General features: G+C 45.3%; 1 long non-coding RNA gene and 1 pseudogene across 1 annotated transcript; one reads left to right on the top strand and one right to left on the bottom strand.

Moving 5' to 3' along the window:
* The first annotated feature begins 71,051 nt into the window (after positions 1–71,051).
* LOC134929173 (uncharacterized) lies at positions 71,052–109,049 on the top strand. The gene is made up of 3 exons (XR_010178347.1): positions 71,052–71,095; positions 108,274–108,427; positions 108,919–109,049. It is a non-coding gene; the product is annotated as an uncharacterized LOC134929173 (long non-coding RNA).
* Positions 81,471–81,590, bottom strand: LOC134929873 (5S ribosomal RNA; annotated as a pseudogene).
* Positions 109,050–144,179: the final 35,130 nt, after the last annotated feature.

Here is a 144,179-nt window from a genome sequence, read left to right as displayed (position 1 = left end):
TTTGAGGCCCATAGTCATCCCTGACTGTAGGAAGTGCAAAAAATCGACCCAGCTGAAATTCCTCCGTTGGGGCCCTTCTGGCCTCACACCACGCCATATGCGGTGATAATGGTTTGCGGTCACCTCCTTCCTAGCTTTAATCAGCATAGGGATGACTTCCTCCGGAATGCCCTTTTCCTTCAGGATCCGGCGTTCAACCGCCATGCCGTCAAACGCAGTCGTGGTAAGTCTTGGAACAGACAGGGTCCCTGCTGCAGCAGGTCCTGTCTGAGCGGCAGAGGCCATGGGTCCTCTGAGATCATTTCTTGAAGTTCTGGGTACCAAGCTCTTCTTGGCCAATCCGGAACCACAAGTATAGTTCTTACTCCTCTCCTTCTTATTATTCTCAGTACCTTGGGTATGAGAGGCAGAGGAGGGAACACATAAACCGACTGGTACACCCACGGTGTCACTAGAGCGTCCACAGCTATCGCCTGAGGGTCCCTTGACCTGGCGCAATATCTTTTTAGCTTTTTGTTGAGGCGGGACGCCATCATGTCCACCTGTGGCCTTTCCCAACGGTGTACCATCATTTGGAAGACTTCTGGATGAAGTCCCCACTCTCCCGGGTGGAGGTCGTGCCTGCTGAGGAAGTCTGCTTCCCAGTTGTCCACTCCCGGAATGAACACTGCTGACAGTGCTAACACATGATTTTCCGCCCATCGGAGAATCCTTGTTGCTTCTGCCATCGCCATCCTGCTTCTTGTGCCGCCCTGACGGTTTACATGGGCGACCGCCGTGATGTTGTCTGACTGGATCAGCACCGGCTGGTGTTGAAGCAGGGGTCTTGCCTGACTTAGGCCATTGTAAATGGCCCTTAGTTCCAGAATATTTATGTGTAGGGAAGTCTCCTGACTTGTCCATAGTCCTTGGAAGTTTCTTCCCTGTGTGACTGCCCCCCAACCTCGAAGGCTGGCATCCGTGGTCACCAGGATCCAGTCCTGTATGCCGAATCTGCGGCCCTCTAGAAGATGAGCACTCTGCAGCCACCACAGTAGCGACACCCTGGCCCTTGGAGACAGGGTTATCAGCCGATGCATCTGAAGATGCGACCCGGACCACTTGTCCAACAGATCCCACTGAAAGATCCTTGCATGGAACCTTCCGAATGGAATTGCTTCGTAAGAAGCCACCATCTTTCCCAGGACTCGCGTGCAGTGGTGCACCGACACCTGTTTTGGTTTTAGGAGGTCTCTGACTAGAGACGATAACTCCCTTTTTCCGAAGGAGTATCATCATTTCGGCCATTACCTTGGTAAATACCCTTGGTGCCGTGGACAGACCAAACGGCAACGTCTGGAATTGGTAATGACAGTCCTGTACCACAAATCTGAGGTACTCCTGGTGAGGAGGGTAAATGGGGACATGCGGGTAAGCATCATTGATGTCCAGTGGCACCATGTAATCCCCCTCGTCCAGGCTTGCAATCACCGCTCTGAGCGATTCCATCTTGAACTTGAACCTTCTTATATAAGTGTTCAAAGATTTTACATTTAAAATGGGTCTCACCGAACCGTCCGGTTTCGGTACCACAAACATTGTGGAATAGTAACCCCGTCCTTGTTGAAGGAGGGGTACCTTGATTATCACCTGCTGAGAATACAGCTTGTGAATCGCCTCCAGCACTGCCTCCCTGTCCGGGGGAGCTGTCGGCAAGGCAGATTTGAGGAAACGGCGAGGGGGAGACGTCTCGAATTCCAGCTTGTACCCCTGAGATACTACCTGTAGAATCCAGGGATCCACCCGTGAACGAGCCCACTGGTTGCTAAAGTTCTTGAGACGGGCCCCCACCGTACCTGGCTCCGCCTGTGGAGCCCCAGCGTCATGCGGTGGACTTAGAGGAAGCGGGGGAGGACTTTTGTTCCTGGGAACTGGCTGTATGTTGCAGCTTTTTCCCTCTACCTCTGCCTCTTGGCAGAAAGGACGCGCCTCTAACCCGCTTGCCTTTCTGGGGCCGAAAGGACTGTACCTGATAATACGGTGCTTTCTCTGGCTGTGAGGGAACATGGGGTAAAAATGCTGACTTCCCAGCTGTTGCTGTGGAAACGAGGTCCGAGAGACCATCCCCAAACAACTCCTCACCCTTGTAAGGCAAAACTTTCATGTGCCTTTTAGAATCTGCATCTCCTGTCCATTGCCGAGTCCACAATCCTCTCCTGGCAGAAATGGACATTGCGTTTATTTTAGATGCCAGCCGGCAAATATCCCTCTGTGCATCTCTCATGTATAAGACAGCGTCTTTAATATGCTCTACGGTTAGCAATATAGTGTCCCTGTCTAGGGTATCAATGCTTTCCGACAGGGAATCTGACCACGCAGCTGCAGCACTGCACATCCATGCTGAAGCAATAGCCGGTCTCAGTATAATTCCTGAGTGTGTATATACAGACTTCAGGATAGCCTCCTGCTTCCTATCAGCAGGTTCCTTTAGGGCGGCCGTGTCCGGAGACGGTAGTGCCACCTTCTTTGACAGGCGTGTGAGCGCTTTATCCACCCTAGGGGATGTCTCACAACGTGACCTATCCTCTGGCGGGAAAGGGTATGCCATTAGTAACTTTTTAGAAATTACCAGTTTCTTATCGGGGGAAGCCCACGCTTCTTCACATACTTCATTTAATTCATCCGAAGGGGGAAAAACCACTGGTAGTTTTTTCTCTCCAAACATAATACCCTTTTTTGTGGTACCTTGGGTAATATCAGAAATGTGCAACACATTTTTCATTGCCGTAATCATGTAACGGGTGGCTCTATTGGAATGTACACTAGTCTCATCATCGTCGACACTGGAGTCAGTATCCGTGTCGACATCTGTGTCTGCCATCTGAGGTAGCGGGCGTTTTAGAGCCCCTGATGGCTTTTGAGACTCCTGGGCAGGCACGAGCTGAGAAGTCGGCTGTCCCACATCTGTTATGTCGTCAAACCTTTTATGTAAGGAGTTGACACTGTCACGTAATTCCTTCCACATGTCCATCCATTCAGGTGTCGACCCCGCAGGGGGTGACATCACATTTATCGGCACCTGCTCCGCCTCCACATAAGCCTCCTCATCAAACATGTCGACACAGCCGTACCGACACACCGCACACACACAGGGAATGCTCTGACTGAGGACAGGACCCCACAAAGTCCTTTGGGGAGACAGAGAGAGAGTATGCCAGCACACACCAGAGCGCTATATAATGCAGGGATTCACACTACACACAGTGATTTTTCCCCTATAGCTGCTAATATTACACAGATTGCGCCTAAATTTAGTGCCCCCCTCTCTTTTTTACCCTATGGAGTTTGGAAACTGCAGGGGAGAGCCTGGGGAGCGTCCTTCCAGCGGAGCTGTGAGGGAAAATGGTGCCAGTGTGCTGAGGGAGATAGTTCCACCCCTTTTTCGGCAGACTTCTCCCGCTTTTTTATGGAACGTTATGGCAGGGGATTTTACACATATATAGTCTTAATGACTATATTATGTGGTAATTTGCCAAGTAAGGTACTCTTATTGCAGCCCAGGGCGCCCCCCCCCCAGCGCCTTGCACCCATCAGTGACCGGAGTGTGTGGTGTGCATGGGGAGCAATGGCGCACAGCTGCAGTGCTGTGCGCTACCTTAATGAAGACCGAAGTCTTCTGCCGCCGATTTCCAGGAACGTCTTCTTGCTTCTGGCTCTGCAAGGGGGACGGCGGCGCGGCTCCGGGATCGGACGACCGAGGCTGGGCCTGTGTTCGATCCCTCTGGAGCTAATGGTGTCCAGTAGCCTAAGAAGCCCAAGCTAGCTGCAAGCAGGTAGGTTCGCTTCTTCTCCCCTCAGTCCCTCGTAGCAGTGAGTCTGTTGCCAGCAGATCTCACTGAAAATAAAAAAACTAATTTATACTTTCTTTTCTAGAAGCTCAGGAGAGCCCCTAGTGTGCATCCAGCTCGGCCGGGCACAAAATTCTAACTGAGGTCTGGAGGAGGGGCATAGAGGGAGGAGCCAGTGCACACCAGGTAGTCCTAAATCTTTCTTAGTTGTGCCCAGTCTCCTGCGGAGCCGCTATTCCCCATGGTCCTTACGGAGTTCCCAGCATCCACTAGGACATCAGAGAAAGAGGTAGTGGGTCACCGTTAAAAGGCCAATTGTGATTTAAGTGAAGCACATCCAGTAAATACCAGCACAACAAATCTCAATAATAAGGCATTCCATAAATGGCAAACATCAGTCGCATATGTACACCTTAGCATCAGCTATTTGCATAAGTCACGTGCAACAGCAAAACATTTAAATGTAATCATCACCATCAAATACTGTTAATGTGAACCTAAAACTGACATAATCTATAAAATGTCCACAGTGTGGCGCTGTGGCGCTTACGTTCAGTCCGTACTGGAAATAAACTGTTCCATATACTCTTGTCCTACAGGGGGTGCTGTAGAGTAGGTTTGCACTGTGCACAGTATTTGTAATCCAATGGGTGGTGCTGTGGAGCAGCTATTTGTAATGTATAGCACAGGTTTCCAACAGAGGGTGCTGTAGAGCCGGTAATAGCACAGTGTAGCAATAAACTTCTAATAGAGGGCGCTGTGGAGTAAGTAATGGCACAGTGTAGCAAAAGCTTCTAATAGAGGGCGCTGTGGAGTAAGTAATGGCACAGGGTAGCAACGAGCTTCTAATAGAGGGCGCTGTGGAGTAAGTCATAGCACAGTGTAACAATGAGCTTCTAATAGAGGGCGCTGTGGAATAAGTAATGGCACAGGGTAGCAACGAGCTTCTAATAGAGGGTGCTGTGGAGTAAGTCATAGCACAGTGTAACAATGAGCTTCTAATAGAGGGCGCTGTGGAGTAAGTAATAGCACAGCGTAGCAATGAGATTCCAATAGAGGGCGCTGTGGAGTTTAACTGATGTCAGCAAACAGTGGGATGCAGAGCAAATGACACAATCCTGGCATACACATAGTGCTGTAGTTCAAGCAGACAAGGGATAAATGTCACTGTTTGTGTTTTCCTTGCAATTGAAGAGGTAAAGCAAAGCAGAGGGTTTCACACAACCCTATCCCTTAAGGCTCTCCGGTAAAGTGGCTGGCAGGCCCAAATAAATCACACGTGTCCCTCTCCTTGAACATAGAGTCCTGCTGTGATCTGTCCCAAGGGGGGGCTGTGATGTTGAAAGTTGGCAGGGTGATCACTGTTGGCTTGGGTGACCATAGGTGGGGGCTGTCTGGAGTGATGTAGAGTACCTGTATTATCTGCTGCTGTTGCCAGCTGATGCTGGTCACTTCTCCTCACTGCTGCTTTGCAGGGTGACAGTCTTCTCTCAGTGCCCAGTCTCTCCCAGCACAGCGTGCCTCCAGACTTCCGCACACAGCTCTTCACACACACACCGGTTCCTGCTTTACTGCCATGCTGCTCTCAACTCTCTGCAGCTCTCCTTCCTGCACACACACCACGGGCAATCAGAGCGCTCCCAGCTTCCCGCTCTGCCAGGAATCATGAGAAAAGCCCAGGGTCCTAGTGCTATATACATTTTTCTCCTGGGTGCCTGTTAGGGTCTCCTGCCCTGTGCTGCCACGTCGTCATGGCAACCGGGAGACAAGTGCTAGCGGAGTAACCTGAGCGCAGCTGATACTCCGGTTCGGGTCTTTTGCTGTGCAGTGGTTACAGGCAGGGGATCCGGTGCTGGTTTTTGTGCTCACAGTCTGTGAGATCTGAGGGGGGCGTGGACAGCACCTGCTTTATAAGGCCTCTTCTCAGGTTAAGCAGATGCTGCTGAATCTTTGTTGGTTAGTCAGTTCCTGAAAGTTAGCCAGTACTGTGTAGCTTTGTATTTGTTGTTGCTTACTGCAAATAGGCCTGGGGATTTGGTACTACACTCTGCCAATCCAGACCTAGCAGTAAGACTGGAGTCAGTCGTTTAGCCTGCTGAGGTTCTTTTGATATTCTGTGAACCCAGCAGGTTTGTGGCTGTACTTTCAAACCTGCCTGCTTAATCCTCTCTCACTGTGCAGGGTGTCCATGTGTCAGTTTAGTGGCAGTAAGCTGTACCTGGGCCCTGCAAGTGAGAATTAGGATTGTGGAGACTCTCCTTGTGTCTATTATTCCATCTCTGACCAAGGAGTTTACTGCCACACCCGTTGGTAACCCTTTAGGGTTTTGCTGTTGCCCTTAGCAACAGCATTTCGGGTTCTCTACGTATTAAAACACAACATCTTGCTTTTTCCATCTGAGCATTTCTAATACTAGGGAGACACCCAGTTTCTTAGCCTCTGGGCTTCTCTGTTCACTCTGTGTTGGTTTTGTTACCCTATCACCTTCTGTGTACGTTATGTCATATTTCCCAGTCTGTCTGTGAGTTCATTTGTTTTGCATCCCTCTCTGTTCAGACACCAGTACATTCCTGCAGGCACTGGTGTGCATAACAGTTCAAACACCAGTACATTCCTGCAGGCACTGGTGTGCATAACATATTCAGCAGCCCAATACTCCTGTTGAAATTTTGTGGGAATATGGAGCATACCCCTCAAAATACGTTGCAACAGGTGGTCGATCAGGTGCAGGTCCTGACTCGTCAATTTAATGATTTGTCCATTAAAATGCACACCTCCCAGGCCGCTGGCGGAGCTCCCGCAGCAGCAGCACCTTCAGGGGTTAAGGAGCCGAAAGTAAATCTTCCGGATCGTTTTTCTGGAGATCGCTCGCAGTTCTTTTGTTTCAAGGAGAGCTGCAAGTTATATTTCCAGCTTAGGCCTCAGTCTTCTGGGTCAGAGATTCAGCGGGTGGGCATAGTGATTTCCTTGCTACAAGGAGACCCACAGGTCTGGGCATATGGGTTGCAGCAGCCTGACTGTCCGTCGCTTAAAAGTGTTGATGCTTTTTTTACGGCACTGGGCATGTTGTATGATGACCCTGACAAGACGGCCTCAGCCGAGGCTCAGATTTCGATCCTTAAGCAAGGGCGAAGGCCAGTTGAGGTTTACTGTACGGAGTTTCGGAGGTTGGCCCATGATACCCAGTGGAATGACCCAGCCCTGAGACACCAGTACCGAAGAGGTCTTTCTAACCAGATAAAAGACCAACTGGTACAATATCCCTTGCCTGATAGCTTGGATCAGCTCATGCAGTTATCCATCCGGGTGGATAGACGGCTGAGAGAGCGTAGGCTTGAAAGGGAGACCGAGGTTTCCTTCTTTCCCAAGGGAACCTCAGACTCTGAGGAATTTTCCGAGGAGCCTATGCAGATTGGGGCTACCCGCCTCTCCTCGCGTGAGAAGACGCGGAGGAGACAGCAGGGGTTGTGTTTGTACTGTGGGAATAAGGGTCATGTGGTAGTATCATGCCCAGAAAAGCCGGAAAACTTCAGGGCCTGAGGGTGATGGGAAATATCCTGTCAGGCCAGAAGTCAGAATTTCCCAAGAAGACTTTTATCATTCCGGTGACCTTGAAGATCCTCGGTCAAACTGTCAAGACTGGGGCCTTTGTGGACAGTGGGGCTGACGGGGTTTTTATGGACCGCCAATTCGCCCTGAAACACTCTGTTTCCTTAGTACCCTTGGCGTCGGAAATTGAGATTTGTGGGTTAAACGGGGAACCATTATCCCAGGGTAAAATTACCTCTTGCACTAGCCAGATTTCTTTGTTTATTGGAGCCACACACTCTGAAAAATTGTCCTTTTATGTGACTGTCTGTACTTTTGCCCCATTGGTGTTGGGGTTACCCTGGTTAAGGGCCCACAATCCTCAATTTGACTGGGTCTCTGGGGAGATTCTTAGTTGGGGTACTGATTGTTTCAGGAGTTGCTTGAGCCTTCCAGTCAGGCTCTCGCAGCTAAGTTTGCCAGGATTGCCAGGGTGTTATGCAGATTTTGCGGACGTGTTCTCCAAAAAAGTTGCAGAGGTTCTACCTCCCCATCGCCCCTATGACTGTGCCATTGATTTGTTGCCGAATGCTAAGCTTCCCAAGAGCAGGTTGTACTCCCTGTCACGTCCTGAGACTCAGGCTATGGCAGAGTACATTCAGGAGAACTTGGCTAAAGGATTTATCAGACCTTCACAGTCTCCAGTTGGGTCGGGGTTCTTCTTCGTGGGTAAAAAGGACGGTTCATTGCGACCCTGCATCTACTTCAGGGAATTGAACCGTATCACGATTAAAAACTCATACCCACTGCCTCTCATTTCGGTCTTGTTTGACCAGCTTCGTACTGCCACCATTTTTTCTAAGATTGACCTACGAGGTGCGTACAATCTAATCCGAATAAGAGAGGGGGATGAATGGAAGACTGCCTTTAATACCCACTCAGGGCATTATGAATATTTGGTGATGCCTTTTGGGCTCTGTAATGCCCCGGCAGTCTTCCAGGATTTCATGAACGATGTGCTCAGGGAATATTTGGATAGATTCTTAGTTGTATACTTAGATGACATCCTAATCTTCTCCCATTCCCTGGAGGAACATCGGAAGCATGTACGCTTAGTCCTCCAGAAACTCAGAGACCACCGGCTTGGGGCGAAGCTGGAGAAGTGCGAATTTGAAGTTCAGCAAATCGCATTTCTAGGATATATTATCTCCCCAGAAGGTTTCCAAATGGAGGGTTCCAAGGTACAGGCAGTCCTGGATTGGGTGCAGCCCACTAGTTTGAAGGCGCTTCAGCGTTTCCTGGGCTTTGCAAATTTTTATAGACGATTTATCGCTGGATTTTCGTCTATAGTGGCGCCCTTGGTGGCACTCACTAAGAAAGGGGCGGATGTTGCTCACTGGTCTCGTGAGGCCAAAGCGGCTTTTGCCCGTCTCAAAAGGGCATTTGTCTCGGCCAAGGTGCTGCGACACCCAGATCCAGAGCGTCCTTTTGTGGTGGAGGTGGATGCCTCTGAGATGGGTATTGGGGCAGTGCTCTCTCAGATGGGAGTGTCTGATAATCGCCTTCATCCCTGTGCTTACTTTTCCCGTAAATTTTCGCCTGCCGAGATGAATTATGACGTGGGTAACCGGGAATTGTTGGCTATTAAAGATGCACTCGAGGAGTGGAGACACTGGCTTGAGGGGGCTAAGTTTGTGGTCTCAATTCTCACAGACCATAAGAATTTGGCATATTTAGAGTCAGCGAAGCGTCTCAATGCCAGGCAGGCACGATGGGCTTTGTTTTTTGCTCGCTTTAATTTTTTGATAACATATCGCCCTGGGTCAAAAAACATCAAGGCTGATGCGCTCTCGCTGAGTTTTGCTCCAATCCAGGAGACCACCGAGGAGCCGTTGCCCATTGTGTCCCCATCATGTATTAAAGTGGGCATTACCCAGGACCTCTTGTCATTAGTCCTTAGAGCACAGGAGCAGGCTCCTCCAGACCTTCCGGTAGGTCTTTTGTTTGTGCCTCCTAGGTTAAGACAGCGAGTGTTCCTGGAATTCCATGCCAAGAAGTCGGCAGGTCACCCGGGTATTGCCAGAACTCGGGAGTTGCTATCTAGGGCGGTGTGGTGGCCCTCGGTGGCTAAGGATGTGGATCAGTGGGTTCGGGCATGTGACATCTGTGCCCGAAATAAGACTCCTAGAGGGGTTCCTGTTGGCCCATTACATCCACTCTCTATTCCATCTAAGCCATGGACCCACATTTCAATGGATTTTGTTGTGGACTTGCCCAAATCCTCGGGGATGACAGCCATCTGGGTTGTCGTTGACAGGTTTTCGAAGATGGCGCACTTCGTTCCACTGGTTGGGCTGCCATCGGCCAGACGCCTGTCTGAATTATTTATGCTGCATGTTGTGCGTCTCCACGGGTTGCCACTTGATGTGGTCTCTGACCGCGGATCCCAGTTTGTGGCCAAATTCTGGAGGGCATTTTGTTCCGATCTCCAGATTTCTGTCAGCTTGTCGTCAGGCTACCATCCGCAGTCTAATGGGCAGACTGAAAGGGTGAACCAGTCCTTGGAGCAGTTCCTCAGGTGTTATGTCTCCAAGTGTCAGACTGACTGGGTTGCTCATCTGTCAATGGCGGAGTTTGCCTATAACAACGCGGCTCACTCTGCTACAGGGATCTCTCCCTTCCTTTGTGTGTATGGGCATCATCCTAAGGCCAATTCTTTTGACCCCCTGGACTCCACGCCTGGTGGTTCCTCTGTCGTTTCGGTCCTTAGAGGTATTTGGAGGAAAGTGAAGAAAGCCCTTGTGTCTGTGTCATTAGTGACCAAAAGGGTTTTTGATAAGCGGAAAAGACCCTGCAGCTTCAAATTAGGAGACTTCGTCTGGTTGTCTACCAAGAATTTGAAGTTGAGACAGCCATCTCATAAGTTAGGCCCCCGGTTCATCAGCCCTTATAAGATCACCAGGGTTATCAATCCGGTGGCATTTCAGTTAGATCTGCCCCGTTCTTTGGGTATCAATAAAACATTTCATTGTTCCCTTTTAAAACGGGCGATTAGTAATCCTTCTTCCAGAGGAAGACCTTCCCCTCTTCTGATACGTGGCCAGAGGGAGTTTGTTGTTGAAAGGATTCTTGACTCCAAGATGGTTCGGGGTCGGCTGTCATTTTTGGTGCACTGGAAGGGGTATGGCCCGGAGGAGCGGTCGTGGGTGCGCAGTTGTGATCTTCATGCCCCCAGACTGATACGCTCTTTCTTCTCGCAGTTCCCCGATAAACCCGGTGGTAGGGGTTCTTTGACCCCTCGTCAGAGGGGGGGTACTGTTAGGGTCTCCTGCCCTGTGCTGCCACGTCGTCATGGCAACCGGGAGACAAGTGCTAGCGGAGTAACCTGAGCGCAGCTGATACTCCGGTTCGGGTCTTTTGCTGTGCAGTGGTTACAGGCAGGGGATCCGGTGCTGGTTTTTGTGCTCACAGTCTGTGAGGTCTGAGGGGGGCGTGGACAGCACCTGCTTTATAAGGCCTCTTCTCAGGTTAAGCAGATGCTGCTGAATCTTTGTTGGTTAGTCAGTTCCTGAAAGTTAGCCAGTACTGTGTAGCTTTGTATTTGTTGTTGCTTACTGCAAATAGGCCTGGGGATTTGGTACTACACTCTGCCAATCCAGACCTAGCAGTAAGACTGGAGTCAGTCGTTTAGCCTGCTGAGGTTCTTTTGATATTCTGTGAACCCAGCAGGTTTGTGGCTGTACTTTCAAACCTGCCTGCTTAATCCTCTCTCACTGTGCAGGGTGTCCATGTGTCAGTTTAGTGGAAGTAAGCTGTACCTGGGCCCTGCAAGTGAGAATTAGGATTGTGGAGACTCTCCTTGTGTCTATTATTCCATCTCTGACCAAGGAGTTTACTGCCACACCCGTTGGTAACCCTTTAGGGTTTTGCTGTTGCCCTTAGCAACAGCATTTCGGGTTCTCTACGTATTAAAACACAACATTTTGCTTTTTCCATCTGAGCATTTCTAATACTAGGGAGACACCCAGTTTCTTAGCCTCTGGGCTTCTCTGTTCACTCTGTGTTGGTTTTGTTACCCTATCACCTTCCGTGTACGTTATGTCATATTTCCCAGTCTGTCTGTGAGTTCATTTGTTTTGCATCCCTCTCTGTTCAGACACCAGTACATTCCTGCAGGCACTGGTGTGCATAACAGTTCAAACACCAGTACATTCCTGCAGGCACTGGTGTGCATAACAGTGCCATGGTTGTTTAGCAACCAGATCAAAAGGGTTTTAATCCTTACAGTGTCTGGCTGCAGCTGGTTTAAACTAGCAGAAGGGGTACCCCATGAGGGGGTCATCACACTACCATCAATGGCACACCATTGTGGATCTAGTAATTTTGGAAAGAGATGTGAGCGGGAGAGGGAGGAGACAGGAACTGTGACTTATGAATTGTCCCTGGCTGTGGAGCATATTTGATTCCAAGAGCCAGCAGAGAGGTGTGGGGAAACCTGAACCCAGGTGTGTGTTCATAAGGGAAGAATCAGCTTTGCTGAATGGCCTTTGAGTAAGAGTGGAGAAAAGCTTCCTGAGTCCACTAGGGAAGCCATCATGACCTTGACATCTAGCTGAAGCAACTGCATATTAGTCCACTATTCGTAAGTGTAGAGAGGGGGGAAGTAAAAGACTGTTTGTCCTTATGGTGGAAAGGGAGGTTATAAGGGGTGTTTGTTAAGCAAAAGGGATTAAGAATAAACTGCAGAATCAATGGAATATCTGCTATATTGTGTGTGAATCCTTGATTTTGCCGCTTTCTTGCGGACTTTTCTCACAGAAAAGACAGATGTGTGTGTCAGACAGATCATATTGTGATAAGTTCTGAGCAGCATCCTCCCACAATTAATTACTAAATCATGTGATGAATCTGAGGATGAGTAGTATTAAGGAAGATTTAGGAATAGAGTATGGAAAATTAGAAGAGGTTAATCTGCAACAAGATGAGTGTGATAATTGTAAAACTATGATGATGATGATGATGATGATTATGATGATGATGACTGTATTGTAAGTGAAAAAGATGATGAAGATATTGATGATGATGAATGTCTCCAAGTAAGGCAGCAACCAGTGGTCACACCTCATGCCCATGATAAGCACAATGTTAGTATGCCTGGCCAAAATCCATCTCTCGGCAGTGGAATTAATTCTACCCAAACCCAGAAAAAGTTTGTCAGGCCATCTGTAGCCTTTGTGGAACCAAAATAAGTCAATGTAGCAATGTAAACCATTTAGATACCTCTGTGCAAAAACATTATTTGCAGTGTAATCATGCAAGTCATTCATCTCAAAAAGTGAAATGACATGCAATGAGCAGCCCAGTAAAAGCTACTAGCAAGCAAAACCCTCATGCATTCTTCACCGCTAACACCCTCTTCATTGGCCTCCTCAGGAACAGTACTAAGTAGTCCTATCATTGGATAACATGCAATTTGACTCCCGTAATGGGATCCATAATTTCAAATAATCTCTGGGCTCTAAGGCAGCTGCTGTTGGGGGTAGAATATCATCCCAGAAGGGAACAAGAGTAAACTTAGTTACCATCAATTGTCAAACATTCGTTTGCAAGATGAAGCAAAGATGTCAGCCATCATCCTATTGCACAGTGGATCACCAAAGCTATTCTAGCCATGTTGGCACTTGATCTGCATCCAATATCTGCAACAAATACAACAGGTTTAGACCTATTAGTAGAAGTCATGAGCCCACGCTAGCAAAATCCATCTCAATTCCACATTTCTTTCAAATAGCAATTGTACTGTATACAGGAAGGTAAAAGCAATTATATTGCTTGAAAGGAACATTATACTCACTATCTACGTACCTACGAACATATGGACAAGCTGCAATGGTCAAACAAAAGACTACTTTACCGTGACAGCCTACTGTATAGCTGTATCACCCTCAGCAGCAGTGCTAGCAATAACATAAACATCACCTTCTTCATCATCATCATCCTCATTCTGTCAGTACATTAGCGCTAGCACACAATGCCAACTGATTGACAGACAAGCTACTGTATGTTTTGCTGGCTTCACATATCGATGTAAACTTGTTGCATAAACTTCATAATGTTATATTCATGTTGCTCACCTCACTGAAACTCTCTCTGGATCTCTCTTATCTAGTAACGGAGAAAACATTGTGCACACTATAAACTTGGTCGGTCAAAATCTCTGTGCAGTAGATTCTGTCCATGGCCTGTAAAATTTCGGGGAATTATTAGCATTCCGCAACGACCTGCAACAAATTGTACCATCTGCAAAAAAATATTACCTACCATACTGTATCTTTAACTAAAGCAAGAAGTATTAACAAGGTGGAATTCCATACTTTACAGACTTGAGCAACTGGAGGAACAGCAGCAAGCCATGAAGAGCTACACATCTAACCATGTTATATATGGAGGGGGAGCATACTGCTTTTTCACAGTACTGTGGAGAATCCGTTCAGTTGCATACAAGTTACTAAAGCCATTTGAAAGTATAACAAACAAATTGAATTCTGATGCTGCCAGCTTGAGTTAGGTCATGCCCATAATTAAACTACTCAAAAAGCATTTTGAGAATATGAAGGATGATATGATGAAAGTGAGTGTTTTTGCTAATTATATTGGCCTAGTAGATCAATGTGTTAATTTCCTCTGCAATGACCCAAGGGAGTGCAAGGTCTTGCAATATGATTGCTACATTCTGTCAACTTAATTCTAGGTGGAAGTCCTATGTCTCTTTTCCCAAATGACCCAGATCTTAAGCTTAAAGAGCTTGTTTATGTTTGCATGCAGCATACAGCCTTTATTTTAAATAAAAGGGTATAGAGGGTGGAACTGCAAAGTGAGGGGGCTCTTTCCACAAGGCGCATACATTTTATGTGTTGCGTGTTATTTATTTATTTAATTAATTATGTTGTACTATCTATCTATCTATCTATCTATCTATCTATCTATCTATCTGTCTGTCTGTCTGTCTGTCTGTGTGTCTGTCTGTCTATCTATAAAAGTAACATCAGTAGGCGCACTCACCAGTCTTCATATCAAAGCTTTTATTTAATCAGACCATCAGCATAGCAGTTGTAACATCAACACTTCACTCCCATATGGGACCTTTGTCGATAGATAGATATATATATATATATATATATATATACATACACAATGCAAAGTCGGTGCGGCACTCCAATGATTTTCACACAGGATATGGTATAGAATACAATGTTTCAATGCCCTTTAATGACACGGCATTTTCATCAGGTATTATTTTTTTATTTTTTTTAGGGCAGCACGGATGGTGTAATGGTTAGCATTAATGCCTCGCAGCACTGAAATCATGGGTTCAATTCCCACCATGACCCTAACTGTGTGGCATTTGTATATTTTCTCCATGCTCACGTGGGTTTACTCTAGGTAGTCTGGTTTCCTCTCACAATACAAAATTATACTGGTAGGTTAGTTGACTCCCAACAAATTAACCCTAGCGTGTTTGTGTGTGTAAATGTGGTAGGGAATATAGACTCTAAGCTCCACTGGGGCAGGGACTGATGTGAATGGCCAAATGTTCTCTGTAAAGCACTGCAGAATATGCGGGAGCTATATAAGTAACTTTTAATGATATAAAAATACATACACAGGGTTGGTGTAACCCACTCAGTGGCACTCACTATGTGTATAAGTGGCACTACTACTGTTGGCATTATCTGTATAAAGGGCACTACTGCCTGTGGTTATTATGTGTATAATCGTCACTACTACTGTGGTCATTATGTGTATGAGTGTCACTACTGCTGTGTGTATTTATGTGAATAAGCGGCACTACTACTGTGGGCATTAAGTGTATAATCAACATTACTACTGTGGGCATTATGGGGTACAAAGGGCACTACTGTGAGCCCATTGTGTATAAACGGCACTACTGTGTAGCGTAACATGAATAAGGGGCACTAATGTGTAGTATAATGTGAATAAGGGGCACTACTGTGTGTAGTAATGTGAATAAAGGACAATACTATGTGGCGTAATGTGAATAAGATTATGCTACTTTGTGGCATAATTTGAAATGTAGGTACTATTGTGTGACCACTCCCCTTGTGAGACCACACTCCTTGTTTACAGCGTGCACCTTCAGCATGTGCTATCCATGTGTAATGTATGGGATGGAGGATGCAAATTTATCATATTTGGAAGCGACCACCCTAGCACTGGTCCTGCTTGCCAGGTCACTTTCCTTATTTCTTCAAGGGCTAGAAATAGGTGTAGAGATGGATAGCCCCTGTGCACCACAAAGACAGCCTGTGAGACAGAAGCTTCTTCACCCAAGCATAGTCCACCTGGAGGCCAATCATCTGTGATATCTTTGCCTCTGGCATTGTACCCACCTGCAATACTGGTATCCCTACTTGTATGAGGGTCTAGTGCCCACCTACTATGTGTGGTCTCCCTACTTATAATTTGAAGGCCTTGTGCCCAACACCCTTTGGGTCTAGAGTGCACCTACTTGACCTATCACCAATAAGCATATTGTGGCACTGTAGGTCAGACCGTAGTGTAATATTCATACACTTATTGTGATGCTGCAGGTAGTACTGTAGATTACTATTCATACAAGTATTGTGACACTATTTGTAATATTCATACAAATATTGTGACGCTGTAGGTTGTACCCCAATTTCATAGAAGTATTGTAACACCGTAGGTAACATAGTAACATAGTAACATAGTAACATAGTATCTGAGGTTGAAAAAAGACAATTGTCCATCGAGTTCAACCTATTTGTGGTGTCCTATGCATGATGATTTGACTAAAATTTCTGACTGATGCTGCTGTCAGCCATTGCATTTTATCCCTATTAATAGTAACTATAATGCATGACTATGCACCATACCCCTGGATATCCTTATCCAATAGGAATTTATCTAACCCATTTTTAAAGGTGTTGACAGATTCCGCCATTACAACTCCCTCGGGCAGGGAATTCCAAACACGTATTGTCCTTACCGTGAAAAAGCCTTTACGCCGTATTGTGCGGAATCTCCTCTCCTCTAACCTGAGCGAGTGTCCACGAGTCCTCTGTGTTGATCTAACCAAAAACAGGTCCCGCGCAAGCTCTGTGTATTGTCCCCTTATATATTTGTAGATGTTGATCATATCCCCTCTTAGTCTCCGCTTTTCCAATGTAAACATGCCTAGTCTTTCAAGCCTTTCCTTGTATTCCATCGTCTCCATGCCCTTAATTAGTTTGGTCGCTCTCCTCTGTACCTTTTCAAGCTCCAGGATATCCTTTTTGTAGTACGGTGCCCAGAACTGTACACAGTATTCGAGGTGTGGCCTCACTAGTGATTTATATAACGGGAGTATAATACTCTCGTCCCTAGCATCAATACCCCGTTTTATGCATGCTAATATCTTATTAGCCTTCTTTGCTGCAGTCCTACTTTGGGTACTACTGCTTAGCTTGCTATCTATGAGGACACCTAAGTCCTTTTCCAGTACAGAATCCCCTAATTTTACCCCATTTAGTAGGTAGGTGTAATTTTTGTTCTTGTTACCACAGTGCATTACCTTACACTTGTCTGTGTTGAAGCGCATTCTCCATTTGGCTGCCCATGCTTCTAATTTAACTAAGTCGTTCTGAAGAGACTCTGCATCCTCCTCTGTATTTATAGCCTTACACAATTTGGTATCATCTGCAAAAATTGACACCATGCTCTCTAGACCTTCTGTTAGGTCGTTAATGAAAATATTGAACAATAGCGGTCCTAATACTGAGCCTTGCGGCACACCACTTAGCACTTCAGTCCAAGTTGAAAAAGATCCATTAACCACAACGCGCTGCTTCCTATTATCTAACCAGTTTTTGACCCAAGTGCATATTGTGCTTCCTAGCCCTGATTCTTGTAGCTTGTATATAAGTCTCATGTGTGGTACAGTATCGAACGCTTTGGCAAAGTCTAAAAAGATTACATCCACGTCTTTACCCTGATCTAGGTTTGCGCTTACTGTTTCATAAAAGCCAAGTAAGTTGGTTTGACAGGATCTGTCCTTCATAAACCCATGTTGATTCCTTTTAATGACCTTATTGGTTTCAAGGAACTTCTGAATACTATCTCTTAGAATACCTTCCAATACTTTCCCCACTATAGATGTAAGACTAACTGGTCTATAATTACCTGGTTCAGCTTTACTTCCCTTTTTGAATATAGGCACTACTTCCGCTATACGCCAGTCTTTGGGAACCATACCTGATATAACTGAATCCTCAAAGATCAAAGATAGCGGTTTTGCCAATTCAGAGTGAAGCTCCATTAGAACCCTTGGATGAATACCATCGGGCCCTAGTGATTTATTAATCTTTAAATGTTTTAATCGGTCACAGACTACTTCCTTGCTTAAATAAGTACCTATCAGTGTGATATTGTCATTATTGAGATTGTGTGTCAGTCCCTGAATTGGGTCCTCTCTAGTGAATACTGTTGAAAAAAACTCATTTAGTGTGTCCGCTATGTCATTATCATTTTTGCTTAAGACTCCCAACTTGCCTTTCAAAGGGCCTATACTCTCCTTTTTTAATCTCTTGCTATTAATGTATTTAAAGAATTTTTTGGGATTCGCTTTGCTTTCCTTTGCTACTAGTTTTTCAGTTTCTACTTTAGCCGCTCTTATTTCCTTTTTGCAATTTTTGTTACATTCCTTATAGTGCTGAAATGACTCTGCTTCCCCGTCAGATTTGTATTTTTTAAATGCTCGCCTTTTCTTGCCCATAAATTCCTTAATCTTTTTGTTAAGCCACATCGGTTTATGATTTTTAATCCCTTTTTTGCTACTCATAGGAATATATTTGAGTGTATTTTTAGCTAGCAGGAATTTTAGTACCTCCCATTTCTCCGTAGTATTTTTTCCTAAAAACAAACCTTCCCATTCAATATCCCTGAAAAATACCCTCATCTTTTCAAAATTTGCTTTGCTAAAGTTTAAAGTCCTAGTTGAGCCAGTATAGGGCTGTTTGTAGAAACTGATATTGAATGTGACCATATTGTGGTCGCTGTTTCCTATGGGTTCCCCTACTATAATACCCGATACCAAATCCTGATTGTTTGTTAATACCAGGTCTATGATTGCATTGTACCTAGTTGGTTCCTCAATTAGTTGGACTAGGTAGTTATCATTTAGTGTGTTTAAAAACATACTGCCCCTAGCAGTATCACATGAATCGTTTTTCCAGTTTATTTCTGGATAGTTAAAATCTCCCATCACTACTATGTCTCCTACTCCTGCTGCTTTTTCAATTTGCTTTAGTAACAATTCATCATCAGATGCGTTGATATCAGGCGGCCTATAGCATACACCCAATACTAACTTTTTTGTTCCTTTTTCCCCAAATGCAATTTCTACCCATAATGTCTCAACAGTGTCTACAGTCCCCTCCTGAATATCTTCCCATATATTAGGTTTTAAAAACGGCTTTACGTACAGACACACCCTTCCACCCTTTTTATTTAGTTTGTCTCTCCTAAACAGTGTATAGCCCTCTAGATTGACTGTCCAATCATGAGATTCATCCCACCAAGTTTCAGTAATGCCTATAATATCATACTGTTTGCTTGCTGCAAGTATTTCTAGTTCACCCTTTTTACCAGTAATGCTTCTGGCGTTTACATACATACAACTAAGATAAGTATTTTCCCTTGCGTTAGGGACATCTTTCACCTTATGTGGCAAGGATGACCTGTAATCGTCATTGGTTAGTGCTTTGGTAAAATCCCTTTTAGTACCCATGTTAGTAACCTTTCTGCCTGCTCTTACCCTCCCCCCAACTTCTCCCCCATTTCGTTTACTACCGCCATCCCCACTATTCTCACTGCATGACCCGTAGTTTCTAGCTAAACCCTCCCCCCAGGCTCCTAGTTTAAAATCTCCTCCAACCTTCTAACCATCCTTCCCCCCAGCACCGCTGCCCCCTCCTCAGTCAGGTGCAATCCGTCACGACAAAAGAGATGGCGCCTGACTGAGAAGTCCGCCCAGTGTTCCAGGAACACAAACCCCTCTTTCCTGCACCAATCCCTAAGCCACACATTTACCTCCCTAATCTCCCTCTGCCTCCCTGGACTAGCGCGTGGCACGGGTAATAATTCCGAGAATATTACCTTAGATGTCCTTGCCTTCAGTTTCTTTCCTAAGTCCCTATAGTCTTTCTTAAGGACATCCCACCTTCCGCTAACTTTGTCATTGGTGCCAACGTGCACCAAGACCGCCGGGTCTTTGCCAGCCCCTCCCAACAATCTATCTACCCGGTCCGCGATGTGCCGTACCCGAGCACCCGGGAGACAACAGACTGTACGTCGATCACGGTCCCGGTAGCAGATTGCCCTATCTGCCTTCCTGATGATAGAATCCCCTACCACCACCATTTGACTAGGTACCTCTCTATCTTTTATCCCAACCGCGCCAGAGGGACCGCACCTCTGGATGCTAGAGGGAGCAGTCTCCTCCGGCACCGTCATTTCTTCACTATCATCCTCCGATTCCTCGTCCAATCGGGCAAATTTGTTCGGGTTTGATAGTTCGGAGATGTCGTGCCTCCCCCTCTTTTTCTTCCTTCTAACTGTGACCCAACTGGCTACCTGATCATCATCCTCTTCTACCAGTGACCCCTCCCGCAACTCCTCCACCGTTTTGTCTAAACTACGCTCGAGATTGTGAATCTCCCTCAGTCGCGTAACGGTTTGCTCTAGATCAGTTACCTGGGCTTCCAGGGCAACCGTTCGCACACACCTCGTGCAGATGTATTCACACTGGGCCGGTAGCTCCAGGTGTGCATACATCTTGCACGACATGCACTGAGTGAGGTCCTCAATCACAGCCCCTCCCATATTGTTTGCAAGGTCTAACTCCCTGTTACACTCAAAGAAAAAGCAGCAAAAATAAAAAATAGAAGACAAGCAATATCACTTATACAATAATTAAGCTGGCTTATACTTATCTATCTTTGTGCGGTTCTTGGTCCTTCACTTTTATGCAGCCGTAGTACTCTCTCCTGCGGCACCTATACTCCACTTAGCAGTTGCAGTTGTTCCAGCTCACAGCTCCTCCTTTTCACTCGGCTTCCAGCTCCGTTTTACTGTTTCCAACTCTCACTTAGAAATCCCAGCAGCATGTCTTTTTACTGTTTCCAACTCTCACTTAGAAATCCCAGCAGCACTTGGAAGAGACCAGCCCCACAGCTGGAAGAGACCAGCCCCACAGTCATACCGCAGTTTAATATTCATACAAGTATTGTGACACTGTAGGCTGTACTACAGTGTAATATTCATATAATAACTGTGACGCTGCAGGCCATATCGTAGTATAATTTTTCATTCAATTACTGTGACGCTGCAGGCCTTACTGAAGTGTAATATTTCATACAATTACTGTGACACTGCAGGCCATACCGCAGTGTAATATTCTGATAAAGCTGATTATCTTTACAGGAATGAAAGCTATACCTTAAACACACCTTAAACCTTTAGCCGCTGTGGCCGCTATACTTAATTCACACTACGCACCTTTTACGCTATTAGCGTAAAAGGGTTCCGTAGTGTACGGACTTTGCGTACACACGCCGCGCTGACGGTACAAAGTACTCGCAGCGCATACACACCCAGAGATACACTTTAAACCTTCTACAGCAATGCTATGCAATAATAGTAATAATACACTTTAAACCTTAGCAGGGCAATGAGCACACGACACCAATTGTGAGTTTACCGCTGGGTTCCGACACCACAGTGGATTATTTCTGAAAGGGGGTTTACAATACAAATTATACACTACAATACAAGACAATATATATAACAGAATAATGGCTACAGTCAATGTACATACGTGAGAATATTCACGTGCGCTTCCTGGTCCAGTCCTCCGTAATCAAATAGATAACGTTGTGAGTCTTGTGACTGGCCGGCCTGCAGCAGGCTTTATTTATACAAGTCTTCCAAAAGCAATACAATGGATACTGTAATCCCTTTGTCCATTGGACACAGGGATGCACTTTTACAGTACAGGAGAGGTCATAGGTTGATTTGAAAAGGTAGGCGATGCCTTTCTCAACTGCTCTTGTGGGTGGTCTCCTCTGGATTCCCGCCGCATACATAATATACAGTAAATACAGTTTATATCTATATTCTGCTTCTGCACATAACTATCCGTAGGAACATGCGATCTTCCGCAGACCAACACCGGAATGTTTCCCTTAAAATACCCTACAGCTGGATACCAAATACCACCTTATAACCTTAGTCTGTCCCCTCCTAGCCTGTAAAGGCGAATGCCCTTGTTCTGCAACCATTTAATAGCTATAACTTTCTGATGTGGTGCAAGGAGACTATGTGTAAAATGTGCACTATTTGGATTAAATATGTAATGTGTTCTGATGGCCCTCCATGCGTACACAAACTCTGCCGTAAATACCCATACCATGCGCCGATGCGCAGGTCCACGGGAGCGACCATACGCAAATTGCGGATATGTGCACGCACGGCAGAACAAGTGCACGCGCAGTGGGCATGTGTGTGCAGTTTATACGTGCTGTGTGTTCTGCAATATTTTTCGACTTTGACAGTCCACCCTTTGGCAGTCACCAATAACTGCCACTATCTAATCACTAAACAGAAAAATATCTATACAATATCTACAGACGATTGGATGGTGGAAGGAGAGTTGTAGGTGGGAAATGTATGACCTAGTGGGATAGTAAAAAGCATGTATGTATGAATCCATGTCTGAGGGGCATGTATCATCGTGCCGTATATGTTTTAGATAAGCTTCGAGGTATTGCGAAGTATACATTAAATCCTTCTTATCCCATATTAAGGGTCTGTAAGTGGGTTGACAAACACTACCGAGCTCTTTTTGGCTTCTTGTTCCAACAAATGGGGTGTACATTTAGTTGATGATACATGGAGGGGGAACATATGTGAGTGCTAGTATATGTGGATATCACCTGTCGACTATGTGTGTCATTAACTGGAGGTTGTAGAGATGAAGATAAGACATCTAAAATACATTCACATAACATTTTCATAAACATTCTTGGGTAGGACTGATGTCTTCTCCGGATGGGTGTATCTGGGCAGAGGGGTAGACAAAGGAAAAACGGGTGAAAGAAACAGGCCATGGAATTCATTTGCAGTCCTTATCATAACACTGTCTCTATGGATGGGTCGTAAATTAAATCTGCTGCTATGACAATGCCCTCGCTCCTTAAACTCATCAAATTTGTGCCGTGCTTGCGCCGCGTCAGAATTCGAACACACCTAAATATCAAGCCAATAATTATGACAACTCCCAGGATACAAAGGAGAAACTTCCTTACACTCATAATAACATTTTGAGCCCACTCTCCTAATCCTGAGAACCAATATCGTGGGTTCAACCATGAGACCCAGCCGGTCAGCTCATTACCCACAGCGGTCAGGGTAAGGTTGTGTCTCCTCCGGAACTCCCACTTCAACTGCAATATATCATCCATCTTTTGAGCGATAATATCTGTGGGGTCGTCAGTGCTGTTTGTAATATACGTACAGCACTTTACACCATACTGAGTTGCCAAAGTGACACAGTACCCACCCGTCACGGCTGTGATATAATTAAGGACCATCCTGTGCTGGATCAGTTCCGTCTTGTAAGCTTGTAACTCCCTTCCTGTATACCTGAAGGTGTCGTCATACATCTCAGTGATATTATCTATCAAGTTCGCTAGCGCATCGATATACCTATAATTTATAATTCCTCTGGCAGTACGGGTGATGTCTAATGCGAGAAGGAATTGAATCCCGGTGGATTCGTGGATCAAATCAGAGGCTACGTGCATTGTCCTCTCTATGAGGTGTCTCTTGACGATTTGTTCATAGTGAGTATGAGGAGCCTGAGCACTGCAGTGAACATCTTTCATCTTATCATGGGTTATGGTCATGACCTCTGGCAACACTCTTCCAACATAACACAATCCCTCTGAGTTCGGGGCAAGCCACTTATATGCCTTCCTCCCACATATGAAATAGGCATCATCGGGGAGAACATAGGGGACAGAAGGGGTGGTAGTCATGTGACCGACAGTCACATGACCTCCTCCGTGAGCCCGACGGCTCACTATCCCGATGGTTGGCATGCCGACCAACAGGGACTATTTCCACTCGTGGGTGTCCACGACACCCATAGAGTGGGAATAGAACCCGTGGCGACCGCAGGTCGCCACCGAGCCCGCAGCGTGGCGAGCACAGCGAGCCCGCAAGGGGCTTGCTGCACTCGCCCCTCCTCTCCGGGATCCCGGCGTCGGTATGCTGCCGGGATCCCGGCGTCGGTAAGGTGACCGGCGGTCAGGAGACCGCCGGTCACCCGTACTACACCCGACAGAATATGACATTACCATATTACAAACTTTCCAAGTGAAAAACCCAATCCCTAGTTCTCCCATCTGCTCAGTACAAGTATCAGGCTGGATTATATGAGCACAGTACCCTGGTGATACTTCTCCAACCCACATGGTCTTGCTTCCTCAAGTATACCTATACCGAAAATACCTTCCACTGTTGGCTATTTGGCGTACAAGTTCAGAGTCTATGGGTATCCTATTAGCTCTGTGCGGAAAGGCCATTGTCTGGTTATTCCACGTCACTTCCCAATTTCCCGGTTTTCGGTAATTGGAAATATTGAAACATAATAAGGATCTATCTACATGATACTGGTGGAGCTTCAAACTAGGGGGCCTAGAAATATTGAATTTCTTGTCCACCGGTCTCCCACCCCGTAATTCGAGTACCTCATCTATCTCTAAAGGGTACGGTACTAATCCTGACGTGCTCTGACCTTGAGGTACTTGTGAGCACACTCAGCATTCTGTCTGGTTTAAGACCTTACCCACTAGTGAGTGGTAATCACTCAATGGATGACGGTCCATGTTGATATTAAGGCTGGACTGACATCTCTGGATGCACCCATCCTCGACTATGTTCTCACAATTCCTACAAATGCAATTTTCCTCAGACAATAACCCTTCACAGTGCCTCCGAGCTCCCTGACTACCAGATCGCTTTCTGATACTCGCCTTTGCTCGAGTCATGTGTTGCTCTTGAGATTCTACAAATCCATCCTCGCCATCAGAACCCATTCCAGATCCTTTCTTGACCTCTCTGGGACCCTCACCGAAACAGACTGTCCTGGTCAACAACAGGATTAACAGGAAAACCCGGAATGCAGTCTCTTGGGGTAAGTCCATCTTGTTAAGGGAAGAGAAGGGAAACAAGAAGGGGGAGAAAGAGAAGGAGAGAAGGAGGGTAGTGGGAGATGGAGAAAATAAAAAAATAAAAACTGGTGCGACAACCGCCTCTGGTCTTGTTGTTCTCTGCGCTCAGGTGCCGTCTCAATAGTCCTGCCTCTCAGCTTTCCCGGAACAGACACTCCATTGATATGATGTTCTCTACACTCTGCTCTTTGTCACGGGTTCTCTCTGGGTCAGCGACCTTCCTGTAGGGAACATAAATCTTGCATTTCAATGTGTTTAACTGTTGTGTATCATCAGTTGTGTGAAGTAAACCATCTGTGGAAAGTGAAAAAAGAGGGGAAATAATAAAAAGAAAATTTGTCAGATTTGCGTTCACCATCAGGCTGTCACACCATCATGTATATCGGTATCTATGCACAGTCTCCTTTCACCAGTATTCCCATTCTCCACCTTTTGTGCATGACCAGGCACACTGATACTGGTGTCCCTATGCTGGTGAGATATACTGGGTTTGGGCAGAACTATGAAAAGACCGAGTAGGCATGTGACGTTTGAACTGTAATCCTGTCGGTGAAATTAAGAGGTGAAGAGAAAACTTTGAAGACAAATCACAGAGTTTAGTAACAGATAAGTTTGTAGAGGCAAAGAAGATTTTACAAAGTTTGACATCTGGATTGGGCACTACGGGGAATGATTCCCTAATCGGTCTGTTCCCCTAAAAAAAATTCTATGTGTGTTATATCTCTACTGGGACTATCCCAGCCATCAATCCAGTGTCCTGTCCATTCTAAATTCATAGGGAACCCGGTATCTTTGAGATAATTTTCTCTACCTGTGATGGACATGCATCTAAAACAGTGAAATGCAACATTAGTCTTCGTGGGTATCTAACGTATTTTGAGCTTCCTGGGTGGGAGCACTCAATATGTTTACCATCTCTAACAAAACTCCTGTTAAGTTACTTAGAGGTCACTTCTGCTAGAGAGAGAAGCAGAAGTTTAGAGGCCTCCTCCTAACCCCAGTAAGTTCTGTCAAAAGGGTAAAGTTGCATTTATTCTGTTCTTCCCATTAACCGAATCTGTGTTTTTATATACTGTATCGTGATTCCTTACTATATGTCCCTTGATCCCGTCTATGTGTTTAATAACGTGGCTTGTTTTCTCTGTCTAGGGGTCTATATTGGCTATGTGTTCTACTATACCTACAATCTCTGGCAAAATGCCCTTCCTTCCTACAAATGTAGCATGTTCTCGGTCTTTTCCAAACAGCAGGGGTCTGGGGTTTAGGCTGATGAGACTTTGGTGTAAGAGCCTCTATACTTTCAATCCTCAGCCTCTTCTCCTTTTGTTTTCTACGCCTAACAATATTCTTGTGGTGTACAATTGCGCACTCTCTAAGGCAAGCTACTGTGACTCCTCTCCAATTAGGCAAAGATGTTTGTACTCTGTCCCTTACTGTCTTATCGAATCAGTCCATTAGCACAGAGACAGCCACCTTCCTGTAATTCATATCGTTCCCTGTATCCGATACCCCCATGTATCTATCCATTATTTGCAGGGCCCGATGGAAATATTCAGATGTCATTTCATTTTCCTTCTGTTTTATGGAGAAAATTCTTCTCCACTTAACAGTTGTGGGGAAATACAACTCTAGTTGCCTGTTAATTTGCTCTAAGTTCTCCTGATTGTGTTTGTCAGTCATAAGACTATCCGACTCTAATCTACAATCAGTGATACATTTTTGGGTGTCAATATTAGGGGATAGGCACGCTTTCAAAAGTATCCACCAGTGTTTGTTTGTCGGTTCATACGCATTACCCAGATCTCTGATAAATTTCTGACATCTAGCTAAATCCTTCCGAGGGTCGGGGAATTCTGAAATGATTGATCGCAGCTCATCTCTGGGCCACGGGCAATACATTGCATTATTCCTGGTGAGGACTACTCCCTGACTATCGGTTCCCCCATTGGGAGTTACTGTTCCCAAGACAGGGTGTAATTCTACCATTCCGTTCCTGATTTGTTTACTGTGAGGTGTTGTTGACTCTGTGCAATAAGCTGTCTCACACTTACCGGTAGCTGTGACCTCACCAGTTCTTTCATTGGGGAATATTGTTACTGCACTACCTGGTTGGACAGGCCCCACCTGATTGTCCTGCAAAGTGACTGCTTGGAGGAGAGCTGCGATTTGGCTGGACCCTTCATCTTCCTGTGACCTATAACCTGGAAAAGACTTAAAAACAGGATACATCTTGCAAAAATTAGGGTTAATACATTGTTTTTGCATACTACTATCGTTTACAGATATATCATTGACTGTAGCCATCTTTTCCCCTTCGACCTGTGTCGACACTGGTGTGTTTGTGTTCTCTTTCCCGCTAGGTTTTGAACCTGTTTTGCGAATTTGTTCTCTTTGCATATCCCCCTCCTGTTGCCATAATTTTAAACAATCATTATGTCTAATCCTTTGTTTTCTGGATTTTTGAAGACATATTTTACGGCTTACATTCTGCAGTACCTCTGGTTCAAAGCTGCCCTTCTTATGGAATGTTTCCCTATCTTTGTCAGTCACACATTCCCATTCAGACAAAAAGTCTTCAATACTCTTTCCTTTAATCTCCACTGACCCCATGGGCCACGGCTCTACAACCTGAACCCTGGTTAAACGTCCCTTACTTGAGCAACTGGCTCCCATAATTGTGGGCCTTTTCCCACAAACACCAAAATACTCAATATAAGGTAACGGTGAAAGTTCTCCGAGCGCTCTTCACCCGCTCACCGCCCACATTGGCCAGTACTAGCATACACTGTCGATAGCGAAGGCAATGTACCCAACTTAGGGCCCTATGTGACCTATATTTACTGGAAGTTTTTAGGAATAACTTACCCTTTCCAGTAAAGTATCGGCCGTTGGAGATCTTCCTGAGAGAGACCAGCGAAAACTCTCTATGCACTTTATTATACACAAATCACGCTTGCGTATGTTCTATACAGCGCTGATGATACCGCGATTTTACACAAAAGCTTGTAAAAATTATATCACGTTGCGCTATATATCGCACCCACAAACGCGCGGTCCAATCGCACAGCGTATAGGTACTTGTTACTTATCTGCCGTACGACCACTGGAATCGATTTTCAGGCTGCAAAACCTCAGCTGGAGCGTATCAAAAAACTATATGGGTCACAACACTTCACAATTACCTACCACGCTCCTGTGTAAGTCTCCTCACGACTTACGTATTAAACCTTATAGTAACGTGAGTCAGCCACCTCACGTCACCAAGTCTCCAGTCACTTGATGTACCACACACTGAGATTCCAAATTCCGTGGTTCAAATTTCCACTCGCTCCTGCGTTCGCTCACTCAATTACACTTTGGTTTTTCTGTACAGAAAATTATCATTCATTCAGACAAGCAGCTTTACTCCCAGAGGCAATACAGTAAATAAGGGTTTTATACTAAACTTTGGAAGCTGGGAAATCTTGTTTTATTGTAGCGTGGCTACTGTCCCACCTTTAAACTAAACGAACTATTGTGTAATTTGTACTTAGCGACCGTATTCTTACGCAATTTGCGTAAACACGCAACCGTGCTTACGCCGCGTGTGCAGTTCTGTACCTTGTCCGAGACACGTGTACAAAACCGTACGTCCGCCATAGCACAAATCATACAATTTCTATAAATGTGAGCAATATTAACTATAATTGCTCACTTAACATGCCACGCAGTTTCTTTTCTGTATAAACCTTTATAACTAGGCCAGACTGCGTTTGTGTTTTACACTTACTTCCTTTGTTTATATTACGAATCTAGTAATCTGAATGTTATGGCAACAATGTGGGAGAGAATGCACAGAGTATGGGTGTACGCTTTTGTTGTGTACGCATTTGGCACCAAAAATAAATTCACAGATTTTAAATAGCTTTTTTCCTGCTTACCTTACGAGTTCTTACCAGCATCCCTACAAACCATATAGAGCAGACACCATCTAATCAGATATTAAGAAGGGTTTTCAGTATATCCACCGACCAAGAAAAGGATACGTAGGATCCCCGTCCACCCTTATGCTGATAGATTATGTCTGCTTGTGACCTGTTAAGCAGTAAAAATGTGGAAAATCGGACGATGCCCCCAATTGATAAAGCTGATTATCTTTACAGGAATGAAAGCTATACCTTAAACACACCTTAAACCTTTAGCCGCTGCGGCCGCTATACTTAATTCACACTACACCCCTTTTACGCTATTAGCGTAAAAGGGTTCCGTAGTGTACAGACTTTGCGTACACACGCCGCGCTGACGGTACAAAGTACTCGCAGCGCATACACACCCAGAGATACACTTTAAACCTTCTACAGCAATGCTATGCAATAATAGTAATAATACTCTTAGCAGGGCAATGAGCACACGACACCAATTGTGAGTTTACCGCTGGGTTCCGACACCACAGTGGATTATTTCTGAAAAAGGGTTTACAATACAAATTATACACTACAATACAAGACAATATATATAACAGAATAACGGCTACAGTCAATGTACATACGTGAGAATATTCGCGTGCGCTTCCTGGTCCAGTACTCCGTAATCAAATAGATAACGTTGTGAGTCTTGTGACTGGCCGGCCTGAAGCAGGCTTTATTTATACAAGTCTTCCAAAAGCAAAACAATGGATACTGTAATCCCTTTGTCCATTGGACATAGGGATGCACTTTTACAGTACAGGAGAGGTCATAGGTTGATTTGAAAAGGTAGGTGATGTCTTTCTCAACTGCTCTTGTGGGTGGTCTCCTCTGGATTCCCGCCGCATACATAATATACAGTAAATACAGTTTATATCTATATTCTGCTTCTGCACATAACTATGCGCAGGAACATGCGATCTTCCGCAGACCAACACCGGAATGTTTCCCTTAAAATACCCTACAGCTGGATGCCAAATACCACCTTATAACCTTAGTCTGTCCCCTCCTGTCCTGTAAAGGTGAATCCCCTTGTTCTGCAACCATTTAAACAGCTATAACTTTCTGATGTGGTGCAAGGAGACTATGTGTAAAATGTGCACTATTTGGATTAAATATGTAATGTGTTCTGATGGCCCTCCATGCGTACACAAACTCTGCCATAAATACCCATACCACGCGCCGATGCGCAGGTCCGTGGGAGTGACCATACGCAAATTGCGGATATGTGCACGCACGGCAGAACAAGTGCGCACGCAGTGGGCATGTGTGTGCAGTTTATACGTGCTGTTTGTTCTGCAATATTTTTCGACTTTGACAATTCATGGTTGATGATTATTTTAGTGATAGCATCCAACTCGGCATGTCAGACAGTCCATTTTACTACTGGCAGGTAAAAAGGGCAATTTTGAGGCCCTTACACGAACTGGCTTTGCTTTACTTAAGTTGCCCACCCACCAGTGTGCACTCAGAAAGAGTTTTCAGTGCATCCGGGCACCATGACAGCGATCGGCGTAAGAGGTTAAACCTCCCCAAAATGCGGAAAAGATGATGTCCGTCAAAATGAATTACAAATTCCATGAGGAAGACCTTTACAAGCAATTACGTCAAAAAAATACAGAAGCACCTGTAGTGGTGGATTTCAGTGGGGACAAATTAATATTGTGTGACGAAGATGAGGTACACACTGATGGGGGTGAGGAATTGGATGATGATGACAATAATAACATCTTGCCTATGTAGAGCCTGTTTGTGCACGTAGAGATCATTGCCAGCAATGTCCACTGCCCATTGGCAGCTTGTTTTGTGGGGCGCAAACAAACCAATCATTTCAGTCACAAGTGTCAGTTTCTATTGCTGAAGTGATTGGTTTCTTAAACTGTGTCCTGTTTAATATATACAACATAAGGGTGGATGGGAGGTCCCAAGGACAATTCCAGCTTGCACCTCTTTTCTTTGCATTATGCACTGTTTAGAGCATTGCTGACTGTCTTCTTATGTACATGACAAACATTTTTATATTTTATAGTGCCTCATGTTTGTGCTACCTATTGTTGTCGCTTAACTTAGTCATCCAGCTACCACGGTGCAACCTATTGGCTTAAACTGGATGAAAACAATATTGTGAGTTATTAGGTGGTCAAACTTGAATAGAAATGACTGGATATTAATATTATTGAGGTTAATAATACTCTAGGAACATAAACAGGCCAAAATTCTGTGATTTTAGGTGTTTTATTATTTAAAAAAAAAAACAGATCCAAAACCAAAGCACGCAAGGGCGGTTTGGGCAAACCCAAATACAGATCCAAAACCAATACCAAAACCAAAACAGGGGGGGGTCAGTGAACATCTCTAGTAATAATAATAATAATAATAATAAATATATTTAAGTACACATACGGTAAGTGATGGAGGAAATAAAGTTGCTCCCAATCCTTTTGTCCCCATGATTTATTTACAAAATTCATAAGCCTTTTAAAACCATTATCTTGGGAAAAACTTTTACATTCATTTAGGGTTTAAAGTGGAAGCAAGCAGGTCTTCTAACTTGATGTAGTTATGTGACCGCCTTCTAAGTGACAAAGTTACTTTTCCACCATGCATAATTGGCATATGAACCTACAATGCTAGAATAGGTCAGTCAGAGTAATAATGGGAGCAATTTTCAGAAGCTGTATGTGAGCAAGCCCCTTTATAAGCTCAAGTCAAAGAAGCAAGAGCTTTGTCAATAATGAAATATACAGCTCCTTCTCATATTCTGCAGTCAGTCAATTGCCTTTTCTATGTTCCTAACTCATTAAAGTTATTGGTATAGATGCTATCTATATTGCTTACTGTAATCCATAATAATTTACTGTGATATGTTTAAGAACATGTGGGAAGAAAAGAAGACTAGATTTAGGAAACATTCATAATGACTATAAAGAAAGGGTCAACTAGTAGGAGATCAATATTATATGTTTAAACATAATTTATGTCTTTCCAGTTCTTCCATCAATGCTTTGTGCTTATATGTTCTATAGGGATGTAATAAGGGATCTTTCCTCTTATTTCTTTGGTACTAGTTACATAGCTGAATATTTTTTGGACTATGTATGGAAATTTAATACTATTTTAAGCTACAGTATGGTTAAAGGAAAATGTATGTCCGAGCCTCTACTTCTAATGTACGAGGGCAACAAAACAGTGAATATAAATCCTGAAATGTAAGAATATTTACTTAACTTTCTCAGTGTGAGCTTAGCCCTATATTTATTTATATGTACTATATTATGTTTATCATATATTCATTATCTAAATTATATCAGATGCCATTAACACTGTAAATATACATCGTAATTGTCCTATGTATTGAATAAAATAAAATGTTTAATAGTTTGTAATTCCAGTGCATATGATTCATATCACATTTATGTAATTTTTCTCATGATACACTGTATTTCCATTAATAAAATAAAGTGACAAAGCGCTACACACAGTGAATATATAACATTTTAGTATATTTCAACTTCCTGTATAGCGACTGACAACTTGCTGCAGACATTTCCCCAGATACATCTGAATGTAAGTAAGATGAATGTAGACAGTTTGGAGGACAGAAAACATTTCTGAAGCACTAATGCGTTTCGGCTCCAAGAGTACATTAATAAGCTGCAGAGGAAGTATTTGTAGAAGGATTAATGAACTCTCCTAAAAAAGGAAATGATTATAAAGTATAATAAAGCAACCAGCACTTATGAATAAAACTAGCATGATAGGAAGTGTCATGTCACTGGGAAAATGCAAATGCTACTATCATAGGTCTGGGCTGGGAGTCTTTTGACAGCACTTGGGATCATTTAGAAAATGGAGACCAAAACAAAGCCATTTCTGTCTCTAACACACACACACACACACACACACACACACACACACAGAGCTTGGCAAGGCAGATGCTTCACTGAGCCTCTGCCACTTTGTGTATGAACTTACTATGTTTAATGGATAAATATTAAAATGTGACCTTAATTACAATAATTCTTTCTAACTTCTTAGAAATAGTATGGCACTTTTTGTTTGCAGTGTAGCAAAAAAATAAATTAAGAATTAGAAACTGTATCGCTGGGGGCGATCCAACTGGCCCCGATGGGGCGCGCTCCTCCTCCTGATGCCTGCGATAACTGACCTGCCAAAGCCACGATAACACATTGGATAGGGAACTTATCCCCGATCCCATGTGTTTTCTCGCGATTGCGGGTCCAATTTTGGACGATCAAAACGGCCTCTAACTGGATATCGTGATAATGACCATCAGTCATTAATGACAATATCCTGCCATTTTTATTGTCCGAAGCGGCATTGGGGCTAATTGGATACCTCCCACAGTGTGTGTGACGAATTCAAACTGGTTTAGAGGAACAGAGTCTTTCTTATGAACCAGCAATCTTCTCCAGTGACCCTTGCAAGGGGATTTGGGCTGTGCTGCTGGAAGGCTATCAGATTATGACCATAAGCATGGCCCCCAGATGTGGTGTGCTTGTGTCAAGCATGAAGATTGTTTGACAAGCCAGATGGGGTATATAAGCATACTATGAATAAGACAAGTAGATTTCATGAAGAGAACATCAAGGCAATTTCATCATTTCATTCAATTAAGTAAAAACATTATCCAACACCAACTGGCCCTGTGTTAAATGTAATTGCCCCATTTTTACACATATAAGCAATGAACCAAATTGAGTGTAATGTTGAGTTGAATTAAACTAAAAACAATCAGGCTCGATTACTGCAAGCCCTGTTGAAACTAAACGTCACGTAAACATAACCTATAACCTATATGTGAACTTGGCTAAATGGGCCCCAACAAGTAGCACAGTATGCTGCAAGCATAAGAAATTCCAAAAGAGATGAGAAGGAAAATTATCGAAATCTATCAGTCTAGAAAGGATTACAAAGATAAAAGGCTCTGGGATGCCAGCGACAAAAGTGAGAGCTATCTTCTCCATTTGGGAAAAACTTGGAACAGTGGTGAATCTTCGCAGGAATGGCCAGACCACCAAAATTCTTCCAAGAGAGAAACAACAGCTTATCCACGATGACACAAAGCAACCAAGACAAACATCTAAGGAACTGCATCCCTTGTTCCCCTTAGTTATTATCAGCATTGATGATTTCACCATAGAAAGAGACTTGGAAAAAATTATATTCAATGAAGAATAGCAAGGCAAAAACAACTGCTAACCAAGGGAAACCTACAGGCTTATTTCACAACTGCCAAAAAACACTGAGGGGCCCCAAGCCTTTTGGGCTAATGTTCTGTGGACTGATGAGTCAAAAAATGTAACTCTTTGGAAACCATACAGCAGATCTCGTTACATCTAGTGAAGCTAACACAGAATTCCACAATGAGAACATCATACTGTAACCTACCTTGCTCTAGGTAGGATACATTAATTAGTGAGTGCCTCTACAAAAGCTATGTTGCTAAATGTATCTACTGGGCTTGCATGGGTAAGCCCTGGCTATTTGTGGCAGATCCCAAGCTAAATATATCACTCCTTTTAGAATAGGCAAATATTATACAACAAATTACTGTTTACCAATTAAGGACGCTTTTGTTACAAAATAATAATTCTTTATTTTACTGGAAATACTTGTCAAAGCTGTTCGGCAAATGATTTGTTCCTCACAGGATGCACAGATGTTACACAGGTAAAAAGGCATGCATTCAATTAACAATCTACACTGAAAATAAATGTAATTTTCCTATATTTACAGTAACTACAGTAGCTACCTCTAGAGATGAGCGGGTTCGGTTCTCAGAGAACCGAACCCTACCGGACTTCACGTCACGAGCCCGGATCCTAGTCAGGCTCGGGTTTTCCCACCTGAAACCAGATCGAGGCAAAATGTCATCATCCCGCTGTTGGATACTCGCGGGGTTTGGATTCCATATAAACAGCCGCACGTCACCGCCATTTTCACTCTGGCATTGGGGAGTGTAGAGAGAGGACGTGTCTCCGTCCTCAGTGTCCTCAGTGTCTGTGTCTTGTGCTGCCTCTGTCCAGTCACAGTGCTTGTGTCCTCTGCTGCCATATGTCCAGTGCTGCTGTATAAGTCCAGTCCAGTGGTGCTGTGTTGTGCTGCATCAGTTCAGTGGTGGTGTGTTGTGCTGCATCAGTCAAGTCACAGTGGTGGTGTCCTCTGCTGCCATATGTCCAGTGCTACTGTATAAGTCCAGTCCATTGCAGTGGTGCTGTGTTGTCCTGCATCAGTCCAGTGGTGGTGTCCCTGTGCTGCCAGCCTGCCGTATATATGTCCAGTGGTACTGCCGTATATGTCCAGTGATCCTGTCGTATATGTCCATTGATACTGCCGTATATGTCCAGCGGTACTGCCGTATAAATCCAGTGATCCTGATGTATAATTCCGGTGATCCTGCCGTATAAATCCAGTGATCCTGCCATATAATTACAGTGGTACTGGCGTATAAGTCCAGTCCAGTGGTACTGCCGTATATGTCCAGTGATACTGCCATATATGTCCAGTGATACTGCCGTATATGTCCAGCAGTCCTGCCGTATAATTCCAGTGATCCTGCTGTATAAATCCAGTGATCCTGAAGTATAAATCCAGTGATCCTGACGTATAATTACAGTGGTACTGGTGTGATAGTCCAGTTTAGTGATACTGCCGTATATGTCCAGTGATACTGCCGTATATGTCCATTGATACTGCCGTATATGTCCAGCAATACTGCCATATATGTCCAGCGGTACTGCCGTATAAATCCAGTGATTCTGCCGTATAATTCCAGTGATCCTGCTGTATAAATCCAGTGATCCTGCCGTATAAGTCCAGTGGTCCTGCCGTATAATTCCAGTGATCCTGCCGTATAAGTCCAGTGATCCTGCCATATAATTACAGTGGTACTGGCGTATAAGTCCAGTCCAGTGAGTCTGCCGTATATGTCCAGCGATACTGCCATATATGTCCATTGATACTGCCCTATATGTCCAGCGGTACTGCCGTTTATGTCCATTGATACTGCCGTATATGTTCAGTGTTACTGCCGTATGTGTCCATTGATACTTCCGTATATGTCCATTAATACTGCCGTATATGTCCATTGATACTGCCGTGTATGTCCAGCGGGGTATCCGTTCACATGGTCGACCATGTTATGGTCGACAGGCATTAGGTCGACCACTATTGGTCGACATTGACATGGTCGACATGGGCACATGGTCGACACATGAAAATGGTCGACACATGAAAAGGTCGACATGCGTTTTTGAACTTTTTTTTCTTTTGGGGAACTTTTCCATACTTTACGATCCACGTGGACTACGATTGGAACGGTAATCTGTGCCAAGCGAAGCGAAGGCACCATGCGAGGGGACGCGGTGCACTAATTGGGGTTCCCAGTCACTTTACACAAAAAACGACACCAAAAAAAGTTTAAAAAAACTCATGTCGACCTTTTCATGTGTCGACCTTTCATGTGTCGACCATTTTCATGTGGTCGACCTAATGACTGTCGACCATAACATGGTCGACCATTCATACCGGAACCGTCCAGCGGTACTGCCGTATAACTCCAGTGATCCTGCGTATAATTCCAGTGGTACTGGCGTATAAGTCCAGTCCCGTGATACTGCCGTATATGTCCAGTGATACTGCCGTATATGTCCATTGATACTGCCGTATATGTCCATTGGTACTGCCATATAATTCCAGTGATATTGCCGTATATATATTTATATACCCTGTTGCAAAGCGGATTACTGAGGCCATAACAACTATGCTGGTGCTAAATGTGCGTCCGGTATCCCCCATTAGTGCAGTGGGACTGCAATGACAACCCTAGATGGGCCAATTGTTTGTGTCACTTAGCTTAGTCATACAGCTACCTCATTGCACCTCTTTTACATCTTTGCATGATGTGCTGTTTGGGGCCTTTCGGGGCCTTTTTTTATATCTGCCCTCCTGTCTGACACTGCCATGCCACTCCTAGATGGGCCAGGTGTTTGTGCCGCACACTTGTGTTGCTTAGCTTAGTCATACAGGAACCTTGGTGCACCTCTTTTTCATCTTTGCATCATGTGCTGTTTGGGGTATGGTTTTTTAAAGTGCCATCCTGTCTGACACTGCTGTATAAGTCCAGGGGTACTGCCATAAAGGGTCCACCAATTGCAGAATTTTTTTAAAAATGACAGGGACATGCAGGAGAAAAAATTGCGGGCTACTTTCGACATTCAGACACTACTAGATGGGCCAGGTGGTTGTGTCGCTTAGCTTAGTCATACAGCAACCTCGGTGCAATTCTTTTTCTTCTTTGCATCATGTGCTGTTTGGGGCCTATTTTTTAAATCTGCCCTCCTGTCTAACACTGCAGTGCCACTCCTAGATGGACCAGGTGTTTGTGCCGCACACTTGTGTCGCTTAGCTTAGTCATACAGCAACCTCGGTGCAACCTTTTGGCCTAAAACCAATATTGTGAGGTATTCAGAATAGACTGGAAATTAGTGGAAATTAATGTTATTGAGGTTAATAATACCGTAGGGTCAAAATTACCCCCAAATTCTGTGATTTTAGCCGTCTTTATGTTTTTTTCAAAAATCATCCAGATCCAAAACCAATCCAAAACCAAAACACGAGCGGGGAATTAGAACCAAAACACAAAACACGAAAAGTGCCCGCCGCACATCTCTAGCTACCTCAGGTTCTTTGCAGTTTACATATAAATCTTTATGTGATTTATAAAACTATGTGTCTATATACTTAAGTCGACTAACTTCCCCTTATTCTAAAATTAACATTCACGTAGATGACATTACACTTTAATGCAATACAGTAACATATTTATTGCTACCTTGCAGGCTGCAGCTTTAACCAATATATATATAAGTATTCACTTAACTTCTTGCTAGTTAGTCTATTCATCTTCTGGGTGTGGATCATAGGGTCGACAGTCATTAGGTTGACCACTATTGGTCAACAGTGACTAGGTTGACACCTGAAATAAGTCGACATGGTCATTAGGTCAACATGAACAAGGTCGACATGGAAAAAGGTCGACATGAGGTGTGTTGTTTTGGTGTAACATAGAAACATAGAAACATAGAATTTGTCGGCAGATAAGAACCACTTGGCCCATCTAGTCTGCCCCTTTTTTTCTTTTTTTTTTAATCTCTAACCTTAATTGATCCTTATTTATTTGTAAGGATATCCTTATGTCTATCCCATGCATGTTTAAATTGCTCTACTGTCTTAGCCTCTACCACCTCTGATGGGAGGCTATTCCACTTGTCCACTGCCCTTTCTGTGAAGTAATTTTTCCGCAAATTTCCCCTGAACCCCCCCTCCAGTCTCAGTGCATGTCCTCGTGTCCTATTGCTTCTCTTCATTTGGAGAATGTTTCCCTCCTGGACTTTGTTAAAACCCTTGATATATTTGAAAGTTTCTATCATGTCTCCCCTTTCCCTTCTCTGCTCCAAACTATACATATTGAGATTTCTTAGTCTTTCTGGGTATGTTTTGTGATGTAGGCCATGCACCATTTTAGTTGCCCTTCTTTGTACAGTTTCTAATGTATTAATATCCTTTTGAAGATATGGCCTCCAGAATTGAACACAGTATTCTAGATGAGGCCGTACCAATGACCTATACAGTGGCATTATTACTTCTTTCTTTCTGCTGCTGATTCCTCTCCCAATGCAGCCAGGCATCTGACTAGCCTTCCTCATTGCTTTGTTACATTGCTTACCTGCCTTTAAGTCATCTGAAATAGTGACTCCTAGATCCCTTTCCTCCTCAGTAGTTTCCAGTATAGTGCCATTAATACTATATTTAGCATTTGGATTTTTGAGACCCAAGTGCATGATTTTGCATTTTTTGGCATTAAACTGTAATTGCCACACTCTTGACCATTCCTCTAGTCTACCTAGATCCTCAATCATTTGTTTTACCCCACCTGGTGTGTCTACCCTGTTGCATACCTTTGTGTCATCTGCAAAAAGGCATGCTTTCCCTTTAATGCCATTTGCAATGTCACCAATAAAGATAATAAAACGCACTGGTCCAAGTACAGATCCCTGGGGTACTCCACTGGTAACATTTCCCTCCTGTGAATGCACTCCATTTACCACAACTCTCTGTTTTCTATCCTTCAACCAAGATCTTATCCATTCAATAATCCTAATATCCAATCCCAAACTTTCAAGTTTATTTAGCAGTCTGCGATGTGGAACAGTGTCAAAAGCCTTCCTAAAGTCTAGATAAGCTATATCCACAGCTCCACCTTTATCCATCACTTTAGTCACACAGTCAAAAAAGTCAATAAGATTTGTTTGACATGTAGATTTCTTCATAAAGTGACCGGGAACCCCAATTTGTGCACCGTGTTGCCTCGCATGGCTCGCTTCAATCGCCATGCTTCGTGCAAGGTTACCATTCCCAATTGTAGTCCACGTGGATCATAAAGTATGAAAAAGTAAAAAAAATAACCCTTGTTCATGTTGACCTAGTACATGTTGACCTAGTACATGTCGACCTATTGACCATGTCGACCTAATACATGTCGACCAATAGTGGTCGCCCTAATAACTGTCGACCTAAGTGTGGTCGACCTAAAGACCGGATACCTCATCTTCTTTAGAACAGTGGCTATACACTTTAGCTCTGTGTTATTCCTCCCTTTATGTAACAGTTGTCTGTGATACAGTGGCGTAAGTTCGTCCTAGACGCCCGGAGGCAATATAAATACAGGTGCCCCCCTATATAGAGGCAAAAAAAAAAATTATATATATATATATATACATACACACACACCACACCAATATTGATCCTGCAGGCTATATATATATATATTTATATATATATATATCCTGCCATTCTTTGCAAGCATAATGGCGTATGCATGAAGAAATTTCCAAAGGACAGCTCTTGCGGTGAGAGCTATTCTTTGCCATGATACAGTAGAACTTCCCGGTGTATGATCCGGAGTCCTATCTGTGCATGCGTGGGCTGATGCGCCCCACTGGGGGGTGCTGGGAGGGGTCCAATGGGAAATGTGATAGAAGCCCATCTAAAGATGGTGTTGCCCACCGCATCCAAGCCCTGGGGTCTAGGCTTGGTGGATAAGTAGTAAGCCGCCAAACCTATGAAAACTGCATTTTTGGAGGTTTGGCTGCATTTTTAACCTTGTGCTAATGATACATCCCAGCAGACCAGTGCCAGTTTAGGGTCCACATGGGCCTGGAGCTGAAAGTGAGTCTATTATGTGACCGATACTGCGGGAGGGGAGGCAATCATTTTGCTGGCTGTCGGGATTCCTAGCGGTCAGGATACCGACACCAGAATACCGTCTCACAGGTCTTATTCCCATTCGTGGGTGTCCACAACACCAATAGAGTGGGATGGGAACCACCGAGACCACTGAGTTGCGAGCGCAACAAGCAAGGGCCTTCATTGCGGACGCCCCTTGCCAGCATTCTGACGGACGGGATGCTGCTGTCAGGATGCTGACAGACGGCATCCCGTCTGTCGGTAAAATATATGTATTCCCTGCGGGAGGACAATTAATTATGGGAGGAAGATGGGGAGGGATGGTCGCGGGCGGGCAGAAGGACTTGGCAAATGGGGGGGGGCAGATGGAGTAACAGAGGTCTGGAGGACGGGATGAGGCAGAATGGGGGTCATTGTATATATGACAAAAATGCAGATTCATTAAACGGGCATTGAAACGTTGCACTACTTCAATTGGTGTCAGTGTGCAAATCATTGGAGTGCCGCACCACCTCTATTTTGCTAAACTACTTTGCTGTGAGGGCACCCAATGTATTAGTCTATTATGTGGCTGTGCCAGACCCCTACCTCTATCTATATATACACAAACATACATACAGTATACTGGCAGTGCACTTATACAGGGAGAAAGGGAGCATAGATGGATACCTTGTGTAGTGAAAGAAGGCTCTACTCTCCTCCCCAATTACCGGAGGCAGAGCGCAATTAGGAAGTGGAATACAAGGCAAGCGTGGTACCAGCTCTTAAACTCCGCCTCGCACGTGTGTCCATCCATCCCGTCCCCCCCTTCCCCACAGCAGCGGGGCAACGGTAGCAGCAGCTCCTCTCCTACCTCCCACAGCAGGCGCGCACCAGCGTACTCTCCTGGGGTTTGCGCTGTGGTGGCGGCTTACAGGAATGAGTCAGTTCAGTGACGTAACTAGAAATTTTTCTCCCCCAAGCCAAAAAATTATTTGCCCCCCCCCCCTCCATAATTGGCAGTATAGAGTGTGTGGCTTCGTTGGGATGGGCGTGGCTTACCATAAAGGGGCGTGACACTGCAGGAAAAGACTGCGTTATACCCCAGTTTTCCAACCTGCACGCCCAGACGGGAAAGAAAAATAATCCTGATTCATGCCCCTTACATTATTTGTAATTTTTCCTCCTTATAGTAATGCCCAGTATACATTATGCCACATACTGCAGTGGCCCTTAGACATTATGCCACACACAATAATGCACATGACACAATATGCACACACCATAATGCCCACGACACATTATGCCACACACCGTAATGCCCCCGACACATTATGACAGGAATCGCAATGCCCGTTATACATTATGCTACACACTGCACTGCCCCTGATACATTATACCACACACCGTAATGCCTGTGACACATTATGACAGGAATCACAATGCCCATTATACATTATGCTACACGCTGCAATGCCCTTGATACATTATAGCACATACAATGTCTTTGACACAGTATAACACACACCACAATGAGCCTGAGACATTATACCACATATCACAATGCCCGCGATATAGTATACCATACACCATAATGCCCGACACATTATGACACACACCGCAATGTCCGTGATACATTATGCCGCACACCGTAATGCCCATTACACATTAAGTTCTACAGTAAGGCTTCTAATTACTTTTAAATTACCTGCTCGTTGCCAGGGGTTTCATGCTCTTGGTTCCATGCACGGTGCCAGGGGTTTTCATGCTCAGGGTGTCATGCTCGTTGCCAGGGGTTTCATGCACTGGGTGTCATGCTCGTTGCCAGCGGTTCCATGCACGGTGCCAGGGGATTTCATGCTCAGGGTGTCATGCTCGTTGCCAGGGGGTTCATGCACTGGGTGTCATGCTCGTTGCTAGGGGGTAGTGCTTGTTGCTAGGGCCGTGCTCCCAGTGCCACATATGCCCCCAGTGCCAGATATTCCCCCACAGTGTCAGGTATATGCCCCCAGTGCCAAATATATCCCTCTCCCCAGTGCCACATATGCCCCCCGCCCCAGTGCCAGGTATATGCCCCCCAGTGCCAGGTCTTCCCCCACAGTGCCAGGTATATGCCCCCCAGTGCCAGGTGTATGCCCCCCAGTGCCAGTTCTTCACCCCCAGTGCCAGGTATATGCCCCCCAGTGCCAGGTATATGCCCCCCAGTGCCAGGTCTTCCCCCACAGTGCCATGTGTATGCCCCCCAGTGCCAGGTATATGCCCCCCAGTGCCAGGTCTTCCCCCCCAGTGCCAGGTATATGCCCCCCAGTGCCAGGTATATGCCCCCCAGTGCCAGGTCTCCCCCCCCTCGTGCCAGGTATATGCCCCCCGGTGCCAGGTATATGCCCCCCCCCCCTTGTGTTGGAGGGACACGGAGCGCATAGAGCGTCTCTCCTGTGTCCCTCCCTGGCTCTCTCCCCCGGCTGGTCTAATACAGGAAGTGCCGGTTCGTGAGCCAATCAGAGCTCACGAACGGCACTTCCTGTATTAGACCGCCGGGGGAGAGAGCCAGGGAGGGACACAGGAGAGACGCTCTATGCGCTCCGTGTCCCTCCAACACAGCAGGGAGGGAGACCGCAGATTGACATGCGGACGCTCGTCCGCATGTCAATCTGTGTAAAGTCAGTGGGCGCTGCGAGGCGCCCTCTTCAGGTTAGGAGCCCGGCGGCAGCAGACTCCGCTGCCTCCGGGACTTCCGCCCCTGCTGTGATACTGTAATAGTGTAGTGCTGAGTTAGTTCATCCTGTCATACTGCCTTCAGCTTTACTATGGGCCTAATTCAGACCTGATCGAAGCAGCAAACTTTCTCTAATGGGCAAAACCATGGGGGTCATTCCGAGTTGATCGCTCGCTAGCTACTTTTTGCAGCACTGCGATCAGATAGCCGCCGCTTATAGGGGAGCGTATTTTTGCTTTGCAAGTGTGCAAACGCCTGTGCAGCCGAGCTCTGCAAAAACATTTTGTGCAGTTTCTGAGTAGGTCTGAACTTGCTCAGACCTTGCGATCACTTCAGCCTGTCTGGTCCCAGAATTGATGTCAGACACCCGCCTTGCAAACGCTTGGACATGCCTGCGTTTTTTCAAATGGTCAGTTGACACCCATAAACGCCCTATTCCTGTCAATCTCCTTGCGATCGGCTGTGCGAATGGATTCTTCATTAAATCCATTGCTCAGCAATGATCCGCTTTGTACCAGTACGACGCCTGCGCATTACGATGCATACGCATGCGCAGTAGTGACCTGATCGCTGCGCTGAGAAATATGGCAGCGTGCGAACAGGTCGTAATGACCCCCCCATGTGCAGTGCAGATTTGGCAGATATATAACATGCAGAGAGAGTAAGATTTGGGAGGGTTGTGTTCAAACTGAAATATAAATTGCAGTGTAAAAATAAAGCAGCCAGTATTTACCCTGCACAGAAACAAAATAACCCACCCAAATCTAACTGTCTCTGCACATGTTATATCTGCCCCACCTGCAGTGCAGTGCCAGATTAATGTCCACATGGGCCTGGAGCTGAAATTCATGAAGGGCCTATTGTGTGTCGCTGCAGCAGAGCCAGATTAAGGGGGTTAGGCAGGGGATACGTTATTTCTCGGGGCCCCCGTGTCTGCCATCAACCACCATCCGATTGCATGTATTTTCTTTTTTAATGAAGACGTTTGATGGCCTAAGGGCCAGGCCCCCATGTTTTAAGTGGTTTCCTCCAACTCTCCATTCATGCACCTTGAAGCTGAGACACCTGGGACAGAGAGAGAGAGAGAGAGAGAGAGAGAGATGCCTGGGACAGAAAGAGAGCAATAGACACCTGGGGCAGAGAGAGAGTCAGAGACACCTGGGGCAGAGAGAGTGAGAGACACCCAGGGCAAAGAGAGACCTGGGACAGAGAGAGAGTCAGAGACACCTGGAGCAGAGAGAGAGAGACATGGAGCAGAGAGAGAAAGAGACGTGGAGCAGAGAGAGAAAGATGTGAAGGAGAGAGAGAGACGTGGAGCAGAGAGAGAGACGTGGAGCAGAGAGAGAGACATGGAGCAGAGAAAGACAGAGCAGAGAGAGAGACGTGGAGCAGAGAGAGAGAAAGAGACGTGGAGCAGAGAGAGAGAAAGAGACGTGGAGCAGAGAGAAAGACGTGGCTCAGAGAGAGAGAGATGTGGAGCAGAGAGAGGGAGACATGGAGCAGAGAGAGAGAGAGACTTGGGGCAGAGAGAGGAAGAACAAGAGACTCCTGGGGTAGAGAGAAAGCAAGAGACACTTGAAGCAGAGAGAGATATGGAGCAGAAAGAGAGAGAGACATTTGGAGCAGGGAAAGAGAACTGGGGCAGCTAGAGAGAGAGAGAGATGTGGAGCAGAGAAAGAGATATGTGGAGCAGAGAGATACATGGAGCAGAGAAAGATGTGGAGCAGAGAGAGAAAGATGTGGAGCAGAAGAGAGCCCTGGGGCAGAGAGAGAGAGCAAGAGACTCCTGGGGCAGAGAGAGAGCAAGAGACACTTGAAGCAGAAAGAGAGTGAGAGACACTTGGAGCAGAGAGAAAGAGACACTTGGAGCAGGGAGAGAGACCTGAGACAGTTAGAGAGAGAGAGGCGTGGAGCAGAGAGAGAGAGAGAGAGAGATACGTGGAGCAGAGAGCAAGATACATGGAGCAGAGAGTGAGATATGTGGAGCAGAGAGAGAAAGATGTGGAGCAGAGAGAGAGAGATGTAGAGCAGAGAGAGAAAGACATGGAGCAGGGAGAGAAAGACGTGGAGCAGAGAGAGAAAGACGTGGAGCAGAGAGAGAAAGATGTGGAGCAGAGAGAGAAAGATGTGGAGCAGAAAGAGAAACGTGGAGCAGAGAGAGACGTGGAGCAAAGAGAGAGAGAGAGAGAGAGAGACATGGAGCAGAGAGAGAGAAATGTGGAGCAGAGAGAGAGACATGGAGCAGAGAAAGAGAGATGTGAAGCAGAGAGAGGGAGACCCTGGGCAGAGAGAGAGAGAGCAAGAGATTCCTGGGGCAGAGATAGAGACCAAGAGACACCTGAAGCAGAGAGAAACATGGAGCAGAAAGCGAGAGAGAGACACTTGGAGCAGGGAGAGAGACCTGGGGCAGTTAGAGAGAGAGAGAGGGGCAGTGAATGAGGAATTTAATCTTGGGAGTGTAGGTGAGGCAGTAAATGAGGGATGGGATAATGAGAAGTGGCATGGCAGGCAGAGCGTTTGGGAGAGTAACAGACTGGATGGAGTAGACAGGAACCAAAGACGGGTGACGGCTGTATGGGGGCCCGATAAATGGCGGTGCTGACTCTTTGTACACAAACACCTGCTCTGCTTACCTCACATCTGGCTGTAGCAGCTCCTAATCGCTTTATCCAAAGCCTTCCGCGGTTCTGCCATGCCAATGGAGGGGGCGTGTCTGAGGAGACAGGACACTAGCACAGTCAGCGGTTCCAATTCCTCCAGGTCTTGGCACATTTCTAATGTTTTTTTCAGCAGTTCCCCTCCGTCCGCTGTTCTGCCTGCTGAATGCCCTTGTTCTCGGAGATCACAGGTAGGGATGGCCATCGGTGTGGTTACCATCGATGGCAATATGGAAAGCAACCATCGATCGCTGCCAGCTATGCAGTGGATTACCATTGATGGTTCCCATTATCAATGGTCATCCCTGTTTTTTCACTGACTGGCTGATGGGCCATTCAGAATACTGGGGTGGGTCTTCGCATGTATCTGGGGGTGGAGATATGCTCCATGTCCCGGGACCACATTAAAAAAAATATTTGATTATACCTTTCCATCGATGGAGGGCAACCATCTGGTTCTCCCCCATCGATGGCAAAAGTATTCTACATCGGCACTAAACCATCAATGATTTTGAATCATCGATGGTCAATGGCCATCCCTACTCACAGGTCTGCGGGTGTTGCATGAGGCGCAATGCATGCCATAGCTTGCTGCTTTGCGCCAGTATCAGTATTCCTAACAAGCCTTGCTCCAGCACCCCACACAGGCTGGCGCCCAGGGATTATGCCCTGCTCGCCCCGCCATCGTTACATCACTGCTGCTATGATGTTGTCACCAGATACCACTCTAGACTAGAGATGAGCGGGTTCGGTTCCTCGAAATCCGAACCCGCCCGAACTTCAGCTTTTTTTACACGGATCCGAGCGACTCGGATCTTCCCGCCTTGCTCGGTTAACCCGAGCGCGCCCGAACGTCATCATGACGCTGTCGGATTCTCGCGAGGCTCGGATTCTATCGCGAGACTCGGATTCTATATAAGGAGCCGCGCGTCGCCGCCATTTTCACACGTGCATTGAGATTGATAGGGAGAGGACGTGGCTGGCGTCCTCTCCATTTAGATTATAAGAGAGAGAGATTTACTGGAGCTTAGGACTAGGAGGAGTACTGTAGAAGTGTAGAGAGTGCAGAGAGTTTACTACTGAGTGACCACCAGACAGTGCAGTTTATTTAATATATCCGTTCTCTGCCTGAAAAAAGCGATACACACAGTGACTCAGTCACATACCATATCTGTGTGCACTGCTCAGGCTCAGCCCAGTGTGCTGCATCATCTATATATATTATATATCTGTCTGACTGCTCAGCTCACACAGCTTATAATTGTGGGGGAGACTGGGGAGCACTGCAGTGCCAGTTATAGGTTATAGCAGGAGCCAGGAGTACATAATATTATATAGTGAGTGACCACCAGACAGTGCAGTTTATTTAATATATCCGTTCTCTGCCTGAAAAAAGCGATACACACAGTGACTCAGTCACATACCATATCTGTGTGCACTGCTCAGGCTCAGCCCAGTGTGCTGCATCATCTATATATATTATATATCTGTCTGACTGCTCAGCTCACACAGCTTATAATTGTGGGGGAGACTGGGGAGCACTGCAGTGCCAGTTATAGGTTATAGCAGGAGCCAGGAGTACATAATATTATATTAAAATTAAACAGTGCACACTTTTGCTGCAGGAGTGCCACTGCCAGTGTGACTGACCAGTGACCTGACCACACTGACCACCAGTATAGTTAGTAGTATACTTATATTGTGATTGCCTGAAAAAGTTAAACACTCGTCGTGTGACTTCACTTGTGTGTTGTTGTTTTTTTTATTCTATAAAAATAAAACTCATTCTGCTGACAGACAGTGTCCAGCAGGTCCGTCATTATATAATATATAATATATACCTGTCCGGCTGCAGTAGTGATATATATATATTTTTTATATCATTTATCATCCAGTCGCAGCAGACACAGTACGGTAGTTCACGGCTGTGGCTACCTCTGTGTCTGCACTCGGCAGGCAGTCCATCCATAATTGTATACCACCTAACCGTGGTTTTTTTTTCTTCTTTATACATACATACTACTACGACATCTCTTTATCAACCAGTCTATATTAGCAGCAGACACAGTACAGTACGGTAGATCACGGCTGTGGCTACCTCTGTGTCGGCACTCGGCAGGCAGTCCGTCCATAATTGTATACCACCTAACCGTGGTTTTTTTTCTTTCTTCTTTATACATACATAGTTACATAGACATCTCTTTATCAACCAGTCTATATTAGCAGCAGACACAGTACAGTACGGTAGTTCACGGCTGTGGCTACCTCTGTGTCTGCACTCGGCAGGCAGTCCGTCCATAATTGTATACCACCTAACCGTGGTTTTTTTTTCTTTCTTCTTTATACATACATAGTTACATAGACATCTCTTTATCAACCAGTCTATATTAGCAGCAGACACAGTACAGTACGGTAGTTCACGGCTGTGGCTACCTCTGTGTCTGCACTCGGCAGGCAGTCCGTCCATAATTGTATACCACCTAACCGTGGTTTTTTTTTCTTTCTTCTTTATACATACATAGTTACATAGACATCTCTTTATCAACCAGTCTATATTAGCAGCAGACACAGTACAGTATGGTAGTTCACGGCTGTGGCTACCTCTGTGTCTGCACTCGGCAGGCAGTCCGTCCATAATTGTATACCACCTAACCGTGGTTTTTTTTTCTTTCTTCTTTATACATACATACTACTACGACATCTCTTTATCAACCAGTCTATATTATTAGCAGCAGACACAGTACAGTACGGTAGTTCACGGCTGTGGCTACCTCTGTGTCTGCACTCGGCAGGCAGTCCGTCCATAATTGTATACCACCTAACCGTGGGTTTTTTTTCTTTCTTCTTTATACATACATAGTTACATAGACATCTCTTTATCAACCAGTCTATATTAGCAGCAGACACAGTACAGTACGGTAGTTCACGGCTGTGGCTACCTCTGTGTCTGCACTCGGCAGGCAGTCCGTCCATAATTGTATACCACCTAACCGTGGTTTTTTTTTCTTTCTTCTTTATACATACATACTACTACGACATCTCTTTATCAACCAGTCTATATTATTAGCAGCAGACACAGTACAGTACGGTAGTTCACGGCTGTGGCTACCTCTGTGTCTGCACTCGGCAGGCAGTCCGTCCATAATTGTATACCACCTAACCGTGGTTTTTTTTTTCTTTCTTCTTTATACATACATAGTTACATAGACATCTCTTTATCAACCAGTCTATATTAGCAGCAGACACAGTACAGTACGGTAGTTCACGGCTGTGGCTACCTCTGTGTCTGCACTCGGCAGGCAGTCCATAATTGTATACTAGTATCCATCTCCATTGTTTACCTGAGGTGCCTTTTAGTTGTGCCTATTAAAATATGGAGAACAAAAATGTTGAGGTTCCAAAATTAGGGAAAGATCAAGATCCACTTCCACCTCGTGCTGAAGCTGCTGCCACTAGTCATGGCCGAGACGATGAAATGCCAGCAACGTCGTCTGCCAAGGCCGATGCCCAATGTCATAGTACAGAGCATGTCAAATCCAAAACACCAAATATCAGAAAAAAAAGGACTCCAAAACCTAAAATAAAATTGTCGGAGGAGAAGCGTAAACTTGCCAATATGCCATTTACGACACGGAGTGGCAAGGAACGGCTGAGGCCCTGGCCTATGTTCATGGCTAGTGGTTCAGCTTCACATGAGGATGGAAGCACTCAGCCTCTCGCTAGAAAAATGAAAAGACTCAAGCTGGCAAAAGCAGCACAGCAAAGAACTGTGCATTCTTCGAAATCCCAAATCCACAAGGAGAGTCCAATTGTGTCGGTTGCGATGCCTGACCTTCCCAACACTGGACGTGAAGAGCATGCGCCTTCCACCATTTGCACGCCCCCTGCAAGTGCTGGAAGGAGCACCCGCAGTCCAGTTCCTGATAGTCAGATTGAAGATGTCAGTGTTGAAGTACACCAGGATGAGGAGGATATGGGTGTTGCTGGCGCTGGGGAGGAAATTGACCAGGAGGATTCTGATGGTGAGGTGGTTTGTTTAAGTCAGGCACCCGGGGAGACACCTGTTGTCCGTGGGAGGAATATGGCCGTTGACATGCCAGGTGAAAATACCAAAAAAATCAGCTCTTCGGTGTGGAGGTATTTCACCAGAAATGCGGACAACAGGTGTCAAGCCGTGTGTTCCCTTTGTCAAGCTGTAATAAGTAGGGGTAAGGACGTTAACCACCTCGGAACATCCTCCCTTATACGTCACCTGCAGCGCATTCATAATAAGTCAGTGACAAGTTCAAAAACTTTGGGTGACAGCGGAAGCAGTCCACTGACCAGTAAATCCCTTCCTCTTGTAACCAAGCTCACGCAAACCACCCCACCAACTCCCTCAGTGTCAATTTCCTCCTTCCCCAGGAATGCCAATAGTCCTGCAGGCCATGTCACTGGCAATTCTGACGATTCCTCTCCTGCCTGGGATTCCTCCGATGCATCCTTGCGTGTAACGCCTACTGCTGCTGGCGCTGCTGTTGTTGCTGCTGGGAGTCGATGGTCATCCCAGAGGGGAAGTCGTAAGACCACTTTTACTACTTCCACCAAGCAATTGACTGTCCAACAGTCCTTTGCGAGGAAGATGAAATATCACAGCAGTCATCCTACTGCAAAGCGGATAACTGAGGCCTTGGCATCCTGGGTGGTGAGAAACGTGGTTCCGGTATCCATCATTACTGCAGAGCCAACCAGAGACTTGTTGGAGGTACTGTGTCCCCGGTACCAAATACCATCTAGGTTCCATTTCTCTAGGCAGGCGATACCGAAAATGTACACAGACCTCAGAAAAAGAGTCACCAGTGTCCTAAAAAATGCAGCTGTACCCAATGTCCACTTAACCACGGACATGTGGACAAGTGGAGCAGGGCAGGGTCAGGACTATATGACTGTGACAGCCCACTGGGTAGATGTATGGACTCCCGCCGCAAGAACAGCAGCGGCGGCACCAGTAGCAGCATCTCGCAAACGCCAACTCTTTCCTAGGCAGGCTACGCTTTGTATCACCGCTTTCCAGAATACGCACACAGCTGAAAACCTCTTACGGCAACTGAGGAAGATCATCGCGGAATGGCTTACCCCAATTGGACTCTCCTGTGGATTTGTGGCATCGGACAACGCCAGCAATATTGTGTGTGCATTAAATATGGGCAAATTCCAGCACGTCCCATGTTTTGCACATACCTTGAATTTGGTGGTGCAGAATTTTTTAAAAAACGACAGGGGCGTGCAAGAGATGCTGTCGGTGGCCAGAAGAATTGCGGGACACTTTCGGCGTACAGGCACCACGTACAGAAGACTGGAGCACCACCAAAAACTACTGAACCTGCCCTGCCATCATCTGAAGCAAGAAGTGGTAACGAGGTGGAATTCAACCCTCTATATGCTTCAGAGGTTGGAGGAGCAGCAAAAGGCCATTCAAGCCTATACAATTGAGCACGATATAGTAGGTGGAATGCACCTGTCTCAAGCGCAGTGGAGAATGATTTCAACGTTGTGCAAGGTTCTGATGCCCTTTGAACTTGCCACACGTGAAGTCAGTTCAGACACTGCCAGCCTGAGTCAGGTCATTCCCCTCATCAGGCTTTTGCAGAAGAAGCTGGAGACATTGAAAGAGGAGCTAACACGGAGCGATTCCGCTAGGCATGTGGGACTTGTGGATGGAGCCCTTAATTCGCTTAACAAGGATTCACGGGTGGTCAATCTGTTGAAATCAGAGCACTACATTTTGGCCACCGTGCTCGATCCTAGATGTAAAGCCTACCTTGGATCTCTCTTTCCGGCAGACACAAGTCTGCTGGGGTTGAAAGACCTGCTGGTGACAAAATTGTCAAGTCAAGCGGAACGCGACCTGTCAACATCTCCTCCTTCACATTCTCCCGCAACTGGGGGTGCGAGGAAAAGGCTCAGAATTCCGAGCCCACCCGCTGGCGGTGATGCAGGGCAGTCTGGAGCGACTGCTGATGCTGACATCTGGTCCGGACTGAAGGACCTGACAACGATTACGGACATGTCGTCTACTGTCACTGCATATGATTCTCTCAACATTGATAGAATGGTGGAGGATTATATGAGTGACCGCATCCAAGTAGGCACGTCACACAGTCCGTACTTATACTGGCAGGAAAAAGAGGCAATTTGGAGGCCCTTGCACAAACTGGCTTTATTCTACCTCAGTTGCCCTCCCACAAGTGTGTACTCCGAAAGAGTGTTTAGTGCCGCCGCTCACCTTGTCAGCAATCGGCGTACGAGGTTACATCCAGAAAATGTGGAGAAGATGATGTTCATTAAAATGAATTATAATCAATTCCTCCGCGGAGACATTGACCAGCAGCAATTGCCTCCACAAAGTACACAGGGAGCTGAGATGGTGGATTCCAGTGGGGACGAATTGATAATCTGTGAGGAGGGGGATGTACACGGTGATATATCGGAGGGTGATGATGAGGTGGACATCTTGCCTCTGTAGAGCCAGTTTGTGCAAGGAGAGATTAATTGCTTCTTTTTTGGGGGGGGTCCAAACCAACCCGTCATATCAGTCACAGTCGTGTGGCAGACCCTGTCACTGAAATGATGGGTTGGTTAAAGTGTGCATGTCCTGTTTTGTTTATACAACATAAGGGTGGGTGGGAGGGCCCAAGGACAATTCCATCTTGCACCTCTTTTTTCTTTTCTTTTTCTTTGCATCATGTGCTGATTGGGGAGGGTTTTTTGGAAGGGACATCCTGCGTGACACTGCAGTGCCACTCCTAAATGGGCCCGGTGTTTGTGTCGGCCACTAGGGTCGCTAATCTTACTCACACAGTCAGCTACCTCATTGCGCCTCTTTTTTTCTTTGCGTCATGTGCTGTTTGGGGAGGGTTTTTTGGAAGGGACATCCTGCGTGACACTGCAGTGCCACTCCTAGATGGGCCCGGTGTTTGTGTCGGCCACTAGGGTCGCTAATCTTACTCACACAGCTACCTCATTGCGCCTCTTTTTTTCTTTGCGTCATGTGCTGTTTGGGGAGGGTTTTTTGGAAGGGACATCCTGCGTGACACTGCAGTGCCACTCCTAGATGGGCCCGGTGTTTGTGTCGGCCACTAGGGTCGCTAATCTTACTCACACAGCTACCTCATTGCGCCTCTTTTTTTCTTTGCGTCATGTGCTGTTTGGGGAGGGTTTTTTGGAAGGTCCATCCTGCGTGACACTGCAGTGCCACTCCTAGATGGGCCCGGTGTTTGTGTCGGCCACTAGGGTCGCTAATCTTACTCACACAGCTACCTCATTGCGCCTCTTTTTTTCTTTGCGTCATGTGCTGTTTGGGAAGGGTTTTTTGGAAGGGACATCCTGCGTGACACTGCAGTGCCACTCCTAGATGGGCCCGGTGTTTGTGTCGGCCACTAGGGTTGCTTATCTTACTCACACAGCGACCTCGGTGCAAATTTTAGGACTAAAAATAATATTGTGAGGTGTGAGGTATTCAGAATAGACTGAAAATGAGTGTAAATTATGGTTTTTGAGGTTAATAATACTTTGGGATCAAAATGACCCCCAAATTCTATGATTTAAGCTGTTTTTTAGTGTTTTTGGAAAAAAACACCCGAATCCAAAACACACCCGAATCCGACAAAAAAAATTCGGTGAGGTTTTGCCAAAACGCGTTCGAACCCAAAACACGGCCGCGGAACCGAACCCAAAACCAAAACACAAAACCCGAAAAATTTCAGGCGCTCATCTCTACTCTAGACGCGGGGCGAAGAGCAGCCAGTGACAAACAGCAGCTGCAGAACACCTCACACCACTGTTTGGAGGCATATTTAATCTTTTTAAATACAGGACTGGCAGCTGAAGCAGCAGGACAGGACTTCAGATGAAGCAGGAAGCGTGAGACTGAGACAACACTGCGCGCTGTCCAGTGGGTGGAGCTTCGGGTGACGGGGCGCTCAGGAGCGGCCGGCCCCAGAGGCGGGGCTTAACATGGCCCAGGGGTGGAGCTTCAGGTGAAAGGGGAATCGAGCGGAAGAACCAGGGGGCGGGGACATAGCTTTGGATGCTATGTGAGAGCAGAGGAACTGTCAGTCAGGTACAGCTGCTTGGACTAAGGGGGCAGGGCTTATCATGACCTGGGGCGGAGCTTATCGCAGACCTTCGGTGGAGCTTGGGGAGACACAGAGGGTTTGTCGTTGGTTGTGCAGGGCTGCTAGCAACTTGGGAGGGGATGTGCAAAGCTTTGGACTGGACTGGGGGAATGCTGTTTGTGATGAGGGGAGAAAAGTTTTTTCCCCTGTCAACACTATCTGCATTGCAGGAGATCCTGTGGGCCTATTTTCAGTGTAGAACCTGGAGCTGCAGCTCCATCTGCTCCATTGTTAATCCGGCCCTGTGTATATGTATAAAAATACCTGGAAAATATCTTGTATCTCATTATACTGGATGCATCAATGACAAAAATGCAGTCAAACCTCCAAAAAAGCTGTATTCTGAGGCTTGACCACGTACCCCATGTGTACCAAGCTCCGGAGCTTGGACTTGTTAGACAATGCCATGTATAGCTGATGTTGTGTAATAGATCCAATAGAATCCCTCCCAGCGGGGGAGGCGACAGAGAAACAGGGGTGGCGCCAGTCAAATGGTGGGCGTGATGGGGGCGGCTGCGTGACATCACACACAGCCGATGCGATCAGATAAATGGCGGCGGGCCTCCTGCGGGTGTAGGAGGCTGCCTCATTTTGTGCGATTACGCTGAAATTGCGGTGCGACCAAATTTTCAGTGTGTTGGGGGGGGGGGGGGGGGGCTGCTAGCATGCTGGGCAGCCTTGCCCTGTGATGGGCGTCCCCCCGGAATGTGATCCAAAGGATTGCAAATTCTGCTATTTAGCGATGTTAGATGTTATTAAAGAGCAAATCGTTTCTGGTTGACTTAAAAATAGTTTGGCAGTATAATTTAAGTTACTATCCACACAAATTGTAACGTTCCGGCCTATGGTGGGAGACTGGAACATTACAATACTTTGGTTCTGTTTCTGCAAGTTGAGGGAATTTTTTCAATCCTGTGGAGAAAATGTATTACAGGTTGAGTATCCCTTATCCAAAATGCTTGGGACCAGAGGTATTTTGGATATCGGATTTTTCCGTATTTTGGAATAATTGCATACCATAATGAGATATCATGGTGATGGGACCTAAGTATAAGCACACAATGCATTTATGATACATATACACCTTATACACACAGCCTGCAGGTCATTTTAGCCTATATTTTTTATAACTTTGTGCATTAAACAAAGCGTGTATACATTCACACAATTCATTTTTGTTTCATATACACCTTATACACACAGCCTGGAGGTCATTTAATACAATATTTTTAATAACGTTGTGTATTAAACAAAGTTTGTGTACATTGAGCCATCAAAAAACAAAGGTTTCACTATCTCACTCTCACTCAAAAAAGTCCGTATTTCGGAATGTTTGGATATGGGATACTCAACCTGTATATTATTTCCAGTCTAGACTCTATTTGGCTTTCATGTTATATACGTTATATGCTAATTACAAAATATTGTTGTAATCTGCTTATACTGTAGTATGCTGAGTGACTAGGAAATAGACTATCCAAAATTCTACATGAAATGAAACTTTAATTAAACTAGTTATTATTGGCAGCAGTGCATCATGAGAAAGCCAGTCGGGAGTTTCACAGCATCTCATTTCACAGGCACAGATTAGCTGACCAGGGTTACAGAGAGAAGGAGCCGGATACCGATCCCAGGGTGCAGCAGCATGCAGGTAAGTTTTATTTTATCATTTTCTTTTTAAACTATTTATTTTCTTCAGTGATTAGCCTGTGGTCTATTTAGACACACAAGACACAGACACCGAATCCTTGCTTTGCTTTGCCTGTCAGAACAGAGCTAGAGCAGTAGAACCAGAGGGAAGCCTGCATAATGCCATTTCTGAACATGGCATTATTATCACATGACTCACTCTGGTATTTTTAACAATTTTATTTAAGTCAATTTGAGCAGATCACATTTCCCATTACAAGTATGGGAAATGTGTTATGCATTTAAAAAAAAATTTGATATTAAGGGCTTGGTCTCCTCCAATTGCCATTTTATACATTTCAGTGATACTAAAATAATGTGAAAACTGTGTGAAAATACTAGAGATGTGCACTTGAAATTTTTCGGGTTTTGTGTTTTGGTTTTGGGTTCGGTTCCGCGGCCTGGTTTTGGGTTCGGTTCCGCGGCCGTGTTTTGGGTTCGACCGCGTTTTGGCAAAACCTCACCGAATTTTTTTTGTCGGATTCGGGTGTGTTTTGGATTCGGGTGTTTTTTTCAAAAAACACTAAAAAACAGCTTAAATCATAGAATTTGGGGGTCATTTTTAACCCAAAGTATTATTAACCTCAAAAACCATAATTTCCACTCATTTTCAGTCTATTCTGAACACCTCACACCTCACAATATTATTTTTAGTCCTAAAATTTGCACCGAGGTCGCTGGATGACTAAGCTAAGCGACCCTAGTGGCCGACACAAACACCTGGCCCATCTAGGAGTGGCACTGCAGTGTCACACAGGATGGCCCTTCCAAAAAACACTCCCCAAACAGCACATGACGCAAAGAAAAAAAGAGGCGCAATGAAGTAGCTGTGTGAGTAAGCTAAGCGACCCTAGTGGCCGACACAAACACCTGGCCCATCTAGGAGTGGCACTGCAGTGTCACGCAGGATGGCCCTTCCAAAAAACACTCCCCAAACAGCACATGACGCAAAGAAAAAAAGAGGCGCAATGAGGTAGCTGTGTGAGTAAGCTAAGCAACCCTAGTGGCCGACACAAACACCTGGCCCATCTAGGAGTGGCACTGCAGTGTCACGCAGTGTCACGCAGGATGGCCCTTCCAAAAAACACTCCCCAAACAGCACATGACGCAAAGAAAAAAAGAGGCGCAATGAGGTAGCTGTGTGAGTAAGCTAAGCGACCCTAGTGGCCGACACAAACACCGGGCCCATCTAGGAGTGGCACTGCAGTGTCACGCAGGATGGCCCTTCCAAAAAACACTCCCCAAACAGCACATGACGCAAAGAAAAAAAGAGGCGCAATGAGGTAGCTGTGTGAGTAAGATAAGCGACCCTAGTGGCCAACACAAACACCTGGCCCATCTAGGAGTGGCACTGCAGTGTCACGCAGGATGGCCCTTCCAAAAAACACTCCCCAAACAGCACATGACGCAAAGAAAAAAAGAGGCGCAATGAGGTAGCTGTGTGAGTAAGATAAGCGACCCTAGTAGCCGACACAAACACCTGGCCCATCTAGGAGTGGCACTGCAGTGTCACGCAGGATGGCCCTTCCAAAAAACACTCCCCAAACAGCACATGACGCAAAGAAAAAAAGAGGCGCAATGAGGTAGCTGTGTGAGTAAGATAAGCGACCCTAGTGGCCGACACAAACACCTGGCCCATCTAGGAGTGGCACTGCAGTGTCACGCAGGATGGCCCTTCCAAAAAACACTCCCCAAACAGCACATGACGCAAAGAGAAAAAGAGGCGCAATGAGGTAGCTGTGTGAGTAAGCTAAGCGACCCGAGTGGCCGACACAAACACCTGGCCCATCTAGGAGTGGCACTGCAGTGTCACGCAGGATGGCCCTTCCAAAAAACACTCCCCAAACAGCACATGATGCAAAGAAAAAAAGAGGCGCAATGAGGTAGCTGTGTGAGTAAGCTAAGCGACCCGAGTGGCCGACACAAACACCTGGCCCATCTAGGAGTGGCACTGCAGTGTCACGCAGGATGGCCCTTCCAAAAAACACTCCCCAAACAACACATGACGCAAAGAAAAAAAGAGGCGCAATGAGGTAGCTGTGTGAGTAAGATAAGCGACCCTAGTGGCCGACACAAACACCTGGCCCATCTAGGAGTGGCACTGCAGTGTCACGCAGGATGGCCCTTCCAAAAAACACTCCCCAAACAGCACATGACGCAAAGAAAAAAAGAGGCGCAATGAGGTAGCTGTGTGAGTAAGATAAGCGACCCTAGTGGCCGACACAAACACCTAGCCCATCTAGGAGTGGCACTGCAGTGTCACGCAGGATGGCCCTTCAAAAAAATACTCCCCAAACAGCACATGACGCAAAGAAAAATGAAAGAAAAAAGAGGTGCAAGATGGGCCCTCCCACCCACCCTTATGTTGTATAAACAGGACATGCACACTTTAACCAACCCATCATTTCAGTGACAGGGTCTGCCACACGACTGTGACTGAAATGACGGGTTGGTTTGGACCCCCACCAAAAAAGAAGCAATTAATCTCTCCTTGCACAAACTGGCTCTACAGAGGCAAGATGTCCACCTCATCATCATCCTCCGATATATCACCGTGTACATCCCCCTCCTCACAGATTATCAATTCGTCCCCACTGGAATCCACCATATCAGCTCCCTGTGTACTTTGTGGAGGCAATTGCTGCTGGTCAATGTCTCCACGGAGGAATTGATTATAATTCATTTTAATGAACATCATCTTCTCCACATTTTCTGGAAGTAACCTCGTACGCCGATTGCTGACAAGGTGAGCGGCGGCACTAAACACTCTTTCGGAGTACACACTTGTGGGAGGGCAACTTAGGTAGAATAAAGCCAGTTTGTGCAAGGGCCTCCAAATTGCCTCTTTTTCCTGCCAGTATAAGTACGGACTGTCTGACGTGCCTACTTGGATGCGGTCACTCATATAATCCTCCACCATTCTTTCAATGGGGAGAGAATCATATGCAGTGACAGTAGACGACATGTCCGTAATCATTGTCAGGTCCTTCAGTCTGGACCAGATGTCAGCATCAGCAGTCGCTCCAGACTGCCCTGCATCACCGCCAGCGGGTGGGCTCGGAATTCTGAGCCTTTTCCTTGCACCCCCAGTTGCGGGAGAATGTGAAGGAGGAGATGTTGACAGGTCGCGTTCCGCTTGACTTGACAATTTTCTCACCAGCAGGTCTTTGAACCCCAGCAGACTTGTGTGTGCCGGAAAGAGAGATCCAAGGTAGGTTTTAAATCTAGGATCGAGCACGGTGGCCAAAATGTAGTGCTCTGATTTCAACAGATTGACCACCCGTGAATCCTTGTTAAGCGAATTAAGGGCTCCATCCACAAGTCCCACATGCCTAGCGGAATCGCTCTGTGTTAGCTCCTCCTTCAATGTCTCCAGCTTCTTCTGCAAAAGCCTGATGAGGGGAATGACCTGACTCAGGCTGGCAGTGTCTGAACTGACTTCACGTGTGGCAAGTTCAAAAGGTTGCAGAACCTTGCACAACGTTGAAATCATTCTCCACTGCGCTTGAGACAGGTGCATTCCACCTCCTATATCGTGCTCAATTGTATAGGCTTGAATGGCCTTTTGCTGCTCCTCCAACCTCTGAAGCATATATAGGGTTGAATTCCACCTTGTTACCACTTCTTGCTTCAGATGATGGCAGGTTCAGGCGTTTTTGGTGGTGCTCCAGTCTTCTGTACGTGGTGCCTGTACGCCGAAAGTGTCCCGCAATTCTTCTGGTCACCGACAGCATCTCTTGCACGCCCCTCTCGTTTTTTAAATAATTCTGCACCACCAAATTCAAGGTATGTGCAAAACATGGGACGTGCTGGAATTTGCCCATATTTAATGCACACACAATATTGCTGGCGTTGTCCGATGCCACAAATCCACAGGAGAGTACAATTGGGGTAAGCCATTCCGCGATGATCTTCCTCAGTTGCCGTAAGAGGTTTTCAGCTGTGTGCGTATTCTGGAAACCGGTGATACAAAGCGTAGCCTGCCTAGGAAAGAGTTGGCGTTTGCGAGATGCTGCTACTGGTGCCGCCGCTGCTGTTCTTGCGGCGGGAGTCCATACATCTACCCAGTGGGCTGTCACAGTCATATAGTCCTGACCCTGCCCTGCTCCACTTGTCCACATGTCCGTGGTTAAGTGGACATTGGGTACAACTGCATTTTTTAGGACACTGGTGAGTCTTTTTCTGACGTCCGTGTACATTCTCGGTATCGCCTGCCTAGAGAAGTGGAACCTAGATGGTATTTGGTAACGGGGGCACACTACCTCAAGAAATTGTCTAGTTCCCTGTGAACTAACGGCGGATACCGGACGCACGTCTAACACCAACATAGTTGTCAAGGCCTCAGTTATCCGCTTTGCAACAGGATGACTGCTGTGATATTTCATCTTCCTCGCAAAGGACTGTTGGACAGTCAATTGCTTGGTGGAAGTAGTAAAAGTGGGCTTACGACTTCCCCTCTGGGATGACCATCGACTCCCAGCAGCAACAACAGCAGCGCCAGCAGCAGTAGGCGTTACACGCAAGGATGCATCGGAGGAATCCCAGGCAGGAGAGGACTCGTCAGAATTGCCAGTGACATGGCCTGCAGGACTATTGGCATTCCTGGGGAAGGAGGAAATTGACACTGAGGGAGTTGGTGGGGTGGTTTGCGTGAGCTTGGTTACAAGAGGAAGGGATTTACTGGTCAGTGGACTGCTTCCGCTGTCGCCCAAAGTTTTTGAACTTGTCACTGACTTATTATGAATGCGCTGCAGGTGACGTATAAGGGAGGATGTTCCGAGGTGGTTAACGTCCTTACCCCTACTTATTACAGCTTGACAAAGGCAACACACGGCTTGACAAATGTTGTCCGCATTTCTGGTGAAATACTTCCACACCGAAGAGCTGATTTTTTTTGGTATTTTCACCAGGCATGTCAATGGCCATATTCCTCCCACGGACAACAGGTGTCTCCCCGGGTGCCTGACTTAAACAAACCACCTCACCATCAGAATCCTCCTTGTCAATTTCCTCCCCAGCACCAGCAACACCCATATCCTCCTCATCCTGGTGTACTTCAACACTGACATCTTCAATCTGACTATCAGGAACTGGACTGCGGGTGCTCCTTCCAGCACTTGCAGGGGGCGTGCAAATGGTGGAAGGCGCATGCTCTTCACGTCCAGTGTTGGGAAGGTCAGGCATCGCAACCGACACAATTGGACTCTCCTTGTGGATTTGGGATTTAGAAGAACACACAGTTCTTTGCTGTGCTTTTGCCAGCTTGAGTCTTTTAATTTTTCTAGCGAGAGGCTGAGGGCTTCCATCCTCATGTGAAGCTGAACCACTAGCCATGAACATAGGCCAGGGCCTCAGCCGTTCCTTGCCACTCCGTGTGGTAAATGGCATATTGGCAAGTTTACGCTTCTCCTCCGACAATTTTATTTTAGATTTTTGAGTCCTTTTTTTACTGATATTTGGTGTTTTGGATTTGACATGCTCTGTACTATGACATTGGGCATCGGCCTTGGCAGACGACGTTGCTGGCATTTCATCGTCTCGGCCATGACTAGTGGCAGCAGCTTCAGCACGAGGTGGAAGTCGATCTTGATCTTTCCCTATTTTTGGAACCTCAAAATTTTTGTTCTCCATATTTTAATAGGCACAACTAAAAGGCACCTCAGGTAAACAATGGAGATGGATGGATACTAGTATACTTATGGATGGACGAGCGACTGCCGACACAGAGGTAGCTACAGCCGTGGACTACCGTACTGTGTCTGCTGCTAATATAGACTGGATGATAATGAGATAAAAATAAAATATATATATCACACTAGTACTGCAGCCGGACAGGTATATATATATTATGTAATGACGGACCTGCTGGACACTGTCTGTCAGCACTGCAGACTCCTAAAGTAAGCTACTAGTATCAAGAAGATAGAAAAAAAAACCACGGGTAGGTGGTATACAATTATGGATGGACGAGCGACTGCCGACACAGAGGTAGCTACAGCCGTGGACTACCGTACTGTGTCTGCTGCTAATATAGACTGGATGATAATGAGATAAAAATAAAATATATATATATATATCACACTAGTACTGCAGCCGGACAGGTATATATATATTATGTAATGACGGACCTGCTGGACACTGTCTGTCAGCACTGCAGACTCCTAAAGTAAGCTACTAGTATCAAGAAGATAGAAAAAAAAACCACGGGTAGGTGGTATACAATTATGGATGGACCAGCGACTGCCGACACAGAGGTAGCTACAGCCGTGGACTACCGTACTGTGTCTGCTGCTAATATAGACTGGATGATAATGAGATAAAATTAAAATATATATATATATATATCACACTAGTACTGCAGCCGGACAGGTATATATTATGTAATGACGGACCTGCTGGACACTGTCTGTCAGACTCAGCACTGCAGACTCCTAAAGTAAGCTACTAGTATCAAGAAGATAGAAAAAAAAACCACGGGTAGGTGGTATACAATTATGGATGGACGAGCGACTGCCGACACAGAGGTAGCTACAGCCATGGACTACCGTACTGTGTCTGCTGCTAATATAGACTGGATGATAATGAGATAAAATTAAAATATATATATATATCACACTAGTACTGCAGCCGGACAGGTATATATTATGTAATGACGGACCTGCTGGACACTGTCTGTCAGCACTGCAGACTCCTAAAGTAAGCTACTAGTATCAAGAAGATAGAAAAAAAAAACCACGGGTAGGTGGTATACAATTATGGATGGACGAGCGACTGCCGACACAGAGGTAGCTACAGCCGTGGACTACCGTACTGTGTCTGCTACTAATATAGACTGGATGATAATGAGATAAAATTAAAATATATATATATATCACACTAGTACTGCAGCCGGACAGGTATATATTATGTAATGACGGACCTGCTGGACACTGTCTGTCAGACTCAGCACTGCAGACTCCTAAAGTAAGCTACTAGTATCAAGAAGATAGAAAAAAAAAACCACGGGTAGGTGGTATACAATTATGGATGGACGAGCGACTGCCGACACAGAGGTAGCTACAGCCGTGGACTACCGTACTGTGTCTGCTGCTAATATAGACTGGATGATAATGAGATAAAATTAAAATATATATATATCACACTAGTACTGCAGCCGGACAGGTATATATATTATGTAATGACGGACCTGCTGGACACTGTCTGCAGAATGCGTTTATAAAAACACCACACGATGAGTGTTTAACTTTTTCAGGCAGACAATCACAATATACTGGTGGTCAGCAGACAATCACAATACTGGTGGTCAGTGGTCACTGGTCAGTCACACTGGCAGTGGCACTCTGGCAGCAAAAGTGTGCACTGTACTTAAAATATGTACTCCTGCTATAACTGCTCCCCAGTCTCCCCCACAATTAAGCTGTGTGAGCAGTGAGCACTCAGCACAGTCAGATAATGATATACAGTATTACATATGATGCAGCACACTGGGCTGAGCACAGATATGGTATGTGACTGTGTCAGGCAGAGAACGGATTAATTAAACTGGTGGTCACTGGTCACACTATCAGCAGCAAGTAGTACTCCTCCTAATAATATGCTCCCCAAAATTTGTGTCTCTCTCTAGTACTCTAGTCTAAACGGAGAGGACGCCAGCCACGTCCTCTCCCTATCAATCTCAATGCACGTGTGAAAATGGCGGCGACGCGCGGCTCCTTATATAGAATCCGAGTCTCGCGATAGAATACGAGCCTCGCGAGAATCCGACAGCGGGATGATGACGTTCGGGCGCGCTCGGGTTAACCGAGCAAGGCGGGAAGATCCGAGTCGCTCGGCCCCGTGTAAAAAAACCTGAAGTTCGGGCGGGTTCGGATTCCGAGGAACCGAACCCGCTCATCTCTAGAAAATACCTGTTTTCACATTATTTTAGCAAAAATAATATTGATAAAAGTGCCACTAAAAATCGAACTACAACATTATACATTATACTACAACATTATACTTAGGAGTTCTATATTGTTTGTTTTATATATAAAACTGACCTAAAGGGTGTATTTGGACTGTATATATACACACACACAGGGTGGTCTTCTGTTTGCCGGCGGTCGGGCTCCCGGCGCTCAGTATACCGGCGCCGGGAGCCCGACAGCCGGAATACCGACAATTATTTTCCCTCGTGGGGGTCCACGACCCCCATAGAGGGAGAATAAAATAGTGTGGCGCGCGTAGCGCGCCACCGTGCCCGTAGCGTGGCGAGCGCAGCGAGCCCGCAAGGGGCTCATTTGCGCTCGCCAAGCTGTCGGTAAGCCGGCGGTCGGGCTCCCGGCGCCGGGATGCTGGTCGCCGGGAGCCCGACCGCCGGCCAGCCGTAGTGAACCCCACACACAGACACATATGCAGTATATATACAGTATATAGAGTTCTATATTGTTTAAGTTTTATATGTAAAACTGACCTAAAGGGTGCATTTGGACTGTATATGTATACACACACACATATACTGTACAGTATATATTGTGATTTTGCTTATTTTGTATTTTGCCTGCTGTATGTGGTTATCTTGTGACAAATTACAGAATGCACGCAGTAAAAAAAAACATCAACAGTAATAAAGCCTTTAACATTTTTGGGGCTAAATGTCCTAATTGACCTTTTTCAAAATAAAAGTAGTTATTGACTTCTCCATAAATTTTAGCCAGTACCTTTTCCTTGCTTTACTTGTTTATGCTCCATTGATTCCAGCATTAAATCTACATTTTATTCTTTATTGCACATCCCTGCTTTGATGCGAATGACCTTGTTGAAAATAATATCTCTATTCTTGTCACCTCTGCTGGAAAACAAGCTTCTTCTCAATAAAAAGTTTCCTGATGCACAAAAAATGATTTACCAATTAGACTTGTTTTTTAGAAACTTAGGCTATTTACAAGCTTTCAATCTATAGATGCAGTCAGCTTTCCCTGACTATGACTTATTTGCTCAACCTACCTACAGTACTTAAATTAAATGCCACAGACTTATGCACATATGCAGATTTGGGTGAAACTGGAATGACTACTGACACCTGGAATTGTGGGATTGTTCAGGAAAGGGGAGAACTAATTTAGGCTAATTACACTAAGAGAAGCATATACTCCCGTCCGAGCTGTACAAAACATGGGAATTTGAGGGCAGTTGTAAATGCACAGTGGTGATGATGATGATGATGATGATGATGATGGTTGCCTGCTCTAGCAAACTGCTTGTAATTGGCTGACTGACAATATGTCACTGATGCTGATAGGTGATTTTCTTACTTGTTTATGCATATAGAGGTTGAGTATCCCATATCCAAATATTCCAAAATACAGAATTTTTTTAAGTGAGAGTGAGATAGTGAAACCTTTGTTTTCTGATGGATCAATGTACACAAACTTTGTTTAATACACAAAGTTATTAAAAATATTGTGTTAAATGACCTTCAGGCTGTGTGTATAAGGTGTATATGAAACATAAATGAAATGTGTGAATGTACACACACTTTGTTTAATGCACAAAGTTATTAAAAATATTGGCTAAAATGACCTTCAGGCTGTGTGTATAACATAGATTCATTCTGTGCTTAGACTTGGGTCCCATCGCCATGATATCTCATTATGGTATGCAATTATTCCAAAATACAGGAAAATCCGATATCCAAAATACTTCTGGTCCCAAGCATTTTGGATAAGGGATAATCAATCTGTATTATGTTTAAGTGTGTGTGTTCTAGCAATCTTTTTTTCTACTGCAAGATGGAGAGTTACAATTGATGCACTAGAGTGATTTTCTAAGGTTTACCTAAACCTAATAGAGCATGCTATCAGAACAATCAAAGCCCTGATTAAATATAGGTGTTAGTGAATAGACATATACTAGCATAAACTTAGTGCATTTGCAACAAGGCTTAGTGACAGAAGGTTACAAGGGGGGCACTTGTACCAGGCCTCAAGACTCTGTTGCTTATTTAATCAATAATAGAGCCCCAGTTGTTCAATATATCAACAAAAGCATCCAGGATGCTCAAGGAATAAGTTATGCCCCTGTTGCTCAATAAATAAATAAATAAAGGCCAGTGAAAAATGTCCCCTTGCCCCAGGCAAGATGCAGTCCACCAACTGTCATCCCCCAATACCCACTTCCCGGCCACTCACACATTGGACTTTATAAAATAAGAATAATAACTTGTAACTTCTCATGGGTGACTGGCAAGCCTGCAGTCCAGATGCACTGATGCAGTCTCCACTGCTATATGGAGACAAACTGTGTTCCTAGAGAGGGATCTTGAAATGTTTGATCTCTGAACAAATGTATCTGTAATATGGTCTAGTTTCCCAAAACTGTGGCTTATCATATATTTGCAAAAGTGTGTGACTAAGTCCTCTGAATGTATTATGCAGAATGTATGTCTCTATTGCAGACCCATTGCAGTGTGCTGCAGGATTCTGTGTTGTTGTTTTTTTTTGTCTAGATTAACTCCACCCTTACACCCACCTGTGATGAGCATATGATTTGATTATGCACAGTTTCCATCTTTTGTATCACTGTTCTGAGAGGAATGTATGGCAAAGAGTGGGTTGTTTTTTTTTTTTGGGGAAAAGCGCACTGGATTTCACCCTCCAAAGGTACTAGTGAGAGACTTTAATGTGTAGGAAATTTAAAATGAATATTAATATAAGATACATATAAGAGACTGGTGGTGCTCCCTAGAGTTATATATTCAAGCAGGTAAAGGGGAGAAGAAAGAAAACTCTATTTTTTGGAGCACTCTTTGTATGTTCTTATAGTTAAAATGTAACTTTTATTTTAGAAACAAAGACTCACACACACATACAAACATTTAATAAAAATGAAGCATATTATGTTGTGGCACAGCTAAAGTCATTGCTATGGAGCTGAGATTGAAACTCTCCAATTAGGGTTAATATATAAATGTATTGACTACTGCTGGCAAGTTTCAAAAGACCCGTAAAAAGGCAAGTAAGTCTGGTAGCTTACTTGCTGATAGATTTGTTACAGATAACACTATAACAGAGTATCAATTACCTCAGAGTTACAGCTTTCTATTATCAGAAAATCATCAAGTATTTTTCTGTTTTTGTCTTATTGCAGTATTTTCAGAGAATGGAGAAACACTTGCTAGAATGTGTTAACTGTAACATTTTAATGGCAACACAATAGTTTTACCAGACTACAAAACAATACAATACAATACAATGTACTGCTGAATACTTCCAGTATCAGCCTTGTCCTAGTCTCTATCTAAATGAACAGTAATTTGAGATCAAATACTGTACCTGGTTTCTGCTTTTGATCATCTGCTAAATTTTCATCGAGTTTTCAATGAGAGAACCTAAATTGGTACAGAAAATATATGGCTTATAGAGCCTGCATCTACTTTTAGCTGTCGGTGTGCAATGGTATTTGCACCAGCCAATTAGAGTGCAGGAGAGAGGTTCCTATGCTGTGTTGGAAATAGTGTTTATACTGAACATATATATACTAATATGAATTTGTGCCCAAGGAAAATATATTGGTAATAGTTCAATTAATCTTTACACAGTTAAATGACTGTAATATAGAAATTGAGGGTGCGCCATCAAAGAAATGATGTATCATTATGCACTGTAAACAGTTGAATTGCTGCAGTAACAATGTTCAATGCTCTTGGGAGCCAGGTGAGTAAGGTATTCTAGGAAGAAAGCTTTCAGAGAGGGTGACGCCTGAGATTTCTGCAGTCCTCACAGAGGCGGGCTGGCCCAGGTGGGCAGGGTGCCATGTGCCCACGGGCCATGCTACTGCCAAGGGTCACGGCCGGCCACCACCTATAACTACACCAGCGGTGGCCAGTCCATGCCATAGAATTCCCCTGCCACCAGCACTGTAACGTGGTCAGTTAGTTGCATTGCGCTATATCTATATGAAACGTCAGTGCATCACAGCTTCTGGACGCGTCAGATAGATTGGAGGGCAGAGCATATCCCTCCCAAAGTATAAAGTAAAGGGCATGCGGTCGCCGGGGATAACAGACACCAGCAAACACACTGAACAGTGGATAGAGTGGACAGTTGCTACATTTTTGTTACTTGTCTTTTTATGTAACCAGCAAGTATGGCAGTATCTGAACATTGCTGCCCTCTGTGTCCAACCAGCAAGAGCACAGTATCTGGACAAATGTATTTGTGTCCAAAAAAAAAATAAGGGGTGAGACTTGCAAGGGATGGCATACCCTGCGAGGCCACATCCCTTGTAGAGAGGACATGCCCCTTTAGTGCAAGCATGTACCCACCCCGTGAATACCATGAGTTGCATGCTGTGATGCACAAGCTGACCACTCCTTCATCCCCCTATCATTGTGCCCTCCCCTTCTCATTTTCTTCTAGATCTGCCCTTGGGCGGAGGTCCTGATTTGGGATGGCTACTACAATCGGAACTTACAGGCCAGGAACAGTCAGTGAGGGCAGCGGGGAGCATCAAAAATGGGCAGCAGCAGCTCCTCCCATGGACTTTTGCGGAGACACTGTCTCCCTACAGCCACGGCACCACTGACTGCCAGCAAGCAAAATAAAGTTTTATTTAAAAAAAAAAAAAAAAAGCTACTAGCATTACTAATGTGGGGAATATGTCTACGGTGCAATATTGTGTGGCAATTTTGTGTAGTACGGGCATTACTAATGTGCGGCAATTGTGTAAGGTGCATTTTTGAGTGGCATTATGCAGGGTTGGACTGGTCCACAGGGGCACAGAATAAACCCCCGGTGGGCCCCACTGCCTGAGGGGTGCTGGGTCAGATGCGGAACTAGCAGTGGTGCTAAGGGGCTCCAGGCAAAATCTTGCCTAGGGCATCAAATTGGCTAGGATCGGCTCTGGTAGAGTTGACTGTTGTGTGAACATTAAAGGGGGTGCTGTGAACATTGAAGGAGGAGGGGGGAGTGCTGTGCTGTTGAAATTGAAGGGGCTGGGGAGAGTGTTGTGCTATACATTAAACATTGATGGGGTCAGGGAGAGGAGTGTGTCACAATCCTGCCTAAATTTCTCATGTCTTGTGTATTACAACTGCCATCACTCCTACAGTTCAGCTGCAGTCTGTGTTACTTGCTGCTGAAAACTTTTGATTGGTAAAAACTATGTGGGTCGGACCTGCACTGTGTCTGGCATGCACTATATACGACATGCACTGTATCCGATCTGCACTGTAACCTGCATTGTACCCAACCTGCACTGTATTCCGCAGTTACAGAATTCTGCTTTTATGGTTGGGGACATTTTGGGAGCTGCTCAACAAAAAGGCTTATTGATCGGGGCTTTACATGGGCACAGAGTGCCAGCCATCAGCTGCCCAGTGCCCCCAGAATGAGCACTAAGAACAGGAATGTGCGGGGGGGGGGGGGGCATGTGCACTTGGGGTATCCACATCGGCTGTTGCTATTTTACACATTGTTTACGTGTTTTTTTTTTACTTTTGCTGTGTCAAAGTCAAAAATATTACATACACACAACATGTAAACTCCAAACAGAGTGGCCTCTGTCCGTGCGTGTTACCGCCGTGCATACGCATACACGCAAGCAGGGCCGGTTCTACCCCTTGTGGCGCCCAGTGCGAGAGTTTCCACTGGCGCCCCCCCCGTGGCAAAACAGTTAGGTTGCGGTTGGGGGCTTCATAGGGGTGGGGCGTGGCCAGTTATGCTCCCAGTAGCTGTGCCCCCCAGTTTATTTGCCCCCTGTCGCTGTGCCCCCTCTTTATTTGCCCCCTGTTGCTGTGCCCCCTCTTTATTTGCCCCCTGTCGCTGTACCCCCTCTTTATTTGCCCCCAGTCGCTGTGCCCCCTCTTTATTTGCCCCCTGTTGCTGTGCCCCCTCTTTATTTGCCCCCTGTTGCTGTGCCCCCTCTTTATTTTGCCCGTCGCTGTGCCCCCTCTTTATTTGCCCTCTGTCACTGTGCCCCCTCTTTATGTGCCCCCTTTCGCTGTGCCCCCCGCTTACAAACACACACACAAAATAATAAAAACAATACTTACCACTGCCCCGCTCCTGCTTCTTCTGCTGCTCCATCAGTCGGGCTGCCCGCTCCTCTCTATGGGAGAGACGTCAATGATGACGTCTCTCCCATAGCGCCGCACAGACACTAGAGGTCAATAACGACCTCTAGTGTCTGTGCCTGGAGCCGGCTGCAGCGAACGCCCACACAGCCCACGGCGTCTGCTGCAGCCGTGGAGCGGGGAGCGGAGTGCGGGCAGGCGGCGGTGCCTTCGGGGTGACTGCGGCCGCGCCCCCAGGCCGCAGCGCCCCGGGCAAAGGCACTGCTTGCCCGCACCAAGATCCGCTCCTGCACGCAAGTTACGTAGACTGGCAAGAGTATATACGGTAGCACAGGCATTCGCACAGAAAAGCCACAAAGACATATTCAATACTTTATTCACATAGTCTCCATACACTTTGTCAGCAACTTGCATACACTTAAAAGGTAAAACAACAGAGATATTCAGCTTTACATGATGTGAGGGGATGGAGCAATGAGAGGACTTAGTGTTTGGTATCCAGATGTGCAGTATTTTGAGGTCTACATTCCGGTTGCTATTTGCAGTTTATCGCATGTTTCCGTGTGTAGATATACGCAGAATTGTAATATTCGCAAACTGATACTGTACTCAGGATATTTGGCGGGAAACCAGAGGCGAACACCTGCAAGTGCACCCTGGACCAAGCATCGCCCACTGGTTCAAACCAGCCTATGACCCCTCATGTACTGTAAATAACTTGACCTCTGACCTATGAAAGAAGAGCTTACATTTCCCATTGTACTGTATTTGGACAAACTGCATAAAAGAGAGGCCTCCTGACCAGGCTCAGTCCCTATTCTCTGAGGTCATCTTGCCAAGACTGACTGAGGCCTGGATCCAGGAGCGCCCGCGTTTAAACGTATGTATTATTGGTTGTAGCTCTTCCCTGTATATTGTTGTACCTTTTTTTTCTGTATATTCTTAAGTAAATACTGTTGATGCGTTGGACCACAACATTACATTTAACTACTGGTGTCACATTCCATTCTTGTTTGGGGTAAAGCGTATTCAGTCACATGTGTCACTATATTGTGTGCATAACGTGTCGGCGTGTATACGCAACGTATATGCACAATGTAGCTGTTGTATGTATTTGATTAGCGCCCGCAGCGGCTCAAACCACAGTGTGCGTATGTATTGCTTTTCTTTGTAAGTTAATCGAACTTAACAGCTGTTTGTTAACTATGACTACTTAACTACTACTACTTTAGAGCAATGCTATTCAACACACGATTCTTACTAAATTGTTGTGTTGTATTGTTTTCTATTTAAAGTACTGGCGAGTTGGTTCCATTGGTTTATGCTAATACATGACATTTTTAAACAGAAATAATGTGTTTGCACCACTGCTTTGTTGCTTAGTTTAGCCAGCCAACCTTTGGCCTATGTTGGTGAACAATATTGTGAGCTGTGAGGTGTTCAAAAGTGACTGGAAATTAATGATATTGAGGTTAATAATACTGTACGAACAGAAAAAGGCCCAAATTATGTGACTTCAGCTTTTTTTGTACATTTAAAAAAAAAAATACGAAGCCAAAACCAGTGAGGGCGGTTTTGGTAAAACCAAAACCTGAAAATTAATTAGAACCAAAATCAGCAAAAATGGTCCGGTGCACATCTCTAACTCTTATACCAACTCCATTGCGACAAGCACACAAATCTAAGTACCCAGTACACTATATAAGTGACTTTGAATGCAGCTGCACTGTGACACATTTTGAAAGCTGCTTACTATCTCTTAGAGGTATTAAGGATACTCACAGGTTAAATTCACTGGAACGTGGTAGATGAAGAGGATTTTGTTTTTACTTATCTTTTATCTTTCTTCTCTGATCTTCTTCCGCTAGTTTCTACCGACAACAAAGAGGCAAGTTACCCTATTCTCTTTCTACACAGGTTTGTCGGGATCCTGATGGTCACATTGTGACGTAGGAGCTGAGTAAGTATGTTACCCCCCACCTCCCATAACCTAACCCTTACCATCTGGGGGCAACGGCAAGGGCTAACCCCTCTCCTAGTGCCTAAGCCTAACCCTCCATAGTGCCTAACTCTCAGCCCCAGGCCCTAGCCTAACAGCAACCCCAAAACTTACCTTCAGGATATCGTCTGTCGGTGTTCCAATGCCGGTCTACAGAGTGGGGTCGTGATTCCAGCTTCGGTCACATGACTACCGGCATCCCGACTGCTGGGATGCTAAATGCATCCCATCTACACAGGTATTTTTCTTTTAGGCTAACCCTGTTGATTGCATTTATGTCCCTTCTTGTCAACTAGCACAGGCAGCCCTCCGTAAGCCTCTGCCTGATTGACAGGCAGACATTCGGTGGCAGCCAGCATTGCCGGAAATGGGGGTATGTGGTACCCATTTTCCAGGAGTGGTGAGGCCAAGGTCTGCATCTAGAGATGCAAATTTATTGACTTCACAAGTTCCCCTGCAATGGGCAGCCTGCGTAAGCTAAGGCTTACTCAGCTGGCCGTTTACGGGGGGAACCTCGTGACCATCAGTCACAATGTTGATCCCAGGCTGCTATGCCAGCCACAGTGCTGGGATTGCAAATGCAGCAAGAAGGTGTTTTGCATATTTAGTGATCGCATTTGCAAAAATGCCTTCGAGCAGCTCTGCAAATGCAGTCAATGCTGAATGAGGACCACTGTTTCAAACTGGAAATGTTATACGCTTTATATAACTCGCACATAATGAACCCAAATATGTAAATACACAAATTTTATCTTCATTTTTCAGGAACACTTCAATTGAGAATATTTTCCTCTATGGGGTGTATTCAATTCAAGTTGGATTTTCAGACTTGTCGGATTAACAGGAGTTTTTGGTCAAATCCAGATTCGACCTATTCAATCATACTCCCGTTTATCCGACAAGTCAGAAAGTCTGACTTCTCAGAAAGCACATGAATCAGCGGCTTAAGCCACCGGTCCACGTGTCTTGTCGGATTTGCGGCCAAATCCGACAGGTTTTAGCCCCATTTAAAAAAGTTCGGATTTGGCCGCTAATTGAATACTGAGATGTCAGATCCTTTTCCGACATCAATTGAATACACCCCTAAATCTCTGTGCAAGTGAAGCAGGTAATTAGGTAATAAACAGTTTATTATATTTAAAGTGCACAACTGTCTTTCAAAACTACTGAATTCATTATTTACATTAAACTTCCTAAATCTAGATTGTTTTGCTTGTAACAGGGCTTAACATGCTATTACGGTAATAAATGGCACAACCTATTAAACTAATGCACTTAGTACAGACTTCAACAAGTATAATTATATATTTAATGTCCTTAGTTTATACTACAATTAAGTCTCTCTGTATATTAATCTACTGTAGGTTAACCTCAGTGGTGCACAAATCTCACATTCTACTAGTGGACCCTGAATACTGACGGTTCCGAATTGTTAGCTTTATATTAAATTAAATTAGGGGGATTACTACTGCAATTTAATATAGGTACTGAACAGTGGTGCAAGTAGAAAAAATGTCTTAGGAGTACTCTGTGACCAAAAAATGGGTGTGGCCACATGCCACATGGGGGGTAGTCAATGAAAATGGGGGGCCAGATACACATATAAACCCAAATTGTGCCAGATACACATTTGACCCCAATAGTGCCAGATACAAATATGCCCCCACAGTGCCAGATACACATATGCCCCGCAGTGCCAGATACACAAATGCCCCACAGTGCCAGATACACAAATGCCCCACAATGCCAGATGCACAAGTGCTTTCCCAAGTACAATTCGTGAGTGAGAGTGAGTGAGGCTACACTGTGACTGGCAGTGACTTGTTACTGGAAGTCTTACCTGCCAGTCACTCACAGGACAGGCAGTCCCTATGGGAGGTGTTTCCTCCCTCTGAGACTGCCACACCGGGTTGTGATTAGCAGAGAGCTGGCTCCATGTATGAAACTAGTCCCTGTCTGATTGTCAGCCCTAGACAGCTTCTATGATCTGCAGCCGATGCAGTCCAAAGAAGCCAGGGAGGTTGCACATGTGCAGTCAAGCCGCTTGTGCACTGGTCCTGATGCCTGTCAGCTTCATTGTGCAGGTGTGAAATTAGGCAAAAACACATTCACATGCAGATGCAGACACTTTTTAAGAATTTCTTCAGTAGTGTTTGCAGTTACATAGTTGCAAAATCCAGGCATTGAGCCATCAGGGAGCAATATGTCACTGTGAATAATTTTCTAAATATACACTGTGGTGAAAGTCAGCACTAAAAGATTATTCAGACTATCCTTGTGTATAAGGAGTTATCTTAAGATTTAACAGTTGGGTAGCTGTACTTCCCTCCTGATATTAACTACTCTCATCTCTGCTACTTGCGCTGTTGGTGTCAGACTGACTTTAGGAGAGGCATGCAGGGGATTGGAGCTAGCTTAGGTGTATGTTTGTTACCTTATGACTCCTGCTGTTCGAAATGCTGAGTTCACCACCTATGATGAACTACCCCGTGCTTAGTGCCTGTAGTTGACCGCTCCAATCAGAGCTGTTTCCACCTATGTTGTGCTGTCACACTTAGAAGCATCCTCTCTGGATGGTGTATGTCTCAGTCTCCCCACTACCAACTCCACAGCCTTAACATCGCTGCTGGTCCTGATAATGCTGTTCTAGAAATGGCATAGTAATACACTTCCAACTCAGGGAAGCTGTGTCAGTCCCTCTGCCAAAGGGTGTAATTCAGACCTGATCGCTGGGCAGCAATTTTTGCACTGCTGCGATCAGATAGTCGCTGCCTATAGGGTATTTTAGCTATGCATGTGTGCAACGCATGTGTGGCAGAGCTGTACAAACTTATTATGTGCAGTCTCTGCGCAGCCCAGGACTTACTCAGCTGCTGCAATCACATCAGCCTGTCCGGGACCAGAATTGACGTCAGGAACCCTCCCTGCAAATGCATGGACACGCCTGCGTTCTTCCAAACACTCCCAGAAAATGGTCAGTTGCCACCCACAAATTTCCTCTTCCTGTTAATGTCCTTGCGATCGCCCGTGCATTCGGAAATTTTGCACCATCCCGTCGCTGGCCAGCAATCCCCGTTGCTGCAGTCCGTCGCGTCTGTGCATTGCGGTGCATAAGCATGTGCAGTTCAGATCTCATAGCAGGCTGTGAGAAAACGCAGCCTAGCGATCAGGTCTGAATCGGCCCCAAAATCACCAGCTCCTCCTCAACCGAATCTCAACATCGCTCTTAACTCTTCTACTTTTCTGGCCTGATGGGAGAGCTAACCGCCACTGCTTCCTCCCTATTAAAGGTGCTGTTTGGTAAAAGCCTGGATAAGAATATCAGACATTTTTGAAAAGTTCAACTTAATCAATCCTTTTTAACCTTGCTATGTTAAAAATCTACTTACAGCAAGCACAAAATTATGTTCTTAGTGTTTTGTAAGGTTTGGTGTTAACATGATCATTCTTTTGCACTAGTTTTTACATATCACTAAAATGATGAGAGAAGACAATAGTGGCTAAGGGGGGGCATCCGAAAACATATGATTATAGGGGGTCATTCCGAGTTGATCGCTAGCTGCTTTCCTTCTCTCTGCAGCGATGAGGCAAAAAAAGGCACTTCTGCGCATGCGCATGCGGTGCAATGCGCACGCGTGTCATACTAATGCAACGAACGATGTAGTTTCACACAAGGTCTAGCAAAGCTTTTCGTCGCACTGCTGGCCGCAGAGTGATTGACAGGAAGAGGGCGTTTCTGGGTGTCAACTGACCGTTTTCAGGGAGTGTTCGGAAAAACGCAGGCTTGCCAGGAAAAACACAGGCGTGCCAAGAAAAACGCAGGCGTGGCTGGGCGAACGCAGGGCGTGTTTGTGACGTCAAAACAGGAACTGAACAGTCTGAAGTGATCGCAAGCACTGAGTAGGTATTGAGCTACTAGAGATGAGCGCCTGAAATTTTTCGGGTTTTGTGTTTTGGTTTTGGGTTCGGTTCCGCGGCCGTGTTTTGGGTTCGACCGCGTTTTGGCAAAACCTCACCGAATTTTTTTTGTCGGATTCGGGTGTGTTTTGGATTCGGGTGGTTTTTTCAAAAAACCCTAAAAAACATCTTAAAACATTGAATTTGGGGGTCATTTTGATCCCATAGTATTATTAACCTCAATAACCATAATTAACACTCATTTTCAGTCTATTCTGAACACCTTACACCTCACAATATTATTTTTAGTCCTAAAATTTGCACCGAGGTCGCTGGATGACTAAGCTCAGCGACCCTAGTGGCCGACACAAACACCGGGCCCATCTAGGAGTGGCACTGCAGTGTCACGCAGGATGTCCCTTCCAAAAAACCCTCCCCAAACAGCACATGACGCAAAGAAAAAAAGAGGCGCAATGAGGTAGCTGTGTGAGTAAGATTAGCGACCCTAGTGGCCGACACAAACACCGGGCCCATCTAGGAGTGGCACTGCAGTGTCACGCAGGATGTCCCTTCCAAAAAACCCTCCCCAAACAGCACATGACGCAAAGAAAAAAAGAGGCGCAATGAGGTAGCTGACTGTGTGAGAAAGATAAGCGACCCTAGTGGCCGACACAAACACCGGGCCCATCTAGGAGTGGCACTGCAGTGTCACGCAGGATGTCCCTTCCAAAAAACCCTCCCCAAACAGCACATGACGCAAAGAAAAAAAGAGGCGCAATGAGGTAGCTGTGTGAGTAAGATTAGCGACCCTAGTGGCCGACACAAACACCTGGCCCATCTAGGAGTGGCACTGCAGTGTCACGCAGGATGTCCCTTCCAAAAAACCCTCCCCAAACAGCACATGACGCAAAGAAAAAAAGAGGCGCAATGAGGTAGCTGACTGTGTGAGAAAGATAAGCGACCCTAGTGGCCGACACAAACACCGGGCCCATCTAGGAGTGGCACTGCAGTGTCACGCAGGATGTCCCTTCCAAAAAACCCTCCCCAAACAGCACATGACGCAAAGAAAAAAAGAGGCGCAATGAGGTAGCTGACTGTGTGAGAAAGATAAGCGACCCTAGTGGCCGACACAAACACCGGGCCCATCTAGGAGTGGCACTGCAGTGTCACGCAGGATGTCCCTTCCAAAAAACCCTCCCCAAACAGCACATGACGCAAAGAAAAATAAAAGAAAAAAGAGGTGCAAGATGGAATTGTCCTTGGGCCCTTCCCACCCACCCTTATGTTGTATAAACAAAACAGGACATGCACACTTTAACCAACCCATCATTTCAGTGACAGGGTCTGCCACACGACTGTGACTGAAATGACGGGTTGGTTTGGACCCCCACCAAAAAAGAAGCAATTAATCTCTCCTTGCACAAACTGGCTCTACAGAGGCAAGATGTCCACCTCATCATCATCCTCCGATATATCACCGTGTACATCCCCCTCCTCACAGATTATCAATTCGTCCCCACTGGAATCCACCATGTCAGCTCCCTGTGTACTTTGTGGAGGCAATTGCTGCTGGTCAATGTCTCCGCGGAGGAATTGATTATAATTCATTTTAATGAACATCATCTTCTCCACATTTTCTGGATGTAACCTCGTACGCCGATTGCTGACAAGGTGAGCGGCGGCACTAAACACTCTTTCGGAGTACACACTTGTGGGAGGGCAACTTAGGTAGAATAAAGCCAGTTTGTGCAAGGGCCTCCAAATTGCCTCTTTTTCCTGCCAGTATAAGTACGGACTGTGTGACGTGCCTACTTGGATGCGGTCACTCATATAATCCTCCACCATTCTATCAATGGTGAGAGAATCATATGCAGTGACAGTAGACGACATGTCCGTAATGGTTGTCAGGTCCTTCAGTCCGGACCAGATGTCAGCATCAGCAGTCGCTCCAGACTGCCCTGCATCACCGCCAGCGGGTGGGCTCGGAATTCGGATTTGGGATTTCGAAGAATGCACAGTTCTTTGCTGTGCTGCTTTTGCCAGCTTGAGTCTTTTCATTTTTCTAGCGAGAGGCTGAGTGCTTCCATCCTCATGTGAAGCTGAACCACTAGCCATGAACATAGGCCAGGGCCTCAGCCGTTCCTTGCCACTCCGTGTGGTAAATGGCATATTGGCAAGTTTACGCTTCTCCTCCGACAATTTTATTTTAGGTTTTGGAGTCCTTTTTTTTCTGATATTTGGTGTTTTGGATTTGACATGCTCTGTACTATGACATTGGGCATCGGCCTTGGCAGACGACGTTGCTGGCATTTCATCGTCTCGGCCATGACTAGTGGCAGCAGCTTCAGCACGAGGTGGAAGTGGATCTTGATCTTTCCCTAATTTTGGAACCTCAACTTTTTTGTTCTCCATATTTTATAGGCAGAACTAAAAGGCACCTCAGGTAAACAATGGAGATGGATGGATTGGATACTAGTATACAATTATGGACGGACTGCCACGGTTAGGTGGTATAAAAAAACCACGGTTAGGTGGTATATAATACAATTATGGATGGACGGACTGCCTGCCGAGTTCCGACACAGAGGTAGCCACAGCCGTGAACTACCGCACTGTACACTGGTTGATAAAGAGATAGTAGTATACTCGTAACAACTAGTATGACACTATGACGACGGTATAAAGAATGAAAAAAAAACCACGGTTAGGTGGTATATATTATAATAATAATACAATTATGGATGGACGGACTGCCTGCCGACTGCCGACACAGAGGTAGCCACAGCCGTGAACTACCGCACTGTACACTGGTTGATAAAGAGATAGTAGTATACTCGTAACAACTAGTATGACACTATGACGACGGTATAAAGAATGAAAAAAAAACCACGGTTAGGTGGTATATATTATAATAATAATACAATTATGGATGGACGGACTGCCTGCCGACTGCCGACACAGAGGTAGCCACAGCCGTGAACTACCGCACTGTACACTGGTTGATAAAGAGATAGTAGTATACTCGTAACAACTAGTATGACACTATGACGACGGTATAAAGAATGAAAAAAAAACCACGGTTAGGTGGTATATATTATAATAATAATACAATTATGGATGGACGGACTGCCTGCCGACTGCCGACACAGAGGTAGCCACAGCCGTGAACTACCGCACTGTACACTGGTTGATAAAGAGATAGTAGTATACTCGTAACAACTAGTATGACACTATGACGACGGTATAAAGAATGAAAAAAAAACCACGGTTAGGTGGTATATATTATAATAATAATACAATTATGGATGGACGGACTGCCTGCCGACTGCCGACACAGAGGTAGCCACAGCCGTGAACTACCGCACTGTACACTGGTTGATAAAGAGATAGTAGTATACTCGTAACAACTAGTATGACACTATGACGACGGTATAAAGAATGAAAAAAAAACCACGGTTAGGTGGTATATATTATAATAATAATACAATTATGGATGGACGGACTGCCTGCCGACTGCCGACACAGAGGTAGCCACAGCCGTGAACTACCGCACTGTACACTGGTTGATAAAGAGATAGTAGTATACTCGTAACAACTAGTATGACACTATGACGACGGTATAAAGAATGAAAAAAAAACCACGGTTAGGTGGTATATATTATAATAATAATACAATTATGGATGGACGGACTGCCTGCCGACTGCCGACACAGAGGTAGCCACAGCCGTGAACTACCGCACTGTACACTGGTTGATAAAGAGATAGTAGTATACTCGTAACAACTAGTATGACACTATGACGACGGTATAAAGAATGAAAAAAAAACCACGGTTAGGTGGTATATATTATAATAATAATACAATTATGGATGGACGGACTGCCTGCCGACTGCCGACACAGAGGTAGCCACAGCCGTGAACTACCGCACTGTACACTGGTTGATAAAGAGATAGTAGTATACTCGTAACAACTAGTATGACACTATGACGGTATAAAGAATGAAAAAAAAACCACGGTTAGGTGGTATATATTATAATAATAATACAATTATGGATGGACGGACTGCCTGCCGACTGCCGACACAGAGGTAGCCACAGCCGTGAACTACCGCACTGTACACTGGTTGATAAAGAGATAGTAGTATACTCGTAACAACTAGTATGACACTATGACGACGGTATAAAGAAAGAAAAAAAAATACCACGGTTAGGTGGTATATATTGTAATACAATTATGGATGGACGGACTGCCTGCCGAGTTCCGACTGCCGACACAGAGGTAGCCACAGCCGTGAACTACCGCACTGTACTGTGTCTGCTGCTAATATAGACTGGTTGATAAAGAGATAGTATACAATACATACAACAATATACTACTATACTGGTGGTCAGGCACTGGTCACCACTAGTCACACTGGCAGTGGCACTCCTGCAGCAAAAGTGTGCACTGTTTAATTTTAAATTAATATAATATTATGTACTCCTGGGGGCTCCTGCTATAACAACCTGCAGTGCTCCCCAGTCTCCCCCACAATTATTATAAGCTTTGCCTTTTATACATTGATGTGCAGCACACTGGGCTGAGCTGAGTGCACACAGACTGAGTCACACTGTGTGACTGGCTGCTGCTGTGTATCGTTTTTTTTCAGGCAGAGAACGGATATACTGTAGCAGAGAACGGATATATTATATTAAAATAAATAAAAGTTAACTAACAACAACTGCACTGGTCACTGTGGTAAACTCTGTCTGACTCTGCACAATCTCTCTCTCTCTTCTAATCTAATTTCTAATGGAGAGGACGCCAGCCACGTCCTCTCCCTATCAATCTCAATGCACGTGTGAAAATGGCGGCGACGCGCGGCTCCTTATATAGAATCCGAGTCTCGCGAGAATCCGACAGCGTCATGATGACGTTCGGGCGCGCTCGGGTTAACCGAGCAAGGCGGGAGGATCCGAGTCTGCTCGGACCCGTGAAAAAAACATGAAGTTCGTGCGGGTTCGGTTTCAGAGAAACCGAACCCGCTCATCTCTAGCTACTATAAAACTGCAGAAAAAAAGTTTGCCGCCACTCTGCAATCCTTTCGTTCGCAGTTCTGCTAAGCTAAAATACACTCCCAGTGGGAGGCAGCATAGCGTTTGCACGGCTGCTAAAAATTGCTAGCGAGCGAACAACTCGGAATGACCACCATAGTCAGACTGGCTTTGTGTGTGTTTTATTAGTTGTTTCTATGGGGGGTAATTCAGAGTTGATCGCAGCAGCAAATTTGTTAGCAGTTGGGCAAAACCATGTGCACTGCAGGGGGGGCAGATATAACATGTGCAGAGAGAGTTAGATTTGGGTGTGGTGTATTCAAACTGAAATCTAAATTGCAGTGTAAAAATAAAGCAGCGAGTATTTACCCTGCACAGAAACAATATAACCCACCCAAATCTAACGCTTTCTCTGCACATGTTATATCTGCCACCACCACCCCCCACCACCCCCCTGCAGTGCACATGGTTTTGCTAACAAATTTGCTGCTGCGATCAACTCTGAATTACCCCCTATGTCCTATGCACTTTTACTAAGTCACTGAATATATCAAGGGGTTTGGTCACAAAATCCCAGCATTCGGGATCCAGACAGTTAGAATACGGATTGCCGGATTGTAGCAAGGATTTTTACACTACCCCTAATCCTACCCCTAACCCACCGCTCTTGCAGCCTAACCCTAGCCTGCCCTTCCTGCAGTTTAAGCCTAAACATCTCATCCCCTGCAAGATAACCCTAACCACCCCCACCCCCGCAGCCTAACCACCACCCAGTGCCTAACCCCAACCTCACCATTTGTTTCCGGATGTGTCGGGGTTCTCTGACTGAAAAGTGGGGGGGGGGGGGGTTTGGGTTTGGGAATGCCGCACAGGATCAAAAAGAGAGATTATGAAGAAAACAATAAATGAAATATTCGCTCCGAGGAAAACTGACAAATTAGACGATAGTCTAAAATAAATCACCTTCTACCATCAGAATAAATATCTATGGGCAGAAAAAATGGTGATTGTCAGCGGTGCTCCCAAAGGTCCAACCATATTTTAAATTAAAAAGAGAAGAAAAAATGACCTTGGTTGGGAGCACTCATTCCCGGAGAGTTACTTGCAGATATGATGTCTGTGTGGATGAAAATGTGATAATGAAGTAATTAATACATAACTTTTAATAGTTTATATGTAATAAAAGGCTAGGTACACTAATTAAAATTACTAAGAAAAAATAATAAATAAAAAAACACAAGATACCCAATTTAATGATGAGATGGCTTTAAACTTTCTAAGCCATATATAAAGTAAGATCTGCGAATATATTTGATGGATTGTTACTGTGATAATTCAGTATCTAGCAAGCAAATGCCCATCCCTCCGTGGGTTCAAATGCAATCACCAATTAAATGCCACTGTAGACCTACAACACCTGGTATTCCTAAGTGGTCTCCCACTAAAGTACTAACCAGGCCCGACACTGTATTGCCTCCAAGATCAAAACGGGGTTGGGCATACCCAGTGTGGTATGGTAGTAGGTAACGTGTGGTAAAGGGCAGTGAGTGTAGCTTTTATGTATGGGATGTGTGTTGTTGTGCCTGTTTAGCCACATGCATTTCTCATTATTAGATAATTTTGTTGACCGTCATTGCACCAGTTTAGCGACCCAAACACATGGGTATACAGAGGTTAAATCATATGGTCAACAAAGGTTGATAACATGAGCCTCTGTTATTCCTGTTCGTGGCGTAAGGCAGAGCAAAAAGAATAGCCTATTATAATTTAAGGCATGTATAAAGAGCAAACACAAAATTCAGATGAACCAAGTGTCTGTTATTGCAGATTGAATCTGCCCGTCAGGAAAACATTATTGAATGATATTTTCTGATACACCAATATTAATAAAGAAATCATCCATGCTTAATTGTTGGGTATGATGCTTAATTTGTATCGAAGATGGAAAAATTGGCTAAAAAATGGCACACAATTAAATAAATAAATGTGCTTAAAGGAGATATATATTTTTGCTGCAATTAGTTAGACAATGCAACCAAGAACACTCACATACCAGCAGCTGATATAACAGAATACAATTGTTGCCATGGATTTGACATAAGCTGATACTTAGAAGCCAAAGATAATTTTTGAAGACGAAAAAACACACATCGTTACAACTACCTCTGCCCTGCACTGTGTTATAAATATATACTTAACTTACATCTGTTAAGCATACAGAACAGCCTAAATAATTTGCAGGCAAAAAATTGATGGCTAAATGCCACAGATAATAGTGCAGAACAAATTGCTGCTAACTTATGTGTATAAAGCATGAAAAGCAGCTTAGGTGATTATCAAACAAAAAATTAGCAGCTAAATACCACGGGTGGCGGTGTGAATGGAAATACACAACACCTGCAGTTGATAATTCTAGGCATATACTTGCTCCTCAAAACCAGCGAGACAACATTTGCCCAAATGAGCGTTTGACTTTGCAGTAATAATGGGGACAGTGAGCAGGGGTGAGGGGGGAGAAAGGCTGTGCGCCTCCCCGTCCCATCAATTGCCGCCGAGCTGCCTAAGTCCGTGCGGTATGCAGACTGGCCGTCTCGCCCGATCTCCTGTCCACCGTCGCTGGTCTGAGACCGGTCACGTGAGAGCGCTCTCCGTGACCCACACACACGTACCCAACGTACGTTTCGCAGTCAGCTTGTTCACGGGTAGCGTGAGCATTGTGGCGCTGGGAACCGCAATATATTGGGGAATACCACCAATAGCGGCTGTAATAGCTTAATTAGCACAGCGGAATCATATATTTGATAATGCCGTGCATGACGCCAGGGAAACCTGGGCTAAATGAAGAGGCCCATATGTTCTGGTTAATTAAATTAGAGCTAACAGCTTACAGCTTAAACATAATGAGAATATGCCGTTTACAGGGAGCAAAAACATGCTTGGAAGGGAATAGGTCTAATGATTGGAAAGGGTTTGTTATATAAATTGAAAATGACCTATGGCCGTGTTGTAAGTATATATCGACTCCAGGGTGAGAACCGAAAATAAAAACACAACAAAGACAAAGGCACCGTAGTATCTCTATAAAAAAATATTATTCATTATCGGTGATTTGAGATATATAATTAATAAAAGGTTGAGAAATTAGTTAATCAATTAATTGAAGTGGCAATGTAGAAAGATGCCAGTGATTACTTAATTAAAAAATGCGTGTTAAACTACGAGATCCACTTGCTAATTTTTATACTGATTGCTTATGATACTAAAGGATATTTAAATAGGATAATTGCATAAAGGAGTTTTGTAACGTTTGATAAGAGGGAAATTTTTATGCAAAAGGGTTTTTCCTACTCTTTTCTGAGCATGAAATAGAGAGAAAAAGAAAAGAGATGAGATTGAAATTGTGAAACGATAGAAGAAATTGCAAAGTGTAAGGAAATAGGTGATAATATGCAGTCATGGTGATTGAATTATATTGTGATGGCTGAGTGAATAGATGTGTGATAAAGATGTAGGAACTGAGTGAGTGGGAGGAAAAATGAGAAAGAAAAAGAATAAAGTATGCTGAGTGTACACGAAATCAGTGAGTGTGTGCATAAAGCATGCTGATGTAAGTCCTAGGCATGTATAAATATAATCAGATGAAATTGTGTGATGTAAAATACAAATGAAAGTGATTAAAAACCACGTCAAACCAAAGTGAATTTTTTTTTTTTTTTTTATTATTATAGTGTGAAATAAAAAACACACAAGTGATGCATGAATGTAGTAAATAGACATGCATATTGGTAAGAAGGAAAGGAGGAAAATTATATATAGGCTGAAATCTGAGAAGTATATGCATGATCAAATTGGGAGGAAGGCCCCAAAATTAATTGTTTCATTTAGTCCCTGCGGATGCAGAGAATCTAATTTGAAAGTCCATTCACATTCCTTACGTAGGAGTATGTTTGTCCAGTCACCTCCACGTATGCCCATTTTCACTTTTTCTAGACCGCATACTTTCAGTCCGTCCCATCGGCCGGCGTGCTGATACAAAAAGTGTTGTGCCACAGAGGTAATCTGCTTCATTCTTTCCAGGTCTTTAGTGGCGTTGCGAATGGAGCCTATATGCTCCAAAATCCTCTGCTTAAAGGGTCTTGTTGTCATCCCTACGTATCTTTTATGGCAACTGCAAGTAATGCAGTACACCACGCCTTCTGTGGAACAGTTAATGAAGTGTCTGAATTTAATGTTCTTGCCATATCGGTCTTGAATATTGTCAGTCTTATGAATGTACTGGCACGCTTTGCAATGGCCGCATGGGTACGTGCCAGTTGTGGTCTGTAGCTTAGCTGGAAATTGTTGAAAATGGCTGGTAACCAATCTGTCTTTAACATTTTTTGCCCTCCTCCAACTCATGGAGACTCGTGGTCCTAATTTTTCAGATAAAGTGGGGTCTAAATGTAAAATCCCCCAATGTTTCTGAATGGCTTGTTTCACCTGATACCATTCCTTACAGAAACCACCAACGAATCTAATAGTGTTTGAATCTTGTTGCTTCTGTTTTTTGTTGAAAATTCAGTTGTTCTCTGTTGATAGTCTGCACGCTTCTACTGGCTTTCTTGATCGATGTATTACTATACCCTCTTTCACGTAATCGATTAGAAAGATCTTTACTTTGTGCCACAAAGTCCAAATCGTTGGAACAGTTCCTTCTTAAACGTAAAAATTCTCCCTTTGGAATATTGTCTATGGTTGGGGGGAAATGGGAACTGGTCTGGTGTAGTAGGGTATTGAATGATGTCTCTTTTCTATATAATTTTGTTGCAATCATATCATTTTCATCTTTGTAAATGAGGACATCTAGGAATGGAAGTTCCTCCTGGCTTATCTGATGAGTAAGCCGGATATTGAGATCATTGTTGTTCAAGTGCTCAATAAATAGCAGTAGTGTCTCTATATCTCCCTCCCAGATCATCAGGATATCATCGATATACCTGACCCACATGATGATATTGTCTGTGAAAATGTCATTGCAGTCACTGAACACAAATTCCCTTTCCCACCACCCTAAGAAGATATTGGCGTAGGTTGGTCTTCTGACTGTCCCTATCCCGACTGCCAAGATTTTTACTGTATTCTATATCAAAACCAAAAAAACTAAAGGATATGTCCATACTAGAAGAGACAAACACTTTGTGTTATTTTCCACAGCTCTGTACAATCAGTTCCTTAGTGAAAACAAAACATAACTCACAGGAAGATCTGTGCAGCTCCAGTGGGGGTAACACAACAGTGACGTGACCCCCAACAGTGCTGGTGTTTGAGGAGCTGGTGGCTGAAAATATACATTGTGGATAGAATATCTTTTAAAAAGAAAGGGAGAAAAAACAAGCAAACAGCATGTAAAAATAAAATTTTTACAGAAGGAAAGTGTTAAAGAAAAACTATAGAAGATAGATGGTTGCTAGATAGATAGGCCAGCAGACACTTATATCTACAAGCGCTAGTCTCTGTAGTATAAGGTAAATAAGCAACTTTTTAATTTTTAATGATATATTCCTTTCAAGCAAACTAGCACACTGTAACCTGCCAGTCACTTGATTGTTTCTTAAAAGTTCCATGCTGTGCCCAGCCTGTACAGTAAGTTAATTAATATTCGGTAACGACTCCTCTTCACAAATTTAACTTTTCTTTCAACATGGAAAAGTCATGTAACCACTGATTGCCTGCATGAGTGGGAGTAGTGTGTTAGTCTTACCTTGTAGCACCCACGAGCCAACCACCAGATGCAGCACAGCCTCTCTCCCACCTTAGGATGTGGTGGGTCAACATTAACAAATAGGTGCACCTTACATAAATGATTAGTAACAGCAGAACAGATGTTATGTACTGTATATGCAACAATTGAAATGGTGCACTTTTACCATTGATAAAAAAAAATAGTTACCAGGTTATTTTTACTAGAAAAAATAAATCATACTTACTTACTCTCCCTGAATGTACTAGCCTACATTTTGGGACACTCTTCCAGTATCCTGGGAGAGTAAACAACTTCCTACATTCTGTAGGGCTAGGCTACTACCAAAAGCACCTTTACTATAGTCCGCTGATGCGTTTTTGCTCATCAGATTTCATAGGAAATGTTATGTGGGGTTTTATTAAAAAAACTTTGGGGGTCATTCCGAGTTGTTCGCTCGGTAATTTTTTTCGCATCGCAGCGAATTTCCGCTTAGTGCGCATGCGCAATGTTCGCACTGCGACTGCGCCAAGTAAATTTGCTATACAGTTAGGTATTTTACTCATGGCTTTTTCTTCGTTCAGGCGATCGGAGTGTGATTGACAGGAAGTGGGTGTTTCTGGGCGGAAACAGGCCGTTTTATGGGGGTGTGGGAAAAAACGCTACCGTTTCTGGGAAAAACGCAGGAGTGGCTGGAGAAACGGAGGAGTGTCTGGGCGAACGCTGGGTGTGTTTATGACGTCAAACCAGGAACGACAAGCACTGAACTGATCGCAGATGCCGAGTAAGGTTGAAGTTACTCAGAAACTGCTAAGAGGTGTGTAATCGCAATTTTGAGAATCTTTCGTTCGCAATTTTACTATGCTAAGATTCACTCCCAGTAGGCGGCGGCTTAGCGTGTGTAAAGCTGCTAAAAGCAGCTTGCGAGCGAACAACTCGGAATGACCACCTTTGTGTGGGAATGAAAATGGACTTACTGCTAGAAAAGTGTTGCCAAGGAGTGCCAGAGAATAGCAGTGTCAAGCAAAGTAAAAGAGTTGTAATAAATACATTAAACAGTTGCGTCATCCTAAAGTACATGTTAGACATGTAGTGTTGCTTCTTGTCTGGTTGTTAACTGGACAGTTTATAAAGTAATGTAAAGGTTTCCTTAGTCAGGGGAACAGACAAGGCTCTTACTGCTGTCTGCTCTATTACAGGTTGAGTATCCCTTATCCAAAATGCTTGGGACCAGAGGTATTTTGGATATCGGATTTTTCCGTATTTTGGAATAATTGCATATCATAATGAGATCTTATGATGATGGGACCTAAATCTAAGCACAGAATGCATTTATGTTACATATACACCCTAAACACACAGCTTGAAGGTAATTTTAGCCAATATTTTTTATAACTTTGTGCATTAAACAAAGTGTGTCTACATTCACACATTTCATTTATGCTTCATATACACCTTATATACACAGCCTGAAGGTCAATTAATACAATATTATTAATAACTTTGAATATTAAACAAAGTTTGTGTACATTGAGCCATCAAAAAACAAAGGTTTCACTATCTTACTCTCACTCAAAAAAGTCCGTATTTCGGAATATTCCGTATTTCGGAATATTTGGATATGGGATACTCAACCTGTATCGGAATACGTATGTAATGCCAGCTGACAGGATGCCGGCTGTCAGGATCCCAAATGTGGCATCCCACCAGGCAGAATCCTGGCAGTGAGTGCAGTGGGTCCCCTCACGGGCTTGCTGCACTTGCCACACTTCGGGCCCGGTGGCTCACTGCGCTCACCACAGGATCTATTCCCACTCAGGTGGTGGCGTGGGCCCACCACCCGAGTGGAAATAGTGGGCTGAAGTCGGTATTCCGACCGCTGGAATTTTACTGGCTGTTGGGATTCTGGCATCGGTCTTCTGAATGCTGGTATATTAACTGCATCCCTTGTTATATACTGTACATAGGCTGCTCACAGGGTGCTGATTAAGGGGGAGATGTACTAAGCAGTAAAAAAAAAGTGGAGAAGTAATCCAGTGGAGAAGTTGCCCATGGCAACCAATCAGCATTAAAGTAACATTCATAATTTGCATAATATAAAATTATACAGAGCAGTTGATTGGTTGCCATGGGCAAGTTCTCCACTGACTCACTTATCCAGTCTTTTCACTGTGCATACATCTCCCCCTAAGAGAGGAAGGGGCCTCCTCTTTGTCAGTGGCCATAGCACTGTAGACTTTGGCTTTATGCCAGATTCAACTGCACATGCGCAGGTCTGGAAAATGGCACATGCGCCTTATTCCAGGGGACATACTTGCATGCATGAATCACCAGGACTCTGGAGGGGTAAGAATAATGATATGGGCCCCTGGACCCATTATTGATACGCTAATGGCTGCTCAATCACATTCAGCCAAGCAGAAGTGAAGGTTCAGAATTGTCTCAGCAGTGAGGTGAGGAACTACCCACTGAATGCTTATGTGTGAGTGTGCTGCAGAGCAGATATGTAAATTCAACCATTAATTCATTAATAGTATAGTTATGGTCAAATTCAAATACCCGTGTACTTTACAGCAGGCTGGTAGTGTTGATATACAGCCTACTGAGATGATGGTCAAAGCAAATGTGAAAGTGACTGGAAAGTGGAAACACAGTGAGTCCTTAACCAGGATGGTTGACTTATTGGTAACCTGCTGTTACAGGATTAATGCAGGACACAGTAATAATGCAAGGGCTAACAGCCATGGTATCAAAAACAGGGTAATAGCAGGTATGTGGGTGTCTCACCTCAGGAGCTAAGCACTAGTACTGTGACACTCTTACACAGTAAAGGTGGCTGCAGTCTGCACCTCCCTACAGACTCTGGGTTCTAGTGCCTGGAGTGTATGCAGAATAGGAGATAGAGCAGAGCACTCTCTCCCAACATGTTGCTCTTAGGTTAAGTGCCGAGGGCTACAGATCACAGGATTCATTTGGGGGGTAATTCAGATGTGGTTGGAGCAGCGTTGCTTGTAGCAAAATACCGATTAATGGGGGTCATTCCGAGTTGATCGCTCGCTGCCGTTGTTCGCGATCAGGCTAAAAATCAGCATTTTTGTGTATACAGTACGTATGGGCCGCAATGCGCACACGTGTCATACGGGTACAAAGCCCATTGTGGTTGTGCACAGGTTGTAGCAAAGTTTTCAGTTGCACTGACAGCCACAAGAAGATTGACAGGAAGGGGGCGCTTCTGGGTGTCAACTGACCGTTTTCAGGGAGTGTTTGCAAAAACACAGGCGTGTCTGAAAAAACGCAGGCGTGGCTGGGCGTTCGCTGGGCGGGTGTATGACGTCAAATCCGGACACGAATAGGCTGAAGTGATCGCAAGCGCTGAGTGGGTTCAGAGCTACTCTGAAACTGCACAAACTGTGTTTGTAGAGCTCGGCTGCACAAGTGTTCGCACTTCTACTAAGCTAAAATACACTCCCCAGTGGGGGGCGGCATAACGTTTGCATGGCTGCTAAAACTAGCTAGCGAGCGATCAACTCGGAATGACCCTCATCGTACTATGGGCATGTGCAGCACCCAACGGATGCAGGATGGCATCAGACTGTCAGTGAATGACAGTCTGATCCCGTTTGGGGTGGGAAGGGACAGCATTTTCGGTGCCATTGTAGGGGAGGGAAAAGGCCAGGATTTCCATCAGAGGTACGGCTCTGCTCCAAGGAGCTTACACTGTAGGTGGAGATTGGAGACAGACAAGTGACATGAGGTGGGAAGCAGGAGGTGGCCTGATGGCAGGAAGAAAGCAAGGCAGATATGCCAAGGCATGAGGCAGGGGGTTGGGAGAGCAGCCTCGAGACTAGGTTATGCTGCAGAAGGGTACGCTTTGAAGAAGAGGTGGGTTTTTAGTGCCTGTTTGAAGCTTTGCAAGAACAGGGAGAGTTGAATAAAGCAAGGGAGCTTGTTCCAGTGAAGGGGCGCAGCACGTGCAAACTTTTGGATTCGCACATGGGATGCAGTGACCAGGGTAGAGGAGAGGCAGCGGTCACTGGCCGACCAGAGGGGGCAGGAGGGTGTATGTAAGGAGACGAGGTTGGAGATGTAGGGATCAGTGGAGTTAGAGAGGGCCTTGTATGTGAGGGTGAGGAGTTTGAAGAGGATTCTGTAGGGGAATAGGAGCCAGTGCAGATTTTTTTTGAAGGCGAGTGGCAGATGTGGAGTGGCCGGAGAGGAAGATAAGTTTAGGTGTTGAGTAGAGATCAGATCGGAGGGGATCGGGATGGGAGCGTGATAGTCCAGTGAGGAGAATGTTGCAATAGTCGAGCCCAGTGAGTGTAAAATAAGTTTAGTCGCACCCTGGGAGAGTAACAGCGTGATGCAAGCGATGTTGCATAGCTGGAACCAACAGGATAGAGTGAGAGATTGGATGTGGGGGAGGGAGGGGTCAAGGAAAGGAAGGAGTCAAGAGTGACCCCCAAGCACTGGAGCTAAGGAATGGGGGAGATGATGGTATTGTCAACAGTAATAAAGATATTGGGGAAGGGGGTGGAGACTCTGGATGGGGGAAAGATGTTGAGTTTGGTTTTGACCAAATTGAGCTTCAGAGAGCACTCAGCCATCCAGGAGGAGATGGTGGAGAGGCAGCTGGATACCCAAGAGAGGACAGGGGGAAAAGTCAGGAGAGGAGAGGTATAGTTGCGATTTGTTGGAATAGAGGTGGTATTAAAGGCCAAAGGAGCTTATGAAAGCACCCACGGAATAGGTGTACAGGGAAAAGAGAAGGAGGCCAGGCATTGAATCCTAGCACAGACCAATGGAGATGATGGAAGAGGGCGAGTTGAAGCCAGAGGCAGACACCGAGAAGAATCAATTAGTGAAGTAAAATTTAAACCAGGCAAGGGCAGTGCTAAAGAGGCCAATGGTTTGGAGGGTGCAGTGGAGTAGAGGCTGATATACAGTGTTGAAGGCAACAGAGAGGTCCAGGAGGATGAGTGTGTGCTGCAGTGAGTTTACGGGAAGATTGCAGGGGGGAGGTTAAACTGTGGGCGGAAGCTTTAGATTTTAGGCTGTGGTGGAAGGTTATGGATAGGCTGTGGGGGGAGGTTAGGGTTAGGCTCTGGGTGGGAGTGCCAGGGTTCAGCTGTGATGGTTGGTTAAGATTAAGCTACATGGGGGGAGGAGAGTGTTAGGCTGCAGGGGGAGGTTAGGGTTAGTCTGTGTACAGGAGGGATAGGGTGAGGCTGTGGCAGGAGATTAGGATTAGGATTAGGCTGCAGCAAAGGAGGTAGGGGTTAGGCTGCAGGGGGAAGGTTAGGGATAGGCTTTGGTTGGGAGGGTTAGGCTGTGGCAGGAGGTAAGGCTAAGGCTGCCTGGGGGAGGGAAGTTAAAGGCTGCAGGGGATGAAGTTTAGTCACTAAAAGGAGAGTTAAGGGTAGAGTTTAGGTTTAGGAAAAGGAGATAAATACTCTCCTGAATGCCAGAGGATCAGAGGTCTGACCTGAAAGTCACAGTCATATGACCAACCCAAAGGACACCACTGGAGTCGCTGCAGCTGTAGTGAGCAGCTAAGTCACCTTTGGGCCACCAGGGATGATATGTGCGACATTCCAACATGTTGACATTTCATTACTGTCTACATGATGAATGTAACCTCGCTTAAATTGACATTATGACCATGATGGCTGTCAAAATATTATACCCAACCCCTAGTAAAACCTGGCAGAAGTACAGGAACAGGTTCCATATGTGCACAGTAGCCAACTTCAGCATAAAATTATATCTTCTTCCTTGTGGTTCTATCCAACTATCATGCATGTTTGATCTCTCCTATCTCCCTACATACAGTACAGTCTTTTCGATGTTATTAATGTTTAGGGACTGTGAAGGTCATTCCAAAAATGTTAATCTTTCTTTCCTTCATGGATAATTTGTATGCATGGATAATTTGTATGCATCAGATGATACATTGTCATGTTGAAAAAATCAACATACAAATGTATTTGGCCACACCTATTAATTAATAAATTCTGGTGTTTCAATCAGACCCATTGCCACAGGTGTATAAAATCAAGCACCTAGCCATGCAGTTTCCATTTTCAAACATTTGTGATACAAAATGGTTCGTTCTGAAGAGCTCAGTGACTTCAAGCCTGGTACTACGATAGGCTGCCACCTTTGCAAAAAGAAGGTTCTTGAAATTTCATCCCTGCTGGATATTCCACAGTGAACTGTAAATGATATAATTAGAAAGTGGAAGCATTTAGAAACAACAGCAACTCAGCCACAAAGCGGAAGACCACGTAAAAAACACAGAGTGGGGTCAACGACCGCTAATGCGAATGGTGCGTAAAAGTCGCCAACACTCTGCTGACCCCATAGTTGAAGAGTTCCGAATTTTCACAGGCACTAATGTAAGCACATTGACTGTGCGGTGGGAGCTTAATGGTATGGGTTTCCATGGCTGAGCTTCTGCATGCAAACCTCACATCACCAAGTCCAATGCCAAGCGTCGGATGGCATGGTGTAAAGCACACGACACTGGCCTGTGGAGCAGTGGAAACATGTGGAATCACGCTTCACTGTTTGGCAGTCAGATGGACCAGTCTGGGTTTTGGAGGATGCCGGTTGAATGTTATCTGCCTGATTGCATTATGCCAACTGTGAAGTTTGGTGGAGGAGGGATAATGGCGTGGGGCTGTTTTTCAGTGTTTGGGCTTGGACATTATGGACAATGGTATGCTTCCAACTTTGTGGCAATAGTTTGAGGAAGGCCCTTTTCTATTCCAACATGACTCTGCCCCAGTGCACAAAGGAAGGACTATAAAGACATGGTTTTATGAGTTTGCAAGAATAGTGGAAGCTGGTGCTATAGCTGCAAAAGGGGGACCAACTCTGTATCAAAGTATATGTATTTGATTACAATGTCATTACAATCCCTGTTGGTGTAATGGTCAGGCGTCTGAATGCTTTTGTCCATAGAGTGTATCTTCAGCTCCAATTTTCTCACTGTGTATGATATTAATTTCATGGATGATGTTTAGTTTTATCCATTCTTTCTTCCACCCTCAACTTTTCCTTTCCCAATGACTGCTACAAAGCCACAATGCATAAAAGATCTTGCTTTATGATTGGAAACATGGTCAAAAAAAAAAAAAAGCTTCAACTTTTCTTTCCTTATGTGGCTGATGCCAGCTGAGAGTTACATTTCCATTGTATTGGTCCAAAACATTATGGCTGTTATGTATTTTTTAAATGATAACTTTTGTGATGAGGTTATGGACACTTTTTCTTTCTGGCAGAGAGCACTCCAATAACTTGAGTTATTACCACAGCGGTATAAATGAATGACAATACCTGTGTCTCTGCATACGCACAAATTTCATATTTGTAATAGATGCAAATTACACCTATGCTTTTGGTGTACTTAGTATATTTTGGTATTTTCACACTGTTTAACATTTCAGGTTTATCACACTCCTTGGGACATATGTAATAGGGTTTGAGTTTTCTGGAGGTGCTGGATGTTAGTATATGGTGCGCTCTGTGCCTGTCTCCTTCTACACAGCAGTCTGTGGGCGCACTCCCTAGTGTTAATCCCCTAGTGCCAAGAGTCACTCGAAGGCAGAGCTATGTGATGTAATCCCTGCTCCTCCATTTTAGAGTGAGAGAGTAAGAGAGACTGAGTCCTGGTGTTTGCAAGCGTGCAGAGCTGAGACCGGGAGAGGATCTCAGCTACAGAGACCCACAGCGTTCCATTGAATGTATCGTGGCTCCGGAGCTGAGGCTGAGCTGGGCGCTGCATCTTCTCTACAGCGGGAGTCAGACTGCACGGCTGTGCAGTCCTCCATCCCTCACCACCAGAGACAACTCCTCATAAGTACCGCTACCACTGCTGTTACCTTGTATGAGATAAGGGCCCATAATTGCCTATATCAGTATTACATCTGAGTCACCTGTGTTCACTGAATAAACTTGCATTACAGTTTAAGTCATTAAGTGTGTGGACTGATGTCACTACACCAGGGAATCCAATACATTCTTCCAACACGGGATGCCGACCAATCTCAGCTGCCCAAGGCCCTACAATTCTAGGGGTCTTTGAGCAGGGGTGAGTGGGAGTCACACAAACAGAATGGCGGGGCAGCATTCTCTACCTGCCTCCCAGCCTGCAGCCAAACAGTGAATGGCTCTCAGCATGTTGATATGTGGTTGGCTGGAGATATCCACAAATCAAGTGCTGATGTCGATTCACTGTATGGAAGAATGTGGAAAGATGGGGCAGGACTGCTGGAGGGGCAAGTTATCATTTCCCATGATTGGTTCCCATGAATGTTAGGGACCCCGGTTCATTGTTTTGCCTAGGGCTTACAATGCTATGAAGACGGCCTTGCCGTGCAGGTCCTTTCTTCTCTGGCTTCACAGTAGACTCTCACTCTGTGCCAGAGTCTACTGCACATGTGGAACTCGCTGGAAACTTGGCATCTGCACCTTTATACTGCGCCCGTGCAAACCCCCGGGAAAATGGGTGCTGTACCATTTTTACAATAATTTCTGCTGCTCTTCACTGCACAACCTGCACCCATTATAAATACACCAGTGTGTTTAAACATTGTAGCCCTCACATAAAAATGCACATACTGTGTATTAATTGTTTTGCATAAGCTATGCATTTGTGTGCATACATCAACATATACTTTTTCGTACAACCCCATTTTAACTTCTGTGCTGGGAAGGGCAGGTTGTGTATAGGGCATGTTCAACTAATTGCTACACAATGAAATGGGGATGCATCCGCAGACTACACTTTTCACACTCCAAGAAAGTTTGTCTGCAACTGTGATCCTGTCTGCACTGCAACACCTCCTGTGTTAATTAGATTGCTAAAAATACTGATGAACACGCCTCCCCCTGAGCCAGCCGGTATAGGGGGTAATTCAGACCTGATCGCTAGGCTGCATTTTCTCACAGTCTGCGATCAGGTCCGAACTACGCATGCATATGCACAGCAATGCGCAGGCACATCGGACGACTGCACCGGGCATCGGTGCATAGCGACGGGATGGTGCAAAAACAACGATCGCACAGAGATTGACAGGAAGAGGGTGTTTGTGGGCGGCAACTAACCATTTTCAAGGAGAGTTTAGAAAAACGCAGGTGTGTCCAAGCGTTTTCAGGGAGGGTGTCTGACATCAAATCCGGTCCCAGACAGGCTGAAGTAATTGCAGCGGCTGAGTAAGTCCTGGGCTGCGCAGAGACTACACAAAATCAGTTTGTGCAGCTCTGCTACACATGCGTTTGCACACTTGCACAGCTCACATACCCTCCCCCTGTAGGCGGCGACTATCTGATTGCAGGACAGTGTCAAAGTCGGAAAAATATCATGCTACACGTTGCCATATATTCACCTCATGCGCGTGCCTGCTGCACGTGCACATTCTCTCCCGTGCGTGCGGATACTCGCAGCTGCGTAATGGAGCTTCTACGGCCGTGCGCATTGGCGCGTGGTATGTGCATTTACGGTAGAGTTTGTGTGCGTCTAGCGGGCGACTCAAATGTTAAATAATAAAACCAAATAGTATGTTTTATAGATAATGTTCCCCTTAATAATGACTGTAAGTTTGTTTAATGTAAAGGGTCGCTGGACAGAGGAATTCCTCTTTGCATGGTACGAAGGGTCAGACAGGGTTTGAGCAGCTGTGTCTGGTACCTAACTAAAGAACATTTTATTAGAAACAATCCGGTGCTGGTTAGGTAAAGATTAATCGCTCCTGCGTATAGTTATGGCCATTAGTATTTTCTGGACATTTACTATATTTGCGATTCATTACCCATGCGGCGGGAATCTTCAGATTCCCTCCCGCCTGAGCAGTTTGATATAGTCACAGCCCACCTGTTCAAACTAACCTATGACCTTTTGTTATGATGCGAGGAGACATTCCTGTGTCCAATGAACAATGAGATTATAGGTCCCTTTGTAGTACACTGTACGCAGTGTATATAAGATCAGCCAGCCTGGGCAGCTCTCTCACTCTCCACAAACGGTTTTCATCTTGACTAACTTGGAGCTGGTACCAGAAGCTGCGCAGCGATCGTTCCCAGTGTGTGTAAGTTATTCTCTGTAACCATTCTAAATCTCTGTTTGTATTTGCCATATTCTGTCTCTCTGTTATTGTATAAGATTGTGACGATATTGTATATTTATGTGTAGTTAGCCTGCTTAGATATTGATGTTAGCCTGTAGTGTATGAACTGTTAACTGTTTTAACTTTTACATAGCTATATATTGTTAGTAAAGGTGTTGGAACCTTAGCAAGGTATTGTGTGTTTATTACATTGCTGAGAGTATTCAGAGTGTCTCGATCGCTCAAGAGGCTTTCATACAATAGAGGTTAATTAGCATTGCATTGTGCTCACATTACAAAACCAAGGTTTACAGTACAATCTCAGTCTTTCACTGTGTTGCATACAAGGTTTACTGAGTGTCATCCCGTGAGCGTCTGCGCCGCTCGTGTTCTCCTCATGGTCACGAGCGTACGCTACGCTAGTAGCGTAGCAAGTTGTGAGCGAGCGTGTCGCATGTGCGTCTCGATCACGGCCGAGCGTATGCTACGCTAAGTGCGTACCCTTACGGTACCCCACACGCCAATTGCGTACTGAGTCTCTTACCCATTTATAGTGAATGTTATAAGATAAATAGTTAGCTTTATCAATTGGCGGCTCATCCGTCCTCCACATATCCGCACTAGCGAACACAGACTTTATCTGTCAGCAAGGGCGGGAAGGCAGTATCCCTTCGTATCGGGATACAGTAGTGCTGGCTAGATAAGCATCTGTTTCGCTACGTTGAAGGAGTGCTGGTGGAATCCGGAACCGGAGGTAAGAACAATACGCTATTGTCTTTTAAAACTGTTTATTTCTGTTTTGCGTACACACGCACGCACACACACACCTGTATTTCTTTTCATTTGTGTATTTTCACATATCACTTTCCTGTTTGCCATTTCACAATTGATAACGTGCTGAGAAAGATTTGTTGCTATTGGTAGTTAAAAGTAATATTAATACGTTAAGGAATAAGTTGTAAAACACGCGCATGGCTTGCCTAAGATACAAGGAAGTTCGGTGTGGTGTTCAGTAGATGATTACAGTTAAAGATCATCTACATTGATATAAACGTGTTAATTGTATTTCTGTGGATATACCTGGCTTGCGTACATGTGTCTCTAACAAAGGGCGGGACTAGCGTACGCGACGCAAGGGCCGACGCACAGAGCGTATATTACGCAACGGAGCGTCTGGGTACGCCCACATAATACAAATAACACGATAGTATTGTTTTAGTTAGGCGATGAGGAGGCAAAAGCGATAATAGCGCAAACCGATCTCAGTGTCCAAAATTTTAAGCTAATAGATCCTTCTCTAGTTGCAACTCCTCGGGATTAGCCTGCGATACTGAATGAAAGGGATTTCTGCGCAGAAACGAAAGTAAAGAGTATATGAGGTGAAAGAGTGTGTGTATATATATATATATATAAGTTTCTAATTTTTGGGGTTGAACCACAGGAAATCATCGAGTTCTCGTGAGGTACATACGTGTAAGTGACTGCACGGTGGCTTGGGAGGCATCCCTTGTTAAACATTTTTAAAAAAAAGAGCATTAGAGTATAGCAGACCAGGAGGTCTACTGTAGCACAGACCAGGAGGTCCAGAAACAGACCAGGAGGTCTAGGTACAGCAGACTAGGAAGTCCGCTATAGATAAAGAGTAAAGGAGCACAACACCAGGAAGGGTTGGTGCGGTACCCATATAGGCCATTAAGCTCTGGCTGAAGGAATTCGCAGCCACAATTTTCGATTCCACTGGTCGCTCCGCACATAAGATTAGTTGCTTATGTGCAGAACGATTGTACCGCACGTAATTGTGTGCATTAGTTAGTAACTTGACCCAGTACCATTTGCGTACGCTAGAGGGGTCATAAACGCTATTTGTACATTCTAACGTGATTTGTGTAATTTTTTTATTTTAAGGGAGGTTCGCTGGTCACTTGGGAACTATCCAACAACCAATAGTTACTGGAAAGGATTAAGTGTTCTTCGGATCACACCCACATGTTCCAGTAAATAGAGGTTCAGGTCGCAGGGGCCCTAGGTCGAGTACGCCAGCGCTAGGGCAGTGTGTGGGCGTATTGGTCGACGTGGGCGAGTGAGTGGAGTACTCGGTAAACTTCCGCCGCCGGCCTACCCCGGACATCTTGGTTTTTGTAAGGGTTCGCTGAAGACCCTGATTTGAAGGTCAGAGGTAGTGAAAGCAACACCTGCAAAGATGGGGGCCAGTTGTTCAGGTAGGGGGCGATCAACCTCGGTTCGGGTTGACTTAGTAAACCGACCAATCGGGTCGGCAAGGTATGTAATGTGTGAGAAATACGGTTCACACACAGAAGTTTTGTGCGATGAATGGGAAAGAATGACTGTGCATGATGGGGAAAAGTTCCCACGGGTAGGCAGTTTTAGTCCCGAGGTGTTACAGAATCTAAGGAGAAGGATATGTCTCATTAAATCTGCAAAGAGACGGATCAAACATTATGATTATTTACAGTTATGGCAACAGGAAGGTGAAATACAAAGAGGATTGGCTCAAGCGGCTGGATCTAACCCTATCAGAAAACTGATAGCCACCGCGCCACCACCACCATACATAACGGGAGAGAAGGTGGTTACAGAGAATGGCACACTGGTGAATGATAAACATGCACTTAGTAACTGTATAAATGTTAAGAATAATGTAACCAAGATTGTTGATGCTAATATTAACCCGTGCAAGCTGTACCCTGTTTTAAACTTTCCCCAGAATTGTGACCAAGAGGATGAGCCAACAACAATATCGGCACTCTCTCTAGCAGCCACCATAGCAGAAACAACAGTGGGCACGTCCCAACCAGTAAGAGCAGTATCAAAGGCCCCTAGTGGAGGGACAGGTGAGGTCGTATCAACTGGTAAGTACGGCACCATACACTATGCTGAAACCATTTCACCACATGCTGTAGAATCTACTCAGGATGATGTTATTGAACTTAATCCCGTTAGGGTAATTGCAGTGCCAAATGGGAAAACTGACACTTCAGGAGTCACTCCTCTCAGACACATCGCCATGCACTGCCCCTTTTCCCGAATGGAATTAAGATCAATGGTGTCTGAATTCCCTGATCCTAGGAAAGATTTAGTTGCAAGCCAGAAATACATTAGAGAGCTAGGAAATACTGTGGAGCCCAATAACAAAGACTGGCAGATATTGCTGAGGGCATGTTTACCCTCCAATGTCGACTCAGCGAGATTTATAGCTGACTGTAAATTAGATGAAAAGGTACCCCTTATGGAAGTGTACAACCAAGATAATGTAAAAAGAATAAATTTACAGTTAAAAGAGTATTTTCCAGCTGTTGTCAAATGGAACAAAATTTTCTCCATCAAACAAAAAGAGGGAGAAACAGTTGCTGATTATTTTCATCGGGCACTACAGGATATGGCTAAGTATACAGGCATAGAAGACATTAAGACAAATGTGAATCATAGAGAAGTAGCAGTATCTGTGTTAATGGATGGTTTAAAGGAAGTATTGAGGACGAGGGTACAGACCACCCAACCATGTTGGCGAGGTCTGTCGGTGGCTACTTTGAGAGAGGCCGCTATTGATCATGATCGGAATATTACCAGACACAGGGAGTCACAAAGTGATAAGTTAATGGCCGTAAGTATACAGGCCCTGACCACAAGGCCACCTCTGTATAAATCTCCGACCCCTGTGGGTAAGTCAAATGTGGTAACTTGTTATTACTGTCATAAAGAGGGACATTTTGCATGAGATTGTAGATCGAAAAATGCACAAAGATCATATCAACCCCCTAGACAACGACATGATACACGAAATTGGGATCAAGGACCGCAGAGACGGAGTTATGAGCCACACGCAGGGGAAACAAAAAGGTATCCCCCAAAAAGAGACTGGCAAGTCACTGATAGTTCCCATTTACCCCCTTCACAGGTAATAGCTGCCAGCGCAATGCAGGGAGGTCACCACGCACCATAGGGGCGGGGCCACACCTGTAATCTGCAGCCAGTAAAATTAATTGCGAGCCTTGGAAGTGAACCCGAGGTCACAATTGATGTAGCTGGTAAATCTCTAAATTTCCTTGTAGATACGGGGGCGGCCAAGTCAGTGATAAATTCGACCGTGGGCATGAGAACCACTGGTAAAACAATTCCAGCCATGGGAGTAACAGGAGTAGTACAGCACTACCCTTTAAGCAAACCTGCAGAGATTACGATAGGGCCTTTGCATACCAAGCATTCTTTTCTGCTGGCTGCATCGGCTCCGACTAATCTCCTAGGGAGAGATTTACTGTGCAAAATGGGATGCGTCATATACTGTACTCCTGAAGGTGTGTTCTTGGACATACCCGAAAACCACGCTCAGGAAGCGCAGGATATGCTAGACTCCCCAACAAGATTAATGTCACACACTGTTGTTGAAAATAGGTGTCCGTCCAAGGTAGAGGAAATGATTTCCCAGATACCGGAATCACTTTGGACCAAGGATGGACAAGACACTGGATTGATGGCAAACGTAGCCCCAGTAGTTGTGCAAGTAAAAGATGGTAGGATAGCTCCAAAAATCCCACAATACCCTCTGAAGCCAGAGGTGGAGTTAGGAGTTTACCCTGTAATAGAGCGCTTGCTACAACAGGGCATTCTGGTAAGAACGTCCAGCACTGCCAATAGTCCCATCTTCCCTGTTAAAAAGAGTGGGGGGAGGGGTTACAGATTAGTGCAGGATTTAAGAGGGATCAACAAAATAGTTGAGAGTCAATTCCCCGTAGTGCCAAATCCAGCTGTCATCCTTATGCAAATCCCTCCCACTGCCAAATTTTTCACTGTGATTGACCTCTGCTCCGCTTTCTTCTCGGTACCTCTGCACCCTGACAGTCAATACTTATTCTCATTCACATACAGAGGAGTTCAGTACACTTGGACTCGATTACCACAAGGTTTTATAGACAGTCCAAGTATTTTCTCACAGGCCCTGCATGATTGTTTACAGTCTTTCCAACCAGAGAGTGGATCAATATTGATACAGTATGTGGATGATTTACTGCTGTGTTCAGATTCACTGGAAGCGTCCCTGAGAGATATGAAACAACTCCTGTTTCATCTTTCAGACACAGGACACAAGGTTTCCAAGGACAAGTTACAATTATGCCAGACCCGTGTGAGGTATTTGGGACACTGTCTAACACAAGGACTAAGACACCTTACCGCTGATAGAATTCAAGCAATTCGTGACATGACCCTGCCACAAACCCAGCAACAGATTAGAACATTTTTAGGAATGTGTGGGTATTGCCGTAACTGGATCCAAGGTTTTTCCATACTAGCCCTACCTTTGCAGGAGATGGTCTCCTCAAACAAACCTGATCGGATTTCGCACACAGACGAATCTGAGATGGCATTTGAGAGACTTAAACAGTGCCTAACGCAGGCACCAGCATTAGGTATGCCTGACTATGGGAAACCCTTTGAGCTGTACGGAACAGAGAGTGCTGGGTGCGCAGCAGGTGTCTTAACCCAGAAGCATGGTGATGCCAGCAGGCCGGTAGCCTACTATAGCGCTCAGCTAGATACAGTAGCGCGATCCCTCCCCACATGCTTGCGAAGCGTTGCAGCAATAGCATTGCTAGTCACAAAAAGCGAAGATGTAGTGCTAGGACACAACCTCACAATTCATACACCACATGCAGTGTCAGCCTTACTGAATTCTGCCCAAACCAGACACGTCTCATCAACGCGGTTTACAAGATGGGAATTGGCATTGATGGCCCCCGTAAACATCACCATAAGGAGATGCAGCGCATTAAATCCTGCAACGTATCTCCCAGGTGTGCCTGGACAGGCACAAAGGGTGGAGGATGAGAGTGATGGTGAAGGAGGATTTAATACAGGGGATGACACGCATGATTGTATGGAATATTTGACCCAAAATTTCACGGCAAAGCCTGACATCAGTGACAACCCACTGGAAGATGTAGATTTTACCTTCTACACTGACGGTAGTTGTCACAGACAGACGGACTCGGGAGACTTGTGTACTGGATACGCAGTCGTAGATGACCAAGGTACCATAGAAGCGGAACCCTTAGGCCCACCACACTCAGCACAAGTTGCTGAACTGGTTGCCCTAACAAGAGCATGTGAATTGGCAAAGGGCAAATCAGCCAACATTTACACAGATTCTAAGTACGCCTTCGGAGTAGTCCATGATTTCGGGGCCCTATGGCGCCTCATAAATTTCATGACGGCAGCTGGCACACCCGTAGCGCATGCAGCCCACATAAAAAGACTTCTGACAGCGATACAGGAACCCGACAGAGTGGCTGTTATCAAGTGTAAAGCTCACACATATAGCCAAGACCCGGTATCACTTGGTAACAGCCGAGCAGACGAAGCTGCTAAATCAGCAGCTAGTAACCCCATACAAACAGACAGTACACAACTGATGGTATTTAATACTGTAAACACACAGAAATTGTGTGAAATGCAAAATTTGTGTTCCCCACAGGAAAAGGCAGTCTGGAGGTCAAAAGGATATGGCCAGGAGTCCTCAGGACTCTGGACAGACGGACAGGGTAAGCCAGTGGCACCCAGAGCATACCTTCCAAGTCTAGCGGAAGCAGCACACGGGCTGACTCATCTAGGCAAAGAAGGAATGTGTAAGCTAGTAAGAGCTTATTGGTGCGCCCCAGGATTTTCCTCCCATGCAGGTAAAAGAGCAATGACATGTCTCACCTGCTTGAGGAAGAATATCGGAAAGGCAATACCGACAGAGCCATCCCATATCCCTCCAACAGATGGCCCTTTCTAGGTAATACAGATTGATTTCATACATTTGCCACCTTGTAGAAATTTAAAATATGTATTGGTCTGTATTGATGTGTTCTCAAATTGGGTCGAAGCATTTCCCGCGGCCACAAATACCGCTGTGTTTACTGCAAAGAAAATTGTGCAGGAATTTGTGTGTAGGTATGGTATCCCTAGAATCATTGAAAGTGATAGGGGTACCCATTTTACAGGTGAAGTCTTTCAAACAATGTGTAAATTAATAGGATTAATAGTAAGCTGCACACTCCGTATCGCCCCCAGGCGAGTGCAAAGGTGGAAAGAGTAAACAGCACTATTAAAAATAAATTGAGCAAGGTAATGACTGAAACAGGACTGTTATGGCCTGAAGCTTTGCCAATCGTATTATACAGCATCAGAACCACTCCCAGGTCCCCTCTTAATCTGTCTCCTTTTGAAATTCTGTTTGGTCGACAACCGCATGTTATGATTAACCCCAAGGATGATTTGAAATGTAACAATGAAGTAACTGTAAAGTACTTGGTTAAGATGAGTAAGCAATTGAGGAATCAGAATGATAATCTAAAGTTGGTGATTCCTGATCTGCCAGACAGTAATTGTCATGACATTGAACCTGGAGATTATGTAATGATACGGAATTTTCTACGCTCAGGTTGCCTTATTGACAGATGGGAAGGGCCATATCAAGTCTTATTGACCAGCACAACAGCATTGAAGGTTGCCGAGAGAGAGACTTGGGTCCATTCGTCTCATTGTAAAAAGGTCACTGACCCAGAGAGGTCCCGTGATAAAGAACAGACGGTAGAGGTTGTATCACTAGAGTGTCTGTTCAGGGAGGATTGAGATGACACCTGAGCGCTGAGAATAATAAGACCGGAAGCTTGTCGAGCCAGATTTCTTTTTCCCATTTGTTATTGTCTCCAGTTCCCACCTCCCTCCTATTTCCTTTCCCCCTTCTTATTTTTCTCCTTTTACTCCTCTAAGATGGACTTGCCCCAAGAGACTGTGATCCGGATTTTCCTGTTGACCAGAGCAGTCTGTTTCGGTGAGAGTACCATGGAGGTCGAGAAAGGATCGGGAATGGGTTCTGATGACCAGGATGCAGGCGTAGATTTCCAAGAACAACATAATCACCGAGTAAAGGCGAGTATCAGAAAACGATCTGGTAGCATTGACGATAGAAGGAATTGTGAAGGATTGTTAGCTGAAGAGAACTGCATCTGTAGGCATTGTGTCAATATAGTTGAGGATGGGTGCATAAAGAAATGTCAGTCCAGTTTTAATGTCCACATGGACCGGCATCCATTGAGTGACTATCACTCCTTAGTGGGTAAAGTGTTAAATCAGACAGACTGTTGGGTATGCTCTCAAGTACCTCAAGGCCATAGCAAATCAGGACTAGTACCATTCCCTTTAACTGTAGGAGAGGTACTTGAGCTAAGTGGTGGGAGGCCGGTGGACAAGAGGTTTAATATCTCTAGTCCTCCTAGTTTGAAGCTCCACCAATATCATGTGGATAGGTCCTTAGTGTGCTTTAAGATTTCCTATCCCCGAAAGCCGGGAAATTGGGAAGTGTCATGGAGTAATCAAACCATGACCTTTTCATACAGACCTGACAGAATGCCCATAGACACAGAACTTATACGCCAGATAGCCAACCATAGGAAATTTTTCCGGTATAGGTACACCTTAGGAAGTAGGACCATGCGAGTTGGAGAAGTATCACCAGGATACTGTGCATATATCGTACAACCTGATACGTGTACTAAACAGATGGGAGAGTTAGGGTTAGGAGATTTCACATGGAAAATTTGTAACATGATAATGTCATACTCCGTCCCATATGTTCTCCCCGATGATGCATATTTCATATGCGGGAGGAAGGCGTATAAGTGGCTTGCCCCAAACTCAGAGGGATTGTGCTATATTGGAAAAGTACTGCCTGAAGTAATGACTGTAACCCATAACAAAATGAAAGATATTCACCGCAGTGCCCAAGCTCCTTATACTCACACTCATTACGAGCACGTCGTTAAACGGCACCTGATAGAGAGGACAGAGCATTCAGCCTCTGATCTGATCCATGAATCCACCGGGATTCAATTCCTACTCGCGTTAGATATCACTCGTACCGCCAGAGGAGTGATAAATTATAAATATATATCTGCGCTTGCAAATTTATTAGACAATATCACCGAAATGTATGACGACACATTCAGGTACACTGGGAAAGAGTTACAAGCCTACAAAACAGAACTGGTTCAGCATAGGATGATTCTCAATTACCTCACAGCAGTGACAGGCGGGTATTGTGTTACCCTAGCAACTCAATATGGAATAAAGTGCTGCACGTACATTACCAACAGCACGGAAGACCCAGCCGAGGTCATAGACCAAAAGATGGATGACATTTTACAATTAAAGTGGGAGTTTCGAAGGAAACACAATCTCACACTCGCTGCTGTGGGTAATGAGCTGACCAGTTGGGTGTCATGGTTGAACCCACGAAATTGGTTCTCGGGCTTAGGAGAATGGGCCCAAGGTATTATTATGGATGTAGGGAAATTTCTTTTGTGTATTCTAGGAGTCGTCATATTGGTTGGCCTGATATTTAGATGCGTTCGGGTTTTAGCGAAGTGTAAAGGTAGTACCAGGGTGATGAGTCTGAGGAGCGAGGACACTGTACTAACAACAACTAATCTGATTTATGACCCAACGATAGAGACAATGTTGTGATGAAAATGTGATTCCACGGTCCGTTTCTTTCACCCGTTTCTCCTTTGTTTTCCTCCAAGGTACAAAGACATCCGCTTGGAAGAAGAATTTGACAACCTCTTTTATACAGACCATTGATGAACTATGCTACAAGCCCCAAATATCCCTAGTGACTTTAAATTTTACGATAGCCCAAATATTTTAGTGACTAACTTTCTGGACAATGAAAAAAAACAAAAACTTTTGCCGTCATTTATAGCAAAAGCATCAGGAGACTACAGTCAACATGTACATCGAGACAAGACTTCAGACAAGACCTCAATCGGCAAATGTATATTAAACTCACATAGTTTATGACTGCATTTACCATAATTGCTTCTTATCTTCATTTCTACAACCTTCAGGTAATGACACACATAGTCAATAGGGAATATAGGCACAGATATCAGCACTCACATATCCCCCCATTCATGTATCATCAACTAAAATGTGCTTCCCCATTTTGTTACAACTAAAAGCCGAAAAGAGCTCGGTAATGTTTGACAGCCCATCCACAGACCCGTAATACGGGATAAGAAGGAATTCAAATGTATACTTCGCAATACCTCGAAGCTTGATTTAAAACACGTACGGCACGATGATACATGACCCTTCAAACATGGATTCATACACACATGCTTCTACTATCTCACTAGGTCATACCTTTTTCCCACCTGCTCCTCTCCTCCCTTTACCCAATCATAAAGTTGTATTTGCATTATGACATATATTTTTCTTTTTGAACTGTTTTAGGAAGTGGCAGTTATTGATGACTGCCAAAGGGTGGACAGTGTCAAAGTCGGAAAAATATCATGCTACACGTTGCCATATATTCACCTCATGCGCGTGCCTGCTGCACGTGCACATTCTCTCCTGTGCGTGCGGATACTCGCAGCTGCGTAATGGAGCTTCTACGGCCGTGCGCATTGGCGCGTGGTATGTGCATTTACGGTAGAGTTTGTGTGCGTCTAGCGGGCGACTCAAATGTTAAATAATAAAACCAAATAGTATGTTTTATAGATAATGTTCCCCTTAATAATGACTGTAAGTTTGTTTAATGTAAAGGGTCGCTGGACAGAGGAATTCCTCTTTGCATGGTACGAAGGGTCAGACAGGGTTTGAGCAGCTGTGTCTGGTACCTAACTAAAGAACATTTTATTAGAAACAATCCGGTGCTGGTTAGGTAAAGATTAATCGCTCCTGCGTATAGTTATGGCCATTAGTATTTTCTGGACATTTACTATATTTGCGATTCATTACCCATGCGGCGGGAATCTTCAGATTCCTTCCCACCTGAGCAGTTTGATATAGTCACAGCCCACCTGTTCAAACTAACCTATGACCTTTTGTTATGATGCAAGGAGACATTCCTGTGTCCAATGAACAATGAGATTATAGGTCCCTTTGTAGTACACTGTACGCAGTGTATATAAGATCAGCCAGCCTGGGCAGCTCTCTCACTCTCCACAAACGGTTTTCATCTTGACTAACTTGGAGCTGGTACCAGAAGCTGCGCAGCGATCGTTCCCAGTGTGTGTAAGTTATTCTCTGTAACCATTCTAAATCTCTGTTTGTATTTGCCATATTCTCTCTCTCTGTTATTGTATAAGATTGTGACGATATTGTATATTTATGTGTAGTTAGCCTGCTTAGATATTGATGTTAGCCTGTAGTGTATGAACTGTTAACTGTTTTAACTTTTACATAGCTATATATTGTTAGTAAAGGTGTTGGAACCTTAGCAAGGTATTGTGTGTTTATTACATTGCTGAGAGTATTCAGAGTGTCTCGATCGCTCAAGAGGCTTTCATACAATAGAGGTTAATTAGCATTGCATTGTGCTCACATTACAAAACCAAGGTTTACAGTACAATCTCAGTCTTTCACTGTGTTGCATACAAGGTTTACTGAGTGTCATCCCATGAGCGTCTGCGCCGCTCGTGTTCTACTCATGGTCACGAGCGTACGCTACGCTAGTAGCGTAGCAAGTTGTGAGCGAGCGTGTCGCATGTGCGTCTCGATCACGGCCGAGCGTATGCTACGCTAAGTGCGTACCCTTACGGTACCCCACACGCCAATTGCATACTGAGTCTCTTACCCATTTATAGTGAATGTTATAAGATAAATAGTTAGCTTTATCAACAGCAAAAATCGCTGCCCAGCGATCAGGTCTGAATTAGGCCCATAGTGTGTAGTAAGGGCCTTGGCCTGCATTTGTTACGGATGCATTTTAAGGATAATGGGGCAGATGTATTAAGCCTGGAGAAGTCATAAAGCAGTGATAAAGCAGTGATAAGTGGGAGGTGATAACGCACCAGCCAATCATTACGGGTTTGAAAAATGACAGTTAGGAGCTGATTGGCTGGTGCATTATCACCTTCCACTTATCACTGCTTTATCACTTCTCCAGGCTTAATGCATCTGCCCCACAGTTAGAACCAGAGTTGGAACTGGATTTGTACTTTGGACTACTCTAGAATCTCAAATGAAACATGTTTCACAAACACGGCAGCTCAAGATCATTGTGTGGCCTCTCCTCACATCTGCCATGAGAACACCAGGACCAAGTCTACTATTCCTCCAACTGGGAATATTAGGACTGCCACCGGGCCTACCCCTCAAGGTGAACAGGGAGCTGTGGGGTGTAGAGCACCAGAACCAGGCTCAGCAGGGACATTTCCATCTGACATTAGTGTTCTCGTCACATTCTCATACCCATCCATACTGCTCCCATGAGAACAGGCCATTTATCATTTTATCCAAAACATATGTTAGCCCAGTTTTCCTTCTTCCATTGGTTACCTGCAAATGTGTTATACGCTTTTTTTCTTTCCTTCTTACAGCGTACTTCCGTCCCATCATGTGCTATTCCTGTAATGTATACCTCCACTGATTGCACACCCTGCCAGCAGCAACCTACGCAGTACACGCCAGATGGGTGCCTCAGATGATTCCACTGCAAGGAGGATGTACTTCAAATGGATCTTTCCATATAGGGTATATCATACTGCTACACAAGCCTAAATTTTTCCATATATGCTTTGGGCCCTTGTATGGTTCACCTCCCACAGTGTAACCTTCGTAGTGCGCCCAACATGGTTGCCTCAACTGGTACACTTGTGGATGGGATAGAAAATACATGGACTTTACGGTTTTGTTGGGACCCTACTCTAAGAGTTAGGATGCTAAAATCACGCCATTTTGTGACATCTCTTCTAGGGGTAGGCTGTTCAACCCAGTGTGCCCAAGGCAGCTGCCTCACCTGGGACCTTGTGAGGATGTAATACACAACCTGTGAAAGTTATTACTTAATATGCCTCTAAGTTTTCTTTATTATGTCTGTGTGACTTGTCTGTTGCTGTATTAATTTAATTTTTTTTGTTTTTGATGTCTGTAAAGCGTCTTGAGTCCTGATGGAGAAAGAATGCTATACTATATACTGTAAATAACATTATTATTATTTTTATTATGAGGTGTGTCTCTTGCAGGTGATAGAGTGCTGGTGCAGTTATATGTGGTGGTGATGATGATTATCAGCAGGTATCTGATTGCTTCTGATTGGCTTATTGTGCATTGACCCCTGCAGAAGATAGTACTTAAATTATTAACATTGTTGTTATATTATATTATATTGTCATTACTTCATTGATATTTCCCTATGTATTACTGTAGAAAGGTTATTGCCATTTCATATTTAGGAGGGATGTTTGTATTTTATTTGATTAAAATTATATATGTACTTAATAACACGTAATATGGAAAATGTGATTTTTGTATTTATTAGTGACTGTCAAACCAATGTTATCTGTTGTGTATATGACCGTTTATTACAATAGTATGTTGGCTAATACTAAATTAGAAACTCTACTAAAGGTGGGTACACACTGGGCGATGTGCTCTATGAGCGACATCGCCTAGTGTGTTCCATTCCCTGCCGGGGCAGTCGTTGGCAGTGCGTACACACTGAGCGATACGCAAATGATATCACTCAGTGATGTCACATCACTGCTGGGCTGTGCATGCAACTTTTGGATGACAGTTCAAATTAAACTGCATGTACTGCCAACAGCGACGGTCGTTAACGGCCCGCAGGGCCGCGCATCGCTCGTCGTTCGGCAGCGTACACACTAGTCGCTGTGGTAAACGACGTTGCTCAGGAAGGGCAAAATGAGCAACGTTGTTTACTTTATAGGCAAGTGTGTATGCACCTTAACACTCTCAAGTCACATCTCTATACAGTTCTGTAGTATAAGTATACAAACTGTTATTAGTGACGTACACCTGGGGTAAATGCTACTGTTTTTGAGTTGTGCCCCAGTGTAGACAGGGCCGGCTCGAGGGTTTTGAGCGCCCCGGGCGGGCAATATGGGCGTGGCTTCATACAGGGGGCGTGTTCAGTTACGCCCCCTGTACAGTAGTAGCGCCGATGAAATGATGTGCGGTGCGCGATGACGTCATTGCGCACCGCACAGCAAAGGTCCTCTCCACGAAGGGAAACTAGACGCTTCGTGTCTAGTTCCCTTTGTGGAGAGGACCTTTGCTGTGCGGTGCGCGATGACGTCATCGCGCACCGCACAGTAAAGGTCCTCTCCACAAAGGGAAACTAGACGCTACGCGTCTAGTTCCCTTCACGGCGGGGGGCAGCGGCAGCGGGCAGCGGGGGGCACACGGCACAGCAGCAGCGGATCTTGCCATGGTGCGGCGCCCTCCGGATGGCGCCGGCGCCCCGGGCAAAAGTCCTGCTTGCCCGTGGCAAGATCCGCTACTGAGTGTAGATAGAGAACAAAAAGGATTCTGGCTCTTTGAATGTCTATTTATTTTTAGTTCATCTTTAAGAAACCCGAACAGATGATCTTACATTTATTTATCATGTCTTGTTTTACTACAGTTTATGGAAAGCGCAGGTGCATCCACTCTGTTCAGTTTCTAGGACACTGATTAGAAGCTAAAAATGCATCTGAAACCTTTATTGTTTCCTCCAGTTTATGGTAAAACTTACATGCTGTGAGTAATAAAAGCATGCAGCAAAGAAAACATAAAATAAAGGGGGTAATTCAGACCTGATCATAGCAGCAAATGTTAGCAGTTGGGCAATACCATGTGCACTGCAGGGGGAGCAGATATAACATTTGCAGAGAGAGTTATATTTGGGTGGGTTATTCTGTTTCTGTGCAGGGTAAATACTGGCCGCTTTATTTTTACACTGCAGTTTAGATTTCAGTTTGAACACACCATACCCAAATCTAACTCTCTCTGCACATGTTATATTTGCCCCCCCCCCCCCCTGCAGTGCACATGGGGGGGTCATTCCGAGTGGATCGTAGCTGTGCTAAATTTAGCACAGCTACGATCTTCTTCCCCGACATGTGGGGGGACGCCCAGCACAGGGCTACTCCGCCCCGCATGTCAGTGCCGCCCCCCCTCGCATAAGTGCAAAGGCATCGCACAGCGGCAGTGCCTTTGCACTTCAAGAGTAGCTCCCGACCAGCGCAGCTTTAGCGTGCTGGCCGGGAGCTACTCATCGCTCCCCGGCCCACAGCGGCTGCATGTGACGTCATGCAGCCGCTGCAGCCTGTCCCCCGTTCGGTCTGGCCACGCCTGCGTTGGCCGGACCAAACCCACAAAATGGCGGCCAAGCGCCGCCGTTCCGCCCCCTCCCGCCCAGCGATCGCCTCTGCCTGTCAACAGGCAGAGGCGATTGTATCCATGCTACGGCCTTTGGCCGTCTGGCATGCGCCGCATGCGCAGCAGTGACCCGTTCGCTCTGCTGCGTTAAAACGCAGCGAGCGAACGGGTCAGAATGACCCCCAAGGTTCTGCCCAACTGCTAACAAATTTGCTGCTACGGGCAGGTCTGAATTGCCCCCAAAGATTCTACATTTTAAAAGGGAAGCGTGATTTCTTATTCCAATAAGTGCATATTCAGATAAGGTAAACAGTTAATTGGGTTTGCAACCGTAATTTAAACAAGACTGCCACTGGCTTCCTGCAACACTGTTATTAAGGCTGAAGATGATTAAGAAACAAAAAACTAATAGCAAATACAAAAGCACTCTAAACTGGAGCAAAAACAAAAAAACATTTAATACATATGGGACAATGTTTCCATGGAAACTAGCATTACAGCTTGCTTCCAATAATTAATGGACGGTTTTGCTATTACAGTAGGTTGAAACTTCACTTTGCTGTGCTGCACTGCAGAATGTAGTATCATTTCCCCATTCATAAATATTTCATTACCATAGGCTGCTGTCTTTCATCACACCCTCAGCCTAATCTTCCCATTGCTAAATCCATGTAACCCTGGCATTGCAGTAACTTTCATTTTCTCCTCTTATTTTGCTGTCTTCATTTTTTCTGACTTGATAATAATTCTCAGTCACACAGTTGTGTCATACTCATTATACTTCATTTTTCTGGTCTTTTGGGACTTCCTACCTCATTTAAAGAAAAGGATATAAAACAACTTACAAAAACAATAATTCAGAGTAAATGATAGGTAATATTCTCTCTGGGAAAAAATAAAAAAACAAAATGAGGTTAAATTTAGCAGAATACAGCTTCAGTACGTTTCATCCTCAGTTCACATTGCACTGTTGTTTACAGATGAAGACCCTCACATGCTATGTTATGCTTCTGATTTTGTTCTGTACATAAATAGCAGATAAAGATCTCATTCTATTATCAGGTGTGGATCATAGGGTCGACCTCACTTAGGTCGACAGTCATTAGGTTGACCACTATTGGTCGACAGTGACTAGGTCAACACCTGAAAGAATGCTATACTGTATAAATAACATTATTATTATTTTTATTATGAGGTGTATCTCTTGCAGGTGATAAAGTGCTGGTGCAGTTATATGTGGTGGTGATGATGATTATCAGCAGGTATCTGATTGCTTCTGATTGGCTTATTGTGCATTGACCCCTGCAGAAGATAATACTTAAATTATTAATATTGTTGTTATATTATATATTGTCATTACTTCATTGATATTTCCCTATGTATTACTGTAGAAAGGTTATTGCCATTTCATATTTAGGAGGGATGTTTGTATTTTATTTGATTAAAATTATATATGTACTTAATAACACGTAATATGGAAAATGTGATTTTTGTATTTATTAGTGACTGTCAAACCAATGTTATCTGTTGTGTATATGACCGTTTATTACTATAGTATATTGGCTAATACTAAATTAGAAACTCTACTAAAGGTGGGTACACACTGGGCGATGTGCTCTATGAAGTGACATCGCCTAGTGTGTTCCATTCCCTGCCGGGGCAGTCGTTGGCAGTGCGTACACACTGAGCGATACGCAAATGATATCACTCAGTGATGTCAATTAGGAATAGGTAGACATGGTCATTAGGTCGACATGGAAAAAGGTCAACATGAGGTTTTTTATATTTTTTGGGTGTCGTTTTCTTTGTAAAGTGACCGGGAACCCCAATTAGTGCACCGTGTCCGCTCGAAAGGCGAGTGAACTTCGGGTAAGGTGCCTTACTCCGCTAACGCTGCGCTCGGCGCAGGTTACTATTACCAATCGTAGTCAGCGTGGATCGTAAAGTATGAAAAAGTAAAAAAATAGGAAAACATTTTTGAAAAACTCATGTCGAACTAGTGACCATGTCGACCTAATGCATGTCGACCAATAGTGGTCAACCTAATGACAGTCGACCTAAGTGTGGTCGACCTAAAGACCAGATACCCTATTATCACGTATCACTACTCGGCACAAGTTGCAGTCTTTACCAGTTTATGCATATGAAATACAAAAATGCTCTGGCTGGTAATGCATGGCACATTTTAAAACTGCAATATATTTTATATTGCTAAAAAATAAAAAATAAAAACATTGGCGATGCAGCCAATGACATTGTAAATATGTTACATCGCAGAATTTTTTTTATAATACGATTATTTTCAAATAGAACTGTTATATACAATCTCAATTTTATGCCTCATAATACTTAATAAAAATCACAGAATACTGTACTTTATATAACTTCAGCTGTATTTCATGGCTTAACATTCAAAAAAGACTAGATCAAAACAAATAGTGCAATTCATCTCACACAAAGGGGCAGATGTATTAACCTGGAGAAGGCATAAGGAAGTGATAAACCAGTGATAAGTGCGGGTATGGGTAGTTGGGTCGACACAACTTAGGTCGATAGTCACTGCACTATTGGTCAACATGCATTAGGTCGACAGGGTAACTAGGTCGACATATTCATTAGGTCAACATGTGCTAGGTCAACAGGTCAAAAGGTCGACATGAGTTTTTTTTACATTTTCTGGTGTCGTTTTCTTTGCAAAGTGACGGGGAACCCCAATTAGTGCACCGTGTCCCCTCGTATGGATCGCTTCGCTCGCCATGCTTCGGGGTAAGGTGCCTCGCCCTGCCGCCGCTGCGCTCAGCACAGGTTACCGTTCCCAATTGTAGTCCACGTGGATCGTAATGTATGAAAAAGTAAAAAAAAATTTTTTTTTTTAAACTCATGTGGACCTTTTGAACTGTCGACCTAATAACCATGTCGACCTAATGCATGTTGACCAATAGTGGTCGACCTATTGACTGCCGACCTAATGACTGTATCCCATAAGTGCAAGGTGATAAACGCAGCAGCCAATCAGCTCCAATATGTAAATTAACAGTTAGGAGCTGATTGGCTGCTGCGTTTATCACCTTGCACTTATCACTGGTTTATCACTTCCTTATGCTATCTCCAAGCTGAATACATCTGCCCCAATGGCTCATATACCATGTGGGTGGTTTTACAGTAAGAGAAAGCCAAGTCTGCAAGGTGCATTAAGTTTGCTCTTTCCATTTGGAAGAGCTGTGTAGATTGGTGCAGATTAGGGACTGGGGTGCATTTAGGGAGGCGTTCCTTGTTTTAGAATTGGGTGCATGATATTTTGCTCTCCACACAAACACTTGAGTGTTAAGGCGACAGTGATGCCAGAGAACAAAAATGTATATATATATTTAGTACAGTGCACTTTTGTTGACCAGAACTTTATTTGTAGCACATTAACCAATGTAAAGCCACAGATGTGTCACAGATAATAAAGTCATGCTGTGCCACAAAAATCTAGACTTTTGGGGAAGTATTAAACCCCCTATCTACTAGAGATGTGCACTTGAAATTTTTCGGGTTTTGTGTTTTGGTTTTGGGTTCGGTTCCGCGGCCGTGTTTTGGGTTCGACCGCGTTTTGGCAAAACCTCACCGAATTTTTTTTGTCGGATTCGGGTGTGTTTTGGATTCGGGTGTTTTTTTCAAAAAACACTAAAAAACAGCTTAAATCATAGAATTTGGGGGTCATTTTGATCCCAAAGTATTATTAACCTCAAAAACCATAATTTCCACTCATTTTCAGTCTATTCTGAATACCTCACACCTCACAATATTATTTTTAGTCCTAAAATTTGCACCGAGGTCGCTGGATGACTAAGCTAAGCGACCCTAGTGGCCGACACAAACACCTGGCCCATCTAGGAGTGGCACTGCAGTGTCACGCAGGATGGCCCTTCCAAAAAACACTCCCCAAACAGCACATGACGCAAAGAAGAAAAAAAGAGGCGCAATGAGGTAGCTGTGTGAGTAAGATAAGCGACCCTAGTGGCCGACACAAACACCTGGCCCATCTAGGAGTGGCACTGCAGTGTCACGCAGGATGGCCCTTCCAAAAAACACTCCCCAAACAGCACATGACGCAAAGAAGAAAAAAAGAGGCGCAATGAGGTAGCTGTGTGAGTAAGATAAGCGACCCTAGTGGCCGACACAAACACCTGGCCCATCTAGGAGTGGCACTGCAGTGTCACGCAGGATGGCCCTTCCAAAAAACACTCCCCAAACAGCACATGACGCAAAGAAGAAAAAAAGAGGCGCAATGAGGTAGCTGTGTGAGTAAGATAAGCGACCCTAGTGGCCGACACAAACACCTGGCCCATCTAGGAGTGGCACTGCAGTGTCACGCAGGATGGCCCTTCCAAAAAACACTCCCCAAACAGCACATGACGCAAAGAAGAAAAAAAGAGGCGCAATGAGGTAGCTGTGTGAGTAAGCTAAGCGACCCTAGTGGCCGACACAAACACCTGGCCCATCTAGGAGTGGCACTGCAGTGTCACGCAGGATGGCCCTTCCAAAAAACACTCCCCAAACAGCACATGACGCAAAGAAGAAAAAAAGAGGCGCAATGAGGTAGCTGTGTGAGTAAGATAAGCGACCCTAGTGGCCGACACAAACACCTGGCCCATCTAGGAGTGGCACTGCAGTGTCACGCAGGATGGCCCTTCCAAAAAACGCTCCCCAAACAGCACATGACGCAAGGAAGAAAAAAAGAGGCGCAATGAGGTAGCTGTGTGAGTAAGCTAAGCGACCCAAGTGGCCGACACAAACACCTGGCCCATCTAGGAGTGGCACTGCAGTGTCACGCAGGATGGCCCTTCCAAAAACACTCCCCAAACAGCACATGACGCAAAGAAGAAAAAAAGAGGCGCAATGAGGTAGCTGTGTGAGTAAGCTAAGCGACCCTAGTGGCCGACACAAACACCTGGCCCATCTAGGAGTGGCACTGCAGTGTCACGCAGGATGGCCCTTCCAAAAAACACTCCCCAAACAGCACATGACGCAAAGAAGAAAAAAAGAGGCGCAATGAGGTAGCTGTGTGAGTAAGATAAGCGACCCTAGTGGCCGACACAAACACCTGGCCCATCTAGGAGTGGCACTGCAGTGTCACGCAGGATGGCCCTTCCAAAAAACACTCCCCAAACAGCACATGACGCAAAGAAGAAAAAAAGAGGCGCAATGAGGTAGCTGTGTGAGTAAGCTAAGCGACCCTAGTGGCCGACACAAACACCTGGCCCATCTAGGAGTGGCACTGCAGTGTCACGCAGGATGGCCCTTCCAAAAAACACTCCCCAAACAGCACATGACGCAAAGAAAAATGAAAGAAAAAAGAGGTGCAAGATGGAATTGTCCTTGGGCCCTCCCACCCACCCTTATGTTGTATAAACAGGACATGCACACTTTAACCAACCCATCATTTCAGTGACAGGGTCTGCCACACGACTGTGACTGAAATGACGGGTTGGTTTGGACCCCCACCGAAAAAGAAGCAATTAATCTCTCCTTGCACAAACTGGCTCTACAGAGGCAAGATGTCCACCTCATCATCATCCTCCGATATATCACCGTGTACATCCCGCTCCTCACAGATTATCAATTCGTCCCCACTGGAATCCACCATCTCAGCTCCCTGTGTACTTTGTGGAGGCAATTGCTGCTGGTAAATGTCTCCACGGAGGAATTGATTATAATTCATTTTAATGAACATCATCTTCTCCACATTTTCTGGAAGTAACCTCGTGCGCCGATTGCTGACAAGGTGAGCGGCGGCACTAAACACTCTTTCGGAGTACACACTTGTGGGAGGGCAACTTAGGTAGAATAAAGCCAGTTTGTGCAAGGGCCTCCAAATTGCCTCTTTTTCCTGCCAGTATAAGTACGGACTGTCTGACGTGCCTACTTGGATGCGGTCACTCATATAATCCTCCACCATTCTTTCAATGGTGACAGAATCATATGCAGTGACAGTAGACGACATGTCCGTAATCGTTGTCAGGTCCTTCAGTCCGGACCAGATGTCAGCATCAGCAGTCGCTCCAGACTGCCCTGCATCACCGCCAGCGGGTGGGCTCGGAATTCTGAGCCTTTTCCTCGCACCCCCAGTTGCGGGAGAATGTGAAGGAGGAGATGTTGACAGGTCGCGTTCCGCTTGACTTGACAATTTTGTCACCAGCAGGTCTTTGAACCCCAGCAGACTTGTGTCTGCCGGAAAGAGAGATACAAGGTAGGTTTTAAATCTAGGATCGAGCACGGTGGCCAAAATGTAGTGCTCTGATTTCAACAGATTGACCACCCGTGAATCCTTGTTAAGCGAATTAAGGGCTCCATCCACAAGTCCCACATGCCTAGCGGAATCGCTCCCTTTTAGCTCCTCCTTCAATGCCTCCAGCTTCTTCTGCAAAAGCCTGATGAGGGGAATGACCTGACTCAGGCTGGCAGTGTCTGAACTGACTTCACGTGTGGCAAGTTCAAAAGGTTGCAGAACCTTGCACAACATTGAAATCATTCTCCACTGCGCTTGAGACAGGTACATTCCACCTCCTATATCGTGCTCAATTGTATAGGCTTGAATGGCCTTTTGCTGCTCCTCCAACCTCTGAAGCATATAGAGGGTTGAATTCCACCTCGTTACCACTTCTTGCTTCAGATGATGGCAGGGCAGGTTCAGGCGTTTTTGGTGGTGCTCCAGTCTTCTGTACGTGGTGCCTGTACGCCGAAAGTGTCCCGCAATTCTTCTGGCCACCGACAGCATCTCTTGCACGCCCCTGTCGTTTTTTTAAAAATTCTGCACCACCAAATTCAAGGTATGTGCAAAACATGGGACGTGCTGGAATTTGCCCATATTTAATGCACACACAATATTGCTGGCGTTGTCCGATGCCACAAATCCACAGGAGAGTCCAATTGGGGTAAGCCATTCCGCGATGATCTTCCTCAGTTGCCGTAAGAGGTTTTCAGCTGTGTGCGTATTCTGGAAACCGGTGATACAAAGCGTAGCCTGCCTAGGAAAGAGTTGGCGTTTGCGAGATGCTGCTACTGGTGCCGCCGCTGCTGTTCTTGCGGCGGGAGTCCATACATCTACCCAGTGGGCTGTCACAGTCATATAGTCCTGACCCTGCCCTGCTCCACTTGTCCACATGTCCGTGGTTAAGTGGACATTGGGTACAACTGCATTTTTTAGGACACTGGTGAGTCTTTTTCTGATGTCCGTGTACATTCTCGGTATCGCCTGCCTAGAGAAGTGGAACCTAGATGGTATTTGGTAACGGGGGCACACTACCTCAAGAAATTGTCTAGTTCCCTGTGAACTAACGGCGGATACCGGACGCACGTCTAACACCAACATAGTTGTCAAGGCCTCAGTTATCCGCTTTGCAACAGGATGACTGCTGTGATATTTCATCTTCCTCGCAAAGGACTGTTGGACAGTCAATTGCTTGGTGGAAGTAGTACAAGTGGGCTTACGACTTCCCCTCTGGGATGACCATCGACTCCCAGCAGCAACAAGAGCAGCGCCAGCAGCAGTAGGCGTTACACGCAAGTATGCATCGGAGGAATCCCAGGCAGGAGAGGACTCGTCAGAATTGCCAGTGACATGGCCTGCAGGACTATTGGCATTCCTGGGGAAGGAGGAAATTGACACTGAGGGAGTTGGTGGGGTGGTTTGCGTGAGCTTGGTTACAAGAGGAAGGGATTTACTGGTCAGTGGACTGCTTCCGCTGTCGCCCAAAGTTTTTGAACTTGTCACTGACTTATTATGAATGCGCTGCAGGTGACGTATAAGGGAGGATGTTCCGAGGTGGTTAACGTCCTTACCCCTACTTATTACAGCTTGACAAGGGCAACACACGGCTTGACAAATGTTGTCCGCATTTCTGTTGAAATACTTCCACACCGAAGAGCTGATTTTTTTGGTATTTTCACCAGGCATGTCAACGGCCCTATTCCTCCCACGGACAACAGGTGTCTCCCCGGGTGCCTGACTTAAACAAACCACCTCACCATCAGAATCCTCCTTGTCAATTTCCTCCCCAGCGCCAGCAACACCCATATCCTCCTCATCCTGGTGTACTTCAACACTGACATCTTCAATCTGACTATCAGGAACTGGACTGCGGGTGCTCCTTCCAGCACTTGCAGGGGGCGTGCAAATGGTGGAAGGCGCATGCTCTTCACGTCCAGTGTTGGGAAGGTCAGGCATCGCAACCGACACAATTGGACTCTCCTTGTGGATTTGGGATTTGGAAGAACGCACAGTTCTTTGCGGTGCTTTTGCCAGCTTGAGTCTTTTCATTTTTCTAGCGAGAGGCTGAGTGCTTCCATCCTCATGTGAAGCTGAACCACTAGCCATGAACATAGGCCAGGGCCTCAGCCGTTCCTTGCCACTCCATGTGGTAAATGGTATATTGGCAAGTTTACGCTTCTCCTCCGAAAATTTTATTTTAGATTTTGGAGTCCTTTTTTTACTGATATTTGGTGTTTTGGATTTTACATGCTCTGTACTATGACATTGGGCATCGGCCTTGGCAGACGACGTTGCTGGCATTTCATCGTCTCGGCCATGACTAGTGGCAGCAGCTTCAGCACGAGGTGGAAGTGGATCTTGATCTTTCCCTATATTTGGAACCTCAACATTTTTGTTCTCCATATTTTAATAGGCACAACTAAAAGGCACCTCAGGTAAACAATGGAGATGGATGGATACTAGTATACTTATGGATGGACCAGCGACTGCCGACACAGAGGTAGCTACAGCCGTGGACTACCGTACTGTGTCTGCTGCTAATATAGACTGGATGATAATGAGATGAAATTAATATATATATATATATATATAATATCACTAGTACTGCAGCCGGACAGGTATATATATTTATTATGTAATGACTGATGACGGACCTGCAGGACACTGTCAGCTCAGCAGCACCGCAGACTGCTACAGTAAGCTACTATAGTAGTATGTATCAAGAAGAAAGAGAAAAAAAAAACCACGGGTAGGTGGTATACAATTATGGATGGACCAGCGACTGCCGACACAGAGGTTGCTACAGCCGTGGACTACCGTACTGTGTCTGCTGATAATATAGACTGGATGATAATGAGATGAAATTAATATATATATATATATAATATCACTAGTACTGCAGCCGGACAGGTATATATATTTATTATGTAATGACTGATGATGGACCTGCTGGACACTGTCAGCTCAGCAGCACCGCAGACTGCTACAGTAAGCTACTATAGTAGTATGTATCAAGAAGAAAGAGAAAAAAAAAACCACGGGTAGGTGGTATACAATTATGGATGGACCAGCGACTGCCGACACAGAGGTAGCTACAGCCGTGGACTACCGTACTGTGTCTGCTGCTAATATAGACTGGATGATAATGAGATGAAATTAATATATATATATATATATATATATATAATATCACTAGTACTGCAGCCGGACAGGTATATATATTTATTATGTAATGACTGATGACGGACCTGCTGGACACTGTCAGCTCAGCAGCACCGCAGACTGCTACAGTAAGCTACTATAGTAGTATGTATCAAGAAGAAAGAGAAAAAAAAAACCACGGGTAGGTGGTATACAATTATGGATGGACCAGCGACTGCCGACACAGAGGTAGCTACAGCCGTGGACTACCGTACTGTGTCTGCTGCTAATATAGACTGGATGATAATGAGATGAAATTAATATATATATATATATATATATATATAATATCACTAGTACTGCAGCCGGACAGGTATATATATTTATTATGTAATGACTGATGACGGACCTGCTGGACACTGTCAGCTCAGCAGCACCGCAGACTGCTACAGTAAGCTACTATAGTAGTATGTATCAAGAAGAAAGAGAAAAAAAAAACCACGGGTAGGTGGTATACAATTATGGATGGACCAGCGACTGCCGACACAGAGGTAGCTACAGCCGTGGACTACCGTACTGTGTCTGCTGCTAATATAGACTGGATGATAATGAGATGAAATTAATATATATATATATATATATATATATATATATATATATATAATATCACTAGTACTGCAGCCGGACAGGTATATATATTTATTATGTAATGACTGATGACGGACCTGCTGGACACTGTCAGCTCAGCAGCACCGCAGACTGCTACAGTAAGCTACTATAGTACAGGTTGAGTATCCCATATCCAAATATTCCGAAATACGGAATATTCCGAAATACGGACTTTTTTGAGTGAGATAGTGAATCCTTTGTTTTTTGATGGCTCAATGTACACAAACTTTGTTTAATACACAAAGTTATTAAAAATATTGTATTAAATGACCTTCAGGCTGTATGTATAAGGTGTATATGAAACATAAATTAATTGTGTGAATGTAGACACACTTTGTTTAATGCACAAAGTTATAAAAAATATTGGCTAAAATTACTTTCAGGCTGTGTGTATAAGGTGTATATGTAACATAAATGCATTCTGTGCTTAGATTTAGGTCCCATCACCATGATATCTCATTATGGTATGCAATTATTCCGAAATACGGAAAAATCCGATATCCAAAATACCTCTGGTCCCAAGCATTTTGGATAAGGGATACTCAACCTGTAGTATGTATCAAGAAGAAAGAGAAAAAAAAAACCACGGGTAGGTGGTATACAATTATGGATGGACCAGCGACTGCCGACACAGAGGTAGCTACAGCCGTGGACTACCGTACTGTGTCTGCTGCTAATATAGACTGGATGATAATGAGATGAAATTAATATATATATATATATATAATATCACTAGTACTGCAGCCGGACAGGCATATATATTTATTATGTAATGACTGATGACGGACCTGCTGGACACTGTCAGCTCAGCAGCACCGCAGACTGCTACAGTAAGCTACTATAGTAGTATGTATCAAGAAGAAAGAAAAAAAAAACCACGGGTAGGTGGTATACAATTATGGATGGACCAGCGACTGCCGACACAGAGGTAGCTACAGCCGTGGACTACCGTACTGTGTCTGCTGCTAATATAGACTGGATGATAATGAGATGAAATTAATATATATATATATATATATAATATCACTAGTACTGCAGCCGGACAGGTATATATATTTATTATGTAATGACTGATGACGGACCTGCTGGACACTGTCAGCTCAGCAGCACCGCAGACTGCTACAGTAAGCTACTATAGTAGTATGTATCAAGAAGAAAGAGAAAAAAAAAACGACGGGTAGGTGGTATACAATTATGGATGGACCAGCGACTGCCGACACAGAGGTAGCTACAGCCGTGGACTACCGTACTGTGTCTGCTGCTAATATAGACTGGATGATAATGAGATGAAATTAATATATATATATATATATAATATCACTAGTACTGCAGCCGGACAGGTATATATATTTATTATGTAATGACTGATGACGGACCTGCTGGACACTGTCAGCTCAGCAGCACCGCAGACTGCTACAGTAAGCTACTATAGTAGTATGTATCAAGAAGAAAGAGAAAAAAAAACCACGGGTAGGTGATATACAATTATGGATGGACCAGCGACTGCCGACACAGAGGTAGCTACAGCCGTGGACTACCGTACTGTGTCTGCTGCTAATATAGACTGGATGATAATGAGATGAAATTAATATATATATATATAATATCACTAGTACTGCAGCCGGACAGGTATATATATTTATTATGTAATGACTGATGACGGACCTGCTGGACACTGTCAGCTCAGCAGCACCGCAGACTGCTACAGTAAGCTACTATAGTAGTATGTATCAAGAAGAAAGAGAAAAAAAAAACCACGGGTAGGTGGTATACAATTATGGATGGACCAGCGACTGCCGACACAGAGGTAGCTACAGCCGTGGACTACCGTACTGTGTCTGCTGCTAATATAGACTGGATGATAATGAGATGAAATTAATATATATATATATATATATATATATATAATATCACTAGTACTGCAGCCGGACAGGTATATATATTTATTATGTAATGACTGATGACGGACCTGCTGGACACTGTCAGCTCAGCAGCACCGCAGACTGCTACAGTAAGCTACTATAGTAGTATGTATCAAGAAGAAAGAGAAAAAAAAACCACGGGTAGGTGGTATACAATTATGGATGGACCAGCGACTGCCGACACAGAGGTAGCTACAGCCGTGGACTACCGTACTGTGTCTGCTGCTAATATAGACTGGATGATAATGAGATGAAATTAATATATATATATATATATATATATATATAATATCACTAGTACTGCAGCCGGACAGGTATATATATTTATTATGTAATGACTGATGACGGACCTGCTGGACACTGTCAGCTCAGCAGCACCGCAGACTGCTACAGTAAGCTACTATAGTAGTATGTATCAAGAAGAAAGAGAAAAAAAAAACCACGGGTAGGTGGTATACAATTATGGATGGACCAGCGACTGCCGACACAGAGGTAGCTACAGCCGTGGTCTACCGTACTGTGTCTGCTGCTAATATAGACTGGATGATAATGAGATGAAATTAATATATATATATATATATATATATATATAATATCACTAGTACTGCAGCCGGACAGGTATATATATTTATTATGTAATGACTGATGACGGACCTGCTGGACACTGTCAGCTCAGCAGCACCGCAGACTGCTACAGTAAGCTACTATAGTAGTATGTATCAAGAAGAAAGAAAAAAAAAAACACGGGTAGGTGGTATACATATACAATTATATATATATTATATACAATTATATATATATATATATATATATATATATTAAACTGGTGGTGATTAATTAAACTGGTGGTCAGGTCACTGGTCACACTATCAGCAACTTGCAAGTAGTACTCCTAAGCAGACAATCACAATATATACTGGTGGTCAGTGTGGTCACAATGGCAGTGTGGCACTCTGGCAGCAGAGTGCCAGCAAAAGTGTGCACTGTACGTTAAAATATGTACTCCTGCTCTCAGACTCTAACTGCTCGTCTGCTCCCCACTGTCTCCCCCACAAGTCAGATATACAGTCACACTATCACTTCAGCAAGTAGTAGTACTCCTCCTAATGCTCCCCAAAATTACTAAAGTAAATATAATACTGTGTCTCTCTCTACTCTAGTAGTCTCACTCTCTATAAACGGAGAGGACGCCAGCCACGTCCTCTCCCTATCAATCTCAATGCACGTGTGAAAATGGCGGCGACGCGCGGCTCCTTATATAGAATCCGAGTCTCGCGATAGAATCCGAGCCTCGCGAGAATCCGACAGCGGGATGATGACGTTCAGGCGCGCTCGGGTTAACCGAGCAAGGCGGGAAGATCCGAGTCGCTCGGACCCGTGTAAAAAAAACTGAAGTTCGGGCGGGTTCGGTTTCCGAGGAACCGAACCCGCTCATCTCTACTATCTACACATACCTTCAAACTGACCACAAATAAGATATGCTTAACAACTCTAAAATAAAGACCTGGAGACGTAAATATGGCAAAAAATTATATTTTTTATTTATAACAGCTTCAAAAAATCTGAATACTATTTCATATGATAGATAGATAGATAGATAGATAGATAGATAGATAGATAGATAGATAGATAGATAGATAGATAGATAGATAGATAGATAGATAGATTTTTGCTAATGAGAACACACAGGGGCGGAATAGGCCTGAAAACCAGCCTGGGAAATTTCTGGAAAAAGCCCTAATGGGGTGAGGTCAGTTGAGGGGGTGGGGTCTGGGGATGGGCGGGATCTGTTGAGGGTTCAGGGCACTCTTTGCTCAGAGCTTTTACAAAACTGCAACTGCCAATGTTTGTTTGTTGATGACAATGCTCCTTTATAGGATCGAAAGTAATGCCATAAAATAGGGAATTAAATTAAATGGTCAGGTAGGAAATAAATCAAATTTACAATCGGAGATGAAGATTTTGTTATCAGAAAGGCTAAAAACCCAACAACTGATAAACCTACTACACTACAGGCATGCTGAATTCACACCACCTCAGATGTCACACAGGTTAAGCCATTCAAAAGGGTGTAAAATTATAAAAAAATGTTTTATTCACATATCACATTAATTGAAAAGGCATGTGACCCAAGTTCAGCCATGTAACTGTTTCAGGTGTGAGATCAAATGGAAAATAAAAGAACATACACTGTCACAATTCTTTCACTACAGTATTAGAGATGTGCACCGGAAATTTTTCGGGTTTTGTGTTTTGGTTTTGGGTTCGGTTCCGTGGCCGTGTTTTGGGTTCGAACGCGTTTAGGCAAAACCTCACCGAATTTTTTTTGTCGGATTCGGGTGTGTTTTGGATTCGGGTGTTTTTTACAAAAAACCCTAAAAAACAGCTTAAATCATAGAATTTGGGGGTCATTTTGATCCCAAAGTATTATTAACCTCAATAACCATAATTTCCACTCATTTTCAGTCTATTCTGAACACCTCACACCTCACAATATTATTTTTAGTCCTAAAATTTGCACCGAGGTCGCTGGATGACTAAGCTCAGCGACCCAAGTGGCCGACACAAACACCTGGCCCATCTAGGAGTGGCACTGCAGTGTCACGCAGGATGGCCCTTCCAAAAAACACTCCCCAAACAGCACATGACGCAAAGAAAAAAAGAGGCGCAATGAGGTAGCTGTGTGACTTCCAAAAAATACTCCCCAAACAGCACATGACGCAAAGAAGAAAAAAAAGAGGCGCAATGAGGTAGCTGTGTGACTAAGATAAGCGACCCTAGTGGCCGACACAAACACCTGGCCCATCTAGGAGTGGCACTGCAGTGTCACGCAGGATGGCCCTTCCAAAAAACACTCCCCAAACAGCACATGACGCAAAGAAAAATGAAAGAAAAAAGAGGTGCAAGATGGAATTGTCCTTGGGCCCTCCCACCCACCCTTATGTTGTATAAACAGGACATGCACACTTTAACCAACCCATCATTTCAGTGACAGGGTCTGCCACACGACTGTGACTGAAATGACGGGTTGGTTTGGACCCCCACCAAAAAAGAAGCAATTAATCTCTCCTTGCACAAACTGGCTCTACAGAGGCAAGATGTCCACCTCATCATCATCCTCCGATTCATCGCCGTGTACATCCCCCTCCTCCCAGATTATCAATTCGTCCCCACTGGAATCCACCATCACAGCTCCCTGTATACTTTGTGGAGGCAATTGCTGCTGGTGAATGTCTCCATGGAGGAATTGATTATAATTCATTTTAATGAACATCATCTACTCCACATTTTCTGGAAGTAACCTCGTACGCCGATTGCTGACAAGGTGAGCGGCGGCACTAAACACTCTTTCGGAGTACACACTTGTGGGAGGGCAACTTAGGTAGAATAAAGCCAGTTTGTGCAAGGGCCTCCAAATTGCCTCTTTTTCCTGCCAGTATACGTACGGACTGTCTGACGTGCCTACATGGATGCGGTCACTCATATAATCCTCCACCATTCTTTCAATGGAGAGAGAATCATATGCAGTGCCAGTAGACGACATGTCCGTAATCGTTGTCAGGTCCTTCAGTCCGGACCAGATGTCAGCATCAGCAGTCGCTCCAGACTGCCCTGCATCACCGCCAGCGGGTGGGCTCGGAATTCTGAGCCTTTTCCTCGCACCCCCAGTTGCGGGAGAATGTGAAGGAGGAGATGTTGACAGGTCGCGTTCCGCTTGACTTGACAATTTTCTCACCAGCAGTTCTTTGAACCCCTGCAGACTTGTGTCTGCCGGAAAGAGAGATACAACGTAGGTTTTAAATCTAGGATCGAGCACGGTGGCCAAAATGTAGTGCTCTGATTTCAACAGATTGACCACCCGTGAATCCTTGTTAAGCGAATTAAGGGCTCCATCCACAAGTCCCACATGCCTAGCGGAATCGCTCAGTGTTAGCTCCTCCTTCAATGTCTCCAGCTTCTTCTGCAAAAGCCTGATGAGGGGAATGACCTGACTCAGGCTGGCAGTGTCTGAACTGACTTCACGGGTGGCAAGTTCAAAAGGTTGCAGAACCTTGCACAACGTTGAAATCATTCTCCACTGCGCTTGAGACAGGTGCATTCCACCTCCTATATCGTGGTCAGTTGTATAGGCTTGAATGGCCTTTTGCTGCTCCTCCAACCTCTGAAGCATATAGAGGGTTGAATTCCACCTCGTTACCACTTCTTGCTTCAGATGATGGCAGGGCAGGTTCAGGCGTTTTTGGTGTTGCTCCAGTCTTCTGTACGTGGTGCCTGTACGCCGAAAGTGTCCCGCAATTCTTCTGGCCACCGACAGCATCTCTTGCACACCCCTCTCGTTTTTTAAATAATTCTGCACCACCAAATTCAAGGTATGTGCAAAACATGGGACGTGCTGGAATTTGCCCATATTTAATGCACACACAATATTGCTGGCGTTGTCCGATGCCACAAATCCACAGGAAAGTCCAATTGGGGTAAGCCATTCTGCGATGATCTTCCTCAGTTGCCGTAAGAGGTTTTTAGCTGTGTGCGTATTCTGGAAAGCGGTGATACAAAGCGTAGCCTGCCTAGGAAAGAGTTGGCGTTTGCGAGATGCTGCTACTGGTGCCGCCGCTGCTGTTCTTGCGGCGGGAGTCAATACATCTACCCAGTGGGCTGTCACAGTCATATAGTCCTGAGTCTGCCCTGCTCCACTTGTCCACATGTCCGTGGTTAAGTGGACATTGGGTACAACTGCATTTTTTAGGACACTGGTGAGTCTTTTTCTGAGGTCTGTGTACATTTTCGGTATCGCCTGCCTAGAGAAATGGAACCTAGATGGTATTTGGTACCGGGGACACAGTACCTCAATCAAGTCTATAGTTGGCTCTGCAGTAATGATGGATACCGGAACCACGTTTCTCACCGCCCAGGATGCCAAGGCCTCAGTTATCCGCTTTGCAGCAGGATGACTGCTGTGATATTTCATCTTCCTCGCAAAGGACTGTTGGACAGTCAATTGCTTGGTGGAAGTAGTAAAAGTGGTCTTACGACTTCCCCTCTGGGATGACCATCGACTCCCAGCAGCAACAACAGCAGCGCCAGCAGCAGTAGGCGTTACACGCAAGGATGCATCGGAGGAATCCCAGGCAGGAGAGGACTCGTCAGAATTGCCAGTGACATGGCCTGCAGGACTATTGGCATTCCTGGGGAAGGAGGAAATTGACACTGAGGGAGTTGGTGGGGTGGTTTGCGTGAGCTTGGTTACAAGAGGAAGGGATTTACTGGTCAGTGGACTGAATCCGCTGTCGCCCAAAGTTTTTGAACTTGTCACTGACTTATGATGAATGCGCTGCAGGTGACGTATAAGGGAGGATGTTCCGAGGTGGTTAACGTCCTTACCCCTACTTATTACAGCTTGACAAAGGCAACACACGGCTTGACACCTGTTGTCCGCATTTCTGTTGAAATACTTCCACACCGAAGAGCTGATTTTTTTGGTTTTTTCACCAGGCATGTCAATGGCCATATTCCTCCCACGGACAACAGGTGTCTCCCCGGGTGCCTGGCTTAAACAAACGACCTCACCATCAGAATCCTCCTTGTCAATTTCCTCCCCATCGCCAGCAACACCCATATCCTCCTCATCCTGGTGTACTTCAACACTGACATCTTCAATCTGACTATCAGGAACTGGACTGCGGGTGCTCCTTCCAGCACTTGCAGGGGGCATGCAAATGGTGGAAGGCGCATGCTCTTCACGTCCAGTGTTGGGAAGGTCAGGCATCGCAACCGACACAATTGGACTCTCCTTGTGGATTTGTGATTTCGAAGAACGCACAGTTCTTTGCTGTGCTTTTGCCAGCTTAAGTCTTTTCATTTTTCTAGCGAGAGGCTGAGTGCTTCCATCCTCATGTGAAGCTGAACCACTAGCCATGAACATAGGCCATGGCCTCAGCCGTTCCTTGCCACTCCGTGTGGTAAATGGCATATTGGCAAGTTTACGCTTCTCCTCCGACGATTTTATTTTAGATTTTTGAGTCCTTTTTTTACTGATATTTTGTGTTTTGGATTTTACATGCTCTGTACTATGACATTGGGCATCGGCCTTGGCAGACGACGTTGCTGGCATTTCATCGTCTCGGCCATGACTAGTGGCAGCAGCTTCAGCACGAGGTGGAAGTGGATCTTGATCTTTCCCTATTTTTGGAACCTCAACATTTTTGTTCTCCATATTTTAATAGGCACAACTAAAAGGCACCTCAGGTAAACAATGGAGATGGATGGATACTAGTATACTTATGGATGACGAGTGACTGACGACACAGAGGTAGCTACAGCCGTGGACTACCGTACTGCGTCTGCTAGTATAGAGATGATAATGATATAAAATATATATATATATATATATATATATATATATCACTACTGCAGGTATATATAATATAATGACGGACCTGCTGGACACTGTCAGCAGACTCCTAAACTACTAGTATGAAGAAGATAGAAAAAAAAAAACCACCACAGGTAGGTATACAATTATGGACGAGCACTGACGACACAGAGGTAGCTACAGCCGTGGACTACCGTACTGCGTCTGCTAGTATAGAGATGATAATGATATAAAAAATATATATATATCACTACTGCAGGTATATATAATATAATGACGGACCTGCTGGACACTGTCAGCAGACTCCTAAACTACTAGTATGAAGAAGATAGAAAAAAAAACCCACCACAGGTAGGTATACAATTATGGACGAGCACTGACGACACAGAGGTAGCCACAGCCGTGGACTACCGTACTGCGTCTGCTAATATAGAGATGATAATGATATAAAAAATATATATATATCACTACTGCAGGTATATATAATATAATGACGGACCTGCTGGACACTGTCAGCAGACTCCTAAACTACTAGTATGAAGAAGATAGAAAAAAAAAACCCACCACAGGTAGGTATACAATTATGGACGAGCGGGGGGCGTGGCCTAACTCTCACACCGAGAAGACGTGCCTGTTACCTGCTCCTGAGAGCAAACCACCAAACTCCCCTCAAAATAAATTGGCTCCATCCCTGGGTCCCTGGAATTGCCCCAGGTAGCCTTCTTTACCCTGCTGTACCTGCTGGGGGGATCCCGCGGAGTCGGGGAGCGCCTCTCAGCCCTCCTGCAGACTGCGGCCTTCCCTTCAGCGCGAAGCCGGGACCTGGAGTTCGGACAGTGGCCGGGCGAAGCTTCCGGGGACGTGCTGCTGCCTCGAGGACCCTCTTTGGACCCCTGGAGAGTTCCTGGCGACCAGCCCGAAAGCGCCTACGGACCCCCACCCACCGCGCCTCGGGGCACGGGACACGGAGCGGGAGACGCGGCTCTTCCAGACGGGGACGGAGACGGAGCGGTGGCCATCTTGCCTCCGGCTGTGCACCTCGGGCAGAGGACGGGATCCCGGCCGGGTAAGCTGCAGCACCCCTCCCCTCGATCGCTGGTCCCCCTGCCGCGGAGACAGCCGGCTCCCATTACCGCTGGGCTCAATCACCCTGAGCTCTAGCCGCTGCATCTCCCGCCAGCCGCCAGCCGCTAGCCGCTAGCCACCTCCCGCCCCACAGCGGTCACAAGAGCTCCCAGGGAGGCCACATCACTACAGGCCACACTGCCAGGAATTATAAGCAGCCACAGGCTGTAGGGCTAATTAATCAGCCATATAAACAGCGGAACTCGCACCGGCTGCACGGAGCGGTGACCCGACTGCGACAGATAGGCGACCATCTTACCGGACCCCGCTGAGGTCTCCGCCCATCATCACTGCCTGTCGACAGACAAAGCGGCACCCAGACGCCATCGGACCTGACGGGTGAGCCAATAAGCCGCATATTGCGGGACCCACGACCTCTCAGTCTCACCCCCACAAGCAACAGCCTGTCTGAAGCCAACGACACGAGACCCCTGGTCCCCCCACGACACGGCATCCTAATCTGGATCCCTGGGGAGTGCCCGCGTTCTGGAGGCACGGACCCGCCGACTTCCCACCCTCTCCTCGCTAATTACGGGGAAAGCTGCGACCCTACAGTGCAGACGCTGGGAAAGCTCTCACCCCACCTACCCACCGCAAGAGCGCCCTGCAAGAGTGACCTGCACTCCATTACCAAACCAAGTCTCTCCCCCCGCTTGATGAGCCTCATAGAGCTCATGGCTCCTTAAGCATAACGACCACGAAGTGACAGGGGGCTCTACTATTCATATTGCATTAATCTACTACGTTGCTATAAAGCGCTCTATTTACAATGTCGCAAAAAAACCGCAAGAACTCTCAGATACCTAAAGCTAGTGTCCTGCGGGCTTGGGAGAAATCCGGCTCCTCCACCCGGAGCTCCCCATCAACTGAACAATCCTTTGACCCTGCTGACATCGCCACCTCTAGCAGTCCACTGACCACTCAGGATGTGGTGGCTATCGTTACAAAAACGATCCAGTCAGAAATGAGGTCGGTTTTAACTGAGTTCAGATCCGAAATAGCCGACCTGGGCTCCCGCACAGACACGCTAGAGCGTAAAGTGGACGACGTCTGCCAATTTCAAACGGTAGTGGAGCAAGAACTTCTGGATATTCGGGCGGATATGGAAGCGTACAAGGAACAACTGGAGGATATGGACAACCGCAATCGTCGGAATAACATCCGAGTCCGCAACATCCCTGAAAATATATCCCCTAGCTCTCTTCCTGAATATCTGGAGAGCCTGTTTCTACAGCTGACGCCGGATGTCCCTGAAGCCCTGCTCCAGCTAGACCGAGCCCACAGGGCCCTCCGCCCTAGACCACCGCCGTCACAGCCGCCACGAGACGTCATTATACGTTTTCATTACTACGCCACCAAAGAGCGAGTCATGCTGGCGGCTAGAGGTCTACCGACGGTGTCTTATGCGGGATCCCAGTTACAACTGTTTCAGGATCTTGCCCCCTCTACCCTTAAAAAGTGCAGGGACCTAGCACATATCACCAAGGTCCTCCGAGCCCATTCCATAAAATATAAATGGGGCTTCCCCTTCTCACTACAGGTAACGCAAAATGGGAAGACTTTCACAGTCAAGACACCATCACAAGGGGCTGATCTACTTCAAACTTTCGGCATTTTTGAAGACCTCCCTGAATCAACTCAAGACCAGTTGTCACCCTCAATCTCAAATCCACGAGCCCCAGCTCCGGAATGGACTTCCACTTGAAAGATTTCAGACTCTTCACATTACTATCCGTGTTATATGTATATTTAATAATTTCTGAAGGCTTACAGACCGCGGTTCGCCACGTATTCACATACGTTTTTCGAACTCTCCGCGTTGCCGGCTGGCTACGGCGCTGTGGACGATGCTCTCCACTTGGCTACACGTGAGAACCACATAGCTCTCCAGATATAAGTTTTTGTCTTATCTATTTATTTTTATTCTTATTTCTATAGTATGAAGGCTTCCATACCTCGGTTTGACATGTTTACGTATAAGTTTTCCGGGCTCTCCGCGTGGCCGAGTGGCTGCGGCGCCATGAGCGGGGCTATCCGCTTGGTTACGCGTGAGAGTCAAATAGTTTTTCAATTCTGCTACCTCTTTATTTTTACGTATAAAGCATGTCTTCATGTCGGTTTATATTGGTCTGTGATTAACAGGGCACACATCCGTTATTATTATTATTCACAATCTCATGATTAGACGGATGTCGATCTTGACCCAAGACCGGATGTCACCCTTAATCTCAAGCCCAAGGGCCCCGGCCCCGAAGTAGTATTCTATTTGACTGCTCTCAGGCACCACATGATACAATCCTTGTTAAACCCGATATGTATAGATACTGAATGCTTTAATCTTCATACTTCACTGCCTTGACATGCTACGTAATCACATATGTTTGCTCAGGCCCTCCGCGTGGCCGGCTGGCTGCGGCGCCTCGGGCGACGCGACCCACTTGGCCACGCGTGAGCGTCAAACTGTTTTCTTATCTAAATGTTTTTTTTGTTTTCCTTTTGTTGGTATGTTTTATGTTAGTTCATGTTGGCCCGTGATTAGCGTGGCGCTCACATGTTACGGTTTAGAATTTCCCGATAAGACTGATGTTGATTTAGTATCCGCCACCAATGCATGCTTTATCCTTCTCCCTCATCATGTCTATACCGCTCACATTACTCTTTTATTTCAACAATGCAATTCCCCTCGCTCCCTTTATTCCCCCCTGTCACTTGGTCGTTCCTATTACAACCTCTCCCCCCTATATGCTCCTCCTCACCCTAATTATCGTTCTGTCACAATGCCACGTCCCCCCCCGAAGGATACGCCAGGATTGCGTTTTTCCTTTTAGTGTTAAACCTGGCCCTTCTACAGGAAAAGGTTCTTCCCCGCTGTATTCTAATACAGTCCCCTTCCCCTTTTCTTTCCTCCTCTCTCTCTTCTTTCCCCCCCTCCATCTCCATGGTCGGACGGTTCCCATCCCGCCCCTCTATTTGCGCCACCCACAGTTCTTCCCACCATGACCCTGAAAATTATATCGGTTAATGCTAATGGCCTTAACTCTCCCACTAAAAGAGCCATGGCCATCCAATTCTTTAACAGACAAAAGTCTGATGTGGTACTAATTCAGGAGACCCACTTTAAACCCCCACACCCTTCTATGTCCTGCAAACAATACCCACATGTCTATTATTCAAGCATGCCTAACAAACGAAGGGGAACCGCTATTATGTTACGCCGAGGCCTCCCTATAACTGTTCATGATACTATCTCGGACCCCCAGGGCCGTTACGTTATCCTTTCATGTTCCTATAACCAAGCCCCCCTGATTCTGGCCTCCATGTATGCCCCTAATGCGCAGCAGGGTTCTCTGTTTACAGCCTTTTTTGACAGCCTATCCCGCCTCCCTACGGGCACGACTATAATTGGAGGAGACTGCAATGTCACGCTGGATCCACTCCATGACAGATCTCGCCCTGCCCCTACCACCTCTACTCCCGCCAAACTCGGCAAGCGTCTGCAGACACATTTAACACTATATAACCTGTATGACAGCTGGAGGACTTTGTACCCTTCAGCGCAGGGTTTCACTCACTACTCCCCGCCCCACGATCTCTATACCCGCATAGACTATATATTCGTCGACCGAGACACTACTCGTAAACTCCTCAGTGCCCAGACGCTCCCTACCTCCTGGTCGGACCACTCTGCTGTTTTGCTCGAGATTTCATCCTCTTCACCCCTCCCCACCAGATTCTGGCGGTTGAACGAATCTCTTCTGCTTAAAAAAAGCACCGTAGCTGATATTGCCACCGCCTTAGCCAACTATTACGCGGAAAACGCGACCCCTGACGTCTCTCCCTCCCTAATATGGGAAGCGCATAAGGCGACCATCCGGGGCTACCTTATAAGCCTCACGGCCGCCCAGAAGAAAACCGAAGCCCAACGGATCCGAGTCTTAGAAACAGAACTTGCCGCCCTGACCCTTCTGCACCAGCGCCGCCCCAGAAAGAAAACTTATTCCAAACTCCTAGCAGTCAAAGGTCAGCTATCCCAAATCCTCACCAAAAAGGCAGTTAAGGCACTTTTATGGGCACGCCAAAGGTTCTATGAGAAATCTGATAAGGCTGACACTCTCCTAGCCCGAAAACTAAGAGCGAAACGCACTCAAAATCGCATTGTTTCCCTGCGCTGTGCGGACGGGTCTGCCACATTCGATCCATCGCGAATGGCCGCCCAATTCCGGGATTATTATACATCCTTGTACAATCTCCCCTCCACTCTTGATGCTGATCCTAATCATGTCTCCAAACTCCGAGACTATCTTTCCACTTGCAAACTCCCTAAACTTTCCGACTCGGATATATCGACACTCAATGCCCCCATCTCCACTGAGGAAATCTCATTAGCCATTCAGCAGTTACGCCGCACAGCGGCCCCTGGCCCGGATGGCTTCACCGCTCTATATTATAAAAAATTTACTACCTCTTTGCTCCCCATGCTCCAATCTCTGTTTAACGCAATCCTAGATGGGGACTCATTCGACCCAGCCACCACTAGGGCCAACCTTATCCTCATCCCGAAACCTGACAGGGACCCGATGGAGATGAGGAACTATCGACCCATCTCGCTCTTGAATGTGGACCTAAAGCTTTTCGCCAAAATCTTGGCTAATAGACTTGCTCCATTCTTACCCGCCCTCATCCACCCCGACCAGGTCGGTTTCATTCCCTCCAGACAAGTTGCAGATAATACTAGGCGTCTCATTGACCTCATCCAATTGGCACATGACAAGTCTCTTCCGATGCTGGCCGTGGCCCTCGACGCAGAAAAGGCCTTCGATAGGGTGGCTTGGCCATTCCTACAACAGACACTCCTAAATTTGGGCCTACATGGCGCCTTCTATAAAGGAGTTACTTCACTATATCAGAACCCCTCAGCCTCTATCTTAATTAATGGCCTTTCCTCTGATCCTCTTCCCATACGCAACGGCACCCGACAGGGCTGTCCTCTTTCCCCCCTACTCTTCGCTCTCATTATGGAACCGTTGGCAGCTAGAATTAGACTAAACCATAACATAACAGGTATCACGTCAGGAGCTCACAACCACAAAATTGCTCTATATGCCGATGACGTCATCCTCACCCTGACTGACCCACCTGCCTCCCTCCCACATCTGATGGAGGAGATAGCTACGTACAGCAAGTTCTCAAATTACAACATTAACTCAGACAAAACCGAAATATTGGCCCTACATGTCGCGGACCCAGATCTTCGACTCCTACAGGCCGCCTTCCCATGTGCTTGGCGAACTGAAAAGCTCAAATACCTGGGCATCTATCTTACTAAGTCCTACTCTGGTCTCTATGCTGCCAACTTTCCCAGACTCTTAACATCTATCAAACAAGATATGACAAAGTGGAATAAATACATCTTATCTTGGTTTGGACGGATGACAGCAGTTAAGATGACACTACTGCCCCGTCTGTTATATCTGTGGCAAACTCTCCCCATCCACGTCCCCACCTCAATCCTTAAAAATCTTCAAGCAGACCTCACCAGATTCATCTGGGCAGGGCGAAAGCCCAGAGTAAAGATGCGAATCCTCCAAAAGCATCGTCTAGAAGGGGGTCTAGGAGTTCCTGACCTCCTCAAATACTATAGAGCTGCTCACCTAACCACATGTGTCCTCTGGCACGATAATCCAGGACACAGAATCTGGACGCAACTAGAGGCTACCACACTCCACAGATATTCCCCCTACAGTTTGCTCTGGTGCCGGCCGAATAGCCGTCCCCCAGCTTCCTCGCTGATGCCCACAGTGAAATTCACCCTCGCCATATGGGACCTTTGCTCACGTCTTTACCGACTACGCTCCTTTCACCCTCTACTCATCCCTCTGTGGAACAACCCGGCATTCCCGCCAGGGGAGAACCACTTAGCTTTTGATTCATGGACCAACCATAACTCACTTTTCCTTCTAGACATCGCCCCGCTACATACATTCCCCACGTTTGATGACTTACAATCCCGTTTCTCGCTCCCACGCTCAACCTTTTATCAATTCTTGCAGATACGCCACTTTTTTGCCTCTACCTCCGGAACACCACCCGTGGGAGGTAAAACGAGCTTTGAATCCCTCTGCTGTACCTGTCGATCAACTAAAGGCTTACTTTCAACTATATATCAAATCTTATTAGCTCACAACTCGCCCCTGAAGGAACCCCACGAAGTAGCATGGGAACGAGAGGTAGGTGAAACCCTGACGACAGATGAATGGTCAGAGATCAGGCAAGAAATTTCCACGAGCTCAATTGCGGTCCGAATTAAAGAAAATTCCTACAAATTATATTACCGATGGTACCTAGTACCATCGCGTCTCCATTCAATCTACCCCTCCTGCTCAGATAACTGTTGGCGTCAATGTGGCCGGCGTGGAACCCTGCTGCATATTTGGTGGAACTGCCCGCAAATTAAGGGATATTGGACTAGGGTCCATAGACTTATTTTTAAGGTCCTCGGAGTGACGATCCCGAGGTCTCCTCTCTATTCCCTGCTCTCTCGCCCGATACCTCACACCCCCCGCCACCAACAAAAGCTAATTAAGCATATTTTAAATACGGCCAAATGCCAAATTGCGGCCAACTGGAAATCTCTGTCACCCCCCACGACCCCTGCTACCATTAACGCTATATGGCAAACCTATAGACTGGAACGTATTACAGCGGTTCTCCGGGACACCCCAGATAATTTTACCAATACGTGGTCACCCTGGACATCACACTTTGGTGCTGAACCTCCACTAACTACCATATAAGATAAAGGGAACCATTACAATACCCTATCCAACTGAGGATAATCTGATATACTGCCCAGGCGACTGGGACCGCCCGACCATTCCTCCCTTACCTCCCTTTCCAATCCTCCCTCCCCTCTTTTTTCTTCCCCCCCCCCCTTTTCCTCTTTTCTCTTCTACTTCTAATCTTACGCTTACTCTTTGTTACTCTTTTATAGGCTATAATGCTTCATTAAGAGTTATTCCCTCGCCCTTAGTTACAGTACACACCACGTGTATTACACTATCTATCGGCAACTCTTTATACACTGGCATGCATGCCGGATTGAATTCTCACTCTCTCATTGTTGTACATAGATAGATATACTGTCACTGTTATTGAACAGCTAATTGCGATATGTACCGATGTGTGATACCTGTAATGTATTTCTTACGAATATCTTGTTAAAAGTACAAAACTCAATAAAACTTTTTCTCAAAAAAAAAAAAAAAAAAAACAATTATGGACGAGCACTGACGACACAGAGGTAGCCACAGCCGTGGACTACCGTACTGCGTCTGCTAATATAGAGATGATAATGATATAAAAAATATATATATATCACTACTGCAGGTATATATAATATAATGACGGACCTGCTGGACACTGTCAGCAGACTCCTAAACTACTAGTATGAAGAAGATAGAAAAAAAAACCCCACCACAGGTAGGTATACAATTATGGACGAGCACTGACGACACAGAGGTAGCCACAGCCGTGGACTACCGTACTGCGTCTGCTAATATAGAGATGATAAAGATGATAGAGATGAACAAAAAAATATAACACTACTGCAGGTAAATATTTATATAATATAATGAATGACGGACCTGCTGGACACTGTCAGCAGAATGCGTTTATAGAATAAAATAAAAAAAACACCACAGGAGTGTTTAACTTTTTCAGGCAGACAATATACTGGTGGTCACTGGTCAGTCACACTGGCAGCAAAAGTGTGCACTGTACTCCTGCTATAACTGCACCCCAGCCTCCCCCACAATTCAGCTGTGTGAGCAGTGAGCACTCAGCACAGTCAGATATACATAGATGATATTATCATGCAGCACACTGAGGCTGAGCACAGATATGGTATGTGACTGTGTATCGTTTTTTTTCAGGCAGAGAACGGATTATATTAAATAATAAAGTGGTCAGTCACTAGTAACTAACTATCAGCAAAACTCTGCACTCTGAGTACTCCTAATGCTCCCCAAAATTACTAAGTAATCAACTCAAGTGTCTCTATCTATTCTAATGGAGAGGACGCCAGCCATGTCCTCTCCCTGTCAATCTCAATGCACGTGTGAAAATGGCGGCGACGCGCGGCTCCTTATATAGAATCCGAGTCTCGCGATAGAATACGAGCCTCGCGAGAATCCGACAGCGGGATGATGACGTTCGGGCGCGCTCGGGTTAGCCGAGCAAGGCGGGAAGATCCGAGTCTGCCTCGGACCCGTGTAAAAAGGCTGAAGTTCGGGGGGGTTCGGATTCCGAGGAACCGAACCCGCTCATCTCTATACAGTATGTGACACAGGGGCAGATGTATTAAGGGTCGTTATGGGAGAGACGTGGTATCAGCGCACGTTATGTGCACTGATACTACTTCTCCACCATGTATTACAGCGGCAGTGATTGTGCTATGCACCCCTTTCCATAACGGCTCTGCTATCTAAGAGACAGCACGCCGATATGCACTACAGTCACTTATTCACATTACACTACATAGTAATACCCCTTATACATATTATGCCACACAATCCTACTCCTTACACATGAGTATTGCCCCTTACAGATTATGCCCACACAATAGTAGTGATTCTTACATGTTATGTCCACACAGGAATAGTGCCCCTTACACGTTATGCCCACACAGTAGTAAATCCCCGTACACATTATGTGCACACAATGGTAGTGCCACATAACGTTATGTCCACAGTAGTAGTGCTTCTTACACATGATGCCCACAGTAGTACTGCCCCTTACACATTATGCTCACACAGTGGTAGTGCCTCATACACGTGATGCCCACAGTAGTATTTCCCCTTACACATTATTCCCACTTGATAGTGCCCCTTACAAGTTATGCCCACACAGTAGTAGTCCCCATTTCACATTATGCCCACGCAGTAACAGTACCCCTTACATGCTATGCCCACACAGTAGTAGCACCACATAAGATTATGCCACAGTAGTAGTGCCCCTTACACGTGATGCCCATAGTAGTAGTGCCCCTTACAGATAATGCCCACAGTAGTAGTGCCCTTTATGCAGTAGTAGTGCCCCTTGCACATTTATGCACAAACTGTAGTAACCCCCTGTACATATAACTTTATATAGCTGCCCCCAATACATACAGTATAACACTATATACAAGGTACTATTAATTTAGCAGGTGACCAATAAACATTAATGACTTCTTGTTTACCATCATCTTATTTATCGTACTATATTACAATAAATTATTCCTCCTGCATTTTGATTTATAGAAGATGATGACAGACAAAAAGACATAAATGTTTATTGGTCACCTCAGTGTTACCTTGGTACTGGATAATAATATTATTATTATTATTTATTATTATTATTATTATTATTATGCCCCCTCACCCCTACTTACCCAGTGGCCTGCAGCTTGCTGCACGGAAGCAGCCTTCCCTGCCGGGCTCCTCACTTGCTGTCCGAAGCTCAGCATGCATTGCAGTGTGCAGGAGCTGGGGGAGGTCAGCTGAGTGAGGATTTCTGCTGAGTGATCTGCTTTGTGCTTTTGTGTGCGGCACAGTAACAGCAGTCCAGTATGGCCTCTGGCATCTGTCTCCTCTATGGCAGCAGGCATTTTTGGTGGGACATTTTATCTGTATTTTATGCAGTCGGCTAGACCACATAGAATACTGCTGCAGACACTGCCCGCTGCACCCCGTGTGATTGCATGGCTTGCCTGGCCCTAGAAATGGCCCTGGTTAGAATATAAAGCCAATATGCATTTCAATCACCAACATCTAAATTACAGGGAGTTCTTTTCACTCACCCCTATTCAGCATGGTCAACAAAGAGTGCCTAAAGGGGGGTACACACGGAGCGATAATCTAAGCAATCTGACTAGATTGCTTAGATTTTCAGCAAGATCACTCCGTGTGTAGCCCTAACAGCGATAGCGATGCGCAGCCCCGCACATTGCTATCGCTGGTGCTAGATTGGCCTGCATGCAGGCCAATCTAGCGGGTCGCTCACTTCACCCGCTGGGTGAAGTGAGCGGCCCCCCCATCTCCCCCTGCACGCTCAGCTCAGATCGCGCTGTGCTGAGCACCGGGAGAGAGATGTGTGCTGAGCGGTTCGCTCAGCACACATCTCTCCTGCATCGGCCCGTCTATATGGGCCTTTACCCTCCAGAAATCATATAAGTACTGGCATGGATGGACTGGTCCACAGGGGTACAGGGGAAAGCCCCGGTGGGCCCCACTACCAGAGGACCCACTCCCTATTCTAGGTATCAGGTTCCAGACTGTGCACTTGTATTATACATGATAGAGATGTTGCATTATACTGCACAACTGCAGACACTGAGTACTGGACCTCCATTGAGGGTGGTATTTGCAATCTCCTTACTGGCAAAATCACCACTATAAACACTCGACCAAACATGCAAATATCTATTGGTTACCACCGGCTGTCCTTTACCGTCACAGCTAGATTTGTTACAAACCCCATCATGCCACCAGTCTAACAACTTCAACAAAAACCGGACATGCAGGGATAAAAACAGTCAAATAAGGGTGAGTAAAACAAACAGATGGTAAAGGAATCAAACACCACACCCAACACACCAACTAGCATCCTAGTCAGGAAAGGGGAAAGGGCAACCATCCCAAAACAAACCCCACAAAAACCTCTGCAGCCTACTGTATGTGTTTAACCAGGTCTGACAGGAATAATACCTTTGAGGCTCCCACAGAGTTGAGGTCTGTTACGGGCAAGTATCCCTTTGTCAGCAAACACAGGAAGCACCAGTTACAATTGAATTCATTATTGTCAACCATTCATTATTCGTGTGAGTTGGGGTACGCATATGATTGTCATCAGAATTGAAAAAGATACCTTTATAGGAATTTCTAATCCATATACCTTGTGTGAGTTGGGGTACGCATTCGTTTCTATAGATACCTCTATACGAATTCCATCTCCCCCACTCAGTGTGAGTTTTGCGTACGCAGAGTCATTTGGATTCTATTTTGAGTTTAGGGGAGATCCACAGATACTCCATGTTTAAATCATCTGTATACAGTGGTGCAAGTGTGTGGGTACGGGTGGGTACGGCGTACCCGTAAGAATCTAGCCGTGGGTACGCCGTACCCACACCGACGGGCCGCTGCTCCTCTTCCCTCCCTCCCTCTGCTGCTCCCCGCCGTCCCCGCCGCTGATGTGAGGGAAGGAGAGCGCAGCCTGCGCCTCTCCTTCCCCTCAGTCTCCGGCGGGTGTCTCAGTTTATTTCAGCGCCAATCCGTGAGCCAATCAGAGCTCGCGGGTGCGAGCTCTGATTGGCTCACGGATCGGCGCTGAATTAAACTGAGACACCCGCCGGAGACTGAGGGGAAGGAGAGGCGCAGGCTGCGCTCTCCTTCCCTCACACAGACAGGACGGCAGCGATGAGCAGGGGAGGGGGGGGGCGTGTTATACCTGGCACTGGGGGATATCTGGCACTGGGGGGGCATTTATATCTGGCACTGGGGGATATCTGGCACTGGGAGATATCTGGCACTGGGGGGGCATTTCTATCTGGCACTGGGGGATATCTGGCACTGGGGGGGCATTTATATCTGGCACTGGGGTATATTTGGCACTGTGGGGGCATTTCTGTATCTGGCACTGGGGGGCAATGTATATTTGACACAGTGGGGGCATTTGTGTATCTGGCACTGTGGGGCAATGTATATCTGGCACTGTGGGGCAATGTGTATCTGGCACTGTGGGGCAATGTGTATCTGGCACTGTGGGGCAATGTGTATCTGGCACTGTGGGGCAACGTGTATCTGGCACTGTGGGGGCATTTGTGTATCTGGCACTGTGAGGCAATGTGTATCTGGCACTCTGGGGACATTTGTGTATCTGGCACTCTGGGGGCATTTGTGTATATGGCACAGTGAGGCAATGTGTATCTGGCACTGTGGGGCAATGTGTATCTGGCACTGTGGGGCAATGTGTATCTGGCACTGTGGGGCAATGTATATCTGGCACTGTGGGGCAATGTGTATCTGGCACTATTGGGGTCATACGTGTATCTGCCCCTCCCCCCATATGTGTATCACGCCCCCATTTTCATTGGCCATGCCCCATGTGGCATTTGGTCACACCCATTTTTGCACGCGTGCCTTCGGCGCGCGCACACAGTACCCGTAAGACATTTTTTCTACTTGCACCACTGTCTGTAAAGATACCTTTATGTGCATTCACTTACCTGATTCAGTGTGAGTGGGGTATGCTTTTGTTTATGGAGATGACGAGGATATGACAAATTTCCTGAAGCTGTTCTACACATGTTTTTTTTCCCGTTCTATCTTTGCATGAATTTGGAGAAATCCGTTCCAGATTGATAGAAGATCTCTACAAACGAGGAACATTTATCTTTGGTCCCATCATTAAAGGGGATATTTCATCATTTTAAAACAAGGGATGTATTGTATTCTATGCTTATTTACATGACCTCTTATGTATGCACCCTGGACACAGAATAGTATATATTTCTTCTTTGCATTCTTGTACATAAACGTGGTGACGTTTATTCTGATATTTTCAGTGGACGGGCAGCTTTGCGCCACATAGGCAAACCTTCCAGTTTTTTCTTTCTAATGCTACAGCAATCGGGAAAAGTTTGAGCAATAATAGGTTCTTGGTAAAGCCACATGCTATCCAAGGGGCAGCACACCACTTATACACCAAATGGGAGCCAAAACCATTGGAAGGCCCTTCAGTCTTCCCATATGTAATGGGAACACCAAAATGCTGTAAAAGGGACTGCGTGGAGAAAATTAAGTGTTCACAATGATCAGAGTCTTGGGGTGCCACCAACATGAAATTATCAATATAGTGCACCAGACCACATTCTCCTGTCCGGAAAAAATACACTAGTGCAAGAAGGGGTTGAAAAAAAATCACAAGACGAAAACCCATGTACTGGAAAGACTCGGGGTGTAAGGACATAAAGCAGAAAGCATATTAATTTTCCACCTTCTCAAACAGAAACCCCAGGCCCAACCTACCTAACTAATTGCTATGTATCTTTGAATGATTTATAGGACATGCTACACAACTCAGGAAGGATGTTAAGAAGTTAACAGACTGTGACTCAGGAAAGGACAAATGTTGTATGAACCTAACCTTTGCCTGTTGTTTCTTAGGAAGGACTCCACCAGTGATGAAACCAGGTTGGCTATGGGAGGGGTAGCCAAGGGGCTGCTAATCCTCCCCAACAAGACCTCCTTCATAACCTTAGTATACACCACATTCAGCATATACCTGGCTGACTGTAAATTATGAGGGGAACCCCTCACCACTTCCCATACAATGGGCAGTGTGAAACTCATGGAAAAACCCATATACATTGCATGTCATGGGGCCTCTGGCAGAAATCACTCACATCAGCTGAGATACCTTTTGGATTCTGGACCAAGCAATGTAGTGCAGCACAGTGGTGGTACAAACCACTTCAATAACAGCTATTGGCAGCATACCCCACCATGCAACATGTTGAAGCAACTACAAAGCAGCCACCTGTGACTGTCAGAACAGACTTTCCAATTGCAGGTTGAATGAGCCAAGAAGGTTTAGAGCTTA

The sequence above is a fragment of the Pseudophryne corroboree genome, chromosome 5 (genome assembly GCF_028390025.1).
Source record: "Pseudophryne corroboree isolate aPseCor3 chromosome 5, aPseCor3.hap2, whole genome shotgun sequence".
NCBI classification, from domain to species: domain Eukaryota; kingdom Metazoa; phylum Chordata; class Amphibia; order Anura; family Myobatrachidae; genus Pseudophryne; species Pseudophryne corroboree.
This window is presented reverse-complemented; position numbering and strand designations above follow the sequence as displayed.